The sequence below is a fragment of the Phoenix dactylifera genome, chromosome 9 (genome assembly GCF_009389715.1).
Source record: "Phoenix dactylifera cultivar Barhee BC4 chromosome 9, palm_55x_up_171113_PBpolish2nd_filt_p, whole genome shotgun sequence".
NCBI lineage: Eukaryota > Viridiplantae > Streptophyta > Magnoliopsida > Arecales > Arecaceae > Phoenix > Phoenix dactylifera.
Genome location: NC_052400.1, coordinates 4,171,634 through 4,315,812, shown reverse-complemented (window position 1 = coordinate 4,315,812; position 144,179 = coordinate 4,171,634). Strand labels below are relative to the sequence as shown.

Sequence of the window (144,179 nt, the reverse complement as noted above, 5' to 3'; positions counted from 1 at the left end):
AAAGAAAACCAGGGCGCCGTGGTCCCGCCGACTTCCCCTCCTGCGAACCCGATCGAGCATCTGCAAGTCCGGTTCAAGGAACTAGAGACCGGCTTCAGGACGTGGCTCGCCAAGCAGCCTCTCCACGTGGAGGCCGCCGTCGTCACCGCCACCAGCGCCGCCCAGGGCGCCGCCATCGGCGGCCTCCTCGGCACCCTCACCCCGGACGCCGCCTCCACCTTCCCCACTCCCCCTCCCCAGGCCGCCGGCCTCGACGCCCAGGCCTTGACCTCCTTCAAGCAAGCCCAGGTTCCTTCTTTAAAACCCTATCCCTTCTTCTATGTTAAAATGGTTTTGGTCTTCTAGGTGATCATAGAATCCATTCTTTTTTAGACGCATACAGGGTTTTTTAGGTGTTCATCGTGTGTGTGATGGACTGTGCTGGACTTGTTGGTGTTTCTTTGCTATTTCTGCCGTTTATTCGATTCCTAGATGGATAAAATGTTAAAATCTTTCGCTTATGACTCTTTCTGCTACAAAATCAATATTCCGGTCTCTCATTTCGTTTTACCTTTTTTTCCCTTTTATGGTGAAATAAGGGGACATTTTTATTATTTGGCGGTTTTAGAATTCTTTTTCGTAGGCACTTTATTGGTGGTGCTTGTATGATGAAATTCTTTTAAGGGCTCCCTGCCGCTACTCCTTGATCAACTCCTGCACTCTCGTGGTTGAGATAGCATGGGTTTATCCAAGAAATCTAATAATCATTTCTTGGAAGCTATGTCGTTATGTTTCTTCAGAAGCATAACAAGATGGTTTGGAATATATGCAGAAATTTACCATATGAATGAAGAAATAAAAGAGTTTACAGGGACAAATAAAATAGGATATAGAGACACAGATGGATAAGGAGAGGAATCTGCTTCTTGATGGAGGATTAGAAGTTGGCCATGAAGGGATCACCATTACAAATAGATTGATTAGAATTGCAAACATCGTTGCAACCAATATGGATGCTGGAGTTCATCAATGGTTCTTTTTTAGAAGACTATATTCATTTGATCATTGTTAAGACCCTGGGCAGTTTTCCATAAAACTTACGTGTGATTGTAAAGAAGAAAATAAACCAGAAATATACACCCTTAGACAGAAAAAAACTATGGCATGTAGAAAACAGATCTCCTGACAGGTAATTCTGGAGCGCCATATAAGCTGTTACTAACATTGTAGGGATCTCCTGCAAGGTTTGGACAATGTGCACAAATCAAAATGACATGGTAATAGGGTGCGTAAACTCTGCTTATTGGGTCAGAACAAATGTATTGATATAACATCTTCTATGAAGATGATATTATTCTCATTCATGTGTTTCTTCTTCCCTTACATTGCCGAATATCTACTTATGGCTGTACATAATGAGTTAAATTTATCTTCAACTGGTTTCTGAATGACCAATACATCATTCATTTACTATACCCTTCCCACCTTGGTACATAGCATCTCATCTAACACTAATGATCATCGACGGACATGCTACAAAACACACTAATATTATCTTTATATAAGAATTATAAGAATTACTTTATCAAATGAATTGCAGGCTTTTGCAGGTGGTCCCCTGGCACAAGCTCGCAACTTCGCAGTCATGACAGGTGTCAATGCTGGTATATCTTGTGTCATGAGAAGACTTAGAGGACTGGAGGATGTCCAAAATAGGTAAGATTGAACATTATCTCTTTTTGGTTTTTTAGTTCATTCACTTTGAGGTCTACAAGGCATTGTACTGAATAGGTAGTGAGAATCAGTTGGATAAGAAAGTTGAGAGTTTAAAGATTTGAAAGGTAGGATAAATAGATGATAGCTGTTCATGAAATGCCCAGGAAAGAATTATTATAGGAGATAATTATTCCGTTTTTAATTGGGCATTTTGCTTAAATGACCACTTTCATTTTTCAAATTTGCAGAATCAGCCATTTTTATTTCTTTTTGCATGATCAGCTGTTTTTTAAAGTCTCTAAATTGCCTTTGGTCCCATTAGCATGAACGATGCATCTAATAATCAAATTTTGCACTCTAAAATATGTGCATCTGTTAGTGAAAAAAATGAACCCTGTATATTTTAGTCCACATTTTCTGTATACAAATGAATGTGTTCACTGTTTAGTTTAAATGTGCACATAACACTTCCAAAGCTTGTAACAAAGATTGTCTACCTATTTATTTATGTGCACCAAATAGTTTAAATATATGCAACTAGCCATTTTAGATGTGAACAGCTTGTTAATCATACTTATCCTAACCATGTGCAGTAGTTCGTCTAACAATGTGCACAATGCAAAATGTTCACAAGTCTCTTTAAATATATTAATCACATAATAAGGGGCCAAGGGCAAATTGGTTAGAAAAACGAAGAACAAGCTGAATTTGAATAAAAAGAAAACTGGGCTGTTCCTGTAAATCTTAAAATGTGAGTGGTTATGCAAATTACCCTTTATAAATTGGTGGCTTCTATAGTATAGAGATTATCTTCGTTTTCAGTAGAGAGGATACAACTAACAACTCGAAATATCATTAGTAAACATATTAGCCCATTATACAATGAATATTGATATGATAAATATACCAAGAGTACAAAGTATTATCTCGTACCATCCTTCATCAAACTGGCTGATAATTCCTTATCACTCATAGAAAAGTTTTGGTCAGTTGCCAAACCTGTTTTGCACTGGTATAGCTAATCTTCATTAGTTAATTAAATATGTCAATGTGAGAAGAATTGCATCTTTATTGCTTCTATCTTTAAAAGAATTGGAAGGTACGTTTTAACTTGTTCATAAACTTATGATATTATGAGGTCATTTTTTATTCATTAGAATTCTGATACTTATAACCTAGGTCGTTAGCTATTACTTGACTTATGATGATTTTGTAATAACATACATTATTGTTATGCTTTGTTTATAAAGAAAGTTGACATTTGTTGGGAAGACATGAAAAGATAGATTTTTGATATTTTTAATATAAATATATTTATTTATTTACACATCATTTTTAATATATAGTTAATTATTGATTATTATAATTATTATGAGGTCATTTTTTATTCATTAGAATTCTAATACTTATAACCTAGGTTGTTAGCTATTACTTGACTTATGATGATTTTGTAATAACATTTTATAAAGAAAGTTGACATATGTTGGGAAGACATGAATAGATAGATTTTTGATATTTTAATATAAATACATTTATTTATTTACGCATCAATTTTTAATATATAGTTAATTATTGATTATTATAATTATTATGTGATAATGATGTCATGATTCATCTTTGATTAACTAAATGGTTCAATTGGTGACCCATAACCAGGTCATTTTTTCAGTTGGATCCACAACCTGGTTTTTAAAGATTGTCAAAGAATGGTTAGTGTAGAGAAATAAAGGGATATGGATGGAAGCTTTCTCTTGTTGATTGATAGTTATGTATGAATCTGCTTTGGCATATGCTTTGTTTATCGATTTTCTCTTCTAAGAAACCGGATCAAGCTGGTTATTTCCCAATCATAAGGTGAGGCAACATTGCATAGGAAGATAGGATCTGACTTCTTAGCCCCCCTCTAATCTATAAGTATGCTTTAGAGTTTTGTCATTAGGCATACTCACAAAAGTTAGTATTTGGCTTCGGGTACATAAAAGGTAACATGTGATTTATCATCTATATTTTGTAACTAAACCCTCATAAACAAACAATGTTGACAAGTTTTATCCATTAGCTTTATAAATTTTATTAGGGTTGTAAATGAATTGAATATGGATCGGATATCAGTATATCCACATTCTTGTCCATTTATATTTGGTGACGGATATGGATATTATTCATATGCAAGAATTCATATCTATATTTGTTTTAAATGGATATTGATACATATCAAATACCGAAAGTACGAATATAAATATGGATATATGTCAAGTAGTTAAACTTTGTGATCATAAAATCAAAGATACCACTGAATGGTAAACTAAGTTAGTAAAATGTTAATATGGTCATTTATTTCCTTTAAAATTTTATGAATATTATATAAGATTAAATAGGATTACAAATAAAACAAAATATTCGGATATGGATCGGATATTACAAACAAAACGGACATGGATATGGATATTAGTTGGATGCTCAAACGTATATTCATATTTGGACAGATTTGGATGTGATAACGGATCTGGATGGATATTATCCACACTTTTACCCATAAATTTTATAGAACTATAAAGTATGAAGTTATTGCGTGGGTGTATATAACTCGTTGGAGGCAAGTCACTAATGCTTTAACAAATCTTTCTCTAATGTCTGATGTTTAGATGCTAGAGTTATGTGATCTAAGATGTGGATTGGGTTGATTGGAAATAATTGGGCTAAAGAGGATTGCTGAAGCTTAATACCAAGGCATACTAGGTTATTTGACTTGTCAGTTTCTTGCCATAATGTCTTACACCTATTTTGGAAAATTTTGTTGTCCACTTTTTTGAAATGTCCGAGGGTGAGCTTTGGTGCAATGACAAGGTTGCTCCATTGTGACTTGAAGGTCATAAGTTTGAAATATTGAAACAATCTCTCCATACAGAGATAAGGTTGTGTACATCTGACCCTTCCTAGACTTTGCAATGATGGGATCCTTGTGCACCGAACCGCCTTTTTTAGTTCAGAATATTTGAGACTTTCTATAATATTATAATGAGAAGTCTTGGGGGCATCTACTCCTCAAGAGCAACTCCATGACTACCCTCCCCCCTTTTTTCAATGTGTTGGCAAGGCCCACAGAACTCTGCATACTTTTTTTTTTTTTACAGTTTTGTTAGTGCCTTTTATTTCCTTTTTTTTTGGATATATAAAATGGTTAGAGTAGACACAAGGTATATAAATGGTCTTTTCTTTACTGTCTTGGCCATCAAGGATGAAGCTGCTGGTAAAAACAAAGCTTGCAGACCCATACTAAGCCTATAAGGGGAAATAAAACTTATTCTTGCTAGGCAACCCAAGTTACTGGGCTCAACCTAGTACAAACATGTACAGCAAGGATAGAAACAAAAACAAAAAAAATGATGCCCTTGATGCAGGATGTTGACATTCAACACCCCGAGACGCTCCCCTAGGGTTGCCTTGCTCCTATTTGATTTGAGCTTCTTCAGCATCGAATTAACCACCATCAGCAAAGAAGTCTGTAGAAAGCCCACAAATCCATCATTGCCTGCCAAATTCCATGTCTCCAAGCTTGAACCTTATAGTGCCTCATGGCAAAATTGATTGAGACACGTACTCCGTGCCTCCTCGAATGTAGATCTGGAGTGCCACTTAGCCCATTGCTCCAAGGTTGCAAGGACATCATAATATACTCAGTGGAGAAAAGATTGTGGACCATCGGTCCTTGGGTGGAAGGAAGAAGCAGCCGGAGTTGCAGAAGATGATAACAATGTAGTGGAACTAAATCACGTTTATACAAGGCCAGATTGGCTTAAAAAGCCCAGCCATCAGCCTGGAAACGAGCCCAAGTAGTAGATTTCCTGGAGTCTCTCACTAAAAAAAATCGACTATCAGATGCACCTTATTGTTTTGTTTCCTAGAGTGACTCCATCACTTATTTTTTATTTTCTAAAAAAAAGAGAATATTTTTCCTGTCCATGTGCAGGACTACAGTTCATGCTAATGGTGCAGATAGCTTGCCAGCAATTTGATCACAAATTATATATATCACTCTAGGTGGAGGTTCTTTGACAATGCTGTAACTCTCTTATTATTAGTCATATAGAGTTCAAGTACCAAGATCAGTTTCCAAGATAAATTTTACATAAGTACTAATATATGATATAGTAATTGGATTGAAATTAGAGTGCTTTGATGAAAATACGAAAGAAAATAAGGGTATGCGAGTTCAGCGGGTCTAACTAATCAAGCTAGTGGTGTACTGTTACCAAGAAGCAAGAGGAGCATTTAATTTTGACAAAAAACCTTCAGGATGGAAGGCACCTTAATAGGAAACATGGGAATTTCTTATCATGCTATTATATATTGCGGTTGGTAAATCCAAAGAATGACCTGTATAGTCCCTAAATACATGTAGAATGCATTCTCAAATGTAAAAAGAAGGAAGGAAATGGGGGCTCTAACTTTCTTTTGATGATGGATTTCTTGAATCAAAATTCTATATTGCAGATAGAATTCATAGTTTGATTTTTTAGAATTGTAGTTATAGTAAAAAAGGACCGAAGAGCAAACAAATTTAATTTATTGGTTTGTCCATTCATTTGAAAATCCATGGTGAAACCAGATAAACTAGCTAGGTGGAATAAATGGCAACTTTCTCATAGAGTGTTATTTGATTGAAGTCTGCAAGGATGCAATAAATTTACTTGAGTTGATTTTGGAAATCTTGTTGCTGTTTCACCATTGAGCAGTGGTAGCAGGAGTCTCACTGCGGTAAGGGTATTGCATGATTCAGAACATATGCGGAATATATACAAGGTCTATAAAATTAACTATAGAAGTTGGTACAATGAAGATTGAAGATAAAGTAAATAATGAATTTTATATAGTACAATTTAAATCCATTCTACATGTTTATGGTGTTCTAATTCATCTAGTTGTCAGATCTGCTTCTTAAACTAGCTCCTCTTTCAGAATCAGTGTTCAGAAGTACTCAAACAAACATGCGTACATCACTCCAGAATGGTTTCAGACCTACTATATCTCCCGATTCCAGTGCTGAGACTTCTTTCTTACTAGTTATGGTGGTACCAATATCATCAAATGACTTAGTAACATCTATCTCAAAAAATTTATTATTCATCCTATCTCTGATTATCTTTTATACTTTAATAATCTATATGACAATATTGTCCAAACTCAATTTTCTAAATAGTCATTATTCAATAAAACTAATACTATTTTATAGAAAAACTCTGTTAGCTATAACTTTTCAAAAAACTTTTAGAGATTGCCGTTTTCTCAATATACATTTTTGTACTTGAATCTCCAATGACATTTGTCTTGCTTGAAGTAAGAATGAACTAGGAAGGTTGGATTTTGTAGAAAACTAAGAGCAGTTCACAAATGATAGAGTTTGTGAATGATACAGATATTAAAAAAATCAGAAGAAGATGGTGTAGGTCTTGTTATAATTGCAATATCATGCAGTTATAATAATGAACATGTATTAGCTGGTTGTTAATTTGGGTTAATGCAATTGTTGCAGCATGGTGGCAGCTTTTGGTTCTGGGGCAATGTTTTCATTGGTTAGTGGCATGGGAGGCCCAAACCAAGCTGCTAATGCGATCACATCAGGGTTATTCTTCGCACTTGTTCAAGGTGGCCTTTTTAAGGTATGCAAGCAAATGCATTTTCACCCTGATGACTGTTTTTTAGGATGATCTGTTATACCTTATTCTCATATCGGTGCAAATAAGATCTAGGTCATCTATGGGGACCACCAAATTGGAGAATCCACTTATTGTAAGGTTGCTGGTGGTGCCTTCATTGAGAAAAGATTGATCTGCAGGTTGTGAATTAATTTTTTTGATTCCAAAATTGGATGTCAGTTAGGTATAAGCTCAGCAGATTGGCTTTGGCATTCGGCTACATAGCATCCTTGAAGTACCTTATTTTAAATAATTATCAAGCATGCTATATACCTTCTGGCTTATGCTGGTTGCTTAACAATCAAGGAAACATGCGTGTTCTTTATGCACACTGACAATAACCATATCTATTGGAGTATTCTGCTGCCTTTTAGTGCAAGGTTTTGACTGAGTTAATAAGGAAGTTGTGTGCAATCACTGGGATTGGATTACAGGTGATATCTTAAATGTAAGTTCCTCCCTCATATCCTTTCATGTTTTGTTGGAATTGCAGCTGGGCCAAAAATTCTCGCAGCCACCCGCTGATGACATGTATTATTCCCAAGCTAGAAGTATGCTGGGAAACCTTGGACTTCAGAATTATGAGAAGAACTTCAAGAAAGGCCTTCTCACAGATAGCACTCTGCCTCTCCTTACAGATAGGCAAGTAAATATTCCAGCTCTCTTTCCATTATTATTCTATGAAATAATCATGCTACTCTCAGATTTTTCTTCTGTGTGCCAGTGCTCTTAGAGATGTCAATATCCCTCCTGGACCTAGGCTTCTCATTCTTGATCACATTCAGAGGTTCGGTGCGAAGTGTCTGTTGGTGGACTCCAAATTTTCTTGACATTTCTATTATTCATGCGACCACTCAACTCTTGATGCCTTTTGTTCTTGTACAGAGACCCTGAATTGAGGAAAGGAAGGCAGTGAAGCTGTTAACTGAATTCTACAGAGAAATCATAGGTGCTCTACATTGTTGGTCGCTGCTCTAGATGAGCATGTTTGCATTTCTTCTAGTCATTTTCTCAAATTGCCACTTGGAGATAAGCAGTAAACATCAAAGGTTTATCTTTGAGTTCTTCACACTTCACAATCAGCATTTTGTTTTAATATTTTGGTACTTTATAGTGAACATAGAGCCTAGAAAGCTTCTTTTTAGGACTACAGCTGTACTAGGCAAATTCTTCTATTGATGCATGTGCGTAATGTCTTGGGTTAGGCTCGGGCTGGCCTGAAGTAGGATTACTAACAGAAGATGCTCTGGGGTAATCTCCAAAATGGCTACTGTTATGAATAAAGGGAAGGGTCTTGCTCTTGTGGGTGTACAAATGGAAGTACAATATGCCTGTAGAGCAAAGGGAAACATGTCATGCCAATTATGATGGGTCTTCATCATTTCTTTTGAGAATGACCAGAGTGAAGTTAGTTGCTCGTCTTGCTCCTTTTGTCTAACAATGTGAGTTGCAGCAGACTTTTTATGGTTCTAAGAATTTCATAGTGAAGTCGCAACCTTTCTATTCACTAAACTTGCGCTCTTGTCAGCAATTATCTTGTCAGCAATTATCTTGAATCCAAAACCGACAGATGATATGCTACTTTTGAAAAATGAATAACCCTTAGTGGCTGCAATGCTAGTGTAGGATACTGCTTGTCTTTGTGTCTGTGAACTTTGCATTTGCCATTAGCTCTTCGCTTAGAAGACCAACAACTAAGCTCTGTTTGGAAGAGCTTTTTAAAGCTAGAAAGCACTTTCTGTTCCTTCAAAAGCACTTTTGGATAAAAAATGGTATTTATTAAAAATTTCGAAAAGTTGTTTTAACTTTTTCAAAAAGTTAAAAACAGCTTTTCGGAAAAAGCTTTATTTTGGAACTTTCCAAAAAGCTATTTTGAGCTTTGTCAGAAAGCTGTTTTTTAAATCAAATTATCCATAATAAAATATAACAATTACATATTTTGTTTCTTTATAAATCTAAAAATTTATTGGAGCTCTAATAAGGAGCTCTAGCCGTGGATGAGACTCTCTTTCATAAAAAAAAGGTATTCTTGTTTCCTATTATTATTTTATACCTTTATTATTGTATTATACTATAAATATAATATTATATTATATTATATCATAATACATTAATATGTTATGTTAAATAATTTAATATTATGTTATATTATGAAAAATTAATTTACACAAATAATTATAATATTTTATATATTTATTATTGTATTATACTATAAATATAATATTATATTACATTATATCATAATACATCAACATGTTATGTTAAATAATATAATATTATATTATATTATGAAAAATTAATATATGCCAATAATTATAATATTTTGTACCTTTATTATTGTATTATACTATAAATATAATATTAAATTGCATTATATCATAATACATTGATATGCTATGTTAAATAATTTAATATTTTATTAAATTATTATGGTATAGTATACAATGTTATATTACTATATTATAATAATATTATATTATATTATATTACAATAATATTATATTGTATTATATATTTATATATTAATATATATTATAATTTATTATGCTCTGTTATATAATCCAATGCAATGTTATTTATAGTAATTTTGTCATACAAGTGTACTTTCTCAATTTGTTTACTAAATACATGTTAAAGTGGCATGATATTTTAGAAATGTAGTTACCAAATAGCAAACAACTTTTTATAAAAGCTCTACTTCCAACAACTCTACCGTCAATAGCTCGCGCAAACAGGGTCTAAGTTGGATTGAATTATTTATTTTTTTTGGTTTTTTTTCATACCTCCTCTCTTGCTTGCAAGCAGGTGGAGTTTCAGTCAGGTTTGGGGTGAATTCGAGGTCCGAGCAATCCAACTGCCATAAGCCTCCGAGCCCAAAGTGGCCTCGATAACTGACGTTGGGAGGATCAAATTGAAGTAACGTGGGCATAGGGGGCCGGGCTCCCAGTAATGAAGCCTGAATTAATAATATCATCTCATGAGTCTTATGCTGCTTTGTGTTGTTTTCACTTGAACTCCCTGTGGCTCTCATTTTTGCCCGTCCCATTGCACGTGCTGCAATACTGATTACAGTTGAAGCACATCTTGTCCCGGTCAAAAAAGCTTCCTCTAGCATAAACAAGAGGGAATTGTAGACATTTAAAATCATAGAGAACAAAGTCAGTTGGTAGTAGCAAAACTGCATGAGAAACTGAACAACGGCTATTATTTTACAATGCGGTAAGGCTGAGATGTGGCCATCTGAAACATATGATTTATCATATATATCTGGTTGGGTCAGGTTTGGGTTTGGATTCGGTTCGGGTTGGGTTTAGGGCTAACCCTAGCCAAGCCCGACTAGGGATCAGGTGTTAATGTAGAGCCTAAGTTAAACCAAGAGTCATCAGACTTTGCACCCCTGGCCTGAGCCCTGTAGGAGGCTCGGTTGCACGGGCTGGTGGAGAATGGGAACGGGAACCAGTTTGAGGCTGAAAAGTTGGGCCCTAAATGCGTGCAGCTAGTTTAGATAGATGGAGGGCAACAGGGCTGGCCTTGGCTCAGATATTAGGCTTAGGCTACCTTTTGGAATCCCAATATTAATCATCATGTAGAATATCAAGACAACCCTTTCGAAATGGATGGCCCAGATTTTACATGCTATAAGGTTATATAACCTAATTTTGCGAACCTCTACGATCAATTTACCACCTGCATTCCATTCAGTGCTGGTTTAAAGGTTGTCTCAAATTTGCAGTGCATTTCCAGGTGTGGGTTAAAGGATGGCACAAGGACTTCCAGTGGCTTGGGTGTGATGTATTTATTTCACGTACCGGACATAAGGACAATTTATCTAAATTTACGTTCAGGACAAGTTTGGGCCCATTCATTACAGCTCCATGCGAAGTCTAGACTGGATCATCAATTAAAATTAGGCTAGGCTTGGACTTGATTGGCCTGGCCCAAGCCCACCTATTAGGAACCTTAACTAGGAGTAAATCATATTAAGATTTCACCATCATGCCAAGAAAATTCATAATAATTCCCGAACAATGGTGGGTATGACGCCCCTTATAGCTAAACTCTAGATTTAATGAAGCTATTTCATCGGTTGCATTTGGTATTCAAATATCGGATTTTTGCATCAAAAGCTAGGATTCATATATAATTTCTGATAACCAAAAGAACTGCCTTTATGGCTAATTAAAATGGTATTAGATTGTGTGCCTGCATGTGCAGACGGGTGCATATGTAGTATTTCAACATAAGAGCCTCGCTTAATTACCTTTCCCACCGCATGCGAGAGCAGTATATTTTTTTTATTGTAGAAAACTAGCTTTTGTTATTTGGTGAAGGGGATAAAATGTCCCTTTTAGTCCAACAACAAATTGATCTCATTGAGCTTTTTTTTTTTTCTTTCTCGGTTGAACAATTCTTGTAGCCTCATGGAGATGTGTCACTAGATTCAACAATAACTTGGCAAGATCTTTCTTCTTCATCTTCCTTTTCCTCCCTAATGTAGACAGAGTTTGATGCCTAGCGATAGTTACAGTTTGAGTTAGGCATCTAGTGACAATCTGACATGTGGTATGCGGATTTGAATTCTAGGTGAATTAAGATGACCGATTATTGCTCCACATGATTAATAAGATCTAGATAAGAAAGAACGATTACAGCTCATCTTGGTCTTGGAGTCGATAATGCATCTACGTCCTCACCTCCTTGGGCTGGAGAACCAAGGTATCCATCTAATGCATAACTCGTACAATCATTCTGCTCTTTAGATTTTTTTTTTTTTATCTTTCTATTCTACCAAAGCTCTGCATGACTTTTAGGTATTGGAGGGTCCTTCGTTGGATCAGCTCTGGTATCCTCTAATCTTTCTTTTTGTCGCAGGTCAAACTTCCTCTCTGAGTGGACCCACATCAACCATCAAATCTCCATCTCCATTAGGTTGGTTTTGGTGGCAACAGAGTGGTGCCGTTTTGTGGGAAACAAAGCAAAAGAAGGTTTGAAGCCATGAAGTCCAAGAGAAATAAGAACTAAGAGGCTATCCACCAAGCTAAGCGAGATGCCCAACTAGAGTCCCATGACTTCCATCGCAACTCACGATAGCCACATCCCTCTCAGCCTCCCTCGAATCTTCAACCAACCCTAGGGGCTTTTGGCACCGAGTAGTTTAATCTGCTTGTTCGATAGGTGCAGGCCTTCACAACCGTGGTGCAGAATTTGCAATAGCAAGCAACCAATGTCTCACCCGGCAAGCCAAGCCACCCAGTGTTGGGAATTGTGTCCCAAAGCCAATTTATTAGTTGTAAGAAATTGAATTATGTATATGTTTTATTAAAATGAATAAAAATTTATTCTGGCAATTTTCTATTCATCACAAGTGTTGCATCTTCAAATTGAACTCATGTGTATTGTGATGAAGTCCTTAGGACTAATTTAGTGGATAAAAGAGGTTTTATCATTTAGTCCTTAAACCAGTTCGCGACCAAATGACGAGCTGTCAATTGGACGATAGCTATGTCAAGTATAGGTCGTTGTGTGCCATTTAGTTGGTTGTCCTCTTAAACCAAGGAGTGTGGAAACACTGTATGGCATACAGGTGAGATGTAGGAGTACATCGTCACTGAATAGTGACTCACCTGCGTAGCACTCCACTGTCGGGAGTTAGCTCGTAAAACGTATGGGCATAAGTACCCCTTAGACCTGAGACTGTCACGGTGACTTGCAAGCAACTCACTGTACTTAGGCACTGGATGACCTGAATTTCTAATTTAGGGATCGGAAGGATGCTGGGTGCAGTCAAGTACTCGCGAAGTCTGTGTATGAGTCAAGATGGGATTGACCGCTTCAGATTTTAGGAGTTGATGTCTCACTGTATTTCAATTCAGTAAAACCTTGGCCAGGGTAAACCAAGTGATAGTCACTTGATTTGATTAATTGAAATACACTATGAATGACCGGACCCAGAGTTCGACAGTCCACTCTGAGGTCATCTTGAGCATCGAAGGTCATAGGGATGAATTATGCAACAACCGTACGTCTAGGTTCTTGAATGTTGCTTTGCATATTTGACCTATCCGGACGTCGGGTATCATTGCTAGATGGTCACCTCGATTAGTGCATGGAGTAGTCCATGTACTACCGGCTTAGTGTTCGAACCTATCGGAGTCACGCACATTAGTCAAGCTAAGTAGGAAGGTCTTGACCCAATTTAATTAAGAATTAAATTATGGGTCATTTGGAATTTGGCTCTGTCTATGTTTAGCTAGCACTGAACATGAGGTACATGCTAAATTTCATAGATGAACAACTAATTAAGTCTGTATTTCGGGTCAATCAAGTTTTAATTAATATAATTGAACTTGATCAGGACTCAATTATTGAGATTGGATTTGATTGGGTCTAAATTAGTGTAATTGGGCTCGATCATGATTTAATTGGGATTTAATTTCGTATTTGTTCTGATCTATGTCGGACTTGGATCGAGCCGAAACTAGACCCATTTGAATCTCCTATGAGTCAGACTCATGTGGAATATTTTCGGGTCAAAAATTCATTCAAATGGGCTGCAAATTTGGTTTAGAACCAAATTGACTAACTTATGATCAAATGGGCTAACCCATTTGTATCACAAGTTGACTTTTCCCATTTAGAGTGGTTGCTGACCGTGAATAAATCCCATGGACCCGTGGACCACTCCCTTCACATGGACCCTTAGCACCTTTTTTGTGAGCCGCGACTCACCTGGGACGCATGAAACAGAGCTTCTCTGTTTCACGCGTCCGCAACCCTTCCGACCGTCGATTGCGCGGCCAACCGGCCTCCGGCCAGACGGCCAACTGGACTGGAATGTGCGGTTTTGAACCGCCAACATTCCAGTCCAGTTTGATTTTTGAAATCCAGCAATAATTGACATTAATCACTGTTTTATTCCACGGTTGTTTTTGAAACAATCGTTATCAAATTCATTCATATTTGATAATAAATGAATTCAATAACGCTAGGCCATTTACGCCTCTTAACTCCTCTCAGCGTTGGCCTATTTGTAGGCCACCGTTTCCTCTCGAATGGAGTGAGAGAGAAAATTTTCTTGGGAAGAAAACGTGAGACAGAGAGATAGGTTGATTCTGTGAAGAAGAAGAAGAGTGAGGAAGGAGTTCCTCTCTCTCTCTCTCTGGTGGTTTGGAGTTCGGCCCAGGTCCGGCGTCCTCTCCTCCCTTCCATTCCTCTGTAATCAGGATCAAGAGACGGGTGTCTCTTCGGCCTAGGCGTGCTGTGAACAAACGGGAGAAAGAAACCGAAGAAAGAAAGAAAGAGAAGAAAGAAAGAAATAGGAAGGTCCTTTTTCTAGTTTTCCTTTCTTCCAAGGGTCCTTTTGCAAAAGATTGTTTTGCACGAGTAAAGACATCATCCAACCTTCTTGCGAAGCTTGACATGTGTGCGAAGTAGAGGGCTTGCAGATCCAGGCCTTGCAGAGCTACCTTCAGGGATCTAGATCCAGATCCAGATTCAAATTACCTCGACCAACTTCCGCTGCGGGCTTGAGGTAATTTTACATAAAAGTTAAATTTAATATTTATAATTATTATAAATAAAATAAAAAAATTTTAAAACTGATTTTTCATGCCTGGCGTTCGATTTTATCGGACAACTCGGGAAATGTTTCCTTCAACTGGTATCAGAGCCAGGTTGGCCGATGGAATTGGCCTATAATATCTAGAATTATGCATGATTTAATTTTTAAATTTAGATTAGATCTAGATTTATTGATAAAATATCAATCTTGTGCTGAATTATAAGGTTGTCCTGCTATAAGGTTAACCCCTTATAGTGAAAAGGTTGTCCTAGCACAAAATTGAGATAAATTTGTATCATAAAATAAATAGTTTATTTTTGTGAAATTATGCATAATTGATGTTTATGAAATTTCAGTTTTAAATTTATTATGGCCACAAAATTTAAATATAAATTGTTTATATTTGGAATAAATTGACACCTTGAATCCATGATCATAATGCATTTAATAAAGAATTAAATGTTGAATTTAAAATTTAAAATTTGAATTTCAAATAAAGATTTAAAATTCAAAATTTGAAATTCGAATTAAAATTTAAATTTGAACATGGGATTTGGGGATGGGTTAGCACAATCAGATTAGTTGACTAGGTTAGACCTAATCATGAAATCAAATTGAAATGGACTAACTTAAGAAACATGATTTAATCTAATCAATAGTTGAACTAGACTAAATCAAGGTTTATAAAATGATCAAACTCAATAGTTGTAGTTTATCATATCCAAACATTTCAATTGGATCTGATTGTGGCTTAGTGGTCGAGCCCGAGTTCCCAAGGATAACCTAAATCAACTTGATAAACCAATTGGTGTCTAAGGTAAGTCGGCATTTGATCATGGTTTTTAATTGGGGCTACCTCTTACCTGGCCAACATAGTTGGTGTCTAGGAAAGAGGTTAAATGGCGTAACCCTCCCATGATCTCTCTTACCTGGCCAATTTGGTCGATCAAGTTTTGATTAAGGTACCTTGAGACTTGGCACTCACCCATGCCATTAAGAAAAATCAGTGTGACTGATTTAGGTGTCTAATAGACCAATAAGAGCTAGTCCTCTATATGATTTGGTGAAGTCAGTGGGAGGATTTAGAATTATCGGTCAGTGTTACATATCATTTAAAATTCTCTAAATTATTAGGTCCTTAAAATGATAAAGTTATATAGATAATTAGATCATAGCCTCCCATTAAGGTGAATGATAATGGGTCCAATATTACAGTTGAACATGCAGGACGCTTCCGTCTGGTGTTCCTCTGAATACTGGAATTATCCTTCATTATATGATAGCTTTTTGAGCTATCTAATTGTGATTAGGTTGGCCGAGCCTTCCTCGGGCCTGATCATACATTAGGTAGTGTCATCGAGTTAGTTTATTAATGGTTGGACCTAACCAGGATCTTCAGTGGAGGCCTCCGCCTACTGATTACCACCTGGGGCAAAATTGATTACTAGAAATTGGTTAGAGAAACAATTGGTAATAGACCTACCCTTAGATGCAAATGGGTTGGCCGAGCCTTCCTCGGGCCCGTATGCAGTCTATGCGGATTCTAGTACTCACTAGGGAATTAAAGTAATTCCTCGAATTAAAGGTAGAGGCTATTAATTCGATTAAAATAGTGGGAGAAAACTTTTGACTAAAGTCCAAGTCTTTAGGATTAAATAAATCATATACTGATTAGTTGGGTTTTTTCTTTATTTTTCAGATATGGCTAACTCATTATCCCTCCGAACACTATTAGACAATGATAAGCTTAATGGACCTAACTTCGATAGCTGGTATCGAAAGATGAAAATAGTATTAGAGCATGAGCGGATCCTGTATGTGATATCGGATCCTGCACCTGAGGAACCTGCAGCCAATGCACCACGTGCAATCAGAGACGCTTATCAGAAGTGGCTCAACGATCGCACTACAGTGCGTTGCATCATGAGGGCCTCGATGAATGACGAGTTTAGTCGTAAATTTGAGGAAGCGCAGCCAGTGGAAATCCTTCAAATGTTGAAGGAGTCTTTCGGCACACCTGATGATGTTGAACGACATAAGACCTCCTGCGCTATATTCAATGCCCGCATGAGGGAAGGGGCATCGGTCACCGATCATGTATTGTATATGGTCGAACAAATCGATCGCCTAAGTAAACTTGGCTTTCCTTTGCACGAGCAATTGGGCAAGGACGCCATTTTGAACTCACTTCCCAAGTCCTACCTGACCTTCCTTAGTCATTATAGAATGACTAAACCTGAAGTATCCTATCATGGTTTGCTAGGTTTACTGCAGACCTATGAGAAGGATCACCAACTCAAAAAGGAGTCGGTGAATGTGGTAGGTGGGACTTCTGCAGGACTTTCTTCCTTTAAGAAAGAAAAGAAGAAGAAGGTGTAAAATGCTCGTGCTGGGGTCTCTAAGCCCAGCCAGACTAAGAAGCGTAAAGCCAATAAGAGCAAGGCAGAGTGCTTCTTCTGTAAGAAGATGGGTCATTGGAAGCGAAACTGTCCGGCTTACATAGCGTCCCTTGATCCAAACAGGCCTAAGAAGAAAAAACAGCAAACAGTTGCTGCACAAGGTAATTATATGATAACACCTTGTAATTTTTCTATTTATGATTCTACTGCTTGGGTATTGGATACCGGAAGTCCAATTAATATTTGCAATTCATTGCAGGGACTTCAAGTTAGTAGAAGATTCAAGAGTGGCGAAAGATTCCTGAACGTTGGAGATGGAAGATCAGTTCCAGTCCTAGCTTTAGGAGTCATTGAGCTTGTTTTTGAATCTAGAGTAGTTATATTAGATGATTGTCATTATTGTCCAACATTTTTAATGAATGTCATCTCTGTAGGCCTTTTGGCCAAAAATGGTTATTGCTTATCAATAAAAGAAAATTTTTGTGATATCATTTTGAATGGTATTAAAATTTTTCGTGGACAATTGAAATATGGCATTTATACTCTATCACTGTCTGTGAATGTAATGTACACCTCTAATAAACGCCCTAAGTTAGATAATGTCAATGAAGCCTATTTATGGCATTGCCGGCTAGGTCACATAAATAAAAACAGGATAAACAGGTTAGCCCAATAGGGCATTTTAGAAATCAATGATTGTGAATCATTGCCAACTTGTGAATCCTGTCTTCTGGGTAAGATGACCAAGTCACCTTTTTCTGGAAAGGGTGAACGAGCCAGCGATGTTCTTGGCCTCATACATACTGATGTATGTGGACCTATGAACGTAAGTGCCAAAGGTGGTTATGCCTACTTCATAACCTTCACAGATGACCTATCCAGGTATGGGTATGTCTATCTGATGAAGCATAAGTCGGAATCATTTGAAATGTTCAAACGATTTCGTAATGAAGTAGAAAAACAGACTGGAAAGAGTATTAAGATCCTTCGGTCAGACCGAGGAGGAGAATACCTTTCCGGTGATTTCTTGACTTATCTAGAGGAGAATGGGATTCTCTCACAATGGACCCCTCCAGGAACACCTCAGCACAATGGTGTATCCGAAAGGAGAAATCGAACTCTGTTAGACATGGTTCGATCCATGATGGGGTTTACTAGTCTGCCTCTATCTTTTTGGGGTTATGCTTTAGAGTCTGTGTGTATAATACTAAATAAGGTTCCAAGTAAGTCTGTTGAGAAGACTCCATATGAGATATGGACTGGGCGTAAGCCGACACTTTCATACCTTAGGGTTTGGGGATGTCCGGCTTATGTTAAACGTTCTCAAACTGACAAACTTGGTCCTAGGTCCGATAAGTGTTATTTTGTAGGGTACCCCAAGGAAACTAGGGGTTATTACTTCTACCTTCCTAATGAACAAAAGGTGTTCGTAGGACTTAAGGCAACCTTTTTGGAAAGGGAATTCCTTAGTGAAGGAATTGTTGCCTCTAAGGTTGAACTTAGTGAAGTTCAGCAGGTGGAAGATTTAACACAATCTACTGAACCCACAGAACCGGATTCAATTAGATCAAACCCGGAGCCCAATGTAGAAGCACCATTAAGGCGATCAGGTAGAGTACTGCGTCAAGTGGATAGATACTATGGTTTCTTGGTCCAAGACGCAGATCCCATTGAGCTCGATGAGAACAATGAGGATCCGATCACCTATATGGATGCTATGCAGAGGTCCGACTCTGAGTTATGGCTTAACGCCATGAGATCCGAAATGGAATCCATGGAAATCAATAGTGTATGGACACTAGTTGATCCACCCGAAGGGATAAAACCCATAGGGTGCAAATGGATCTTCAAAAGAAAGAGAGGCGCAGACGGAAAGGTGGAGACCTATAAAGCCCGTCTGGTTGCCAAGGGGTATCGTCAACGTTATGGCATCGACTATGACGAGACTTTTTCCCCTGTGGCAATGCTAAAATCTATTCGGATCATGCTTGCTATTGTAGCATATATGGATTATGAAATCTGGCAAATGGATGTGAAAACAGCTTTTCTAAATGGAGAGCTGGGAGAAGAGGTGTATATGATACAACCTGAGGGTTTCACATCCACAGACGAGTCCAAAGTATGCAAGCTACAAAAGTCTATTTATGGACTTAAGCAAGCTTCTCGAAGTTGGAACATACGTTTCGATAAAACTATCAAAACGTATGGCTTCGTTAAGAACGAAGAAGAACCTTGTGTCTACAAGTGGACTAACGGTTCAGTGATCACATTCCTTGTCTTGTATGTGGATGACATTCTCTTAATTGGAAATGACATTCCTGCATTACAGAATGTGAAACTCTGGTTGTCATCACAGTTCTACATGAAGGATTTGGGAGAAGCATCCTACATCCTAGGGATGAAGATCTATAGAGATAGATCTAAGAGGTTGCTTGGATTGTCCCAATCCACGTACATCGACACTATGTTGAAGCGGTTCAACATGGAGAATTCCAAGAAGGGCTATCTTCCGATAGGCCAAGGAATTTCTCTCTCTAAGAAAGATTGTCCGACAACTTCCGAAGAGAGAGAGCGTATGAGTAGAATCCCATATGCTTCTGCAGTAGGTTCTATTATGTACGCCATGACATGTACAAGACCGGATGTTGCTTACTCACTAGCAGTAGCGAGTAGGTATCAGTCTGATCCGGGTGAGAACCATTGGAAGGTGGTGAAAACCATCCTTAAGTATTTAAGAAATACTAAGGACCAATGGTTAATCTATAGAGAATCTGACTTAAAACTTGTGGAGTTTACAGACTCTAGTTTTCAGTCAGACCATGATGACAGTAAGAGTATGTCTGGATTTGTGTTTACCCTGAATGGAGGAGCAGTCTGCTGGAAAAGTTCCAAGCAGCATTCAGTAGCCGATTCTGTATGCGAAGCAGAGTATGTTGCTGCATCAGATGCGGCAAAAGAAGCTGTTTGATCAAGAAGTTTGTAAATCAACTTGGTGTTGCTCCCTCAATCAACGGTCCAGTTCTTTTGTATTGTGACAATACTGGAGCCATTGCACAAGCAAAGGAGCCAAAGTCTCACCACAGGACCAAGCACATTCTGCGTCGCTACCACCTTGTACGAGAGATCGTGGAACGAGGTGACGTCAATCTTCAGAAGATCGATGGAAAGGAGAACCTAGCTGACCCATTCACTAAAGCCCTTTCTGTAAAGGAGTTCGATTATCACAAATCGAAGATGGGTATAAGATACTGTACAAATTGGTTTTAGTCCAAGTGGGAGTTGTTGGGAATTGTGTCCCAAAGCCAATTTATTAGTTGTAAGAAATTGAATTATGTATATGTTTTATTAAAATGAATAAAAATTTATTCTGGCAATTTTCTATTCATCACAAGTGTTGCATCTTCAAATTGAACTCCTGTGTATTGTGATGAAGTCCTTAGGACTAATTTAGTGGATAAAAGAGGTTTTATCATTTAGTCCTTAAACCAGTTCGCAACCAAATGACGAGCTGTCAATTGGACGATAGCTATGTCAAGTATAGGTCGTTATGTGCCATTTAGTTGGTTGTCCTCTTAAACCAAGGAGTGTGGAGACACTGTATGGCATACAGGTGAGATGTAGGAGTACATCGTCACTGAATAGTGGCTCACCTGCGTAGCACTCCACTGTCGGGAGTTAGCTCGTAAAACGTATGGGCATAAGTACCCCTTAGACCTGAGACTGTCACGGTGACTTGCAAGCAACTCACTGTACTTAGGCACTGGATGACCTGAATTTCTAATTCAGGGATCGGAAGGATGCTGGGTGCAGTCAAGTACTCGCGAAGTCTGTGTATGAGTCAAGATGGGATTGACCGCTTCAGATTTTAGGAGTTGATGTCTCACTGTATTTCAATTCAGTAAAACCTTGGCCAGGGTAAACCAAGTGATAAGTCACTTGATTTGATTAATTGAAATACACTATGAATGACCGGACCCAGAGTTCGACAGTCCACTCTGAGGTCATCTTGAGCATCGAAGGTCATAGGGATGAATTATGCAACAACCATACGTCTAGGTTCTTGAATGTTGCTTTGCATATTTGACCTATCCGGACGTCGGGTATCATTGCTAGATGGTCACCTCGATTAGTGCATGGAATAGTCCATGTACTACCGGCTTAGTGTTCGAACCTATCGGAGTCACGCACATTAGTCAAGCTAAGTAGGAAGGTCTTGACCCAATTTAATTAAGAATTAAATTATGGGTCATTTGGAATTTGGCTCTGTCTATGTTCAGCTAGCACTGAACATGAGGTACATGCTAAATTTCATGGATGAGCAACTAATTAAGTCTGTATTTCGGGTCAATCAAGTTTTAATTAATATAATTGAACTTGATCAGGACTCAATTGTTGAGATTGGATTTGATTGGGTCTAAATTAGTGTAATTGGGCTCGATCATGATTTAATTGGGATTTAATTTCGTATTTGTTCTGATCTAAGTCGGACTTGGATCGAGCCGAAACTAGACCCAATTGAATCTCCTATGAGTCAGACTCATGTGGAATTTTTTCAGGTCAAAAATTCATTCAAATGGGCTGCAAATTTGGTTTAGAACTAAATTGACTAACTTATGATCAAATGGGCTAACCCATTTGTATCACAAGTTGACTTTTCCCATTTAGAGTGGTTGCTGACCGTGAATAAATCCCATGGACCCGTGGACCACTCCCTTCACATGGACCCTTAGTACCTTTTTTGTGAGCCGCGACTCACCTGGGACGCATGAAACAGAGCTTCTCTGTTTCACGCGTCCGCAACCCTTCCGACCGTCGATTGCGCGGCCAACCGGCCTCCGGCCAGACGGCCGACTGGACCGGAATGTGCGGTTTTGAACCGCCAACATTCCAGTCCAGTTTGATTTTTGAAATCCAGCAATAATTGACATTAATCACTGTTTTATTCCACGGTTGTTTTTGAAACAATCGTTATCAAATTCATTCATATTTGATAATGAATGAATTCAATAACGTTAGACCATTTACGCCTCTTAACTCCTCTCAGCGTTGGCCTATTTGTAGGCCACCGTTTCCTCTCGAATGGAGTGAGAGAGAAAATTTTCTTGGGAAGAAAATGTGAGACAGAGAGATAGGTTGATTCTGTGAAGAAGAAAAAGAGTGAGGAAGGAGTTCCTCTCTCTCTCTCTGGTGGTTTGGAGTTCGGCCCAGGTCCGGCGTCCTCTCCTCCCTTCCATTCCTCTGTGATCAGGATCAAGAGACGGGTGTCTCTTCGGCCTAGGCGTGCTGTGAACAAACGGGAGAAAGAAACCGAAGAAAGAAAGAAAGAGAAGAAAGAAAGAAATAGGAAGGTCCTTTTTCTAGTTTTCCTTTCTTCCAAGGGTCCTTTTGCAAAAGATTGTTTTGCACGAGTAAAGACATCATCCAACCTTCTTGCGAAGCTTGACGTGCGTGCGAAGTAGAGGGTTTGCAGATCCAGGCCTTGCAGAGCTACCTTCAGGGATCTAGATCCAGATCCAGATTCAAATTACCTCGACCAACTTCCGCTACGGGCTTGAGGTAATTTTACATAAAAGTTAAATTTAATATTTATAATTATTATAAATAAAATAAAAAAATTTTAAAACTGATTTTTCATGCCTGGCGTTCGATTTTATCGGACAACTCGGGAAATGTTTCCTTCACCCAGATAGCCCAACTTAGAGCAATAACCATCCTTATCTTGAGAATCCAAAGCGAGGTTGATAATGCAGCCACTCTAGCCCCCATTTCAAAATGGTTCTATCTTTGATTACTCCTCTCTGTCCTGACCTTAGAAACTTTCTAGGAGGTAGGCTGGCCTCGATCGTAAGATCGAGGAGATGAATAATGGGATTGAGGTGCTGAGGAAAAGGAATGAAGAAGCTAGCAACGACCTGGGTATCAACAATGAGCCCCTTTTACTAAAGAAATTATAAAGGAAGCCCTGTCAAGAAGATTTAAGTTGCCTCAATTCAAGTACTACGATGACTCCTCAAACTTGATGGACCATCTGAAAAGTTTCAAGGTTCTTATGCTGCTGTAGGCTATCAATGCTATTATATGCTGAGCTTTCTCTGCTACCCTTAAGAAGGTTTATCAACTCTTATTGAAGCCTCCAACCTAGCTTGATCGGCTCCTTTGACCACCTCAGTTGCCTATTTTTTTATCACTTCATTAGCAGCAAAAAGTAGTGGAAGACCTTGCGGCATCTAATAATTGTCAAGTAGAGGGAGGATGAATCCCTTTGAGACTACATGAGCCGCTTCAACGTCAAAGCGCTGAAGGTGCTGCGAGCTAGACCAAGCCATCATGGTGGCAATAGTCATGAACGGGCTGAGAAATTTCTACTTTAGCTTTTGCTTGGAGAAGAATAAAAGTGAATCCTAGGTTCTTCGGTGTTAAGCATGCTGATTTTTTTTTAAAAAAAAAACAATAGCTGAACCAGATCGGGTTGCCTACGTACCCCTTCATAAGGGGGATCAAGCCATACGTAGTTCTTTTTAAGTTTTAAAATGCAGCGGAAAAATCGAATCAAACAATTTAATTCATGCATGCTTACAAGATCAAATCTAGAAATCAGCACCTTAAGAACACATAGGATTATGCCGGAATCGTTTAAATAATTATGCTAAAACTTTCATGCATGATTAACTATCAGATCTGAAACTTAAAAACTCTATTCCAATTAATCTCTGAATATTCATTGAATGGATTCTGGAGATATCTCCGTGAGGAGCCCCAAAAGAAGGTAAAACCTCGGGGAATTGGACCTAGATCTTGATACCATAATAAAAGATTGATGTAGGATTAATACCTTTTATGATGGATGAAACTTGTCGATATGATCCTCGACTTCACAGCCATGCACACGAATGGCCTCTACGAGAAGTCCACGCAAAGTTCCTGAAGAGATCCAATCCTGCGGAAGTGCTAGCTTGCGCAGAATTTCTTGAGGCTGAAATTTGATCTTTCCAACGCTATCAACTTTTGATTCGCCTTCTTGGAAGAACTTGGAGAAAAGGTTTAAAGGGATTGAAGAGGACTTAGATCTGATCTAAAGACTCTTATCAGGGACCCCTAAAACTAATAGCGCGATGGACTTAGAGGAGGAAGAAGTCAGCTAGATTGAATGCAGAATTTTTCATGCATGAACTAGGGTTCCTCTCTTTTCTTTTTCCTTTTTTCTTCTTCTTTTTCTCTTTTTTTTCTTGAATTCGACCACCAGCTGATGGAGGTCCTTTTATTGTTGCTATCCCCTCTAACTTCGTGCCAACCATCCCATATTTGTGGAGGATTTTGTGGGGTTTTAAATTTTGAATTCAAAATTCAAGTTCATGTGCCATTACATGATGAAGCTTGATCTAATCTAAACCATTCATCATGTTGCCACTTTTCTCTTTCAATTTCGAAATTTCCATGCCCCCAATCAGATTAGAGGGTCACGTGGTGATTTTGTGGTGATTAAATTCGAAATTCAACCTTAATTAGAAGTGAGATAAAGATAAGGATGACATATGCCATGAAGAGAGAGAATTTGATCTTATCCAATTCTTTTCATGAATTTATCTCTCCATTTCGACCCATCTAATGATGAAAGAGGTCTCTGATGTTGCCAAGTGTCCCATGGCACCATTAAATAAATTAAATTAATTTTTAATCATATTAAAAATCAATTTATGGCGCCATGCATGGATATGTGACAAGTGGATTTCAAGATCCGAATAGTTTCAGATCAAACCCATTTAATTTAATTAAATCCTAACAATTAGAATGATCCAATTACCATGGGTTGAACCTAATCCAATTAGGTCAATCCCTAATTAAGCACAAATTTAATCTAATTTAATTTGGTCAACCTAAGTCCTCTTGATTTAGACCTAATCCAATCAGGTCAAAAACCCTGATTGAGCCCAAAATTGAATCTAATTCAATTTGGCTCATCCTTAGTCTAATTACTCAATCCAATTGAGTTCATTAGCAATCTGATTATTAATTAATCCTCTGATAATTATTTTAATTATTTTATAAGATAATTTGCCAATCAAATTGACCAAATTACCCCTGAATGATTCTTAATCATTCATCAGCCTTCTTGATCAATCAGGAATCTTCTATGGTGTGACCTCATAGGTTCGAACCTAAGCCGGTAGTATAGGAACGACTTCCTACACTAATCGATGTGACCATCTAGCAATGGTACCCGACGTCCGGATAGGCCGAATATATGCGAAGCAAATATTCTGGAATCCTGAACTATGGTTACTGTATAATTCAATCCCTTTGACTTCTAATGCCAAAATGACTTTGAGCTCACTGTCAACCCTATAATTAGTACATTCATTATGTGATTAACTTTAGATATCCCGTGACTCCTCACTGGGATTACCCTGGCCAAGGTTTTGCTAAATTAATCACAAGACATTATCTCCTGTTTTCAGGAGGGGTCAATTCCATCTCGATTCACAACTGACTACGCAAGTACTTGACTGCACCCAGTGACCTTCCATCACTGAATTAGAAATCCAGGTAGTCCGGTAACAAAGTACAATGAGTTGCTTGCTAGTCACAAGTTGCGGTCTCAGTTCAGAGGGCCAAACTTATACCCATATCCACTCGGAACATCTCTTGACAGTGTTCCAAAATTGGTCACGTTCAGTAAAATGTACTCCTACACTTCACCTGTGTGGCATACCAGTGTTTCCACACTCCTTGGTTAAGAGGACAACCAACGTATATGTCACACAACGACCTAATCTTGATAATGCTGTCGTCCTTGTAACAACATATCATTTGGTCGCGAACTAGTTTAAGGACTCGAAGATAAATCCTCCTTTATCATTAATAAGTCCTAAGGACTTCATCATATAAGAGTTCATTTGAAGATGTAAAATGATGAATAATGCCAAAAAATACTTTATTGATTTGTCAATTCATTTAATCATCAACATGCTGATGAATGACATTTAGGATACAATTCCCAACAAAGAAGCTTATAGAGGATCTAACTGAACTATTACTTGAGCAGAAAAGTATATCAATGCTAAGAAAGCCACAACTACTTGGAGGGGGTGACTAGAGGTAGAAATGACAAGAAGCAAAAAAGTTGCGAAGAAAAGGATGCTTCAAGGAGAAAGCAAAGGAACGAAGAAGGGAGCATTGGACGACTGAAGAGCCCACCTCAGAAGTTCGAGAGGTATATCCTTCTTAATGTTAGCATCCCTTGCATGCCGCAGAAAATTTCAAAAAAATTCTACGGGCAGCGGAAGACATGCGCGAGATCTTGTTCATCACATGAACGTATTTTAAAAACTGTCGTTCGTAGGTAGATTAGGATTAAAAATTTTTAAACCATTTTTACATCATTAGGAAGATCAGATCTTCACCTTGTGTGGGTAGATGATCACCGCAAATCTGATGTTCGTGGATTTGTTGGAAGGTTCGCTTGAAGCCGCACATGCGTTCGGCCTCTACAGGTATCCACACGAGGCAGAACACTGATTGAAGCTTTCGTATCTCCCCGGGGTGCTAGCTCCGTTGCAGAGATGGCTTTGGATGGCTGATATCCTCCCTTTGAATCAACTCTTGATGCTTAAGGGAGGAGGAAGAAGAAGGTTGGTTCAATGGAAGAAGAACAAAAATCCTTCGCAGCCTTTTTATTTTTCTTCGCGTTGGAACCAAGAAAGGGGACGAAGGGGCCATGTCACACAAGAGTTTCTTCCCTTCTCTCTTGCCGCTGAAAGGAGGATGAAATGGAAGTGTTTTGCTGCCGAAATGCCAAAGGAAAAACCGTGTAGGAAGGGTCACACGCCTCTTTCTTTTAATCCTTTAAGAGATAAGGATGAGCTCCTATTTTTTAGGAGCTCATCTTTATCTCTTTTAGCAACCAGCAAGGAGGGGCGTACGCCCCTCCTTTTTCCTCCACGCAAAGCCCCAAGGGAGGGGCGTACACCTCTTCCCTCTTATCCATTTAAATCAGCCCCCACTTAATCAAATTAAGTAGGGAGGATTGGGTCTAATGCATGGATCCAATCCTATTCCAAATAGGATTAAGTGCACCCTTTTTCCTTTCCTTTCAAATCCTAATCTAATTAGGATGTAATTGAACCATGACTCAATTGAACTCTTCAATCCTAATCCAATTAGGAGCCATTAGTTTAATTAGATTAAATTAATTAGGACTTAAGAAATCCTAATCTAATTAGGACTTGTTAAAATTTCAGTCCTAATCGAATTAGGACTTTAGAAATCCTACTTCAAATAGGACTCTAATTTAATTTGGAATCCTAATCCAATTAGGACTCTAAGAATCCTACTCCAAGTAGGACTCATGATCAAGTCCAATTAATTAAATCCAGTTAATTAAATTAAATTGCAATGCAATTGCAATTATTCCTTCTTTAACTCACTAACTCTTAATGAGTTAACCAATTATCAATCAAATTGATTATTTATGATTCCTAATCATAATTTAACAATTGAATCGGTCAATACTTCTAATGTGTTTGATCCTATAGGTTCTATTCTGTCTGGTAGTGATATATATTGCGATCTCTATCACAATATGATTGAAAACTTCTTTCAATAGTTGGAACAATTCTATCTTAAGTCATCAGGGATCATCGACCATCAAGATGGTCCCTGTGACTCTCACCATCCATCAGTGACACCTAGCAGTATGTAGTGGCAACCTAGCAAAATAGAATGATGAACCTCTAGGTGCAGTTATCATATGATACAGTCATTCTATCGTGGATTCCTACAAAACGGAGGTCATGGATAACTTATCAAATTCCGTCGTCTGTCATATGTCTAGATTTATTCGACTTAAGTTGGAAAGTGAAAAACTCTTTCTCCACTGTACGTACTGCCCGGCCTTACGAACTCAGTCTCATAAATCACATAGGATCTCTACTCATCTATCAAGGTCGATAGATTCTATGTAGGTGCATATCCTACTCCTACAGTGAACCTACTGCAGCCAATCTACACTACAAGGATTCATATATCTAGAGACCACGTATATGTGTAGTTAAACTATAATAACCTCACTGTAAGCAGTCGAAGCACCACAGGTCAAAGGACCAGCCACACTACTGCAACATCAAGCAAGTCACTGACGAGTGGATAGACATTTAAGTGACTTCTCGTATTAGTCACGCTCAGTACCCTTGTTCTCTAACAAGCACCTGCACTATTACTTCAGTGTTCCTACACTGTGCACTCGAGTCTCGTCCATCCATAAGAAAAACGATCTGTGCACTGATCTCATCGGATTGATCACCGTCCTCGTGATGATCCATTGATCAGGAGCATTTAGAAATTAATCACCAATGATACATGGCTCAAATTCTCAACTCTTGAGAATATGTATCATCATCTTATTAATTTCTTGGACGATTCATAGACACATAAACAATATGAATGAAAAGAATACTCATTTATTAATCAATAATAATAAAGTCAAGTACAAAACTATGTTCCAGAATTAATAATGTATCAGCCAGATTGGGTTTTAGGGCATACATCTAGCACTTAATACCTTGAGGGTCCAAATTTTGATGAAATTTGGGCCATAGATTACTTGCATGGGTCTCGAAAGATGAAGGCTCTTGCTAGCAAGAGGGACCAAAACAGATGCTTCCATTTTCATCGAGATCACGAACATGACATTGAGGAGTTCCTATAGTTGAAAAATGAAATTGAAGCCCTCATCCAGCGAGGGCACCTTGGTCGATATGTGGATGATCAATGAGGATGTGGAGATGCTGATCGAGATAGATGGACCTCTAAAAGGTGAGATGATAAGCAACCAACTATAGAGGTGATTTCCACAATATCAAGAAGATCATAGCCGGAGGATCAAGCTCCTTAGCATAGAGAGCTTATGCCTGGGTGGCCTGAGCTAGAGAGACTATCTTGAAGAGGTCGAGGATGGGGGAGATAATCTCCTTTTTAGGTGCCAACCTTGAGGGGGTCCAAATCCCACATGATAATGCAACTATTGTCTCCCTTACCATGGCCAAGTATCAAGGGCAGCAAATACTGATCAACAATAGAATCTCGACTGACATTCTATTCTATGATGCCTTCTAGACAAGGAATAGAAGCGAACAAAAAACAAAGTTAGGATAATCATTTAGGCTCGACTATCACATAACAACTGACAACTACAAAGGTTACTTAGGCAAATCAACTTTCTATGGAGGTACACAACTAATTTTGCTGGAAAGATTTTGTCATTCTTGCTTTTGTTGAAGCTAAGAAGGAAAAAATGAGTTCAAGCAAACCAATGAACATTAATGTATGTTTGAGGAGATAAAGAAATATCTTTCTAATCCTCCCATCCTAATGCTGCTTAAAGTGAGAGTTCTATTGAAATTGTATATCTCCACGGTCAAGCATTCTATTTGGAGCTTGTTGACTCAAGATAATAAAGTTCTATTGGAAACCCTAGTGGTCGCATGTATATATTTTTAAAAATTTTACAGCGGAAGCATGAATTAAACTATTTAATTCTTATGCATGTTAGAGATCATATCTCTACAACAAAAATAAATCCAGGACTTTAAATATTTATCCTAAACAAGTATGCATGATTCTATATCTAACATGTAGTCATGCAGAATTTCAACAATCTAGTTGATTTCTAATCCTAACTTCTAATAAGATCATATCTCATACCTTTTTGCTTTGAAGATTTTGATGATGCCTTAATCACTTTCTGTAGCCGGCTGGTGAATTTTTTAGAACCTCTAGGTCTCTCAAAAAATTTTCACACCCAAACCCTAGGCGTGGGGGTCCTTTTATCGCCAAAAGACCCCCACACCTCACACCTCATTTAGCCAACGAATTTTGGCTAATAAAAATTCCAAAAATTTTGTGAAATACGGCAGCTAAGAGGAGATGATTATCCCTTTTTTTTGGTGTGCTTTGAATCCCTAAAATTCAGGGGTTCATGCACCCCAACTTCAGCCGCACGCCACCATCCTTTTTTGCGCCAAACATCCCTACAAATTAGGGATTTCATCCTAATTTGTTTAGGAAGGTTTGAGATGCCATATTTATTTCAAAAATAGCCCCATGCCTCCTTTTTCCCCACCCCAAAAATTGGCCAAAAATAAGGAGGAGAGGTGCCACTAATTTTAGGGATAAGGATGAGGTGTCTTTCTTCTACAAGAAAGAAAGTTAGGATCCTAAAATTTAGAAATTCTTCTTCTTATCAATTTCTGAATTTTTGAACTTAGAATTCTTATTAAATAAGGACTTTTAATGGGCTCGGGTCAAGCCCAATCCAATTGGGTCAAGTCTGATTAATTGGGTCGAGCCTAATCAATTCGGATCGAACCCAATCCAATTAGGTCAAACTCTGACGTAGTTCGAATTGAATCTTATTCAATTTTGCTTAACCTAAGCTCAATCATTCAATCAATTGAGTTCATTAACAATCTAATTGCTAATTAATCCTTTAATAATTCAATAATTATTTTACTGCAACTTTTGCTTAGGGTTATCAATCGAATTGACCGATGTATTCCTAGATGATTCTTAATCATCGATCAGCCATTTGATCAACCTGAAAACTTCTATGCATGTGACCCCATAGGTTCGAACCTAAGTCGGTAGCACAAGAACGACTTTTTGTACTAATCAAAGTGACAATCTAGCAATAGTACCCGACGTCTGGATAGGCCGAATAATTACAAAGCAATATTCTGGAACCCTTGGACTATGGTTACCGTATAATTAATCCCTATGACTCCAAATACCTAGGATGACTTCTCTATCAACTCTTTAATCAGTGCATCTAAAATGTGTTTCAACTTTATATATCTTGTGACTCCTTACAAGAATTATACTGGCTAAGATTTCGCTAAATTGAACACAAGGGCATTATCTCCCGTCACTAGGAGGGGTCAATTCCATCTTGACTCACACACCGACTTCGCAAATACTTGACTACACCCAGTAAACTTCCATCACTAAATTAGAAATTCAGATAATCCGGTACCAAAGTACAGTGAGTTGCTTGCACGTCACCATAGTGATCTTAGGTCCGAGGGATACTTATATCCATATCTACTCGGAACATCTCTTGACAGTAGAGGTGGCAATCGGGTCGGGTCAGGCATAAACAGGTCGGGTCAAATACAGGTCGGGTCAGAAAACTATAAATCTGAACCCGACCTGTTTATTAAACGGGTCAGGAATTACAAACCTGAACCTGACCTGTTTATTAAACAGGTAACCCGACCCGACCCGTTTAACCTGTTTAATAAACAGGTAACCTGTTTACCCAACCCGACCCGACCTGTTTAACCTGTTTGCCCAACCTGATCCGTTTAACCTGTTTAGACCTGTTTAATCTGTCCAACCCAACCTGTTTAACCTGCCCAACCCGACCTGTTTAGACCTGTTTAACCTGTTTAACCCGTTTAACCTGTTTAGACCTGTTTAACCTGCCCAACAGTTAAACGGGTTAAACGGTTTAAACGGGTCAGACATCTAAAATCCGTATCCGACCCAATTAATAAACAGGTTAAACGGGTCGACCTGTTTACGACCCGAACCTGTTTAGGCCAAACCCAAACCTGTTTATGGCGGGTCGAACACGGGTCGGGTGTTGGGAACCCGCCCATGCCGCTGATATTTCAAAAATTTTTCAGATGGCAGCGGAATCGGCATGCACGAGTTCGACGTTCATCGCATGAACGTTGTTTCGAGACCTTTCGTAATTAGGTAAGAATTAAAACTTTTAAAACTAATAGGAAGATCAAATCTTCACCTTGCGCGGGTAGATGATCACCGCAAATCTGAATTCGTGGTTTTGGAAGAGGGTTCGTTTGAAGCCGTTCAAACGTCCGGCCTCTACGGGTATCCACACGAAGTAGAGAACCGATCAAAGCTTTCTTGTCTTCCCGGGGTGCTAGCTCCCTTGCAAAGACTTCTTTTGATGGCTGATCTCCTCTCTTTCAATCAACCCTTGATTGTGCTTGAGAGGAGGAAGAGGAAGAAGGAACTCAAGGAAGAAGAACACAGCTTCTGCAGCCTTCTTTCTTTTTCCCGCGTTGGAAGAAGGATTGGAGGAAGAGGAGGCGGACAAGGCTCTCTTCTTTTTCCTTCTTGTTGGCGGCTGAACCAGGGAGTTGGGAGAGGGTGGCGGCAGCAAGGAGAAGAGGATTCCATTGCTTAGGGCGCCGGCCCCTAGTCCTCCTTATAAAGGGATTGGAGCTCCTAACTTTTAGGAGTTCCAATGACAACTTGCCTAAGAAGGGGGGGCGCCGGCCCTAGCTTCTTCATGTCGCCCTAGCCAAGTGAGAGGGGCTGATGTCCCTCTTACTTGGTTAACCTAATCCTCTTCCAAAGAGGATTAGGTGCCTCTCTCATGGTTTAATCCCAATCCAATTAGGATTAGCCAAATTTGGTTCAATCTACGCTAGTCCTAATCCAATTAGGACTTGAATGAATCATGACTCAATTGAACTCTTCAATCCTAATCCTATTAGGAGTCATGTTGATTCATTAGATTAATAATTAATTTAGACTTAAAGAATCCTAATCTAATTAGGATGTATTTAATTTTAGTCCTAATCCAATTAGGACTCTTATTTGAATCCGAAGTCCTAATCCAATTAGGATTTCTAGGAATCCTACTCCAAGTAGGAATCCAATTTTAATTCAAAATTCCTAATCTCATTAGGATTGTAGGAATCCTATTCTAAGTAGGAATTCCAGTCCTACTCCAACTAGGATTCCCAGCCCTAATCCAATTAGGACTCTAGGAATCCTACCCGAAGTAGGATTTGTGTTTAAGTCTAATTAATTAATTCCCTTTGTTCACTTCTTCAACTTCTATTAATCAAATTGATTTCTTTGTGATTCCTAATCACGATTTCAACCATCGGATCGGTCAATACTTCTAGTGTGTGTGACCCCATAGGTTCTATTCTGACTGGTAGTGAGATATATTGTGATCTCTATCACTATATCATTGAAAACTCCTTTCAATGGGTTGGAACGATTCCAACTCAACTCATTAGGGTTTATCGATCATCAAGATAATCCCTATGAGTCCCACCATCCACCAGTGACACCTAGCAGCATGTAGTGGCTACCCAGCTGAATGGAATGATGAACCTCTAGGTGCAGTTAACATGTGATACAGTCCTACTATCGTGGATCCCTACAGGACGGAGGTCATGGACAACTCGTCAAACCCCATCGTCTGTCATATGTCAAGATTTATTCGACTTGAGTTCGATAGTGGAAAACTCTTTCTCCACTTTACTGCCCTGGCCAAGGTCTTAGAACTCAGTCTAACAAATCACATAGGATCACTCCTCTTCTATCAAGGTCGATAGATTCCTTATAGGTGCATACCCTACTCCTACAGTGAACCTACTGCAACCAATCTACACTGCATGGACCCATATGGCTAGAGACCATGTATGTGTGCAGTCAAACTACAATAACCTCACTGTGAGTAGCCGAAGCACCGCAGGTCAAAGGACCAGTCACACTACTGCAACATCAAGTAAGTCACTGACGAGTGGATAGACATCCAAGTGACTTCTTGTCTTGGTCACGCTCAGTACCCTTGTTCTCTAACAAGCACCTGCACTATCACTTCAGTGTCCCTACACTGTGGACTCAAGTCTCGTCCATCCAGAAGGAAAGTGATCTGTGCACTGATCGGATCGATCACCGTCCTCGTGATGATCCATTGATCAGGAGCATTTAGAAATTAATCACCAATGATACATGGCTCAAATTCTCAACTCTTGAGAATATGTATCATCATCTTATTAATTTCTTGGACGATTCATAGACACATAAACAATATGAATGAAAAAGATGCCTTTTATTTATTCAATAATAAATAGTCAAGTACAAAATTATGTCCCTAGAATCAACAATGTGTCAGCCAAATTGGCTTCTAGGGCATACATCTAACATCGGGTTGGCGGGTCGGGTCATATTTTGCCACCCCTACTTGACAGCATAGCGTTCCGGAGCTGGTCACGTTCAGTGAAATGTACTCCTATACTTCACCTGTGTGACATATCAGTGTCTCTACACTCCTTGGATAAGAGGACAACCAACGTATATGGCACATAACGACCTATTCTTGATAATGCTATTGTCCTAATGATAGCATATCGTTTGGTCGCGAACTAGTTTAAGGACTCGTAGATAAATCCTCCTTTATCGTTTAATAGAGTCCTAAGGACTTCATTACATTACTTGAGTTCATGAAGATGCAAAATATGTAATGAAACATTTCCAAATAACTTTTATTAATTTTATTAATTCATATACAATTCAATCATCAATAGGCCGACGATTGTCTTTCAGGACACAATTTCCAACAGTTGGGCATGAACAAGCTTTGTATGTTTTAAGCAGGTCTTTAACTAAGACTGATTGATGATATACATCAGTTGAGAAGTTGTATCTAGTATTGTATATTATACTTGTGCAAAGTGGAGATACTACATGCTTCTAGTTTTTATTCAATTGCACCATTTATGTGATTAACTATATGCTCATTAAATTAATCATTCATGGAAGGATCAGCAAATGGATGATTGCTTTGTCCGGATTCTTGCTATAGTATTTTTCTCAGATTTGAATACAAGATCAAGCTTCAGCTAAGTTACAATCATGGAAGTCAAGGGTGATTCTCATTGTGATGAAGCAACTCTATAGAAAGTACAAATACAACAATGAAGTATTTGCTACATGAAGGAGATACAACTAATAGAAGATTTTACTGCGGTAACTATAACATTCATTCTCCAAGCAAAGAATCAAGAGGCCAATGAGTTAGCATAGATGGCATCAGAAATAAAGATTCATAAGAATGTCTATATTAAATTCATTACGATCAAGAAAAAATTCTTTGGCAAATTTTTATCTATGGCCATTGGAGAGATCAGCCATTGAAGCATCTTCGTATTCCCTACTCCATGGCCATGATGCAGTGCTGCCTATGAAGATCACTATTAGATCACACAATATAGCTTATCTATTTGACTAAGATGGTCAAAGATATTCTTAGGTAATGATGGCTGAGTTAAGGGATTTAGACAAAATGAGGCTAACAGTCCTAGACTGTTTGCTTGCCCAAAAGTTAAAGCTTCTTGATCTTATGACAAGAAAGTTTAGTTGAAGTCATTCAACTTTGGAGATTTGTTATGAAAGACGATCCTCCTTATCGGGTTACAAGATATGAAGTTTGGAAAATGGTCCCTAAAATAAGAAAGACCATATATCATTGATCAAATGCAACCTAGAGGACTATATACCCTAAAGAGTGTAGATGGTGAAATTCATGGCCAAACTGTTAATGGTAAGTATTTAAAGTACTATCCTAGGCATGTGAGGAAGCTCAAAGTTAAAAGAGGGTGTGCCATTTTATGGACATCTTTTCAACCTCTCGATCATCGGCTAATATAATGTGGGGGGAAGTGTTTACACCCCATCTCAACAATCTAAATGGCTATTGATAGCAAGCACCATGTGGATCAGATTTGAGAGAGTCAAACACATGAAGGTCATGTGACCCTTGCTAGATAAGGTGGAGTTTTGTTGTAGTGGATTGTGCTAAGTATAGAAACAAAGACCAAATGGATGGGATTCAACCAAAACATAAACAAGCAGGCCAAAGACTTAGAATCACACTAGTACAATTAGCAGACCGAGAGGCATGAAGCATCCTAGTTTGTAGTACATCGTAGTAGGATCATAGAATTAAACTATTGAAACCATTGGACACGTGGCGATAAAGATAGTTATTGAAAGAGTAGATGCCCTATAAACTAATCATTTTATGGGTTTCTCTTTGTAATCCTCCAAATCATGTACTTTGATACTTGATATATATCAATAAAGGCATTGTCTTTCATCATTTGCTGCTTATCTGTTTTATTGTTGGATGATGAACCCCATAAATTAGGACATTGGTTTTAAGGTTATGATGAAATCATACTGGTGAGACCTAAAATCCTAAATTCCTAATTTAGAATATTCGCAATCAAATTGGTATATTGAGTCGGGGATCAATATTACCAGAAAGATTGGCACATCTTATGTATGCTCGATGTAGAGGGTGATTGATGTCACAATCACTTGTGTGAGACACTAATACAAAGATGTGGGTGCTCAATAGAGGAATGAGTTCACTGAAATGACCAGTAATGAGAACATCTTATGGATTCTTACTTAATTGTCAAAAGATGGTTCTCATAGTGGGAGTTGTGCAACTGATCCTTATACCTGAGATCACCATGGTACCTTGTGCACTTGAACCTATGTTTTGGTTTACCCTCATTCACGACATTGCGTTGTGTACGGGGTATTCTGGATATGGTGGATTTTGTACGAAGGTTGTGAGTAGGTCAATAAGGAATCAGTCACTTCTAGTAAGAGAAGGTAACATCCTACTTACTCTAATCTTATGATGATTCAAGAAGCCTTTGATCAAAGCAAAATGAAAATTAGAAAGAGTTTGTAATGTTTCATTGTTTGAATTATCATATAAAAGATTGAGAGAGACATGAATAAGTGATTGAGTTTGATATTGATCCACACTCATGCACTTATTCAAGATGTAGTATGACTGAGGGATTGAATTGCATTGTAATTTGCCACTGAAGGGTATGTTTGGATTTGTCCAATACATTTCTCATCTTCCGAGTAGACATGATACGTTGCTAGACGTCAATCTTGTCTTGTGGGTTGATCGGATCAAAGAGTTTGATTAGATCAAAGCATTAGAAAGGTTTTGATTTCTAAGTCAGATTTAGCACTAAATTGGATCTAAATTGGATTAGATGTATTTTAATCAGGTTAGGTCAACTTGCACTTGCACCTACCGCTGGCTAAGATAAGGAACCTAATGGGTTACACACAAGAAAATTGATCAAAGGTCTAATTGGATTAGATCATGTTTGCAAGATGAACATGCTAGCATGTGTTGCAAACCTTAGCTTCTGATTCAAATTAAATTTGAATCTGATTCTTAGATTAGGTTGATCTAATATGATTAGATCATGATTTAATATGGGTTAGCCAAGAGTTGGAACTCATTTGGCTTTAATTAGACCTGATTTGATTAGGTTTAATGTTTTCTTTAAGTTGGTTAAACCCAATTGGATTGGGTTTGATAGGACCTTCACTTTTGGACCATTAGATCGCTCTCTAAATGAAGGATATGGTCCACTGGTTGGCGCCTTCATCTGGACCATTGGATGGCTTTCTGAATGAATAATCTGGACCACTGGTTGGCACCTGAATCTGGACTACTGGATGGCTCCCTGGATAAAAGATCTGGACCATTGGTCAGCGCCTAAATCTGGACCACTGTATAGCTCCCTGGATGAAAGATATAGACCATTGGTCAGCGCCTGAATCTAGACCACTAGATGGCTCTCTGGATGAAAGATTTGGACCATTGCTCAGCGCATGAATCTGGACCACTAGATGGCTCTCTGGATGAAAGATTTGGACCATTGCTCAGCGCATGAATCTGGACCATTGGTGATGGCATCTTGCTTCTGGACCATTGGATAGCACCCTGGATGATGATGCCTTGATCTGGACCATTAGATGGCGCCTAGATCTGGACCATTGGCTTTGATTTCCTGCATTTGGGCCCTTGGATCATCAAGATTTAAGAGAGAGACGTGAGAAAGAAGCATATCATTAGATACAGCTTTTTCTAAAGCTTGATACACCCTTCTCCTTAGCGCCCCATCATGATGGGATGCCCCCCATGGCACACGCCTCATCATGATGAGGCGTGTGGATGGGATGCATCCCTTTGTGATGCATCCCTCCATCTTTTATAAATAAGGAGGCGCCCTGGGGTTGTAAAAAATCATCCGAGAAAAAGCCTCTCCTTCTCTCTCCCTTATCCCTTCTTTCTTACAAGCCTCTCTCTTTTGCCCTAACCTAAGACAAGAGGGTCTTCTTTAGGATAAAAAGGCTAGTGAATGTTTTAGAGGTAGAAAGGAAGAAGGAAGTGAAGAAAAATCAGCCAATTAAATCTTTTGGAAGGATTGAACAACTAAAATCAAGTTTTAGTGGAGCTAGAGTCTTAAACCCATTCCTGTGTGGATCAACATTGGAGGGTGAACATTTGGGCACCTTAGGACATCTTTAGACATATTGGATATAGCATGACATGTATTCTTCTATACCAAGATTATATTTTCTACATTATTTGGTTATACTATTAAGGTGATCTTGGCTTATTAGGGTTTCATATAATGGGTTTTATAAGCAAATTTTTATAATCCCATATCTTCTGCTGCGCCCTAGGGCACTGGGAAACCTAACAGTCACAAGGACTAACAATTGTATTATGGTTATTTAATTTCAGTTGTTGTGCCTTTGTATAAAGTTTACAATTGTACATTGTATGGGATCCTTCATAATCAATCCAATTAGTTTATCTTTATATTTACATTTACCTTAGCCATTTATCCTAGGAGTAGGTGTAAATTAGCTTTCTACGGGAGTCCCGCTCTACATCCTTACCGTAGCCCAATACTACATCTTTACCGTAGCCCAGTACTATACCTCAACTGTAGTCTAGTGCTACATCCTATCAATTTTCATCTTCTTGGAGCAGTGGTATAATGATGGTGAAAGTTTTTTAAGATCAAAGCACCTAGACCCACGCTACCATTATCTTCCATTGATCCATACCATTCTGGCTAGCTCAACGGTGGTAGCAAACTAGCACACACATCTAGCTTGATCCAATCAAGCTTGATAGGCCATTCTCTATCTTGACCAAATATTTTCTTGGAGATCTCAAGTTTTCTAGCTCGCCCAGAGCAAGATGGAAACTGTAGCAACAAACCCACATTTGGCTCTATTGATAGAATTTAGGGTTTCGTAAGCCTGCTCAACTCAACCTAATGTAATTTCTATACTATCATCATTAAGCATAGAGGATGATGATAAGTCGGTGAGTTGATACTAGTTGACAATGATACTCATCGACAACTGTTTCTACTTTTGTCCAATTATTTTTTGTATATGTTCTCATCCATAGATAAGCATCACAATTGATCTATTGCTGACCATGTTTTTTTTATGAAACTATTGGCGCTCATGTCACATTAAATAATGCCGAGGATGAAAACAAGTTGATGGGCTAATAGTAGTCGGCAATTATTTCTACTTTTGTTTAGCTGGCAAGCAGATCTAGGCTTTACAATATAGCTAAATAGCTTGGAGAGGAAGTCGACGAAAAGGATGCATGAGTTGTTCTCGACAAAGATGTCAAAATAAAAAAAATACTTATCTTACCAATTATTATTTTTATTATTTTTAAAATAAAAATTCTAGAAATAATTCAATATAATCAACAGAATTCCTCGATGTTATTTAATAAGGAAGTTTATATGCAAAAATTATATGTAAAAATATGAATGAAAACAATATTGCTTTCTTACTAATGCATAGAGCAAAAATAAAAGAGTTCAAATAAATTCAAGAGATGAGACTAAGATATTATGCTAAATTGCTGCAATTTTTAGGGTTTGCAAGCTGTGAATGTTGAAAGAACCAATAAATTAAGATGAGGCCTGGATATGACGTCTCTTTTTTTTTTTGATAATATATATGAAGTATCTTAAATAGATCTAATAGCACTCTCTTGGTGATATACACACCCATTGTACATGTGGTACGTACACAATCGTCTACGGCCATGAGAGCAGTTCTATTGAGTTAAAAGAGTATACATATGAGGATGGAGATATGTTGACGTCACGACTCCGTTGACGTCTGCTTCCATTAAAACCTCTCAGCCGCACGTAAACCACCGTCATAAAACCGCAGAAGAGGAAAGGGCAAAAAATAAAAATAAAAAAGGACGAACGAAATCTGGAAAAAAAACTTTTGCAGCGGAATCCCGTTACCATCTTGTCCGAACCGAAACCCTCTCATTCCGGTCTGTCCCTGCTTTAGCTTTTATTATCTCGTCATGGCGGAAGTGGGGATCGATCGGGGCTTCTGGGGTCTTTGAGCAAGAGTTCGCGGCTTCCGGGGTCTTTGAGCAAGGGTTCGAGGAGCGGAGGGGGAGAGGGAAGAAGAAGGGGGAGAGATCGATGAGCGGCTTGGAGGCCATGAATCTAGAAAAGGCGGAGTTTTCCAACGAGGGGAAGGGGGCCACGTCCGCAGCCTCCTCCTGCTCGATTTGCCTGGAGCTCGTGCTGAATCAGGGGAATAGATCGACCGCCAGGCTCCAATGCGGGCACGAATTCCATCTAGGTGATGAATTGTTCCCTTTCGTTGCATATTGCATGAATTGCCCAATCTTATCCGCTGTTATGGGTGTTCTAGGGTTGTCTGAATCTGGTTTGCGTGCATCTCCTGTAGACAAACTCGAACCTTTTTGTTGGCCTGAATGGGATTCTGTTTAGATCTATGCTTACTGGATATTTTTCGTGGAGTTTGCCTTGTCTGCGTTGTAAAGGATGGATTTGATTGTGATCGGTGATTCTTTACTTGAATAAAGTTTCAATCTTTATCCGTAATATGGCATTTTTTGGTAATTTTTTGACTTGGGTTTGGAAGGAAACTAAGAAATCCTAGAAGAACCACGGGTTTCTTTTTCATAATTATCCATTCAACAATAAGTCTGATGCATGCCCTATGTGAACTTATGGTAGGAATTAGGTTAGCTCGTTGGCTAACCTGTTGTGTTTCTAGTTTCACAGGTGGCAGCTACGAGTGAGATTGCTAATTAAGGCCGAATTTCCACTGTATGAAGGGTGAAATTTAATGCAAATTTAGGCTTTTTTTTTCCTGTTTCAGAGCTTCCTTTCCTGAATACAAACTTTATTGATTTGTGCTCAATGCATGTTCCTAAGATGGAAATGCATGTTGTAGCAAGAAACATATTTACACCGCAAGTGTATAAACTGCTATGTGAGTAAGCCGCATCTCATCTTGTCATTTTTAGGTATCATAACTTTTATGCATCATACATGATTTTAGGGCTTGAAGTGCTTGCTTCCATTTGAGGTTAACCCTTCTTTACTCAGATCTTATATATACTGGCTAAAAAATGAAATGATGTTAAATTTGATTATAGTTGTTGATGATCAAGTCTAAGCCCTGCTTGTTGTAGTTGTGATTATTGTCATCGTCGTCGTCATCATCATCCTTCTCCTGTTTCCTCTAAGCCTTTTACCATGAAAATAGGATAAATTTTGGATCATAACCCTAAGGCCAGAGGGCTTTATTAGAAAGATTTAGTAGTGTTTTGTGACTGACTATCAGCCTAACGTTAAATTTCTAAATGATAGTCCCAAGTTCCTAGCATAGACAACTTTAGAAGGCCTGCTGCCTGGAAAACTATTGACTTCACTGCTTGTATTTGGCTACTGTATATGGTCATAATCATATTGCAAAAGGACCAAAAAGGTGGTCCACTTAGCATTATGCTGATGCTGCTGCATATATAACCTGCTTATTATTGTATGACTAATATGTGGGCCCATTTAGCATTTTGGAATATACAGCCAAATCTTATGTGCCTATGTAGGGGTGAAAATTTAAGCTGATGGTTGGGTTTTATGTGGATTTTGGTAGGGCTTGATATGGGTATTAGTAATACTAAAATATTAACTATTATAACTATTTCTGTTAAGTATTAGGTACTAAGCAATAAGCGGGGCACCTTTTAAAACATTGTTTATCACGATTAACGACAAGTTTGATGGACATAATTTGTAGCTTGCTGTGTTTCATGCTTAAAATAGAGTATGTGGTCTTGGTCAAGTTAGCACTTTGTGAATGTCTTATGGGTCTGGGCTATCAGCAAATGTTCCCTTCCTCCGAGTTCTGGAGGTAGAAGGGAATTTCAGGATGCTGTGAATAAAGGTTGGTCATTGAGGGTGCCACCCTATTTATATTTGAAATGAAGATTCTTTTGCGATTGTCAAGGTGAAGTTGAGGTAATTTATGCGTATGTATGGTGAGAAGGGAATTCTCCCCTTCTCACTCATATCATCTAGGACTAAACTACACATATCAGAAGGATAGTGAAAGGAAAAATTTAGTAGAGCAATCTCAAGGTGAAAGAGAATGGTTTAGTTTGTTTGAGAATGAAAAAAAGCAAAGAAAGAGAAAATCAACAATTGGGTTTAAGCAGCCCAACAATAAATGCAGTGTCAATATAAAAAATGGATGCTATGAAGTCAAAAATGATGTAGCAGGATTTGTGAATTCAAAAAAATATGTGCCAAGGTTCGACCAAAACCTCATAAAAGGTGTAGTGGATTTAATAAGGTAAAACGAGGCAAATAGGATTGATAAAAGAGAATAAGAGAATACCTATTGCAAATCTGGACAGGGGTATCCAATTTAGGCTTTTGTTGAAGTGTTACGGCGCTTCATATTATAGGCCACATTGTGTTTGTTGGAATAGGAATCAAAAATGTGAATTGGGAATGGGTATCAGTTTTCCATTTCAGTCCATTCCCATGATTTGCAGGTGATTTAGACACAAAAATGCTGACTTAAGTGGTTATTGAATTACCATAAGAGGGGTAAAAGTATCCCTGGGGGAGAGGGGGGTTGTGCAAGGGCGAGGTTGGATATGAGCCTAAGTAATGATAAAAAAGAGGTTTCTTATATATTATATTGATTAATATAAATTATATAATATTTACTATAATGATATATAGTATTTATTACATAGAAATAGAACAATACTATGTATTAATATGTAAATATTAACATAAGATAATGCTGATATATTACATATGAATTAATTACTGTAAAAATATATAATATCACATATAAAACAATTGTATATTATGTAATATAATATATATAATTCTATGAACCATATATTATTAAAACATATAGCTAAATTGTATGATACATTATTACATTTTATGTTATAGACTAGATACTACAATATAATAATGCATTAAAAATAAATTATAATAATTAGAAGATATTATTTTAATATCATAACATCTATTATGATATATAACTATTTAATACTTAATAATCATATTATAATATTATAATAATTTTATAGTATATTTATGCAGATTGGAATATATTATAGGAATTGCTTCATTCACTCGAATTATCTTAATTATCCAAACATAGATATCAAAAATCAGTCATTTATGGTGGCTCCTAGGAATGGATATCCAAGGAATAGGTAGACAATCCTGATTTCTATTTATGCCGACCAAACATGGCAATAGGTGTGAAACTTGCACTTAACATAATCTAATCAATGCTGCTAGTATATAGGAATGAGCAGTGCAAATGCAGGGAAGGCATTACACGACTCACAAACTTCAAACCAACTCAACTAAATGTTTCTAATGCCTTGTAAAATGTACTTGATGTAATTTGGCTTCCTTTAAATTATATAGTATAGCACATATTAATTGCATGAGTTCTTATTACCAATATCAGTAAAATCAGTAAATCTGGCCAGTATTTCGAATGAGACCAAGTAACGATCTAATGTTGCAGGTTCAAAGGACCATGCATAAATATATAACACTCACATGTATTTATGTACATTGGAAAAATGATAATGATTTTTCTATTTGATCCAAGATTTTATAAATTGATGTATGATTCTTGATTGGTTATTTGTTGGTATGCTATGTTGTCATGATATGTTTTGTATTAACACAAGGTATCAGTGGCATGACTTTAAGCAAAACCAGAGCATGGTACATTTTATGCATGTGTATTTTTATTAAAAAGGTTAAACCTATCTAAATAAATAAATAATAATTTTGGAGGATGGATTTAAACCTTCCACCTCCTGATTAACGGCCACCCCCTCTAACCAATGCATGGTGGGAAATACGGATAGTGTGCTAGATGGGGAATGTGGGTTGAGAGATGTGGATGGTTGTAGATGCTTCACTTACAATCACATTATGGGAGTTGACGTTTTATAGTAGATACAAAAGAAGGCATAGAAACACCATTAAGCTTGACACTTAGTAGTATGGGTTGACTAGGCATAGATCCGGGTGGCTTGTATGGGCTGGTATGCTTGGTACCTGAATGCACGATTCAATACTTCTTTCTCTAATGATGCTAAATTTATTTAATAACACTTACCGACTTTCTTACAAGCAAAATTATATAATTCGAACTGTATTTGACGATAATATCAATATCTTTTTTAACACTTTCAATAGTTAAGAGTTAAAGGATAATGCTTAGAAGGTCCAATGCTTATGTACTATTTGTATACCACTCATCTCTTTTGGAAGAGACACTTCTCCTGTATTGGGAAATGATAGGTTTGAATTCTGTGTGGTCGGGGGCTGACAAAAGGTATCTTGTCAAATGGCATACTCATATATGTTGAGGGCTTTGCCAATTTCATCTAGTATTTTGTGTAAATGGACATTAACTTCTAATTCAATATAAAAGGGAGTTTCTTATCAAATTCAGGTTAATTATTAGTAACTTGTTGTGCATTAAGCAAAAAGAATGTGCATAAAAGTTGCATTGACATTGTTGAGGAAAAATATTCTGATGCCACAGCAAGCTGCACTCGTAATTTCTGTGGGACTAATGACTAATAGGGGCTTGACCAAACATGTATCTGGGAAAGTATAACATGGTGTAGGCCAAGGATATAGGTTCAATTGATGAGAAGATGCTGATGCCATGGCAAGCTTCAAAGGTAATTTCTTTGGGACTAATGAGTATGTGGGCTTGCGCCAAATTTGTACTTGTATTTAGGAAGATATAACATGGTGTAAGCAAATGATATAGGTTCAGTTGATGAGAAGATGCATATGTTAAATTCTAAATTGGAAATATGGAATAAAGCCTTAAAGGATAAGGGCCTGTATATAAATAAAGTGGAAATAGGTTATATGAATGCAATTACTGTGGAAATATAAATGAGATTAGTAACTTGGTTGGAACTGATGACTAAGAAATACCACACTACCTGATTTCTTAATCTCGGGTCTGTAGTTTAGAAAATGCAGAGGTTGATGAAGGCAAATCTAAATTATGATACACACTATCGTGCTAAAGGGTTGTCACAATACAAGGTGTGCACATGATGTACCCATAATATTGGCTTGTAAATGCTTAGATTGTAGTGTCTAGGTGTGGTAAACTTCAATATAGACTGCTATGTAGATGGTCTGTCTGTTGCAACTTGCATTTTATCATCTTCTCGTTGATTATATCATTTATTCATGTACATCATTCCTATCACGTGCTGACAACATTGTAGTAACTTTTACTTACCATTGAATATATTCTTATTTCCACTATGAAACTTGAATTTCTTTTTCTGATTTGATCTAACATAATGCTGTCTTCTCTTTAGTCATACTTACTAGCATCTCTTTAGTTTGTTTAAGATACTAATTTGTTTAGATGGATCGTGTCATCTATGGGTGTCCAATGCTTATCTACTTTCTGCTAGAAAAGCAATTCATGTTAGTCTTGATGCCTGAAAAGCGACTTACCTAGTATGATAGTAGCATGCTAGAACCATGTCATATATTGTTGCATATCTATATGTGTCATTGAAAGCTTGGTATCATCATAATTTGGCTTTGCAAGCCCATTATATGCGTTAACATGACAAATAATACTTCATTCCTTGTGTGAAACTGAGAACTGGAAAAAGCAACACCTGCCAAATAAGTGAATGTTATCATCTTATAATATTTGTAAATTATTGCATATGTTTGTTTCCTTATTTTCTTCCTGAAAATTTGGAGCACTGCCTTTTTACTTTATTACTCATACATACATACACACACACACACCTATATATATGTATATATATGTGTGTATGTATGTATATATATATATATATGTGTGTGTGTGTATATATATATATGTATATATATATATATGTATATATATATATATATATATGTATATGTATGTATGTATGTATGCATGCATATATCTATATATCTACATATACAGATATATAGTCTTCGGTTTCCATGGTAGGCCCCTCTCTTGATGACAATTACCTTCGTTGCATATTTGATACTTAAAATAGAAGCTTAATGAGAGGTTGAGAGCTAATTGTAAAACATTCAATCTTGACTTTCGTAATTTGATCCATAAAGTTGACCAGTAAGAATAGAGTAGTTGTAGCTGGTTAAGGTTAAATTATCATGATATTAGTGGTGTAGATTTGTTATACTTTGTTTTTTTATTTAGTCATAACTCTTCTGAATTCCCCAAATAAAGGGCTTTTAGGATATAAAAAATGATACTAAATGTGATCAAAGCAGCAATTTAATTTATAAATTGTTACATCAAATTAATAACCATAGGTGAATCTTAAACTAAGGGCTTTCAATGGGATGATGTGTTATATCATCAAGAAATTGTGTAGACAAGTGAGTCTAGATAATTCTAAGATAATCATGTGAGAAAGGAAGTCAAAGTTATTCTTTTGTAGATTGATGTGAAGTGACATGGGTTTTCAGGAATTTTCATGGAGAACAATGTATTTGGTCTTCGATGAAACAATCTAGTCAAGAGAGCATGTGGGAAGATTGGCAAAAGAACAACCCCTATGTCACGACATGAAATGTTTCCTAACATGCCAAAGTAGAGTTCCTGAAATGTAAGCACATACTGGAGTTACATAACTTGAACTGGTGAGAGGAGGCTGGTAATTGGTTCTAAACTATGAGAGTAAATATCAACATGTTTTGAGTAGCAATTTAATAGGAAAAAGGAGCTGTGACTTCGGCCTTAAGTATTCTGGAAAGTAGCAACAAGTAGCAGATATTTTGTTTAAAGTTGGTGCTATGGAGGACTTATGAGTTCTAAAGTCTTCATTTGTTTCCTTTCCCCTTCTTCTTGGTGGAAAAGACTTCATCATGAAGCTCAAGTGCAAGTTCTTTTTTCTCATTTTTCCCTTTTTGTGTCTATTGATGTTTGCAATCAACTGCACCACTTTTTTGGTGTCTGTTGGTGCAGGAAAATGACTTAAGAATACCATGATACAAGAAAAAAAATGGAGGCTTTGCACATGAATTCAGCTTTTGTATCATAAGTATGAAGTTTGATCATTGATTGACTATTTGCTACCATATAGACCAGTTCAAAATTGTAGTAATAATAATAATGAGGAGCACACTGCATAGAAAATAAGAGAAGAGAATGAAGGAGGAAGCTCTTCTTTTGTGAAATCCACCTTTTAAAGCTGAAGCAGAGGAAACAAAAATTATATTTTATTTAAATTATATAAATCTCTTATTTTATTATTTTCCAGATATAAAAGTATTTTCATTTGTAACCTTTAGAATGCCAATTTTTATTTAATGTCTTTATTTCTTGTACATTCCAAAATCAACATTAAAAGGGATTATGCACACAACATGCAATTGAATTATATAAACATATGCCCTCACACATCTTTATACTCATGATCAACATACTTCCTATTGTTGCTGCCATTTTTCCATACATGTGTAGTATGTGCTAGATAAATGTTTCTGATTATCCAACACTATCTAACATGAACCTAAAAGATATTAAACTAATTTTGCCGGAATAAACTCTTAATTTAGATCCTTAGGGGCAAGTGGTAATGTGAATACAATATCTCATCCAGGCCATGGACAAAACCATGCACATACTCTATTATAAAACAGTCTATGTACAAACTCATACAAGTCAATAAAAGATGCATCAAAATACCATGATCTAGTGTGATCTTCATCATTTATAAAAGCCAAAGTCAGGATAGTTTATGCACCAGAAGTTTGCCACAATGAGAGTGGATAAGATAAACAGATAGTTGGCTTATGGGGAAATGAGAATGTATTGTTAAATGACAGAAGTATAAAGATGAGTCAATGATATAATTAAGTTTATGGTTAAGATGTATAGGGCTTTTCTAGTTCTATGATCAGATCTTGAATATAATTTTTCCATTGCTGATCTGAATCTTCTCCCCTCAATTTATCATGCTTGTTTAGTTGAAGCTGGAATCTTACATCACCCTGATTTGGAGGAGAGAAGGAAGACTAACTAAATCTTAAAATGATACATTTTTTGTGAACTGCTGTAATATTGGAATTGCAACTTTTTAATTCTTTACATGGTTGGCTTCAACTCTAGATTTTTTTTTCCAGGTTGCAAATGAATGACAAATGTAAGACTGCTTTCTCTCACTCTTGTCATCTTAAGTAGAAAGATAAAACAATAAGTTTTCAAATTGATATTTCTGCTGAAATCTGCTCTAAAATTGAATATGTTGCTTTTAAAGGGTTTGTGGCAGTTGAAACCTTTTTTACTTTCAAGTGGGCAATGTATTATTCCTTTCCCATCCTGTATAGAATTATTGCCACCTTTGTAATTTAATCGATCGCATGTTTTTGGTCATGTGAGAACGTCATATGAGAAGCTGTGCCATAACTTTTTTCCAAGGGGTAAGAGCCCCATTCCCAGAACTCTCCCTTCCAAGCCTTGAGGCTGCATGATCCCATAATATTACTGGCCGATCAAAACTTGATTAAACCATTTGATGTACGCGCAGACTATTATACCTTTTTGCTTCAGATGGGTTTTGTCAGATCAGGTCCTGTGTTAGTCCATTAGTTCCAAACTTAAGTGATAAATTAGTTCTGTTGATGTTCTTGCACATTGCTAAGCATATAGAAATTTTCTGGTAGTTTATCCTTTATGCAACTCTCTAATTTGGCATAGTTGAATGTTAGCCATCTCCCATCATTAATTGTTATGCTGTCTATCCAGTAAATCTCATGTAGTTTTGCATGCACTTTTCTCTTAAAGTGTTCATGTATAATTTATACACTTTGATTGTTATATTTATGATCCAACCATTTTTCTATTACTTGTTCAGATTGCATTGGCTCAGCATTTAATGCAAAGGGGGCAATGCAGTGCCCAAATTGTCGGAAAGTTGAGAAAGGTCGATGGCTTTATGCTAATGGACACCGCTCCTCTTCAAATTTTGATATTGATGGATGGGTTACTGAAGACATCTATGATCTTGGTTACTCCGAGCTGGTAAGCATGACTTGAGAAAAAGAATGCCCTTTGTTTTGAATCTAGATAATAATTTTTTTATTTATCCAGTTTTCATGTGCCAAAAGATTTTGAGCCATTGAGATAAACTAGCATTGAAAAGTTTAGTTTTCATGATAGAGCTTGTACTGAGGAATATCTCAGCAGTTCTTATGTCATGCCTGACATTACAGGAAGCAATATATTTTTTAAGAAGTCTGTGATGATGTAGATTTTCCAACATGCGCTTAATTTTATATGCAAACCTTTCGTGGGTTCCTTTTTCTCTATTTTCTGGAGAGGGGAAAACTGGCATATCAATTCTCTCTGATTTTGCTGGTCTTTGTCTGTGTCTTTCTGCTTTGTTCAAAGATGTCAAGTGAAACCATGCTTTATGGTGGTCTTTCTAACTCGTCATGCCTCAAGAAGTAACAAAACCCATCTTGGTACATAACAATAGTAGGTTATCATGTGGGACGTACAAAGATTGTTTTTTTTTTCCTTCTCTTGTGGGTCTTAGGTAAAAAAAATTCTCATTTTTATCATATATCTTTTTTTGAGGGATATTGTATAGCTGATTTAAAAAAAGTAATATAATACCAGAAATATGCTCTTCACCCAATACACATATATAGGAAAAAAAAACAATATATAAGATAACGCTATTCGTGTGTTTGTGTATACCATGCGGTACTACCAAGAAGAAGGCTTCATATGGTTAAACAGCCTTTTAAGAATTTTAAACCCATCAGCTATTTAATTCTCTAGTGATATCAATTAGTCGAGTGGCTTGGTTTAATGCTTTATAATAATTCCAGTGGGTAATTATCTTATTGTATATCATAGTCAGTCATTTGGATTACTTAATGAAATCATTTGTCATTAATTTGTATGTATGCAATTGGTTTTACATCCAACTTATGACACACCAATCACATTGGTAGATAAGCTTGCAACTTTATATTTGTTTTTTAAAATTCATTTATTGCTGAGAAATTTTTTATTGGGTTTTCTATCAAATGATTCAACTATAGATCCAATCTGTCGACGTGGAGTTGATCTTTCATCATTTAGTTGGTATGCTGAGTTGATGATTCAAAATATCAAACAACTAGTATTAGATTAAAAACTCCAATAATTGCACATTGGACAATGATGTGATAAAAAGATAAAGTTTGTAGAAGCCAGATCCTCTAATTCAAATTGCAGCAAGATTCGTCAGACTAGTACCGAGGGTTGTATCGACTGGCTACCAGTTCGGTACGTTATGGATATGTGCCCTACCGAGTGGATGTGAATTGAAGACGATGGATCGAAAGAAGAGAGGATGAAAGGAGAAAACCCTAACCCTAATCCTAACCGTAACCCTAGAGGAGAAAAACTAGGGGTGGGGAGAGAGGGAGAAAGAGAGAGACATACGGGATATAGATGTCGATTGAGGGCGTCGGTGTGACATCGGTGTTAATCAAGGATGTTAACATCGGCGTCGAGGTAGATCGATGGTGGTGGCATCAGCGTCATGTACTGGTGGAGCCTCCACCGACTATGTGGTGGGCCTTTGAAGCTTCGATCATGGTGGAAGGGGGAGAGAGGGGGTGAGAGTGAACTTAGGGATCGGCAGGGACGGGTTGGAGGGGCCTCGAGGGGTTTTAAAGACCAAACCATCTCGATTAGCCGAATCGTCTTAGTTCTTGGCCGGTTCAGTTACGTACAGCCCGAAACGTCTGGTTCGGGATGGTTTGGTGAACCTTGAGTTACAGCATTGGACGTAAGCTTTGAGATATTTCTATGTCATTTGATGTGGATTGGCAATATCATTTTCTACCCTCAAATATATGTTGCTTGAAGTTCATTTGGATACAATACCGCCAACAACTTCTACTTGCTTCACCTCTTGACCATCCTTTTTAAGTTCATAGCTATGATCATGTACAATGGCTTGACAACCATTTTAGAAACAATTCTTAACCAGTCAAAATTAAATCTATGGCTATAGTGAATAATCACAATTTTAGTTTAAATATTTTAAAAAAATAAGATAGAAAATGTAAGATTTTTGCATATATTGCGTATTATCAAGCTCAATATTTAGTGATATCTGATCAAGAAGTTATGCTGCTAACGACCAATGTTCCTTTGGTGTGCAATTGAACCCATCAGCAAACTTTGTCTTATCATTTAAAATCTGATGGCAGTCATTTGCCAGAAGGTGGAGGTAATACCAATTGAGGACATATTGAGGGAATGACAATTTAGATGGTTTGGACATGCACAACATAGATTGAGGGATGCACTAGTATGAAGGAGTGAATTAATAAATGTAGAAGGAATAGAGAGGGGTAGAGGTAGACTGAAAATCACATGGGACAAAGTAGTATGGAAGGAATTGATATCTTAACATCTTTCAGAAAGTATGGCCCTAAGTTGAACGGCATGAAGGAAAAGAATTCATGTAGGCAACCCCAATTAGTTTGGGATTAAGCCTTAGTTCAGTTATTGAAAATCTGATGGCAACTTCAACAAGTTGAACATGTGAGATATGTTTAATCCTATATGGTAGATGCTCAAGAACATTATGATCTTATTTAAGACAGGGAGAGAGTGAGGGTCTAGACAAGGGAATAAGGCAATTTGATATGGAGAACTGCACTTAGCACAAATTATAGACATTGAACCAAAAAGAGAAGTGATTTTCATTGGCAATTTCATGAAAAAATTATATGAGGACGGAACTTGCTCGTGACCTTTACTAGTGTTGAAAAGTATTATGATAAAATACCAAGATAGGATACTTGAATGGAGTCGAGAAAGGAAGGCATATATGCACTAGTCTAATAATAATGACATGTATGCAGAGACTAACTGTGACGAGATGAAAGATATTTATGGCTAATTAGTGTTTAGAGGAATTAGATTTAATATTTGAGGGACATATGGTGCATATATTTGTGAATAAGTTATCGCTGATTGATGAGAATAGAGAGCTAAATTGGTCTTAAAAAGTTATATACAGTGAGGGATTTTTGAGATGTTAATAATTTAATCATATCCGGGATAATTTGATGCATGGAATGACGATTTAGTGAGATTGCACAAGGAGATGTTGTTGTAACTAGAACTACAAGGGTCGATCTTTTTTTATCAAGATGCTTACTTAAATTAGCTTACCTATTTGTAAGGTTGAATTTTGTAAGATGTAGATGCTGATATATATTAGTTATAAAAGTAAAGAAGAAATTAGCTTTTAATCATAAAGGATGAATAATAGACCCAACTTGATATTTGCTTAGCCTTCAGTTAATAGCCTTTAGATATTTTTGTGTTGCTGAACCTATTAAATGAAGCTGTAACAACCTAGGACCTCACTTAAAATGACTAGCCAGAAGTTACTATTTGTTATTATTTGGGTTCCTTAACCCTGTAGAAGTATTCAAAATCTTTCTAGTACATAAGTAATGTGAAGCCAAACACATGCCATTCCTCTCATCTAAACCCGGGCATCCTTGCCAAACTAAGGGATTAAATCTAGTCAAATCCAATCACAAATACCATGATCGGCCTATAATTGGTCCCAAAAGGGTCTGTGCTATAGTGTCTCCTAGTCACACATGGGCATATTATTAGTGAGCGGGAACCTCAGTTGACCTATTCTTGTAACGCATCTAGCACACGCCAACTATCTCTAGATTAATTGGAATAAGATTGCAGTTATTTTCTCAATAAATATTTTGTAAACTGGATTAAAAGGATAGGACTTATTTGGGGAATTAATTGAGCTCTAGTTGGGCTAAAGAAATAGCGTAATATAGGTTTACGATAGGTGAGGTCAAACAAGACCAGGCTAAAGCTTAACCTTGGCCAACTTGGATTGGATCCAAGTAGTGGGTGGATAGCCAAGTGGGGCAGCCCTTCCGTTTCCCTCGTTGTCTGCCATGTGATCGCATACTCTTTAGGTGTGTGCAACATCGTGTGGGGGGTGGTCCCAAGTTAGGGCCACCCCTTCCTTTCTCTTGTTAGAGAAACTAGAACTTTAAGGGGCCTAGGCGAATGCACCCTAGGAAACCCTAGCGTCTCTCCCTCTATATTCCTAAAGGAGGCATTGTAGGGTTGTGGCATGTGAGAGAAAGAAAAGAGAGAGGGTGGCTAGTGAGACTTTCTTCTCTAAGAAAAGAGAGTGGAAAAGAGAAGAGGGCTTGTTCTAAAGTAACAAAATAAGGTCTTTCTTGCATAGCATCCCCTTGGCATGTAGTTGCCTGAGATCCAAGGCTAAACAAAGCCTTCAAATGTAGAGTATGTGGATTGAAGCAGCCGTGGTAGTCATTCTTAGAGGATCGCATGCATTCACGGCCTCAAAGTCTCTCTTGAGAGGATAAAATACACTCTGAAATCACTGTCATGGGAATGTATAAATATCTTAAACCCATATGAATGCTTTTTATGTGGAAATATCATGAACAAAGGTTCTAATATTCTGCTGCATATTCTCTGATCTTCATCTATACATCCATTAGAGTGATATCAGAGCTCCAGGTAGGGTTCAAGAAATGGATCCATGCTTTTAAGGCTGATTCAAGTGGCATATGTTGATTGATGAATCTTTTTTGGATAATTTCTGGAGCATGCCTGGTCTTACTCTTGTTCTCGAATAGTTTTCATGCTTAAAAAAAAATTTTTATTGGCATGTTACATTACTCTAGATGCTAATGCGCTGTTTTGCGAAATATGATCGGGTATAGTTTTTATGGGTTGTGTTGATTATGCCAGACGAATTGTTTTTATGGTGCCTCTTGATGAATCTTGCTATTACTCCTATTTTGATCTGATCTAGACAAACACATGCAGATTTAATCTAGGTAAATTACTACAGACCTCCCAATATGGTTTCAGGATCATATTTTGCAGAAATTTTTGTATGTATTTTTTTGCATAAAACTGCAAGATCAGATTTTGTTTTTAGGCATGGTCAGGTAATTGCTGATAAGTATTAGATCTGGCACATGCATGGGTACATGATTAAATTTAATTTTAGCTTCTAATCTGATTAAAAAGCAGTAAATTATTGAGATCTAATTAGGTTCAACATTTTTCATGCATTTATCTTTATTGTTGTTTTTATGAACACTAAAACAAGGTGTAATCATGTATTACCTAAGGGTCGGTGGGAGCAAATAACAATGTCTAACACTTGTTGACCAATACCTAGATGTGGCTGGCCACCATTGATGCTCTAGATCTATTTATTTAGGCTATAGGTTTCACTGATTATGCACCATTTTTTATTACTATTCATTCATGAGGAGTCCCAGAGTAATTAATATGATTAATTACTCTGACGAAATCCTTGATATAGTGGGATGGTCTTGATCCGATGATACCCTATTCATAATATTTTCCTCGATGGATTTCTGCAACAATAGTTGACACATGTATTGTATGGAATGTATAATACTTACCATGCAAGTTTAGTGAACTATACTTGAACCCTGTGGGATGGTGGCTTGGTATGCTGTAATTTGTGGTGTGTTTTTTGGTTTAATTACGGTGGTTTAATTATTTAATGGTGGATTAATTTGTTATACTAAGGACCTAGAACAATTTATTATATAGGATTAGTATATTGATATGCCCATAATGTAAGGGAGCTTGACACTTACTGCTCAAGGGCCACCATTTTTTGCATTTACCACTACATAGAACATCATGAGGTGCATCAGAAGCATTTAGGCTTAGAATTGAAGTTGCTCAATGCATGCATGGAATCTGCACAACTAGATGGATTAAATATGCTATTCTGATGCCATTATTACTCACGAGACTGGTTATGTTATTATATTTTGTCTAACACTGAATATGTTTACTCGGATTTGCCACTAGAGATGCAATGGATGCTTGATAATATATTTCTTGGTATGTGTACCGTGTACATGTATATTATTCCTCTCTCTTCTTGGTACCTGTCACCAAAAAGGTTGAAGCCGGTTGATCCCTTAATGAGGATTTAAATATTAAGTGTATATGAGGGCTGCCATTGTGGACCTCCATCCACCTTATGAGGTGTTATCACACAGCAGTTAACGGCATGCCATGTAGAGGCCAACCCTATTTTTGTTAGTATGTTGCTAGTAGTGAGAAAACCGAAAGGAGCATATCGAGTAATAGTACATGCCCACGCAGAGCTCATCATGAGATTTTGACTCTTGACTGAGATGGTAGGCAACACTTAACTGATGGGTACAACAATGACCCCATGCCATTAGGTGTTGTATTTCATAAGAATGAGACAGGAAGTTGTGTTCTATCAAGGGAATGTTGGTATCTACAATATCAATACTCACTAAAGGATAGAAGGATAATTGTTATCAACTTATCAATCTGGCCTTGCTCGCAGTGTGCGATATACTGTGGGATGGAGCACTCAACAAGTTCTATCATTAAGTCAGTACATTTGAGGGATGTGCTAGATTCTGATAACGCAACATTGTTGAAGTCAAAACCTGCATTCAGTTAGATTTTAAATTTTGTGATCATGAAATGTTCGTTTTTCATGAATAATGACTATTATTGATTGGATCCATGACTAGCTACATCCTTTCTGGTGATTATGGGCATAGTATTACTGCTTGATCACTTAGTGGGATTGAGCAATTATAAGAAATGGCATAGAAAGATCGTGAGCTTTACTATCAGTGAGGGTGTCTCTAGGATGTTAGACATAGAGGAGCCATCGAAGTTAGCAAACAAAGAGGCCTTTGAGGATGCCCTTGTTGCTTATCTCCAGCGATATTGGGAAAATTACAAGGCTAAGAAGATCATTCTTTCAACGCTCTTTGAGAGTATCAAAGGCTAGTGTGAGGGCTGAGATATGCTTATGAGATATTGGAGTTGGCTCGGAGTTGGTTTGGAACTGGCAAGATTGATTACAACAAGGTTTGTAGTACTAGTGCGTACCACCCCATACCGGGCATGCCGTACCATATTGACCTATACTCAGTAATTACGGAGAGCATATTGAGTGTTAGTATGTCAAACTGATCCCATATCGGACATATTGACACTGTACCAACATGGTATCAGTATGGGATCCGGTATCGATATTGCGAACCTTGGATCACGGCTTACATGTGATCCAAGATTTCCATCCTAGGGGCAATGGCTCACTAATTAGTAGCACCAAGCATCTGGAGGCAGGGCCTTGTTTGGCTAGTGTTAGTCATGATGGTAGCCTAGCAATTTACAGACAAGCATCACCAGGTGTCGGGTTACCCCCGCAAGCGTTACGACGATCGCATCGGAAAGACGCGCGGGGTCGTTCATCTCATGAACGTCCTGAGGAACGTAGATTTCAAAAATTTTCTTGAGTTCTCTAACTCAGAAGATTATAAAATCTAAAGAAAAGATTAAAATTAAAAGACTAGATTAATTTTCAGATCTACTATTCAGAATTATAAAGATCATATCTTTACCTTTGAGCGGGTAGATTTTCACCGCTATCTGATGATTGTTGGATTTGGTTTGCTTGAAGCCGCACAAGCGTCTGGTCTCTACAGGTATCTACACGAGGTACAGATCGCTCCAAGATCTCACCGGAGTGCTAGCTTCCTTGCAGAGATCACCTTTGATGGCTGATTTCCTCTTTTTCAATCAACCCTTTGACTACTTTGAGAGGAAGGAGGAAGAGGAAGAAGCCTGCGCCTCCTTTTCTTCTTTTCTTTGCACACGCCTGGAGGAGGAGAAGATGGATGTGGCAGCTGCAACAAGAGAGCTCAAATTCTTCTTAATGCCCCACGCCACCCCTTCTTTTATAGGCATCCCATGCCTAGCTAAACAAGGAATAATTTCAATGAGAAATCACTTTTTGATTCATCCCTCCAAATTCTACTATACTTCTTATTTAATTCTATCACACCTTTACTTAAAAGGGATTTGAGAGAATCTAAGGGCTCACCTTGTGCTGTGTGGCAATCCGCGTGAAAGAGGGAGGAGGGGCAGATGCCCTTCCATGTGGTGTGGGACTAAAGTAGGAAAGGAGGGGGACGCCCGACAAGGAGGAGGGGCGAACGCCCCTCCTTTTCTCCCTTATGTGGTCCGCATGAAGGATGGGATAATCCCATCCTTTCATGCTCAAATATTTTAATCCAATTAGAAAATATTTGGTCCCTCTTGATCAATTGAATTCTAATCCAATTAAAATCCAATGTGTCCTCCAATTTGATTCATATGAATCCTAATCCAATTAGGATTCAAATTGAACTTCATGAATTAAGTTTCTTATATAATAAGAAGTTCTAATTAATTAAGCCTTCCCATCCTTATCCAATAAGGTTAAGCCTAATTTAATTAGGTCCAATTAAATCAATTAAATTGCAATCCAATTGCAAATCTTTCTTCGTTAACTCACTAACTCTTAGTGGGTTAAACCAATTGTCAATCAAATTGACAATCAAGATCTATTGCGATTCTAAATCGCAATCCAACCATCGGAACGATCAAAACCTCTAATGTGTGTCTCCATAGGTTTTATTCTGTCTGGTAGTGAGATATATTGTGATCTCCATCACAATATCATGGAAACTTCTTTCAATGGGTTGAAACAATTTCAACTCTACTCTTCAGGGTTCATTTATCATCAAGTGAATGCCTTTGAGTTTCACAATCCACTAGTGACACCTAGCAGCATGTAGTGGCAACTCAGCAGAACGGAATAGATGAACCTTTAGGTGCAGTTAGCGTATGATACAGTATCTTTATCGTGGATCCCGACATGATGGAGGTTATGGATAACTCGTCAAATCCCATCATCTGTCTTATGTCAAATTTATTTAACTCAAGTTCGAGATTGGAAAACTCTTTTTTCAAAACTGCCCTGGCCAAGATCTTTCGAACTTAGTCTTATAAATCACGTAGGATCACTCCTAATCTATCAAGGTCGATAGATCCCATCTAGATGTAATCCTAATCCGACAGTGAACCTACTGCAGCTAATCTGCGCCGCATGTATCCTTAGGGTCCATATTTATGTGCTCGTCAAACTACAACAACATCACCGTGATTAGCTGAGGCATCGCAGGTTTAAGTACTAGTTATACAACTGCAGCATCAAGTAAATCACTGACGAGTGGATAGACATTCAAGTGACTTTTCATTTTGGTTACGCTCAGTATCCTTGTTCTCTAACAAGCACTTGCACAATCACTCCAGTGTCCTTACACTATAGACTTAAGACTCGTCCATCAAGAAAAGTGATCTGTGCACTAATCTCATCGGATCGATCACCGTCCTTCGTGATGATCCATCGATCAGGAGCAATTCAGGAATTAACTACCTAATGACACATGTATTAAATTCTCAACTCTTGAGAATATGTGTTATCATTTTATTAATTCCTAGGACGATTCATGGACACATAATAACATGAATGAACAAAATGCTCAATTTTATTAATTAATAAAAAGGTAAAGTACAAATTTTATGTCCCAGAACAACTACAATGCGTCTGCCAAATTGGCTTCTAGGGCATACTTCTAGCACCAGGTACGTGTGATATTTATATATAAGTTGAGGTGAACAACTTACTAGATCTCCTAAGTCTTCAATCGTGGACTATAGGTCTATAGTTCATGTCTGTAACTCTTTATAGGAATTCTAAAGGAGCAAGTCCTTGGAGGACAATGAAATGGAGCTTAGGTTGGGATCCTATGTGAAGATTAAAGTTAAGAAATGCCAAATCAGAATTGGAGGTCGAACCGGTTGGCGACTTGTTCGGTATGATGCAAGGTACGCCGTACCGGTATCGGTAGGTGTACCAGTCGCCTATCGGACCGGTACGATTTTGGTTCGGATCGATTTAAACAGGCACCGAACCAGCCAACTCTTCTCCACGGAAGCGGGTGCGCCTAGCCGAAGCCGGAAAAGAAGAAGAGAAGGAGATAGTGAGGGATGGAGGGAGGGAGGAGAGGCCTCCGCCGCTTGCGGAGGGCCGCGTGGGGGGGGGCGAGGGAGCCCACGGGGGCGCGGCGGAGGCCATAGAAAAAAATTAGAATTTTTAAGTGAAGTCAACAGATTGCTTGCCAATTTTACTTAAAAATCTCCAAATTAAAAAACCATGTCGGCCTCCGCCGTGCCCCTGCGGGCTCCCCCACCCCCCTGGCCTCCGCCGGCCCCCTGCGGTCCTCCGCGGGCGGCGGAGGCCTATCCTTCTCCCTCCCTCCTCCGTTCATTCTCTTTTTCTCTTCTTCTTTTCCAACTCTGGCTTTGTTCGGCATCTACGGGCCCTGTACCAGTTTTTAGGGCTCTGCCGTACCAGTCAGGGCCCGGACCAGTACGGTACATGCTGAACCGATCGGTACGGGCCCGTTCAGCATACCATGGTATGGTGCAGGTCTGTACTGTGCTGCAAGGCTAGTTTGAGGGCCGAGATATGCTCATGAGATATTGGAGTTGACTCGGAGTTGGTTTGGAACCAGCAAAATTGATCACGACAAAGTTTGTAGTACTAATGTGTACTACCTTATACTAGGTGTACCATACCATATCAACCTATACTTGGTAATTACGGAGAGCATATTGAGTGTTGGTATGCCGAATTGACCCTATATCGGACATATTGACATTGTACCAACATAGTATCAATATGGGATACGGTATCGAGATTGCGAACCTTGATCACGGCTTATATATGATCCAAGATTCCCATCCTAGGGGCAATGACTTACTAATTAGTTGCACCAAGCATCTGGAGGCAGGGCCTTGTTTGGATAGTGTCAGTCATGATGGTAGCCTAGCAATTTACAGACAGGCATCACCTGGTATGTGCGATATTTACTAGATCTCCTAACTCTTCAATGGTTAAAGGAGCAAGGCCTTAGAGGACAATGAAATGGAGCTTAGGTTAGGATCCAATGTGAAGGTTAAAGTTAAGGAATGCCAAATCAAAATTGGAGGTCGCACCTGTTGGCAACTTGTTCGATATGGTATAGATCAGTACCATGCCGTTCTGGAGCGTACCTAAAATAAGGAGAGGAAGTGAAGGAAGAGAGGGAGAGGGGGAGGGAGGAAGGGCGAGAGAGAGCGAGGAAGAGTGAGGGAGAGGGGGAGGGAGGAAGGGCGAGAGAGAGCGAGGAAGAGTGAGGGAGAGGGGGAGAGAGAGAGTGAGGAAGAGTGAGGGGGAGAGAGAGAGGGAGGAAGGGTGTTGCCATCGATGGATGACCTTCCACCTATTCCCTTGTGGATGAGATGCCCCGCTTCTTTGATGGAAATGATGGATGCAAGCCACGGGTGATCAATCCCCTACCCTAATAGATTTGTAAAGAAACACCCAACAAATACTTGTGAAAATAAACAAATAATCTAGACCAAAATCGCAAAAAAAGAGAAACCTTGGAAAGAATTGAGCTTTTTAGAAACCCTTGATGATGGATTGATTGTAAGGGGAACGAAATGGGGAGGGGCATTACCATCAAAGGATACAGGATAAATGGGTTGAAGGGATAGAGTGTGGGCAAGTGATTAAGAAGTCACTGCCCGGAGCGCCTACAGCTGGCCTGCATCGTTTAAGAGGGAGAGGGAGAGAAAGAGCAAATGAGAGTTCCTCAAGGGCTCTCGAATCGTCGAAAGACTCGAACTGCAAGGGTGGAAGGGGGGGGGTTATTATAACCGAACTAAAAGCACCCTGTGAACCTTCCCGACTTGGAGTTGGTTCGATTTGGTACGGGCTGAATTGCCTGGTTCGACGATCACTAATTACAATGCTAGCCATAGCAGATGTAGTCTTGAATCTTAGATATCATAGACTTATATAACATTTAGACACCACATGTTCGTAGAAATATTGATTCTATAAACAAATTTGTTGAAAGTTGTTATAATTTGGGTTTTGATAAAATCTTAATTATTAAATTTGATAGGTCTGTTATTGCTCTTGGGTGGTTACACGATGGGTTATAAATCCTGAATGTGTCCTTTATAGTAGATTGTGGTTATGTGCATGGGATTGACAATTATATGGCTTGGAAAAGAAAGGGTATTTTATGTAATTCTACTTGTTTATGGAGTGCAAGGCTAGTCATATCAATTTTCACAGGATTCAGAGGTTGGTTAAGGATGGACCATTGAGCTTCCTAGAAACACCGTGGGCACTATGTAGGTCATGCCTCATGGGCAAGATGACCAAGCATCCCTTTCCACAGAAGGAAAAGCTTCCCAAAGAATCATTGGAGACGGTTCGCTTTGATATATGTGGATCATGGAGCGTGGCTGCAAGTAGTGGATTTGAGTATTTCATTTCTTTTACATAAGATTATCCAAGGTATGGAATTATCTACCTCATGCACAACTCTTATTCCTTTGAATAGTTCAAGGAATACTAAGCCTTAGTGGAAAATAGCCTAGAAAAACAAATCAAGACCCTCCATTCAGATCGAGGAGTGGAGTTTCTCCTCGATGAGTTTTTGGGTTATTTAAGACAGAAACTATGATGCTCCAAACCACCACTTGGGCTGGTGCATGACATCGCTGCACGTTTCCTAAAGTATAGCCCTAGGGATATGCAAGGCCTCCTAGTTGAATAAAATTTCATCAATAAAAAATTATCATTGAAAATTCATGATTTCCAAAATAAGACAGTTTTAGTATTACTAAATAACAAAAGTAGTCCAAATACAATTTTCAAACACTAGTGGTATCGAGACATTTTATTTTTTCTTCCACCTTTTTCTAATAAACCTAAAACCTCAGACAAGTGCTGAGCGTCTTGTGGCTCAGACAAGAAGGTTAAAGAATGGCATGATCTAAATAGTTCAATAAGAACCCCCTCTTACATAGACCACAATACAAGTAATTAGTCAGATAACAATAAATATAACTGTTGGATCAACATTATGAGGAATAGAAGCATCACGGCATGCATTGTCCAAATTAATCAATATTTAAATTTTGCATCTACCAATTATCATTAGATTAGCAAGGTTAGACTTAGTGGTATCCCCGAGTTTGCACAAGTACTTTCAATTATCTTTATGGCTTTGGACTAGCCACGATCATGCTCTAGCCCATGACTGATAATCCATAGTACCATGTTTCTACCAGTTGCGAGGCTAACCACCATATCATATTTCTACTTGTGACGAAGCTATCCATATTATCACATTCTTGCCTGTGACGAGGCTATCCATATTAACATGGCTAGTCCAATAACTCTTTTATTAACCACTAGATAATGCTAGGTTTGATATATTCACATTATGCTTGTCATATTTAAGGATAAACCATATCATATTCCATGTAAAATCAAAGCAATATCTTCATCATGGTGCATGCAATTTCAAAATAATCTATACTGGATACATTCATGCATATTAAAACTTATAAGTATTTAGGCGAACATGTAAGAGGACTCTTACCTACACCGACAGCAAGGCCTAGCAAGGTGCCTACCAATCCAACTGTATACCTAACAAATCCAAATCAATTTGATATCAATATTTAACATAATTAGAGAAACTAGCTATTCTCATCAAAATCCAACAAAGTTAGCACTAATCCATAGGTCTTCCTTATCCTTCTCTGATCTAGATTAATTTACCTAAATTAATTAAATGTGGAAATTAGAGTCCTACCAAAATTCAAGGGTTCAAGTGTAGTTACCCATGCTAGACCACTTCTTGTCTAGACGATCACACCTGTATACAAATTATGATCACTAACTTAGGGAAGAAATTAGAGGGAAAGTAGGGCAACGATGGAGAAATAAAACATGAGAGAAGAAAAAGGAACAAGGCTAGCTAGATGGCGGTGCCCGATGTCCCAAGATTGATCGCATCTGAGTTACAACAGGTCGGATCGAGGGATAAGGGTTTGATCTAAGCAGATCCATCGAGGCCCAACAAAGATTGGCTGGTAGAAAGGGTCATCACAAGGGATCAAAGGAAGGGGGCTCGGTGTCGAGTCGAACCTCAACTTGATGCCTGATGATGGGCTCCGGGCTCCGGCCTCTTTGGTCAATGGCTGTCGAGGAGGGGCTCAATCAAAGGATTGGTAGGGTTGTCATGAAAATAGGGGAGAAGATGGTAGTCATTGAAATAGGGGACTGGAAAGCGATGCTGATGCCTAGCAGTGGCTCCAACATCGGCAGGGTTGCGAGGACCTCGGGGGGGGGGGGGGGGGGGGAGAAGAGAGAGAGGCGGTGGTAAAATGAGGAAAATAGGGGAGGGCGAACACAAAGAGGTTTTATCCCTTTCTTTTTTTCCTGGCGATGATTGGCAGTATGGAGAATTAGGGGGGCGAGGAGGATTAAATAGAGCAGGCTAGGGTTTCCTAGCATTCGGTGAAGTCAGGAGGAGGTGGAGGCATCACAGTCTCCAACTGGAAGAGGCCACCTAGCCCTAAGCTGGGCTCAGTTTATTTAGGCAGGCCCAATCCAATTGCCCCCCATCTCTCAATAGAATTTTGTCCTCAAAATTGACTCACCTGGGCTTTCAAAATATTGAGGGGACTTAGTCTCATCTCATGCTCCCAAGTACTTCGAGTGATTACTCCACTGAATCTTGACATAAGGAATAAGTGCGGGGTCTTAAGACTTGCTCCTTCTTGTCCATAATTCATATTGGATGCTTTTGATCTCTTCTAAAAGTGCGCTTAAGTATACCACATTTCTTTGTCCAAGGTATCAATTGCTCTTTGATTAATTGGTCTACCATAGAAATCATAACCAACCTCAATCTATTCTTCGTAAAAGCAAAACTTTCGAACACACGTCACTTTTCAAATTTAAAACCCTTTTTCATTTAGTCTTCTCCGTGATTAACTATTAGACGTCTGGTTATTGCATAATCTCAACCAAGGTCCGTCGTACCAGTATCGGTCGGCGTACCGGTGGCGGCTCGTACCGATCCGGTACCAGTCCCGTACCGATCCCGTACCGGTTCGGTCTAGATTTAACGCCGATCCACGCTGATCCGGTACCAGTCCCGTACCGGTCGGTACCGGTTCCGTACCGGTTCTCCAATGATAAGCTTTCGGCACCGGATTCCACACTGATCCGGTACCGGTCCGAGGCCGAACCGGTATGTACCGGCCTGTACCGGCCGGTACGGACTAGTATGGCAGACCATGATCTCAACTCATTCAATCAGATGGATGAGTGATGTTTGTTGAGGAAGTAACATCTTCAAAGCTAGAAGAAAAGAGACCTTCGCTAAGGCATTCTAAGTCCTATCTCAACCAAGGAACCAATAGCTTGTTGGCCCTGGACTCGAGATGCCCAAAATTCTTATAAGCACAGCCCATGATAGGAGAATCTATAAGCGAAAAATGCATAGCCTTATCTAGATTAGCTTAAGAACCAACAACCTTTTCCTTCCCTTTATCAATAAAAGGTTCTTTTACAGGAAAAAACTGTATCAAGTCTTCCATCATAGCACCTCTAACGAGAAGGTTGAAACCTTCAAAGCTTAATTAGTTGCAAAAGCTTACACTCAGGTTCAAGGAGTGGCTTATGAAGAAACCTTCTTGTTGGTGGCCATGATGAAGTCCATCAGGATTTCGTTGGCCATAGCAGCTTAATGTGTTGCTGACATTTGGTAAATGGATGTCAAGACTGCATTCCTTAATAGGACATTGCAGGAGGATATTTACTTTATAACATAAATTGAAAGAGAGGTAAGTGGTGAACTTCAAGGTATAAGAATTCTTGTTGCTTTTAACTGACTAAGTGGCTACGTGTTGGAATAAGGATCTACATATAGATTTTGTTATTTTATAAAGTAATTCAAAGCCCCTAACTTGATTTTTTGTTAGACTCCCAACAATAAGATGAATTCCTTCCTTGGGTCTGGTTATCTAGGCTGATATCTGAACCTCATTACTACTACCAGAATCAGAGCCTGCAGTTATGCGGCCCAATCATCAGACAAATCAGGTTGGATAAACCCACTGACATGCTTATGTGCAATCTGTTTTTGGTTATGTGGCTTTTGCATGGACTAGACTACCAATTATGAAATTAGGCATATTATCTTCCAATCTTTTGCACCTTTTTAGACTTAACATTGATATCAAGGTAAATATTCTTTTGCAGCCATTTGGAATTCAGTGGTGTCCATTTCGTGGATTTACGCAACTTGCATCATTGTTCGAGTAAGCTTGTTTCTCAACTACCATTGCATTATGTTTGTTCTGGTTTTTTTTATTATTTTTTTGAATTACTTTTGGGCCAAATGGGGTTGCTTTGCAGGCTAGAGCTATCTGAAATTGTTTTTTTTATTTGTAGTATAGACTGTACAATGACTATTAGTGCAATTTGTTTCATTAGTTGCCATATTTGCAGTGATTTATTATGTGTTGATAAAGTTATTGGTGATATCTTGAATGCTAATGAACATATAGCCTTGACTTTATGTTGTGTAACAATATTGAAATGCTCTTGATATTCAGGAATGCTAATGTAGAATATTTTGATTTGTATGTACTTAAAATAGGCAAAACATTTACTCAAAGTTCGAAATCTCAATACTAGATCCCGTATCGGTACTATGCTGACATAATGTTGGTGCGGGATCGGTTCAGTATCCCGAGACTCTTTATGCCCTCCATACCTTGAGTTTTGGTTTAGTACTGGTATGCTACAGTACACTTAGTACAGGGCGGTATGCACCAATACGGCGAACTTTGCATTAACTCTTTCATTTAGTTTGCTCACCTCCATGCTTCGGCACACATGTCATCATTTGATCTTCTCGACTATCAACTGTGTTAATTTGTGCTAATTGTTAGTTATTTCATCTTCTATGCAGATATGCTCAATGCATTTTGCAATATCTTTTATGGTTATTTTCTAATTATGCCTTTACCATTTAAATTTTTTATTAGTGACTGCACTTTATATGACTATGTCTTGCATATGTAGGTCACAAGTTTCCATTTTAACAAGGATCATGCTCCCATAAGTTATACTCAGTTCTATAGAGGCATCTAGGTTTTGTTTTCTTTAGTGATGAGTATCAACCTTGACCTTTGCCCTCTGGGAATTAGTTGTCACAACTTTCGTGCCTTAATAAACAGTGAAAAAATTGTTTTGCTAGGATGGTCATATTCCTAAGATTGTCTGCTTTCAGTTTTGCCTTTGTTCCTCCCTAATTCTGATAGAGGCTAGTTTTCACTACAAAAATTCCATACTGTACAGCTTTTTAGTGGCTATACTTTTGGCCACCTAACTTGTCGTTCAAGTCCTTAATAGGAAATTATTTAACACATAAACCAATTAAACACTGAAAATGCAAACTGTCTTTATGTTTTTGTTTCTCCAAAGGCGCTCACTTGAAATTAGCAGTCAAAGCTCTCTCTCTTCGCATAATGGCTGTAAGACTCATAAAGTGACCTACAAATATCTTCAAAACCAGGTTCTTCCTTCTCTACTTATGCCTATCATCCATTATTTATTATATTGCCTTTTCTTAATTTTTATCTTTTTCTGCAGCCGGGTAATATCTTTCTTGATATTTATCTTTCCTCTTGATATATGTTCTTTTGCCTTCTCTTGACACTCATCTTATGATCCTATTTCATACTCTTCTGCTCCTGGGCCTTCTATTTTTTCACATCTATACCAACCAGTATGGTGGTCATATCTTCCAAGATATGCCACTAAACAGGTCCGGAATCTGACATTAGTTTCATGCTGATGATCTTTCCTCTCTGGTTTTTTGTTCTCACATTGGTATCTTCTTCATGTCACCATTATCTAAAATAGTTTATTGTTCTTCTCTTATTTACATTCTCACCAATCATTTCAACTTCAATATTCTTTGACAACCATTCATTTCCATTAGGTACCACCTATTTATCGATAATTATTATAGGAAAATTGTTTTTCTCCTCCATTCATCCTTCACATTTAGACTTCAACAATCAGATGATTAATGCAAACATTTAAAGTGAAAAGGAAGAGCATAGTTGCATTTCTTAATGATCCAGGACAAGCATACTTAAGAGCAAGGTACGCGGAACCGACCGAACCGACGTACCGGTTGGAACTGGTACCGAATCAGCCAACTACAACAAAAAAAAAAAGCAACGCGCGCTTGTAGACGCGTGCATGTCTGCGTTTTAGCCCACGCGGGGCTGCGTGGGCTCGCTGCCCCGCGCGGGGAACCACACACTGGTGTGGTTCCCTGCGCGTGGAATCGCGCGCGGGTGCGAGTGATTTCCCGCGCGAGCGCCCCGCGTGGGCTCGCTGCCCCGCGCGGGGAACCACACACTGGTGTGGTACCCTGCGCGTGGAATCGCGCGCGGGTGCGAGTGATTTCCCGCTTGTGCCCGCTCGCGCGGGATGCCCCTTTTTATTTCTTTTCTTTTTTTTCCTTCCCTTCTTCCTCCTTTCCGAACTCTCTTCCTCTTCTTTCTTTCCCTCTCTCCTCCTCTCTTCTCTCTTTCCCCCTTTATCTGCGAGCAAAGAAGGGGCCAGAAACGCGAGCAAGACGGGTGATCCTCGTCAGCCTGAGGGAGGTCGGCCCGAGGCCCGGTGCGACAGGTAGACTTTTTTTTTCTCCTCTTTCTCTTCCTCTTCTTCCTCTTCTTCTTCCTCTTCTTTCTTCCTCTTCTTTCCTCTTCTTCCCTGGTGCCGGTACCGGGCTTGTACCGATTTGAACCAGACCAGTTTTGCACCGGTACGAAAAAGGAGCCATTCGGAACCGAATTCTATGGCTGTACCGTACCGGTGCTAGCCGGTGCCAGTACGGTACAGGCTGAATCGGTTGGTTCCGACCGGTTCAACAGACCTTGCTTTAGAGTATCAACAATCATTACTTGGAAGGCAATGGACAACAAAATATGTATGTGTGTTGAGAATGTTAAAATATGTTATGCTGACCCTATAAACATTTAAAGGAGTCATCATGGTTCTTGTTATATGCAAAAAATCTAGTTTTGGTTGATGATTTTGAAAAAGTGATGCATGTAAAATTACAAAGTTTTAATGGTTATGGTTTTATAGAGAGCAATTGCTGCTTCACCTATCATTTCACCCTCACCATTATTCTTTGGAACATCTCCTTCATGTACATAGAAATTGAATACCGAACATTAAATCAATGGGCATTTCACTTGTTATTGCTATTTTATTGGGCTGAACCACTCTCCACCTCTCTTGTGCTATATTACATTTCTAGTAGATTCTCTATATGTGATTCACTTTGACTTGAAAGATGGAGTTAGTGTAAATGCTTGATTATATTCTATAGTTCTACATACAATTACTACTATTATCTTAAGTTTAGATTTTTTTTTTTGTTTCAAAGATATTGCTACATGAATGGAAGAAAAAGTATAGTAATCCAAGTTATAAGGTATAAAGAAATGATATATTGGGGAATTGAATTTATGAGTCATATATGAAACTTTTGACAATAATGTTATTAAACAAAGGTTTTGATATTTAATAAATTTTAAAGCAATTAATCATCATGCCAAGAGGTTGAACTATTGAAGTAATTATGTTACTCATAAGGCTGATGCAAAAATTGTTGAAATGAAAACTGAGGATTAGAATGATCCTCTAAAAGCTTATGGTGGAATATTAAGGGTTATTATATGGTGAGCGAAGTGGAAGATACCAGTAAGGAACCAGCTAGACTATTCTACAAGAGGCCCCCTGGTGTATCTTATTTGCAAATAGTTTATTCATGTTTAAAAGGTTGTATGTTAATTTGAAGTTCAAAAAGTTATAAACATATGGTTTCACTATTTGCCAGGGTAAATAAAGGACCTGGAATGCAACTTCAGGTCATGGAATCAACTCATTAAATAAGGAATATTTGCTGAGCAGTTTCTTTTGGTGGAGTTGTTCCATCAGAAAGATTTTTTGGTTGCTACATGGTGGATGTGCCTTTTGAGGGAGATGGATAATATGTATTGAAGATTCTTCTTACAACATGGATCATGATGTTGGGCATGAGGACATTTGAGCCTTAACCTTCATCATGATCAAGAGGCTTTATCTTATTTATACAGGGTTGTAAAGATACAGGTCCAACTTGATGAATCAGGGATGGTGCATGAACAGCGATTAAATAATAGAAAATGAAATCAATGGCTTGTGCAGTAAAAGGATGGTTAAGATCCTGAAACAAGTAAATTATGTGGCACTTAAAGTGAGGAGCTACAACTTGAAATGCATTGGACATATTCACCCTAAGCCCATTATGGCTAGTGAATAGGTTCATAAATTCATGTTGAAGGTTTAGAAAACAATGCATGACAGAGCGCACAACTTGCTTGAAGTAGTAAATTGAAGTTTGATGATACTTTCCATTCTGAAGGATTCCTCATTTACAAGAATGACAAAATTGGACCTGTCAAGGGAATTGAAATCCATCTTATTTGATTGATAAACTGTGTTTATCCCATGTTTTTAGTATTGGGTATATCCTTCTGAACCTTGTTAGCTTTGGGCCTGCCCATATAACATTAATGAAGATTAGCAGAAAGGAACCATGGAGGGAAGATTATCGGTGAAACTGTGCACATTGATTTTGAGATGTTCTCCTCATTTATAGGTCTTCATTTTATACTTTTAAATTCATTTAATCAAATTTTCGTAACCATGACATCAAAAATCACCAATTGTATATTCGGGGGAAAATATAAAGAATGACAGAGATTTAAGTGGACATTTTACTTTTCTTGATGACCACATTTATAATATTAAGTTGGATATAATGGTTAAACCTTAAAAATACAACTCCCAATGGTACAAGCCCATCAGTTGTATTGTTGGTTGATGGAGCATCAAATCTTATGATGTCAATCCATCAAACGAGGTTGCCCCAGGATTACTCTAACTTGGACCTTATTCAGAAGTTTAACGGCTAGGAAATTCTCCAAAATATGTAAACCATAACTTGCGCTAACCATAACTGCTACTGTAGGTTGCTTGCTTTCTAGATTAGTTATTGACAATGCAATGATGCTTGCTATTTTTGTACATGCCCTATTTATCTTGATTTTTGATGCTAGTGAGTTGACTATGGAAATATTCTGCCTGCAGGGAAGGAGAACCCCAGCCAAACTCTTGTAAGCACTTTGCCTATATCAAAGCAGTTGTTAGATTTTTAGCAAATCTTATAATTATTAGTGGTGTTATCTTTATGTTGATTTTACTTTTTGTATCAAAGATCATGAGTTAATGGGAAACCCAGCATATGGAGACCATTCAAGTTCTTCAAGCAGTTCGCATGTGTGCCCGTACTTGGCCATGCATGGGTTTCCTCATGCTGTGCATGCTGCACCTTCAAGTTCCGCTGACTCTCTTCCTGAAAATGGTCCATTTCATCGACATCCAACTAGCATGGGAGGACAATCATCTGCTGATATGATCAATTCCCATGGTTTTCCTGCAGCAGAGCCACAAAACCCCAACTGGCAGCAACATCATTCCTTTTCATTTCCTTTGTCAGGAAACAATGATCAGTCTGCATCTCAATTTGGTTTGAGGTTATCTAGAAATGACACCAGCAGCCAGCAGAGATTAGGATCTTTTGTGCATCCCCACCCCCTTATGCATGGGTAAATGTCACTATGTCTTTTCATTATGAGAATTACATCTTTTCCTCTGTTTCTTTAGAGTTTGTCCATATTATTGGCTTGTCATCAGAACTACTTGGTCAACTATTGCAGGTCTGTTTCACACAGCGGAAACAATTTACTCGCACCACTAGGACCACCAGTTATGGGGGAGGCCAGAGGTCATACTCGTGGGCTTGGTAGTCACATCTATCAACAGTCTGTATCTTCTTCATCACTGCGAACCTCTCCCTTTGCTCCCATTAGGAGAATGAGGCCAAGGGGAGTGGCACTTATTTCTTCAGTTGCAACTTCTTCCTCAGCTGACATTGGAGGTTTTTATGGCTTCTCTGTATCTGGATCTGTAAGCAGAAACCATCAAGAAGGTGAGAGCATTGGCAGACATATCGACCGGTTTTATGGATGGGGTAGAGAGGGTTTCACGCCATTACCCTGGATCCCAGTTGAGGGTGAATCTCAGTGGTGGAGTCCTTTCAATCCCAACCAGAATCCTCAGCCAGGAAGCTTCACTCAAAGAACTGCTGCTGAAAGGATCACACAAAGCCGTCCTGAGAATGGGTATCAGCGTATGCCCCCTCCTCGAATGCCACCATACATGTGAGGAGTGCAGCCGCTTGGGATGCTCCAAGATCGAACTTCGTTTTTTTTTTTTTTTTTTTTTTTTTTTTTTTTTTTTTTTTTGTATATCCCCCATATTGCATAACTGCTTGTTTTGGACAAGGGAACTGTGGATGCGGCAGTTTCTGTATGGGATTTGATGTTGTGGACGGTGGTGCTCCTGGAATGTTTTTGATGGTTTTATCTTCAATAGCCCTGTCGCTGGTTGTGGGCTGAAACTTTTTATTAAGTCCGATCTCGAATATTATATATATATATAAGGGCGGAACAAAGCTGGAAACAAGAGCATAAACGTTTCTTCTGTATTATTTATATGATCCTGCTCTGAATGCCTGGTTCTGTCACTGAACTGAATAATGCATCAATCCTGGCAGGAGAGGAGAATCCTTTAATTATGTTGTGTTCTACAGAATTGTTATAACCATGCATGACAATTATTTTGTTCTTTGACGTTAAACAAGTCTCATCATTGGAGACCCACCTGATGAGCTGCGCTAAATGAAGGAATGTCTTATCCTCTGATAACTATAAAAAAGAGCGAGGTGGGGTCGCAGGCTTTATAGTCTTGCACGCGCGCTGGGGAGTGTTGCCATGCGTGCTGGGGTCTGGCTTGGCTTTGAAATAAGAAGAGGAAGTGAAACCGGGTGGATCCTGTCTACCTCTTCTACCAACTTTCCCTGGGCCATCTTCTTTATCCTCTATGCTTCCCTCCTGACCTTTAGGGCATATTTGGTTGTAGGAAAAATGGATATTGAGAATGAGTGACTCTTGTTTCAGCTGTTAGGTAGGAAAGAGTTATTTTCATTTCGATTCCAAAGTGAATAATTGAAATGCTCCAATTTTTTAAAATTCAACTCTGACTTTATTTTAGTATTTAAATTCTATTCTGATTTTGATTTCAGTTATAAATCAAACATGTTGGCTACTCCTATTCACATTTCAATTCATTTAGATTCTAATTCCAATCATGGATCAGCTGCATCCTTCGTTTGTCTCACTTTTCGGAACCACCCTATGGAATTTAACTTTCCAGTCCACCTGTTGCCCTCCACTCCATTGCTCGTTAGTAGAGCCCGTCCTCCATTTCTCATCACCCAAAGTGTCACTCAACTGCCACACAAATACAAAGAAGGGCTTGTAGTTGTGCTCTGACTTAATTTTATCATATCCGAGAACGAGGAAGGACTCTACTCGCACTCCCCATTCCGTACCTAACAATCCCTCCACCCACCCGACGTGGCCCACGTTGGGCCTAGTGCTTGTGCTTCCAGGTGCAATGCATTTTGATAGACAGAAAAGGGAGTCAAAATGAATGGTGCCTGCAAAATCAAGCCCTCACTGTTGCTAAAAAGGCGAGACGTTGTACCATCCGAATCAAAGCTCAGTGGTGACTCAAATTTATATTTGTCTCAACACAGGTGTTGAGAAAGAGTGGGAGAAGAGGAAGAGATGCAGGGAAATGAGAAAATGATCTTTTTGTATATCCACCAAAGAAACAGCGATAGCCTACCTTTTATAAGTGAAGGTAGCTATCGTATACAGGTCATGTACAGCTACAGTACAGGTCATGTACAGCTACTATATAGCTAATTATATCTACTGTACAGCTAATGTACAGCTAAGCTAACATCCTCCCTCAAACTCAAGATGGGAGTGAAGATGCCAACATGAATTTGCGAACCAAATTCATAAAGATATCAGCAAGTTGATCCCCAAAAGCATCATATATCAACTGAAGAGTACCTTCCTTGATATGGTGCCGAATGAAGTGACAATCTATCTCAATATGCTTCGTTCGCTAATGAAATATATTATTACGAGTAATCTGCATGGAACTAATGTTATCACAATAAAGAGAAGAACTACTAGTTAAAGGAACACCCATATCATGTAGTAGCCATTAAAGCCACAAGAACTCAGAGGTAATATCTGCCAGTGCACGATACTCAGCCTCTGTACTGGAGCGAGAGATAACCATTTGCTTCTTGCTTTTCCAAGAGATAAGAGATGACCCAAGTAAGAAGCGATAGCCTGTGGTAAAGCGATGATTTATAGGGTCTCCTGCCTAATCAGCATCAGAATAGGCATATATATCTAAAGTGGAGTAGGCCAAAAAATAAAAGCTGTGAAATAGTGTACCCTTAACATATCGAAGAATACGTAGGACTGCTACATAGTGTGTAGAGCGTGGTGCATGCATAAACTGACTAACCAGAGTGACTGCATAAGAAATGTCAGGGTGTGTCAAGGTCAAGTAAATGAGACTGCCAACCAATTGCCGATACAGAGTTACATTTATCAATGGTTTACGATCTGTGAGAAGAAGCTTGACATTCATTTCCAGAGGATTATCCACGGTCTTGTTATCTATCAACCTAGCATGAGATATCAACTCGGAAACATACTTAGCCTGTGAGAGATAGTAGCCATCTGAGCTGGATGTTACCTTGAGACCAAGAAAATAGCTGAGAGATCCTAAATCCTTCATCTCAAACTGCTGTCCAAGAAACTGCTGTCCAAGAAACTGAATTTCTAACACGTCATCTCCAGTAATAACCATATCATCCATATATAGCAAGAGAAGAATAATACCAGCCTCAGATTGGTGAAGAAATAATGCAGAGTCATATGCACTAAGAGTGAAACTCTGTTGAGTGAGGACTGAGCTGAACTTGGAAAACCAAGCTCAATGAGACTACTTGAGGCCATAGAGCACCTTTCGAAGACGACAAACCTTTCCCTGTGAATGTGCAAGACCTGGAGGAGGCTATAGATACACTTCCTCAGCTAAGTCACCATTGAGAAAAGTGTTCTTAACATCCATCTGATGCATCTTCCATTGCTTGATAGTTGCAACTACAAGTAAAGAACGAAAAATAGTAAGACGTGCTACTGAAGCAAAGTCTCCTCGTAGTCAACACCATACTCCTATGTAAATCCTCGAGCCATAAGACGAACTTTGTAGCATTTTACTGAACCATCAGCACGAATCTTGATCTTATACATCCACTTACATCCTACTGCAGTCTTTCCAGGAGGCAAGTCAGTCAAATCCCATGAATGCGTATCATGAAGAGCTTGGAGTTTATCAGACATGGCCTTCTGCCAAAGGAGATTAGAACTGGCCTCACGGAAATTGCGAGGCTCATAGAGGGTAGCAAGAGCATAAAAACAATGATAATCATTAAGATAAGATTGGGTGGATCTTACCCTACTAAAGCGATGAAGGACAACACTGGGAAGAGGCTCGGATGATCCGGTTGTGATGATCAAATTAGTGGACGATCCAGACTCGGTGGAATCGGACGTAGAGAGATTACCTAATGAGCTCTCATTACCTGCATCAGAAGGAAAATCTAGAAAGAGATCAACAGTGGGTTTGTTGATGATGGGGGACCCGTGAAGAGTGGAGATATGCTAGTAAACATCTTGTGTTTCCAAAATTGGATATGTCAGGATATACGAAGTCGTTGGGCTATGCTGTTATAACAACGGTAGCGTTTATGTTCGATACCATATCCAAGAAAACAACAAAGATGTGTGTGATCCAAGTTTAGTATGTTCAAGGAGACCCTGGTTGTTTGACCTTAATGTCACCATCTCTGGTCGATCCAATTCTTGTTCAGTGAATCTTTGGTACCCGCTCTATTTGTCCAAGAAGTTCACCCCTATAATTCAGTCACGAGGTCCATAGGCGGGAGTCTATTTGAGGTAGTGCATGGTTACAAAGCTAGGAAACCTCCAGATCTCTCTTACCCATATCACCCGATGTTCGGAGTTTTGAATCTGCACATGCATTTGCACAACACATTTATAAGTTGCATTAGAAAATCCACAGACGCATTCATACACATAATGCTCAATATAAGATGCAAGAAGATTTCCATACTAAGGAATTTCAAATTAGGAATTACGTAATGACATGTATTCGACCTGAGCGATTTCTTCTTGGAACCATTAAGAAATTGCGGGCTCATGGTGTTGGGTCATTCAGGGTGTTGCACATGGTTGGCACTATTGCCTATATTATTGGCCTTCCATTTGATTTTGGTATTAGTCCAACTTTTAATGTTGAAAATTTGGTTACTTCAAGGGGCACCAACAATCCTTGATAACCCTTTTGTTGAGCCATCTTCTGAGCCCGATGATTCTCTTATTATTAATCCCCACCGAGCACAACAAGAGTACATTAATATTATTTTAGACGATCAAACAGTTTTTATCAACGATGGAGATATCCAGCACTTCTTGGTTCATTGGTGAGGACGACTAGCTTCTTGGTTGATATTCTTTGTGATTCTTTTCTTTTAGCCTTGGTGTGAAGCCTTGAACTAGAGCTAGGTGCAAAGCCTAATTCTCTCCCTCTCGCCTTTTTCTTCTCTCCTTTTTCTCTCCTCTCTGTCTCCCTCTTTTCTCCTGCTGTCCGACATCAGAATGCCATGTTGTTTTGCAAGTGATGTAGCAGGCATACTCACAAGCAGCAAAAGCTTTCTGACTCACTTTGAGAAAACTACACCAATACCAAGGCATAGTTCAAAATTCATTGGCAGTTGACTGAATTTCTATGAAGTGAGCTCATAAGCTGTTCACAAAGTTAGATCCCCATTTCAGATGAAATGCATCTGACAACAATTGGGAGCAGACCACAAGCTAACTGTGATCCTAAATCAGGTTTTCAGAACATAAAAGGAGGAAACTCTATGTAATCAATAGTTTATCAACACTGTTAGCCATCCATTTTTTCTTAGATGTGGTACTGACCCCAAAGTCGTTTGTTCCACCACATCATCTTTCATTCAGAATTGTTTCATGAAAACATTTGGATTCAGCAGACCTATCAGTATCAAGTTGAATGGTGTCATATAATCAGACCAAGCGCAAATCAAGAAGACACAGAATACTATTAGTTGTAGAATGGGAAAAGAGAAATTTCGATACACAGCTTCACACGATACAGTCATCTTCAGATACAGTCAACTATGAAGCCCTTTGGAACAGTCAACCTGCCAGGAACGATAACCATCTAAAGAATTGCTGGTAGAAACACTTCTCAGTCCTGAAAAAAGATAAGAGGACAAACCAATGGTTATAACCAGCTCTCCTAGAAAGAGCAAAAGTAATTAGTACCTGGCAATCAGTGCCTCAGAGCATATGATAAAGAAAAAGGCGAAAGCTTTCAAAACAGATAGTTGGGAACACAAGACCAAGGCTGGAGCAAATTTTTTTTGATCGTAACCTAAAAAGGCTGGAAAATTATCACCTCAAAAGCTGCATGCTTTATCTCATGCAGAATACAATTTTTTAACTGGTATTCAAATAATCATCTTATCAGCAATTTATTATGCAAGGAAAGAAAAAGGATTCAGGCAGTAGAGTGGGATGTCACCTGTTCTATAGGTGTTGGATCTTCAGTTTCCTTCTGATCTTGAGCATCATTTACTTCATTCTGACCATCCATGTCCATTTTGTCATCTTTTGCATGGGTTGGATCCATGTGTACATCCTTGTCCAGTATCTGAAACTCTGCAGGAATTTGACCAGACTTCAGAGCCTGCTCATGGCAAATGAAAATCAGTCAAGTTGCATGGCAAGAAACCAAATGACATGCAAGAACATCTGTTTTATAGTGCAGAGGTATAATACCTTTTCAAGTCTTGCCACTTCTTCAAGTGTCTGAGAGTTTACAATTGCAGCCTGCACATACCATGATTAACAGTCATTCTTCAATCGGGCAAAGACTAGCTTCTAATATTCAAGCATAGATTTACATCATATGCCATTTGCAAAGATATATAAGCAAATTTCTATATCGTCAAAGACTGGCTACAAACAAGAGAGAGGACTAAAAGCTAGAGTAGAAACACCAGCTATTTCCAGAAAATACTATGTTGACATCAATATTAAAGAATAAAGATGCACAATTGTACGCATTTCCTAATATTACTGGGAACGCAATGCATTGCCTTGAAATTTGAAAATCTAGAGTATGCACTAGTTTGCAAAGTTATGTATTACCTTGATGGCTGTAATTTGCTCTGGAGTGGGGGCAACAACTTTAGGGGCCTCCTCTGCTTTTGAAACATCTGATACATCCGGAGCTTCACCTGGAGTAAATGTCTTTGCAGGTACCTTTTTGGCCTCCTCCTCTGCTTCTTTCGATGCAAACAAATGCTCTGCTTCATGCCTCTCCTAATGACAGAGAAATAGAACATTGTATAAATCAAATTACACAGGTCTATCATCAAAAAAACTCGAGGATCGAGGATAAGCAGCTCCACAAAAATCACAATTTACAAGAAGCATAAATGTGAAATCAGCATATATTGTGCCTCCAAGAGTTTGACACGTCCCAACAACATATATCAGAAATGAAGTTTTTGAAACAGTATAGGTTTATCAGCAACCAACAACTATAGAAAATAAAGGATATTTGAACAAAGCAAAATATCATATGTTGGTCTGTCAACCAAAGTAGTCACATGTCCATAAAAGGTGGAATTTATTTGGATATGTAAATACAGGAAAACTTCATGTTGCCAAAGTACCAATATGCAAGCAAGGATATCTTGCGACTGTTGATATGCATGAAAAGGGAAGGAAAAGATATATTCTTCCAGTACAAAGCAATCAAACATGAAATCATTAGCTAGGAAAAAGGAATAGTGCTTCATTTTGTTACCAAATTCATTATTCCCAATATCATGGATGCCAAACCGCAAAATACAATTCAAAGGAAAATGATTTTAAAATTTTAGTTTTTGCTAGTAAATCGTTTTTGCTAGTAAATAGCACATAAGCTCACCCAATAAATGGGGAAAAAAGAAAAGAAAAAACAGATAGAAATTAGATTAATTTGGAAAAGTAAAAATTATCATGACATTCTGCCTCATAGCAGTCAAGGACAATCGACTAACTCAATTCTCAGATAGCCAGAACGGAAATATCAATTCAAAACTCTGAAGAAAATTGGCATCCCCAATAATGCAGCTTTTTGTTAGAAGGCAAGAGAAAGAATAATTGACAGAATCATTCTTGTCAAGTAAGATTAGTCGTTAATTCACTCATCTTGGTGTTCTTTGATTGTTTAAGATGAGTCAAATAATATAGGCATGTCTTTTTTTGATGAAAAAAATAATGTAGGCATGTCATATTTAATTTTTTATCAGTAGCTTAGAATATGCATACACCTGTACGTGTTTCTATAATGCTTTATAGCAGATCAGTATAGGTTCATATAACTTCTATTATATACACATTGCATTGAAACTCCAATATTAATGTAGATCTTATTTCTCTAAATTGCTTTAATAAATGTTTCACATATCCATGTATCTCAGAAACTACGTGTGAGAATAGATCCAACAATATTGATCTAGATCCACTTCTCAATCTGATTCTATCCAGATAATGACTCAAGTTTCGCATCCGACTAATGTCTAAGAAATGGGCATACACAAATATCTGATTTGTACCAAATCCATTTTCAGACCTATAGCTCTTAAAAACTCCACAGGTGAAGTGATAGCATCACTATGTTTTCAATTTTATTTCCATATAGTGATCTTGGTCGAATGCATCCTTGAACCATTAAACTAACACAAAATGTGTAGCTTTGAGTTATTAGGTTCCATTACAGAGTCATGTGATTTGTATACTTAGTTTAGTTTAAAAAACATTAGTGACTCTCAACACTGAAGAGTTAGGCTCCATTAAGCGGATAAAGTTATTGCTTCATCGTTCTTTGTCCAATCATTTGTTTGTTTTCTAAAATAATAAAATAAGTTGCAGAGCTTGTATACTTTTTTGAATTAGTAAACACAAAGTCGAATGACACTTTACTCGTACATTATCCTTAAAATCAGTATCTATGTTTCCATTGTTAATATCCAATTTGTATCAATCTTGGTTTAGAATGAAAATATGGAAACAACTCTTAGCATCCGATTCATATCCATATGGCTTCACCCAATAAAAGCAGATAAGGATATGAATATGCTCATAACCGATCCATATTTAATCGATTTTTCAGCCCTATTAGAAACTGAGACAACATAAAAGATTTCATAAACTAGTTAAATTTTATTTAAAGCTTTGAATTGTCGACAAGTTGGACAGAAATGAAAATATTCTACCTATTCTGAAATATGATGTCATGTTAGAGGATTGAATTTGAAGACTAAGTGATGTAGGGAAATCATAGTACTCAGATGAATGGTTACTGTGATGGAAGTATTTACAGAAGATGCACTCCTTGTATGATCAATCTAGTGAAATCTATATTTTAAGTTGAATCATATGTTCATCAGAGGGAAAAACAACAGTGTGCTAATTTAAAATATTTTTTCTTGTTTCTGGATTTTAATATAATTGGTGGTGAACTTTTATTCAGTTTTGGATACAATATACCTTGAAATTTTATATTTGGGATGGCAGTCAAAAACCCCTGGAATGTCTAATATGGATTGCATTGGGTTACTTTTCTTGAAATAATCAATTTGGTTGTATGATTCAAATGGAAACTTTGGCTTGTGATTTCTGCCTCTGAGATGAACAGAGTACCTTAAATTAGTCTTCTCATCCTTAATCTTTTAAAGTTTAGGAAAATCAGGAGCTGCTCCTTGATTCGGTGAATTTAAATTAAGATCCATAACGCCGGCATTTTACACATCAACCAGTGCGACCAGCCTTCTAGACTTTGTTGTAGGCACCACTCTTAGAGGGTTGATGTTAACATCAATTCTTAGAGATTGGTTTTAACAAATGATCATAAAATTTACTGACCTCTTTATATATCCTTCTCAACTTAAATCTGTGGACCCCAGCCAACCCCATTTTGATGGGAACTTGCTCAAGTGATGATGCCGATGAGTAGGTAAAGACTAGGTCTAAATTATTTCAATCATGGTTGCAGACCCCATATTATTTATGGATGAAATAACATACTTCTTTATAATTTATACCACTCCTTCAATTTGTTGGCGGACAAGAAGAGGGGGAGTCATGGATATCATTGCTCCTACTTTTGAAGAATAGCTTTTTAAGTGGCACGTCCCACAAAGAGCTTCATACATGTGCTTCACATGCACTTTTCTACTTGTGGCAAGAGCGATGTGTCCCAATGTTTGTCAGTAAGAGAGAGAGATTTAACCTCAAATAAAAGAGCAGGGGATTCATTCTACTTTTAGTTCACTACAAAAAAACCATGTAATAAGAGCCTCATCAGATGCAAGAAAGAATTTCTTCAAGCAGCACATAACATACCTAAGTGTCCATGCCAGCCACTAAGCTAAACTAGTAGGCGAGCATATTTATGTCCTTATTCTAAAGATTACAAGTTCATGTACACTTTATCAGCTGAAGAATGTCAGTATGTGAGAACTACGTTTTTCAAACTTAGCAGGCACCAGACAGCTTTGAACTAAGGACCAGCTAGCAACATGGCATTGGGTGGAGGTAGAGTTCAAGGTGGCCCAAAAACAATAAATTTAAAAAATTAATAAAACATAAGGAGAAATCTAAAAAGAATAGTTACAATCCAGAAAATAGAACTCAACATATCAAATAAGATTTAGCAAGTCAATGAAGTACGGACTTGGCAACATTCGATACCAATTCATAAAACGATCTCATTTTCCGCACTCAAACATGACACCTAACTAACATCAAAGCAGACTCCTAAGCAACCAAGGCAATCACCTTTTAAAACATCTTTAGAGAAGCTTCCGATGCAATTTGTCCATGTCCAGTGGGCCACATTAACCACCTTGGCAAATTCACACCATTTTGTTTCATGTGGAACACACCCATTATAACTAACGAATGCGGAACCATCCCAAACAGCTTAATTCAGGACGTACTGAGCCGTACCGGCAGTTGATCAAGATGGTTTCAGCATTCAAAATGATAAACCGAGGAAGGAGAGAGAGAGGAAAAAGGAAAGAGAAGAAAAGAGAGAGAGAGGGAAAGGAAGATAGAAGGAGAGAGAGAGGGTGGCGGACGGTCGATGGAGGTGACCAAAGAAGGGGCCCACCCTCCGAACCCCTATTTCGTTCAAAATGGGAGTCCCAGATAGGACCTCTTTTTTTATTTTGAAAATTTTAAGTGAAGTCGGCAACCTCTTTGCCGACTTCACTTAATATTTTTAAACTTTTAAAAAAAATATTATGAAAATATTAAGTAAAGTTGGCAAGAGGGTAGCTGACTTCACTTAAAATTTTCAAAATAAGAAAAAGAGCCCCATCTGGAACTCCTAATTCGTTTGAAATAGGGGTCTAGAGGGCAGAGCCCTCCACCCCTCTGCACCCCTCTTTGGCCTTCCCAAACCTCCGCTAGCCTCTACCGGCCATCCGCCACCGTCCATCTCTCTCCCTCCCTCTCCCTCTCCCTCTCCCTCCCCCTCTCTTTATCTTTTCCTCTATCTTGTTCTTCCTATCCCCCATCCTCTCTATTGTGTCAGGCCATGCTCCACCGGCCTTCTTCCTCTCTCTCCCTCTCTTTGCCCATTCTCCCTCTCCCTCGCCCTCTCTGCTATGTCAATACGGGCCGGCATAAAATGACACAAGGGCATACTGAACCATACCACCAGCCAATCGATACGTGCCCTAGTACTAGCACGGCGATCCTTGATTGTAACCCAGTAATAGGAAAATACCTATTTTTCTTTTCCATTTTTGTGTATGGAGATTCCCTAAATAGTTTTTAATACAAAAAGAATATACATTAAAGATATAGGATGACAGTGAACATATCCTTCATATATTTTGTATTTTCCTAACTGGTTCTATAGGATAAATAGCCAAAATTTAATAGATTTGGGCTAGGGAGACATCATTTTAAGACTTCAATAGTAAGAGCAAAGCGCCAAATTCAGAAAAGGAGAAATAGAGTATAATACATCAGCAATTCCACGATATCAAATCCAATTATCCTATTTAACTCCTTGCCTTCTAATTTTCAATTTCTCATGAAAATTTGACTCATTTAACAAACTTTAGCTATTCTTATTTCTTCTTGTCCTATCTTCTTTTTTAAGCCTCCCAACCCAAATTAAGTATTTCCTCACCTAAGTTCCTCTAGTCCAAACAATTTTTTCTCGAGCCCAAACATTTTTTTCATCTTATCCTCTTATGTCTATTTCCTACCAAAATGTAGTCATTTCCATCCTTCCATACTTTACCAAACAAATGCCTATCCTCATCTATCTCATGATCATTTGTGTACGAAGGCACTCTTTACTACTGAACATTTTGATACAGATGCTTAGAAATATGGGTTGATCCTAACCAAAAGGAGAGCTTGGAAGCCAAGAGTGAAGCCAAGAGTGGGATTTTTCATTTTCTTGGCAATTCAAATGGTAAAAAAGTGGATGAAGAAGCACAATTTCTTGACCAATCTGACATCATAATTTATATATGTACATGCTATGTATGTATATATGTGCATATGTGTGTATATATGTATGTACGTATGCATGTATGCACATAGGCTGCATGTATGTATGTAACTACTGTTAATCATTGTTTAATTTGTTAGTTAGGGAATCAGGTTTCAAAGTCAATACTCTTAGGAATTTCATGTTGCTTACATCTATAACAGAACATCCCTCTATAATGAACAATATTTAATAACAAAACATTTACACAGCAACAATTTTACACTTACATTGGATATTAAATTTTAACAAATATTAGAAAAAGGAAAAAAGTAATCCATGTCACGATCATGAAAAATATGAACAAATTCAAACTAAAAAGATCTCCACATTCATCACTATGGTTTCATTGTTTTCAGAGCAAATCTGTATAATTTCAGGGTAAAAAAGGATCCTATATTGTTAAAAATTAGATCTCCCAGACCTTCAACATTGGTTACCTCTGTGACAGTTATATGAACCACCATGGAAAAATATGTGAATAAAGAAGAGATGAACAAGATCTAATGCCCTAAACAGATTGCTAGTTGAAATTTAGGAAATAGTGGTGTAAATGAGCTGAGGTCGAGCAAGGAAGGGCTCAGCTCATTCAATAATCGAGCCAAGCTCAAACCAGATCATTTAATTTCAGGCCGAACTTGAGCTGCTCACAAACAGCTCATTTGATAAATCTAGTGAGTACCTAAGGCCTCTAAGGACACACACGTATAACTTAGGCTAAGTTTCATTGATGTATCTCAATATTTAGCTGATATACATTCTTTTATATGTAAATTATATTAGTATAATAGTTTTTATTATGACAAGAAAAATAAGAAACTTTATATTTATTACTAATTAATTCCTATTCCCAGCTTAATTGAGCAAAGCTAGCGCAAGTGAAGCCCAACTCTTGCTCAGCTTGATTACTAATGGAGCAAGCTGAATTCAAGCCAAATTTTGATCCTAACATGAAGCTTAAAACTTTCCAAGAATATAAAAGAACTGGTGCATGCACGTTGGTTTGAAAAATGTATTACACTAGAATACTAACAATATAAAATAACCAACTAGAATTTCCCAAGAAAAGATAATAGTGTTTTGCCAACAAGATGCATGCATCAGACTATAAAGAAGCCACATATACATATGCATGTTAAGGACAATACCACCTTCTTCAAAGTGATACACTTCGCTAAAACTTCATTTCCCAGCAGTCAAGGATTGTTCTCAAATGACTAAAATCACATCAAAACTGTAAAAAATGCCAAGTAAGAGTTAACCTTCTGTTTTACTTTCTTGAAATCAAGCAACCGTAGCTGTTTCAATTTGTGGATCACATATAACCGGTAATTTGGTTTCTTTGTAATATTATTGTCCAATAAGCTAAGAAATTGCAGCTTTGGAAGAGATGCAAGGGGATCAATCTCCACCAAGTTTACTAGACGGTTGTTTGTAAGGACCAGGGTATGTAACTTCGGCAAGAATTCTGTGAATTGCAAAAAAAACTAAATGTATTAAAAACATGCCAATTCAGAAATAATTGATATTGATATTGAACATTTTTTCTCACCTCCAATGTTAGGGTTGATACGAGTGATTCTGTTATTATTAATTAGCAAAGTACCAAGACGATTCAAGTAAGGAAAGTTCTCGAGCTTGACAATCTCATTGTCAGATAGATCAATTGTGTCAAACTGGTCCTGCCAAAGAGACAAGAGAAAGTGCACAACTATAAAATGCAGATATATGAAGTTCTCAAAACTTCATTTTCAAAAGTACAGAATATTCAGTATTTAAACAGCAAATTCATACAGAAAATATATTTTATCAAACCAATATGTACAAAGAAAAAGAAAGAAGCAAGATAAAAGAAACGAAAACCTATAAACCAGCCCTATGCATTCAGCTTTTATACAAAAAAGTACACTTCTAAAAAATAAAAAAAGTAATGAGACATATGCAAAATACCATAAATAAGATTCAATATCAAGACTGAGCACCAAGATTTTGGACAAGCATTTGATGTAGTAAAGGAAACTCATTCAATCAAAAAGCTTGCATGCATGTTTTACAGTTATAAGCCCATACCAAGAACATACCATGACCTAAAGTACATCATAACTGCATATGTATACATAGGATAATGTTTATATCCATCAACTTAATATATTTCAATCCTTCTCTATTTGCACACTTAAGGATCAAATATACTTAAGAAAACCAAATTGTTACAAATGACCACCAAATTAGTGGTATATTGAAATTAGCATAGAGGTTTGGAGTTTTAGTTGTTACACAGTAAGTGCATTTTAGTGACATCATTAGCAAAATGAAGCATATTTCTACTGTTTGATGCTCCTACAAGAGATAAAGAGGTTATAATGTTTAAAACATGATATGACAGAAAAGAAACTAAAGAAAAGCTCGTTAGAAACTATTAGATTTGCTAATGGTTATTTTATGTCATTCACTAGCTTACGTATCTCCTCAGTGTGGTGATCGCCATAAAAGTAGTGCAGTAATAGTTCTTGAACAATAGAAGTTACAAAATAAATTAAAACCTGTTTGCAGTCTTGAAGATTTCCTCATCAAGTTACCCCAAAGGATAAGGGGCAAACTGGCTAAGCTAGTTGATAGCAATCATAAAATCTCCATTATCTTTCGAAATTAAAACATCCAATTCTTGACATCTTCAAAGCATGCCAAATATAGAAAACTTTAACTATTTGAATTCCATAACATCTTAAGGCCTTGTGCATATAATTAAATCCTTAGTATCCCATAGTATATCAGGTGGGCTAACATATGGAAGATCTATGCTTTGAGTTGTGCACTAGAATACCACTAAATTAGAGGGCCCACGAGCAAGAATTGTTGAACCGAGGTGAACCGGCCGGTTCAGCCCGAACTGGTCTCCAATCAGGTCCGTTTGCCATTAGAAAGCAATTCCAGCCACCTAGAGGCCGGAACCGGATGGTTTCAGCTGGTTCGACTCGGATTCGATGCAAATCGCTCAGTTCGCACCGAATCTGGAGCCTTTGTAGGGGCTGTGGCAATAATTCTAGCTTATAACGAGGTCATAGAAATATCAAAAAACATCAAAAAGACATTAAAAAGACAACAAAAAAATCAAATTAGACTTAAATTTATAGAAAAAATTCGAAAAGAGAAAGAACTAGAAAAAAAATATAAATTAGGATGTGCTGGTCCGTGAACCAGCATTTCTGTTTCGGCTCAGTCCGAACCGTACCGGGCACCGACCGGTACGAGTCTCAGTACTAGTTCGGCAAACCTTACCCATAAAAGGAGAAATCTAACATGATAAGTATGTACTTCCAAATCTCTATACAAAACGAAGTAACATCCAAATTTTAAGTATGTACTTCCAGATCTCCATAAAAATTATCTAAATTCTAAATAATGATTGATAGGCTTGCCCTAAGACTATAGGCATTCTAGCATGTGGGCACGCACGAGCATGTACGTGTGTGTGTTCTGCTGCTCAAAAGTTGGACTAGGGAGTTCATGCCGCACCAATCATTGAACTTGGTATATACATATGTGTGGGTTGCGGATCCAAGAGAGGGCAACCACTTTACACAACTTCACATTTCTAAGTTAACCTTGTTTTTTCGCTCTTTTATCTTTAAAAAACACAAGTAATGGCCCATCTTAACTAAATGACCTCCTCTTAATACAACTGAAAAAAGACAAAATCCCATCCAACACAACTATATGGCTCTGCAATCTAGTGTTCCTAGACACCCACATGAGTGGCTCATAATACCGAAGAAAGTACAAAGAATAATATAAAAATCTGACCAACGAATCAGATATACATCACTTTAGATTTGTATTAGATTAGGACTCCAAAAGTCAGAAACCACAGAGATCAAGCAATTGCTGCAGAGGACCATTTCCACCAATAACATGTCAAATCATCAAGTCCTTTTGCTAAAGGAAAGAGGCAAAAAAAAGAAACCAGAGGAAGATGAGAGAATTACATGCAGTAAACAGATCTAAAACTTCAGCATCTTTTCTCCTTTTCAAAACCCTAAAGCAGTGCTTGATAATTTTCCTAAAGGGACGGAATCTTTCCTAAAAAATTTTCACAAAGTGATATCAACCCAGCTAAAAAAACTTACTACTTTGACTGAGAATTAACAAATCCAGCAAACAATTAACTAGATACTTCCATAATGTCTACATGAAGCCACAACACCCAAAAGCCATACCAGCTACCCATTCTCAAGAGATAAGGGCCAGCAGCCAACCAATACATCAGATGAATTTTAAGTCTGATATGAAACAATGTAAAAAGCCACAACATAATCACTCATTAACAACTTGTATACACCTATAGTTTCAACACAACTGATTTCAAATAAAGTGCTTCCTTTTCCAGAATTAGAAATAACCATAGCGTAATGCCGTGATTCTCATCCACCTTTAAACTGAATCCTTGACCTATATGGATCCAACTATCTGCATATACCCATCCAAAGTCCAAAACACAAGAACCATAAGCACCTGTAAACTTGCAATTGCCCACCATGTGAAGTCAAATGTTATTCACAAGCTCATAAGGAATAATTCCAATGTTACAAACACCCATAGTTTGTAAGTGTTCATTTCCTGGCTATAGTATGTGCAGCCATAAGCAAAAGCAACCACATTACAAGTTATCAGAGATTCTATCATCCAAATTTATAAGGCAGCTAGGCAAAAGAGTTATAAATCTGCAATAAGAATAAAAGAGGATAGCCAAAGAAATTTTTAATCAAATTAGTTATTATCGCAAAATATGCAAAAAAGAAAAAATTGAACACAAGAAAACTAATAACAATCATATCTTCTAACTATAAAAACTCATTAACAGTTTCCTACCACCCAAAGTCCGCCGACCCAGTACCAGACCGTACCGAATTGGTATGAATAGGGTATGCCGGTTCATAGACCGGCACGCTGATTTTATTTTTTTTGAAGTTTTCAAAAAAAAATAATTGGTAATTGCTCTTTTTAAACTTTTTCAACAAATTTAGATCCCATTTGATGTTTTCTTAATGTTTTTTTTAAAAGGCATCAGATGGATGCGGCCAAGGTATGCTGAACCGGTACCGGTAGGCGTATCGATTGCCTATCGGACTGGTTCGAGACTAGTTCGTACTAGAATCGGTTCAGTACGAACCAATTTTTGTTTATTTATTTATTTATTTGGTTCACAGATGTGCGCAAAAATTTTTCTTTTTTTGCTTCGTGTCTGTGATTTATTTATTTATTTTTTTGGTTCACAGACGTGCGCAGAAATTTTTCTTTTTTGCTTCGCGTCCGCGCCCGCACGGACGTGCTAGAGCTGGCCACAGTGGCATTTATGACCCGCGCAGGGCAGCGCACGATGAGCTAGCCTGCACCCGTGCAAGCGCGCTGCCCCGTGCGGGGCGATTCCCAACAAGTGGAATTGTGCCCGCGCGACATGAAATCACCCCGCGCGGGGCGCTCTGCGCGCACTGTGGTTTAAAATCCACAGCGCGCACGCTAGTACGGGCCAGTACAAGACCGATACGCAGCCGGTACATATGCATACCAGTCAGTATCAGCGAACCAGTCTGCCGACCCAATACCGGGCCGTACCGAACTGGCACGGATAAGGCATGCCAATTCACAGACCGGCACGCTGATTTTATTTTTTTGGAGTTTTCAAAAAAATTTAATTGGTAATCCCTCTTTTTAAACTTTTTCAACAAATTTAGATCCAATTTGATGCTTTCTTGATATTTTTTTAAAGGCATCAGGTAACCGTGGCAATAATGTCATCCTAACTCGGTTCGAAACTGGGTTGACTCGGTGCGAACCGACTAGATCTCACCGAGTTGACACTGAACTGGCCAGTTCCGGACGGTCCAATAGTGGTTCCGACAGGAACCGAATAGGAATGCCGAACCGACCCGGTTTCACATCGGATCGGCTCGATACTGCTTGAACCGGGCCGGCTCGGCCTGGCTCGGCAGACCCTGCCACCACCATTAATGTCATAATTTTAAACAGAAAATGGGAAGGCAAAATAAATCCGTTACAGCTAGTAAGGTTAATTACGTACATAGAATCCATTGAACAATACTGTCTAGACAAGAATGAATTTGCCACATTAAATAGCTAATGTGGTGAGTTCGAACAATGCTTCAAATTAGCATTTAAAAAGGGGTGGCCATGTTGTTTGCTTTTTCCCTTTAAAAGTAATGATCTTTTAGATGATGCTGTGATGTCCAGTAAAAGGTGTACTGCCCTTAATGATCAAAATAATGGATTCAAAAGTTGTAGCTCCCTTCATCTAATATTTTGCAAGGCCACTTCCAAGTCAACAATATCTAAGACTCAAACCATCCAGACCTACATACCACCATCCTTCTCAGTATTAGGAACAAAACCTCTCCGTACCCGCACAACTACTGATCCTCCTCTTGCATCGATACTGATCCCATAGTATCTCTATATCCCTAGACCATAGCCGATGCTAAAAGCCCTTCTACATTATTATGAACTCGATATTGCAAGAAATGCTGTCGACCATCCTCGGCAACACTGGCAGTAATATTTAGAACACACACTACAAAGCTCTCTTGTTCCCCATCACAAACATTTGGACCAAAGATAGTCTTCCTACGTAATATCAACTAACATATAATCCAGAAATAGCCACCAAATCCATCACACAAAATAAAAAAAATAAAAAAAAAACAGCCAGGCGTTTAATAAAAGATCAATATAAGAAGGAAAAGAAAGAAGTGAAGAGGAAATCCAGCTGACCTCAGTGGCACCCAAGTTCTCTATGACTGCAATCTTATTCCCTGAACCAAACAGGACCAGATATCAGTAAGCCAGCCCTAAAGCCTCTTGAGAACATAATTACAAAAAGAGATAAAAACCCTAATAACAAAATCTAAACAGAAGCGTGGCGAAAGGCGAGGGATGAGAAGGACATATAAACCTCGAAGGTCCAACTCTCGCTCTTTAACGGCATTGAAGAAGTGCAAGCTCTTCCATATCAAATCCGCCGTCAGTCTCACCATTGCTGCTCCTGCTGTTGTTGCTACCTTTAGGGCACGAAAGAACCACTTCCGTGCTTTAGCGGTGGTGGTGCCCTTGCCTAAAAGTAATTGGAGAAGCGAGCGGCGGCGAGAGAATGGAAGGGACAGAGAGAGAGGGTGGAAGAAGCCACCTGCCGCGGCGAGTGAGCTCCGTGAGTCGATTTTGTTATGCCCTCTCTGCACTTTCCGGAAGGCTTAATCCGACCGGCCAGCTTAAGGAGGGTTGGATCCAGCTTAGTGAGTGGCAGCTATGGTTGGGCTCCGAATGTGGCTGGATTAGACCAGATGTGAGTTAAACGAGGCCCACCACCTGATAAGCTCATTTGGTTTATTTTTATGGTCCCATCCTGGCCTTACCACAACAATGATTTTACTACCTTCTAGATCCACCTATCTACACCTATAGCGGTCCAACCAATGTAGTTTGCCTTTCTGCTTTAGTTAATTGACTATTTGCAATAGTTTTTATTTTTTTAAGTGACACATCTCAAAACCAACTATAGTTCATGTGGAAAATTAGCCAATCAGAACCTCCCATAAAGCCTCCAATCTGCCAATTAGAATCTGCCACATGGCAAGATTAAGAAGCGCATGGGCAGCCTTTTAAATTTCAAAATTATCTCAATGCGCGGAGTGTGATGCGTGTGCAAAACAACTGTGCATGATATTCGGAACGTATGGTGACCTACTAAAGACGGCCAACCCATGTGCCCGAATTCTCCAGCAACAAGCATCGGCTTTGGCCTATACAACCTACTCAATGAGACCTTTTAGGTAAGTGCTCTAAATCTTTAGCAGACCATTGTGTTGCCGCTCTCTAAACCTCCACTATTCTCTGAGTGTCTTCATGATTTAAGCATCAGAGGATCTTTCGTCGGACACTCTCCGGCAAGAAAAATTCTGTCTTTGTTGTTCTAGGATAAACTCTACAATACATCGAAATTCCAAAGCACGACCTCAACCTTCTGACACGATTTTGGGTGCATCGCCATTCTACACAGCCCAAGCAATCGATTGTCGAGACCTTCACAACCTTTTCCATTCAATGCCTCGATCGAATCACTAGAAGGAGGGCTCTTTGATCCCATTCAAAGTGATTTTTTCAGAGGACAGACGGGTCACTTCCATGGAGTCTCAAAAAGTGCACACCCGCACTTTGTAATGCTCAACTAATCCTCCACCAGAACCGTAGGCAACACCAGCAGTTGCAGCTGAGTAGTTTCAATTGCTTATACAGCAGGTTCAAGTGGTGACCACAACCATCTAGAACCTGCAGTAGCCAGCCACCAACCAACAACAATGGCAGCAGCAAGCTCGTGAGCCGAGCCATCAGGAAATCCCAACGCAGCCAAGCCATCATTCCTTCATCGGAGCTTGGGATGGGCTCAACAAAAAGACCATGCCAGTCCTCAAAGCCCCAAAATGGCCCCTCATAGTCATCACTCTCATCCATGAAGTTCGGGACAAAATTCTTGGAGTCGATCCACTAATTTTCCATCTTGGGAAGAATCAGCATCCAACCACTCCTCTCCCCATTAGTCTGAAAGAGCCTCTAAGAGGGAGGCAAACCTTGATCACAAGTTCGAGGAGATGGATCACTAAATCGAGGCCTTGAGGAAGCACCAAGCCGAGCAAAGGAGGAAAGTAGAGTTCACCATCGAGCAAAGATAATGGAGGAACCTATTCTGCATATTTCAAGATGTCGTAACTCGAGATGTACAATGGGATTATGGACCCACTAGATCACCTGGAGAGCTTCAAAGCTTTCACGATACTCCAAAACGCCACCAATATGGTACTGTGCTAAGCCTTCCCCGCCACGTTGCAGAAGGCAGCCCAGTTGTGGTACATCAAACTATAGCTAAACTTCGTTCATTCAGTTAAGCCAAGATGTTTGCTGCCCATTTTATGAGTAGCAAGAGGCAAAAGAAGGGTTCTAACACCCTCTTTTCCATTAAGTAAAGGGAGGATGAGTCCTTGCGGGAGTATGTCAGCTGTTTCTATGCAACCACCTTAGAGATCTGCAACCTAAACCACTCGGTTACTATGTTCGCTATGAGGACCGAATTGAAGACATCTCGGTTCCTCTTCTTCCTAGAGAAAAAGTTTCCGAAAGGCTACGTCGAGCTCATGGCCTGAGCCGACAGTTACATCAACGCCGAAGAGGCCCTGGAAGCTTAGTGCAAATCTACCAAAGGAGAGCATAGTAAAACGAAGAATAAGTGAGCTTGGGAGAATCTAGAAGAGCCTATCAAGAAGGCAAGAAGGAATGAGGAAAGTTCCTGCCAATCGAGGAGTCCTCCCATGACGTTCAAGAGATTTACTCCTCTCAACATCTCTCGGAAGATTCACAATGAAGCTATATGAAATGTCCCAAGAAGACGAGATCAGGTGCTTGCAAAGACATGACCCAATTCTACCAGTTCCACTAAGACTATGGGCATGACACCGAGGACTATGTCCAACTCAAGAATGAAATCGAAGTTGTCATTTAGTGGGGCTACCTCGGTGCATATGCCCATGACCCACGAGACTAAGTTGACACCAATCGGGAACAGCTTGCCGCCGAGTTGCTCAGAGCAGAAGCTCAATGCCAAAGAGGCAAAAGATGGAGAAGATTATTTTCTTCTCAGACTCTAATGTAGAGTGTGTTTAGACCCCTCATAATGATGTTATTATAGTTTTCCTTATCGTAGCAAACTTTGATATAGAAAGAATTCTAGTCGATAATGGAAGCTCGGTAGATATGTTATTTTATGAGTTTTTTCGTAGAATGAACTTGCCAGCTGATCGGGTAAGGAAGATCAGCTTTGCTTTGGTTGGGTTTTTTGGAGATCGATCCTAGTGGAAGGTGTCATCACCCTTCTAGTCACTATAGGGCAAGCTTTGAGGTAGACCACAATAATGTTGAATTCTTGGTGGTCAAGGTCCCATTAGCTTACAATGCTATCTTGGGACAACCAGGACTGAACACTCTATGTTCTATAGTCTCCACCTATCACCTACTAATGAAGCTTCCGACCAGGAATAGTATAGGAGAAGTCCAAGACGACCAAGCACTTTCTTGGCAGTTTTACATCACCATGCTCCAAGAAAAGAAGCTGATGGAGATGCTGCCCATTGCAGGCTTTGATGCCCAAACCGGGGAAGGCCTCCATTATGAGCAGACTGGGGATTGGCGAGCAAGAGGGGATACTTAGATACTTTGGGGTCCCGATCACGGGCCGGCATCTGCGGAGGGGGAGTGCACATTTATGGAGGCAAGCATCAGACGCAGATTGGAGAGCTAGCAGGTGAGCGCCATGTCGATGATGGGCAGAGTTACACTCATTAGGTCAGTTTTGAGTTCCATCCCTGTTTATTTACTATCTAATACACTGGTACCTGTTGCGGTGCTCCGAGACCTGGAGAGGATGTTCGGAAGCTTCATCCGGGGGCAGCATGGGGATAGAGGGGGCATCCACCGACTAGTATAGGAGGTTATCTATCAGCCTACTAGTCAGGGTGGGTTGGGAGTCCACTCTTTACTCGAGCGCAGGGAGACACTAGTCATTAGGCTGGCAATCAGATTTCTTCTAGAGTTAGGGAGTCTCTAGGCTTCTATACTGAGGGCGAAGTATGGGGACCCCACCACCTCGGTAGACTTTCAAACTGGACGAGGATCCTCATTCATCTGGAGAGAGATATGCGCTCGTGCCCCGGAGGTGCTTCCGGTGATCAGGTGGGAGATTGGGGATGGTCGGACTATCAGTATTCTCAAGGATAAGTAGTTATCGGAGAGAACATTGCAGGATTGGCCCACATTGATTGACCATAGATGGTTGGAGGGTCGCACAATTAGTGACTTGTTTATCTAGGAAGAGCAAAGATGCGATGTAGATCTTGTCAGGCGGGTGTTTGGTGAGCAGCTTGCTAAGCGGGTGCTGTCATTATCGATCTCGGTGGGGGGGGGGGGGGGGGCGGCGGACACAAGGGTATGGAGCCTATTTGGGCAAACGATTGTGCGCTCCCATGACATATCGAGGATGAGAGGGGGAGCGGTGCCTCAGCGGATTAACGGTTGCTGGATCTGGAGACTACGTGTCCATCCCCTCATTGCATTGTTTCTGTGGAAAGTACATAGGGCTACTTATCCACTAGGAGCATCCTGGAGCAGCAGGGAGTGAGGATAGCTGCCGATTATGGAGCATGCCCATAGATGGAGGAGTCCATCTATCATGTGCTAGTCGAGGGTCTCGGGCTAGCCAGATCTAGAGATGTGTGGGGTTCCTTTATGATCAACAGCTGAGGTGGTCGCCCATTGAGGAGTTCTTGCATTTTCTGGAGGCCTTAGTGTTAGGATCTGGGTTGGAGGAGAGAGGGACTCGTATTGCCTACCTGGCCTATCATTCTTGGCTGGACAGGAACGCCCAAGTCTACGAGGGTAGTAGTTCACCCCCGAAGGCGATGGTGGCCAGAGCATTACTGTACGCGGAGGAGTTCTTTGGCACTGCTGAGATTTCACCTATCGGGTTAGCTAGGGACATCTGGGCCCTCCTTCTACTCTTGCAACGTCCATATATATTTCGTATCTTGGGTGTCCCCACCTTTGGCTTCCTAAAGGTGGATTTTAATGGCAGTATGGCCGATGATGGAAGAGGCAAAGGCGTAGGCTTCGTCATCAGGGATCATGAGTTCAGACTAGTAGCAGCAGAAGGTCAGCGGATCTTCGATTCTTCGGTGGTGTGTGTTGAGCTCAAAGCCGCTTGGGAGGGCATCTCTTATGCCAAACGGACTCTAGGTGCGGATCGGATCATCCTTGAAGGTGACTCAGCCACAGTGATTGATTAGTCAGGGGTCGAGGGTGTGCAGGCAAGGACAAGCCGCTACTACTTGACATTCATGGACTACTGCAGGAGTATGGTGCCCATCAGGCCACACACGTCTACAGAGAACTAAATTGCACTGCTGATTGGGTTACTTCCTATGCGACTCACCATTCTAGAAGTTTATTTAGAGGGAGTATGACATAGTGCCGAGTTCTTTATCTGCAATGTTGTTTTCGGATTTTGTTGGTTGCATCCACACCCATAGGGTGTGAGCCACTGTTGAACCAAAAAAAAGGCTTTGATGCTCGAGATGAACAAAAGCGACAATGCGGAAAGCTGGTCGAGGAAACCCTCTTAGTTCCCTTGGATGAAGCGGAGTCAAGCCGCATGATGCAAATTGGTGCCACCTCAACAACACTGCTAGGGCCCAGGACATGGGTTTCCTTTGAGCCAACACTGACGTCTTCACCTGGTCGGCCTCCAACATGCCAAGTGTAAGTCCAGACATCATAGTCGACAAGTTGAGTATGGATCTAGCACACCAGCCTATTCGATAGAAAAAAAGGAGCTTCACCACAAAAAAAGATAGAAGACCATTGATGAAGAGGTGGACAAACTTCTCAATGTGGATTTCATCCATAAAGTTGACTATCTTGACTGGTTGGCCAACATTGTCCTGGTTAAGAAGGCCAATGGGAACTAGTAGGTGTGTATTGACTTTACCAACCTCAACAGAGCATGTTCTAAGGACATTTTTTTATTGTCAAGAATTGACCAGCTAGTCGATGCCACGTCGAGGTATCAGATGTTAATCTTCATTAATGTATTTTCAGGCTATAACCAGATCCGGATGGCACCGAAAGATGAGAAAAAGATCTCCTTCATCACAAACAAAGGGCTCTACTACTACAAAGTTATATCCTTTGGTCTAAAAAATATAGTGGCCACTTACTAGCCTAGTCAATAAAATCTTCAAGGATCATATCTGCCACAACATGGAGGTTTATGTTAATGACATATTGGTAAAAAGTTAACAAACCGAGCACTATATAGCCGACTTAGATGAGACCTTTTGAACCATTAGAAAATACCGCATAAAACTCAATATGAGTAAGTGCGCATTTGGGTTTTCCTCAGAAAAGTTTCTCGTATTCATGATGACTCAGTGTGAGATTAAGGCCAATCCTGAAAAAATTCGAGCTGTGCTTGAGATGACCCCATCGAAGGTGAAGAAGGAGGTTCAACGCCTAACGGGTCGTATCATAGCATTGGACAGATTTATGGCGAGATCGGCGAAGAAAAATCTACTTTGCTTCTAAGTTCTGAGGCAAACCAAAAACATCTACTAGTCAGGAAAGTGTCCAATTGTATTTATCAACTATGAAACTATCTTAGTACTCCACTAGTCCTTTCCAAGCTAAACCTGAGAGATATGCTATACCTCTACTTAGCCGTCTCTTCCCTGGCTGTGAGCTCAGTCCTTATCCAAGAAGAAGATGAAATCTCTAGATGCCTATATACTATATGAGTCGGATTCTTCGAGATACAGAAATGAGATACTCTAAGCTTGAACGGCCATTCTGCAGTTATGTGACGAGCTTTTATTGGTCAGTTTGTCTTATGAGCATAAGTCTATTTTGAGGTGCATCAAAATCCAATATAAATTTCATTGGACTCAAATTATTGCTAATTGTACCAATCAAAATTCATTTTAATCAAGCGTGCCAGAGTATTTGAAATTGGATGTGTACGAATAGTTTGTTCTATGAATTACAAAAAAAAGAAACGACATTTGATGATTGCTTTTGGTTGGGAATCTTTAAAGATTCCTTTTTTAAAATATATTTGAAGATCATTCGGTAAACTTGGTGATATATAACAAGGGGGTGAGTAGAAATCACCAATTTTTTGACAACTTTGTTTAAACACTTAACCCCCAATTTACTGGTGTATAAAATTAGACAATTCCAATTTATTGGTGGTGATTAATACACTAGCTCTCATTTTCATCTTTTTAAATTGTAACATGGTACATCGCCTACGCTGTCTACAAACATGAGTAAATCATGTTGCAGAGTACCAACATGAACATATTTTAGATATTGCCTTGTCTTCACTTGCTCATGACAATGTGCCTCAATCTTATTTGGTCGAGGCATTTCATACAACCATTGTTTCTCATTAATCAGATTCTAACTAAAATTCTTGGTAGTATCTATCTTTATGGAAAAATGTTTGATAAACTTTAATTGAATTATACCATTCATAGAAGTTCTCGTTGTGCTTATTATCCAACTCCATTCCTTATCACGCACAAAAATTAGATCACAATCTGTGCATTGTCCTTTTGGATTATAGTTTCCTCATCAAGGTTAGAGATCCTTTGATTGAGTTTGGTATTAAGGTTATACTTCTGGACATAGTTTTTGATGAGCCATTTTTTCTTCTCTCATATTGTATCCAGTACCAGTTTTATCTCTGCTAGCAGCATTGGAGCAACAACCCTATTTGGTCCACCTCGACACCTCGACAATCACCACCACTGAACCATAGACTTCCATTTTTAATGCCAAATAAAATATACACTAGACCCTCTCATGCATTATCACATGGATAATGCAAAGCCCTATTCAAGTCTTATTTCCATAAAAGGGTAATTACTCAAATAGGAAGGGGATCTTTTACCAGATCTAATAGAATATTAAAGCATTGTATGAATGCTCTAATATCTCACACTCAATCAACTTAATACTGATTTTTTTTTTTTTTTTAGTAAACCAGGTTTACTCATCTTTGTAGTCCCTTAACAAGATTTGTTGGGTCGTCACATCTCTAAAGGCAGAAGAAAACAGAGAAGAGATTGATGTATGAATTGGTTGGGAGGACATTGCATCTAATGACTATAATGATCTGGGGTTGGAAGGATATCTATATCCTGGTTTTCTACTTTTATTCATTCATATGGTTGTTAAGGCTTCCAACCTATTTGGCATTACTTTTACTTGTTTTCTATTTGTAAAGAATAAAATCTTAGAAATCAAGCAAAAAATACATATGATGCTATTTTTTTTTTAAAGTTACTTTTATTATTTGGGAAAATGTAAGTAAAAAAATTCTAACTTTCAATATTTTTAAAAATAAAAAATTTATAATTTTCTATCACTATCATTATCGCCTTTTTCATATCAACACCACTACCATCACTCCCTCTGTTATATCGATCCTCTGCTATGTCGAAATCGCTCCTATAAGCATCATTGCTCCCGTTGCTATGTTATTGATGCCTTCATCACATAGTCGGTACTTTTGCCATCACCATTGCCGCAACCATCTTTACCACACCATTGTCATCATCGTCATTGCATCTGCCACATTGTTGATATTCTTGTTATCACCATTGTCACCACCGCCTATCGTCGCTATCTCCGTCATTCACCGCAACTCTACCACTAACACCATCTACAACTTCATTATTTCTGCCAATGCTATTATCATCTACGCTATTAATATTATCTTTAGGTTTCTAAAAATAAATTACTGTACCAAACACATTTATATTTTAAAATATAAAATAACAAATAAAAAATTATTTTTTAAAAATAAAAAAGAAAAGTAATGCTAAACAACACTTTTTTCCTTCCTATTTATTTTTTAAAATTTTATTATATTTTTAAAGATTTCTGATGCTACGAAGAAAAAAATATTTATTCTTAAAGTTTTGCAAAATGTATATTTTTTCTTTTTATTTGCAGGAGCAAATGTATGAAATAATACTTTGTTAAAAATAAAAAAATAGAATATTTTATTTTATACATTATAAGGTTTTTTTTTGCTAAAATACATTATAAGGTTTTTCAAGATGTTCTTTTTCTGCGGACGTGTGCACGTGGCCGGTATAGCGGCCCCAATCCTCTTCCAAAAAGGAATTATGTTCCAAATCGGACTCCTTCGCTCCGCACCTTTTCCCTCCCCTGCCTTCTCGCCCTCAATCGCAATTGTATTTCCCGAATAACGAGAGAGAAGAGAAAGGCAGCGAGCGAGGGGGTGTGGCGATTAGGGCTTTTTTTCTCCCACCCTTCAGAAATTGGGATCCATACTCCTCTATGTCGCTGCCAAATCCCTCACCCACCTCCGTAAAAGAAGGAGGCGAAGAGGAAGAGGTCGAGAAGAAAGAAGAGAAGCAGGTCGAGAAAAAAGAAGGAGAAAAAGCGGCGGAGAGAAAACAAGAAAACCAGGTCGAGAAAGGCCAGGCTTCTGCGCCCTCCCCAATCCCATCGATCAACCATTTTTTTAATCTCAACGCCGCCCTCTCCGATTTCGTCCGCCAATGGGACGGCCTCCTGCACTTCCTCGACTCCATCGGCGCCTCCATCGATGGCCGCTCCAAGGATCTCGACGCCCTCCAAACCCCCGACGGCGAGCAAGTGGCGGCCATGGCAGTGAAAAAAGAAGCAAAGTCCGGCCAAGAAAAGCCCTCGTTGGATGAACCCCGAGCGGAGCTCCACTCGATCTGCGAGACCATGGGCAGCCGCTTCCTCCGCAAGTTCGTCACCACCCACTTCTCCGAACTCGATTGGCTCCGCAGAGAAGTCCCTGCCGCCCTCCGGCGCGCCCCCAGCCCGGCCAGACTAGTCTTCGATTCCATCGGGCGGTTCTACCTTCAGGGCAGCAAGGCCTATGAGCGCAATCCCACGGTGATTGTCGGCCGCCGTGCCTGCATTCTCATTCTGGAGTTTTACGTCCTCTCCGGTTTACCCTCGGAGATCGAATCCTCTGTCAAGCAGGATGCCATGGTGGCTGCCCTCGCCTGGAGGAGCAGGCTTGTTGCAGAGGGTGGCGTCAAGTCTGCGACGGCTGTGGATGCTCTGGGCCTGGCTCTTTTTGTTGCGTCGTTTGGCATCCCGAATGATTTTGGGTGTGACGTGATGTATCACCTTCTCCGGTTGAGCAATCTGAAGAAGAAAGCTGATGTCTTCCAGCAATCCCCTATCATCCGCGAGAAGATTCCAGGTAATATTTGCATCTTTTGAAGCCTCTCTTGTTCATAGCATCTGATGATCTATTAATTAGCAATTCTTGCATGTCATTGGCCTAATGTCTATGGAATCCCCTGTAGTGAATATGTTGAAAAGCTTTATGAGCCTATTTGGCAATAATGGTATGCAGAAAAGAATTGCATAATTAGGCAGAAGATAGGAGAGGAGGTGCATGATTCTTTCAAGGAATAGACAAGCTTCATCAAACGAATATGAATGGATTTTAAATTGCTTAATTTGATTGACTCCTAGTATGATCTATATAAGAGGAAAGAGGCAAACAATAAAAAGTAAATACAAATTATCTGGCATGGTATCTAACTATTGTGGGTTTATGTGAGAAAATTGTGGGTTTTAAAGTTTGGAATGATTGGGGTTGTGATTTGAAGTCTTAGAATTCAAAATGGAAGAAAAGGTGCTGTACACATGTGGAAACATCTTATCATAGTGTTCTGGCTGAAGCAGACATGTAAAACATGTTTAAGATTTCTAGGTGTATATGGTGAAGATACTAACTCTAGCTACTTCTGTTGAGTTTTGATTTTCAGAGGGAATCTTCAACACTCCTCTATTTCTTTCGCTGAGGAAAAGTGGGATAGAGGAGTACTGGGAGTGGAGTCGGTCTAAAGCAATTAATCTACACTTGTAGATATATGAAACTTATTTCATTTCTAAGAAACTAAGAGAAAATAATGATACATTTCCATATTTCTTGGGCAACTGCAGTCCAGGCTGTACTGGCAATTAACAGGCACAATTATGAAGTGAAAAATAAATGCACAATCTTCAAAGAGAGAAAAGGTAAGTCAGACATTTGTTTTTGGTGAATAATTTCAATCAGAGTAGCGAAACATTTTTCAAAACACTAAAACACTGCTTAAACTTTCTGAACCTGGAATCCTAGTAATTATAAGACCATTTCCTTGTTTTTCTTGAAAAGAAGGAAGAAAGATACAACGAAGGAAGCCTAGGAGGCTCAAAGTCAAAGAGTGGAGGAAACAATAGGACTCGACCAACTAGAGATTTAACTTTGATGGCCATAAAAAATGCCTTCTACCCTTGTCTCAGGCCAATTAGTGGTGGGGCTGCTACTTAATATAACTAGCTTAATAAGGGCTTCATAAAATAAACCATTACCCCATAATAGTAATAAGTTAGGGACTTTATTGTAAACCTTGTGGACCATCAAAAAGCCTTGATTAACCAAGTAACCAAGACTGATAAAAAGCTCCATATGGCATTTGGAGTGAGAATTACTTTCTTTCTTTTGTCTCTTGTATCCATCTTTAAACAGTGGAAAACATGCAACAAACAATGCAAAGCAAGGCATCTAGGGTGCTACCTAGGTGTATCGCTCGATTAGAGAGTGGTTTAGGGTTGGTTTGGAGCAAGCTAACTTCGATTTGCACTTGAACAACACGATCCGGGTTGGTTTGAGTGGTTCAGGTGTGGTTCCTACCATCCTAGCGACCCACCTTGTAATAAGAGGAGCTTAGTTCGATTCAAATTGATAGGTACACACCAAACCTACCAAACCTTGTGGTTGCCTAGTCTTTGCTTGGCAATGATAACGTAAAAAAAAGGACCAATGTAGACCTCATGGACTATTAGTTCAAAATATTGAAAATCGATACGATATCAACCAAGGATGGTATGGTACATGATTGGCTTGATGAAAGCATAGTATATCATACCGGCTCGAGCTGGACGGTACGGGGCATTTCGTATCGTACCGGTTCGGTACCGGTACTCAGTATAGGTGGCGTACCGACACTCGGTATGCTAAAAAAATTTCGTACTATACCGTACTGACACTGTACTAGTGTGGCACTGGTACGGGGTCCGGTGCCGAGATGGCGAACCTTGAATGAAAAGTATCGATGAATATGTAGAGATACACCTCGTAAACTTAGTACTACCTTTTTTTTGGCCTTCAAATTGTGATATTTACACATGTCAAGTGCCTTAGTCAAACTTTTTTATGTGTGTGGAAGTAACATAAATAAATATCACATAATATCACATAACTTACAACCTAAAATACATTTAAAAGATATGTCAAAATTAACAATCAAAATGGAAGTGAAATGCAACTATAGTAGCGCCTAAATCTAAAATCATTGAAATAATCACTATTATTATCAATGATCACATTCAAGGCACTAGCCTAGAACTTGTATTATATATTGTTTTTGTATTTGATGTTGGAGATAGCATCAGTGCAGAACTTCTACCATTCCTTACTTTTATTTCTCACTTTTTGCTAGCAATTAATCTTTGCTATGGGAAGCTCTAAATGTTTTTGCAAGAAATTTAGAAAACAAAAGGGTTTCATTAAAAATATGCGTTCAATCAAGTTCAATTTTCTTCTCAGATTTTTGGAATCAAAAAATAGAAACCAAAAGCAATATCAATTAACTTATCGAGTTTTTTTATCAATTTTTTATTTTTTGTGATTTTTATAGCATAGTCTATATTGCAAGTTCATTGCATGCTCTTCCTTAAAGCATTCACCTTATTTCTGTTGGGGCAACAACTTATGTTTTTTTAATGATTTAATGACATTTTTAAACATATATGTTTTAAATAATTAAAAATAGATAATTAATATAAAATATTTTTTATGAAAATGTTCTCCATATCTTAGAAAATATTTTTTAATTATCTGACACTATATGTCTTCTTAAGTTTTCTAATTTTTAATCAATTCAGTAACCTTTAAAAATAAAAAATGGAAATTATATTAATTCAGATTTTTTGGATAAGCTCCATATGAGTTGCAAGGAAGAGTGTGGGCACAGGGAAGTATAATTTTTAACAAATGCTCTTATTTGGAAAGTGCTTAGGATGTGGATGTGGGTCTGAGATTCTAGGAAGGTTCCAAAGCATGTGCATTGCCATTTGGAAGATTCCGTTTTTGTCTGCTGAGTTCTGCATACGAAACATATAAAGAAAAAACAACCTGAATGGTGCTCTTGGTCATTTTGATTTAAATTGAGATAATTTTGGGCCTCGACTCAAGTGGAACCTGCATATACTTGAAACTAACCAATTGTAGGTCAAATTTTGGTAGCATGGGTTCGCTACTGTTACCTTGTCTGAAAATTGATATTTTTATGTTTGAAAAAAATTAGGAAGATTATTTTTTGAAAAGATCAATAAGCTTGGAAAAAAGCTATTTTTGGATCATAGATAAACTCTTTCTTGACAATTATTTGAAAATCATCCTAAACGAACCTCAATTGCTTGGGTTGCTTTTGCATTTACACAAAATTTGCTATTGCTTTTGCTGGTCAATCCAAAATCTTGAAATTTTTTAACTTTGATCCTAGATTCATGTCTGGTGTGGATCCAATGATCAAATAGGGATGAATCTCAAATTGATGGAGTTTTCCCCTAATTTCATTGATAAGTCATGAATTAGTCGGTGGTTTTGATAAAGTTTAAAATATCTATAGGGAAGAAAATTACCTAGCTAGAGTGACTTTCTAGCTCAAAAAAAAGGTTTTAGATTGGTTGATCTAATGTGAAAATCCTCGTGTAGCTTGTCTCTTCTTCCTCTCATTTTCACCTTCAAATAGTTGAAAGCAAGAGAGAATCACCTTTTAACCCACTTCCAAAGCGGTACCTAATTGTACCACTAAGATTATGGAATGGTTTAGTGTTGTTCCTGTGTGAACTAACCTCTATGTGCCTTCAAATTGCTTGATCCATCCTTGATTCGAGCGGTTCGAACAATTTTGTTCTGAATCAAGCCTTCTCGTTCTGAATCGATCCTTCATGTACCGAGGGCCTTGGTATGCTATGTACCATGGAATGCCGTACCGGCCCGGTCCTAGACCGGTACCGGAACCACAAGAAAATCGGTATTTTCCGGTTTTTTAGCCGAACCGGCCGGTACGGAGTCCGTACTGGTCGGTACCGGCCGATACTGCTTGGTACCGGCCTTGTATCAGTGCGAACCGACCGGTTCGCACCGGTACGATTTTTTTTTAGAACCACTGCGCCTCGCGCTGTGGTTTTTGAAACCACCGCGTACCGGCCGGTACGTACCGGACCGAACCAGTATCGTACCGGTCCGGCCGGCCACCGGTACGCCAACCGGTACCGATACGGCGGACCTTGCTATGTACCAATGAGTACCTAAGTTGCCACAGCTAGGAGCTAGTGCAGGAGCGGATGTGGGTGTAGATGCAAGAACACAGATATTTTAGAAATACTTTTAGTTAGAAAGTGGTCAAGAAGTGGGTGTATTACCTTAGGCAGAAGATTATGGTTATTAATAGAATTGTTAGTGCAAGGTCAAAGAATGCGACATAGGAAAGGAATTAAGCAGATTTGGAAGGTATTAAGCTAGAAATGGCTGTGCTTGAGGAGAAACATTCAATAATTCTGAGATATTGGATTACTGGAAAAGTTAATGAGATGACACTAGTGTTGAGAAGAATGATTGATTTGTGCCAATCTCTTGTACCCAATATTGCTTAAAAGATGACTTTAAGCATAAAATCATGTTAAATTTTCATGAATAGGTGGAAATTCATGGTTCACTGTACTGCTAAGGTTGTATTCTGTCGTACTATTAGTGAACTGATACTTGGTATGGAGGGGCATACTCGGTGTTGGTACCATGAACCAACCTGTATTGATGGTGTGCCTATATGGTATTAGTATGGGTACTGAAATGGATATTGCAAATTGTGGTTGCAATAGAGTTAAAATATGTTAACACTTGGAAAAATCTAAAATATTATCTTGGAAAATATTTCATAAAAAGTTATTATCTTACACTATGTGCAGATGGCAATCTAACTTACCATTAATAGAGATGGGACAATGTAAAGCTAATTTTCTGAACCCTCAGCTGAGAACAACTTATATAGAAATCCCGCAAATGCTATCTTATTTTTTTTGAATATCAAGGACAATTACTTGGATGGAAATTTATTGCTAGTTCAATGTCTTAAATATGGGCAGGTGCATTATCTAGTTATAAGGTTGCCATGCTATGTGAGTGGTCAATAGATCGTATATATGGTTGATATTTTCTAGTTATTTTAAAAATGAATAAGCTACAGAAAAATTTTAATAATTGCAATACTGATAACAAGTAACAATAACTACAAAATACTTGTTACCTATATCTACTAGCAAAAATTATAATATTATTATCAAATTAGCTTTATTAACAATCTTACTAGCGGGAACTTCCATTTAGGATGCCGCACTTGCTCTCCAGTCTCCTTGGTAACTCATTCTTGTGCCTGCTTCCTAAGTGTTTTCTTATTAAATTTTTTAAGAGCCCTGCTTTCCGATACCCACCCCTGACCTGCTTCCAGTAACTAAATCAACAGTATTTACATCCGGTCCGGTTGTAACCCACACTCACCCACCAACTACATCCTACCTGCTGCAGCATAGTCTTGTGTAAAAGCAAGCTGCATGTGTGGTTGTTTAATTCTAATTAGATGACATATCTAGCCCTATTCAGCTGCATATAGGGTACGATGTGTGTTCAATTGACCAAATCCACATAAGTGGCCGCATGCACCACTTTTTTTTATAATACTGACAATTTGTAATGCACTAAAAATAATCTCCAGCTAAAAGGTAAGTGAAGCTAAATTTTTATGGTTATTAAGCCTTGATGTACTCTAAAGTTGCAATTTAGATCCAATTGTTCTTTTTTCTTTTTATTTTGGGGAGTGGACCAATTATTCTTTAGTATATACTAATTAATGAAAGTAATAAAATAAATTGTATGCTAGGTTAAAGACTGTCTGAAAGGCGTTAAGCAGCACAAAGCTGATATACGAGGAGAAATGTTCCATAATTCAGAGATTAGTTTCCTGGAATAGATAATGAGATGATGTCAATGTTAAGAAGGATGACTGATTCATGCCAAGTACTTGTACTGAATGTTGCTCATGACAACCATAAGCATGAAATCTTGCTATCTTTGAGATTTTGAGTGCATGCTCAGAGAGTTGAAATATGCTAATATGTGAAAGAATTTGATTTATTATTCCAAAAATATTAGATTAGCTTGTATTTTATGTGGGGATGACCTCTTAATGAACCATAAATAGAGGTTGGCATGGTGTATTGTTGGTTTCCTCAATGGATGATAACTTATCTAAAGCTCCAATAAGAAAGGGCATCCTAATGTATGAGGCTCCTGCCACTACAAGATTTGGGGAGGGTCAGATGTACATGGCTTTACCTCCAAGTGCGGAGAGGCTGTTTTTGTATTTTGAATCATTGACATGCAAGTCACAGTGGAGCAACATTATTGTTGTACCAAGGCTTGCTGTCTATCTAAAACTCCTGTGAAACATTATTTTCCTCTTCTTGAATGTAGGTGAAAAAAATCTATGAAAAAAGAATATGGGCAAAAAACATACGCAGAAACCCTTTAGTAGGTCAAAGTTGTTATTACAGGGAGATGCAACATTTGAAAAATGAACATGCTTTCCAGCTAAAAAGTGAGTGCGGTTAAATTTTTATACTTATTGGTGTTAGTGCTGATGTATTGTAATATACACTAAGTTTAAGGAAGGACAAGTTTTTCCAATGCAAGGTCGAAGGTTGCAACACATGAAAGATGGTAGGCATTAGGCACTTATAATACACAGGGGTTGAAATTAATAAGTGGGACAGGTAATATTCATTTGAAGGATAGATATCTTCCTCAGGACTGCCAATAACTGTTGTTTAATATTTATCTGATTTCACTATTTATGTCAGAAAGTGATACAGTGAGTTAGTAACATGAATTTTTATCTGCAAGATAGGTAAGGGGCAGAACATCATTGAAATACATTTCCTGCTATTGATATGATACAGATTTTTATGAAAGAGATGATTGGATTACCTATCATCTTGCTGCAGATTGCTGTTGATTTTCAATTGAACTTAATAAATTTCATCAGTATTCCGTAGCCTAAGATTCACCAATTGTCTCTTTCATAAGCACATGAAATGTAGGCATGTCATGGTATATGCTGGTGTTCTGTTAATTTGATCACTTGCAAAATGATTTCTATGAACATGGTGTTTTTCCTGCATCAAAGTACATTTTATGTTGCTTTTGATGTTTTGCAATATATGACGGTGGAACCTACATTTGATTTAGGTATTGGGATCTTGCTTAGCCTGTCCATGCATTTGTATGCTTTAATGGATGCAGGGAGTTAAAAATTCTTTGACCTATCAACTTCACCTCATGAGCTTTAATGAACCTGAGACCTTTCTTACCTTTTATAATGTAAGTTTGTAATTAAATTCACCAAACTCCAATTTCTGATTTCTGGGAGCTCCTTCCATTGGTTCCATAGAGCTCACTGATCCACACTCCTGATCAAGATTCGCCGTCTTGGTACCGAACCTCGTACTGGTGCCACACTAGTACTGTGTCAGTACGGTACAGTATGGCACGGAGTCTTTTCAGCATATCGAGTATCGGTATGTCATCCGTACCGGGTATTGGTACTGAATTGGTATGGTACGGTTGCTTCGTACTGTCCGATTCAGGCTAATACGGTGAACCATATTTCTGATTGCCCTTAATTTTTGTAAAGCCTGTCCATCAAAATCTGAAACTCCTTTTATTAGCATCAATAATTGGTTTCTCAATAGCTTGAATTGTTTTATTATGCCTTAAAGCTGCCTTTGCAAATCTAACGTGATCGATTTATTTATTTTTTATTTTGTAATATGAAATTTTAATTGCATGAATATGTTTCTTTATCGTATATAATGTCCTTTGTTATGGTTTTCGTGCTGTAGATATCATTAAAGAATTGCTAAGCAAGGACATGCATGTTGAAGCAGTTCACCTGGCTTGTGCTTTTGGGCTGGGGGAGAAATTTCCCCCGATCCCTTTGCTATCTTCTGTTTTACTGAAATCATTGCAGACTGCAAAAGAACAAAGAGAAGGACAATCACTGGTATGATCTATCTTCCTTTCATTTGAATGGGAGTAAAATAAATTTTCACTTAAATTCGTAACATTCTACCACTTTGCAACATTAGATTTTTATAAACACTATGCCAACAAAAGATTTGTGTGTCATTTGTTGCATTTCTTATTGAGTTTGTCAGCGGCAGCAAGTTCTTTCATTCATAATACTAAATTTTTGCTGTGATTTTTTTTCTTTGACTTTTTACTTGCTTTTTGCATTATTATATATGATAAGGAAAGAATAATTTGTGATGAACTTCAATATCTTTGTGGTAGCGAATAACTTGTGCTGAACTTCAATATCTTTGTGGTAACTTAAGAGCCTCCTATTGAAAATGTATAATGCATGTAAAATTTAATGTGAAAAGTGACGACGAACCAGAACGTTTAGTCAACACCATCTAATTACTTAAAAAATAAGTATACAAAGCTTAGAGTCAATTCTATTTAGTATATTACTTTTAGGGCTCTGTTTAGTCTCAAGAGAAGTAAGAGAGAAGATTTTATACTAGGGGAAACCCTGTGTTCTTATGTTTTCTGGATGAAAAAAAATGTATGTGTTGCTGGAGGACAATCTTGTATCTTTTTCAAAGAATAGAAATTTGCCAATTTTCCATTGTTCAATTGAATTATTCTTCCATTGTTTCATTTTTCTGGCAAGCATACAAAGCCTAAGTCCCTACCTTGAGGATAAAAATAACTGTAAGATTTGGGAATTTTTCATGGCTGTAGATTAATGTATGTGGATCTGTAAACATTTCTCTACATGTCACAGAACCATCTAGGATGTTGTTTGGTTCCTTTTGACAGAATGAAATTTTGATGTTCTATGAATTCATTTAGAACCTTCAATCACTGTAGCTGAGGTATCACCACAATGCCAGATCAGATCTGGTAATGTAATGTTTATATGTCACTTTAATGATATGTATGGGAGCTTTCTGGTGACATTATATGTAATGGTTTTATGCAGGAAGGAGCCAATAAAAAGCAGTTAGCAGTGCTTAAATCAGTAGTTAAATGTGTGGAAGATAACAAACTTGATCCTTCTGAGATTGCTAGTTTTAATTTATATCAGAAGATTGCTGGTTTAGAAAGAGATATTGCAAAAGGTAAGCAGAAATTTAAAAATAAAAACCTCAAGCGAAGGGCTGAGGAGGCTGGACCCTTGAACCAACCAGAAACACAAGCTAAACGTCTTTGGCCTGCTCCAGCAGAAGTGTCTCCTGGGGTTACCCCTCATCTAACTATGCAAACTCAGGAGCAGAGAAGCCCCGCACTATCTGATACTAAAGGTTTATACAATGGTCTTACCCTGCAAAGCATGCATGATGGTGGATTCACAGGATCGCATTATAGAAGTGGCACGGAATTACTGACAGGAGGTGTGCATGGTTCAGCAGGAGTTGGCGGTAGTATTGAACCTGCTGCTGCTGCAGATAGTGGTGGATTAACACTGGGAAACAATGTTGGGTCATATGCAAACATCAGTGGAGGTTCATATGGGTGGCATCAAGATGGAGCACTTGATGCCAGATCTGTTGCACAGGGCTATTCAGGTTTTGCACCTTCAGCAAGCTGGATGGATCCATCAACAGCTGCAGCACAAAGTTCATATCAACCACAGGCTTCATCCTTTGGCGTTGAAACAAGGAGCTCAGGCTCTAATCTGTATCGTTTTGCAGATATTGTTTTGGAACGTGAGACAGACTACAACTCTAGCAAAAGCAACGCAATGCCCGGTGCCACCAACCCTAGCTATTACTCATCTTACCTAGGCTGAATTGAAAGTGTTTAGTTTTGCTATTTGTTTTCTTGTAATACCCAAACAATTGGCTGAATCTTCTAGCTGGATGCTCACCATATCAAAAGATCAGTTGCAATATCTATTTTGTTATAGCCCCAGGTCGGTTGCCATCTGCTTAAACATAGTTTGCGGATTATTAAGGCTGCTCTTCAGTTGTATGTAAACTTTGTGGTGGTGTCTCTTAGTCATCTGATAGATATCATTAGCAACTAGCTATACTCTGTAAGAAGATGTCCGAGTTAGAGCAGTCAAAGGTTAACACACCTTTCCTTCCTGTGAAAAGAATTGAAAGTTTTTATTTTCCCTTTTCTTTCTTTATTATATTGCATGCTACTCAGCTCCTTATAAAAAACCCATAGCGAACTTGGTCTCCTGCTCTTGAAAGTTACTTGTATCATGATCATGCATCTGCTCCATTCTTCTCTGGTCGTCCTTATTTTTCTCAATTTTCTTCATAATGGTTTTCCATGTCTTTCTTCAAAGCAGTATAGTTGAACAAAGAGAAGTGATGATGAAATGGAAGTTTCATTTTTCTTCAGCCATAATATTTGATCGTAGCTTGTTGATGAGGATTGTTGTATAATGGATTTTTGGGGACCCGTGGTTGCCGAACCAGTCCACAAGGCATAAGCTTGCACGGTGGCCTTAGGAAACTTGAGCACATTACCAGTCGGAAAGTTACAATTTTATGCGATTGGCTGGTTGGCTTTTCCGTGGCTTGCGAATTAAATGATGCGATCTACCTGATTTTGTTTTAGCGGTGATGGGCGTCCTGAGCCTATGAAGCATCGTAACACTACCATCTCAAGTTCAAATTTGTGTACAAAGGTTGGTGAACTACTCCGAGGAAAAAGCCTCAAGTTCTTGCTCTGTTTGTTAGTTTTAGCTTGAAAAGGTCCACTCTCCGGATAAGATATTGGTGGCATGAGAAGGGATGCCGAGTAAGCTTTCGGCTTGGTGACCATTCGTCATATATTAGGTGCTTGGCGTATCTCTTCAACCCCAATCAAGTTGCTTCTTAAGTATACGAACTTTTGAATATAGAAATTTGAAATCAGATGATGAAACAAAAAGGTCTCACAATAATCTTTAAAAAATATATCTATATTGTACATCGAGCAGGGTGCAGGTTTTAGGATGACGCCGTATGATTTTAGATTGCATCATGTCAACCTTTCCCTTAAGTTCTCATTTGTTGCCGCCTCGCCCACGTTTACGAGGGCCACATTTCTCCACGTTTGCAAGTGTACTATATATATATATATATTCATCATCCAGAGTCTACCTAACAAACCACTTGAACAGCGCCATTTCATATGTATATTCTCATCAGTCACGACAGCCCAAACTCGCCCACGTTTCAATTAATTCAATTTTACTGGAGAGAAAGAAAAGGAGTTCACCACGTAAAGTTTAAAGCACATTTTTAGATAGGAACCAAAACAATAACCAAAAATCCATATTTTCCCACATCCAATCGCACCAGCTCATACTTTCCCCTTTCATGTATCACATATGCCCAGCAACTCAAATGTATCACGTATGCTCAGCAATATCCAGAAATAATTAAATTTCTCTCTCTTGTGATACAATGGTTCCAACTATTCATACCTTATTTTCATGTGGTAGAAATACATTTCAATTAATTCATTTGCTTTAGAGGAAATACAAGAATTGTATCAAATAAAGTTGAAAATTTACTTACCTATAATGAGACCCGAAATTTTAACCAAATGCCAATCCTAACTTGCATGCATCACATGCACCTCCCACTTTTTGAAAGAAGCTAACTATCATGATAATAACCTTGTCTTCCACGCATGCACAACACATGCTCAATATATAATTAGCTAAGAAACCCAGGCATCAACTCCAAAACACACAGCGATGGCACGAGGCAGGAGGCACGAGATGTGAGAAGATGATCCAGATAAAAAGATAACCTGAATTTACTCACAACTAATTGTTATAAAAAAAAGGGGAAGGATCAACAATGCAAATGCTAAGAAACGATTGTCTGCCATTTAATGTGGACAATATACAAACCTCACTTTATGATCTGGTTTTTCTAGCCTGGCGACGCTGCTTTTAATGTGGACATATATGTGCCTGATGTTTTTTAGATGGGCCAAGATTTAAACTTTATGATCCGATTTCCTGCCTAAGAATGCTACTTTTCTTTAACCTAGTGATGGGCAATTGACAAGGGACTATGAACTTGTTTGGTCCGCAGCAAAAAATTTATTTTATTGAAATATTTTTTATAGAAAGTTGATGCCTGAATATATGACACCTAATGTTGATACCTAAATCCTGCTTGATCATGTTCTGATGATCTGGAGATATGGAGGGTATAGATCAACCCGCTCGGTCCATGATGGTAGAAGACGGAGCACCAATGGCTGTGCAGAGTTGCAGATCTGCATACAAAGAGAAGAAAAAAGGCCCGCCAGAGTAGCTCCAGCTGGGTCTCCTCCAATGCTTAAGTCAAGCAGGGCTTAGTGCAAGATGAGAAGGAACATGAAGATGGAATGAGAACGAAGATGGAGATGATGAAAGTCAGAAAGATCAGCAAGAACAACTTTAAGGTAGACATGATTTGGTTAGAAAATGAAGGAATGACTGCAATCACCAAAAGAAATTTATCATTGGTGATCCTTCATATGGAGTGAGAATAGATGAAGCCGAAAAAGCTCATAATTGGATAAATGTAATACAAGATAAATCTAATCAATTTGAAAAAAATAATATTTGAACAATTAGTAAGTAGACCTAAAGACCATCCAATAATTGAAACAAAATGATTATATTGAAATAAATTGGATGAAAATGATAATGTAATAAGAAACATAGCTAGATTATTTGCTCAAGAATATAACCAAGAAGAGAAATTGATTTTAATGAAATCTTTGCTCCCGTTGCTAGATTAAAAGCTATTAGATTATTGTTTGCTTTTACATGTTACATGAATTTCAAGTTTTTTTCGATGGATGTTAAAATTACTTTTTTAAATAGATATATAGCTAAAGAAGTTTATGTAGAACCATCTTCTAATTTTGAAAAATATAAATTTCCGATTCATGTTTTTAAATTGAACAAAGCGTTATAGGGTTTGAAATAGACACCCCAAGCTTGGTACAAAAGACTAAATAAATTCTTATTAAAAAATAATTTTTCAAGAGAAAATGTAGATACATCACTTTTCATAAAAAGGAAAGATAGTGATGTTTTAATTATTCAAACATATATCGATATTATTTTTGGTGCCACTAATGAAACTTTATGTCTAAGCTCATATAGGGAGAGTTTGAGATGAGCATGATGGAAAAAATCATCTTCTTCCTTAGACTCCAAATCAAATAAACCAAGGAAGGGATCTTTATTAGCCAATGCAAATATAAAAGAAAGATTTTGAATAAATTAGGTATGGAGAAGGCCAAGCACATTGGCGCCCCAATGAGTTTCTTATGTAAGCTAGACAAATATGAGCACGATAAAAGTATAAACTTAAAGCTTTATGGATGCATAATAGGTTCTTTATTGTATCTTACTACTAGTAGATTGGATATCTTGTTTAGCGTTTACATGTGTGTTAGAATTTAAGCTGAATCTTACTTAATTGCTATTAAAAAAATTCTACGATACCTAAATGGCACTCAAAATTTAGGTTTATGGTATTCAAAACAATCTTCAATTAATTTAATTGGCTACTTAGATGCAGACTTTGCTGGTTAAAATTGATAGAAACTAGTAGAATTTTCTAATTTTTAGGAGTTAACTTCATCGCTTGGTTTAGTAAGAAATAAAATTCAGTAGCATTACCTGCGACATGATAAGTACTAAATAATACATAAATTAACCTCTTTCTCATAGCACTTATCATTATTTTAATACATATATTTTGTAACTTTAACCATAAAAGATGTGTTACCTTCACCATTGCATTTTAATAAATTATCAGAGGTAATTCGAGTTAGATTAATATTTTGTCATATCGGTCGAGTCCAATGTGTGCAAGTCGAGTCGAACTAATTGAGATGATGTCTGAACCCAAACCACATGCACCTCCTGCATCTAAGGATCAAGCTTCCATCCTAGCGGTCCAACTTCTAGATCATGTCCACAGCCCCTGTTCCATGTGCATGGATCTTATCCTAGCTCCTTTGCATCCACGTCAACTAGATTCCCAAGCTTCCCAGCCATCAGCCGAATCCAAACTTCCCTCAACCATGGATTCCTCCCAGCGTCCGAGTTTGATCCCAGCCATCCCACGTGAATCTCCTAACATCCCAGCTCATGAATCCGTTTCTTCCTCCCATTCTTCCCACACATTATAGCCTCCCGGATTGATTCCAGCCAAGCCAAATCAAATTCAAATCTTCAAACCATTCTCCCAATCATCTCATCCCTCCAAGATCCTCCCAAATGGAACAGAGTTCTCCCACGTCCAGCTGCCCCACCTGCAGATCCAATTCAAAGTCTTTCGAATCCCTTGCATCCCAGAACAGAGTTTATCTTCTTCGAAAATCAAGCATCCCAGCATCCCGTTTGATCCCAGCCGTCCCATGTGAAATCTCGCATCCCGCTCCCATCCACGGATGAGCTCACACGTGCATCCCGCGTCGTCCACGTCCTCCGCAGCGTTGGTAGAAAGAAGAGAAGGAACCCGACTTCCCTCGATAGATAAGGGAGGGACTGTTCATGTCGCTATTAGGTAAATCGATTCAGAGGTTGATTCCGGCCCTCAAAACGCACGAGAATGGGATTTAGGTTCGACAAAGAGCCGGATACCGTTTCTGGCAAAGGCATTTGAAAGGATAAGAAGTTTTCAAACGGTATCCGGTGGTGAAGCGGAGAGAGAAAGCCGCGACGTCTCCCTTAGGAGTTGAGTAAGAAATCTTGAACCAAACGTCCTCCCGTGTGCGTTTCATTCGGATCCATGAACATAGCCTTCCACGTAACAGAGTTTCCTCTTCTTCCGTGTTCCAACTCCATCCGCAAGTGATCTCCTGCGTCCAAGATCTTCTTCCGCGTCTCCTCCGTGGTGAAATGGCATCAGCTCCTCTTTCGGATAAGATAATTTTCCAGAATTTCTATCCCAGCCTTCATTCCGTTCGAATTGGTTCCATCTCCACGGATTGCGTCTCAACCAAATCCTAGCAGAATCCCAGCTTCCTCCGCATCCCCTGCTCCTAATCTCCTTCACGGATCAGCGGACTCGGCATCCACCTCTCTTCCCACGGATCACCTTCTTCCTCATCTTCCATGCGTCCCTCCCAGCTCCCTCTTCTTCATCCAAACCGAATCCCCTGCTTCAACCGTTCCGAGCTTCACGTCTGTGGATCACAGCCAGCAACAGCCGTGGATCAACCTCCCACGGATCAGCATCTTCAGCCGTCTAACCTTTCTTCCGCATCTCGCCCACGTCCGCGAAATAGAGCCGTTTTTCCGTCCTTATCTTCCCACTCGGAGACCTTATCCACGTGATGAAACAGGGGGGTTACCGAGCCTATATAAAGAGGGATTTCTTTGATCGGGGGGCAATCCTTCTCGCGCCAAGTTCCCACAGAAGACCAGGAGGGACATTATTTTGGGTATTGTGGGAAGAACTTCCCACGGAAAGAAGAGATGAAGTGCTGAGAGGGAGTCATTCCCAATGGAGTCACTAGGAGGATTGAACGAAGAGATGGAAGCCCTCTGTATTTTTGCTGTCGTCCATAACTGTATGCAGGGCTGATCTCTTCACTAAGGCTGGATGAAGCCCTAACAAGCAACAAGGGTTTTGTATTGTTTTTAATTTTTGTTCTTGGAGTTGTATAAACCTTTCTTTTTGTTCTTACTAAATAATCCCTTTCATTTCATATTTAATTTCTGTGATTTTAAATATAACGTTTGTACAAATATTTTTCATGATCACTAAGTTAATATAAGATAATCCATACTTAAGAAAGATGCGGTGTCCTGCCACATTAGTCTAGGGTAGATATTTCATGCTAACTGAAGATGGATTTTTCTAAATTACTTTTGTGAAATTTTATTCAAATGCTTATAAGGCTTGTAGCCAATTTGCATATTAATCCAAGAACAAATTAAAATACAATTAAAATTCTTGTTGCCATGTTAGTGGTGAATTCCTTGCCCTAGGTTCTTGTACTTATATCATTTTCAATTGCATTTCTTATCAAATTATTTAGTTTAATTTTCTTTACAAACTCTCTTTTTCAAATATTTTTATGAAAACAACTGTACCCCAATTCCTGTGGATCGATACCCGTAATCACTATCCTATAAGATACATGCTATTGCGTGGTCTTTAAAGTTGACTATCATGACCGAAGTCGAAAATCTTGCAGCTGAAAGTTGCCATGCTTAAATCTTATGGATTAAGCCTCAACTTAAGAATTGTGGCATTAAATTTAATAAAATCTTTATAAAATGTAATAAGCCAAGTGTAATTAATTTAACTAAGAATCATATTCAACATTCAAGAACTAAACACATTGAGACAAGACGTCATTACATAAGAGATCATATTCAAAATAATGATGTGATGCTTTTTTTGTGTGTACTGATAGACAATTAGCCGATATTTTTACCAAGCCCCTTAGTGAAGATAGATAGTGAGATTAGGAGAGAATTAGGGATCAATGACCCATTTGTCTAACTTCAATCCTTAGATTTTTGCTTAATCGTTCTTCTAATTTAATGAAATTTGAGCTCTTGAATGTTTTCTCCCATGTTTAAATCTTCAAATTTGAGATTTTTAGGGCTTAAAATCCCTTTTATTGACTCCTAAATGTTGGAGTCAACCTCCAGCACGTGGGGGTTGACCCATGCATTTTGGAACGCTAGGAGTCGATCCCCAGGTCGACCCCTAGTAGGTAGTAGAAAGAGGAGTCAACCCTTGCCTTCCCACTGCCCATGTGTGGACCCTAGGTCGACCCCTAGTGGGAGTTGACCCTTCTTTTTCCTATTTTATCTCCTCCCAAGCTGAAATCTATCCTTCCCAAATGGTCAAAATTCTTTCAGTCTTCCTTCCATTTATCAGATCTATAGTTCCAATTTATTTTTCCTTGCATTTCTTGCTCCAATTTGCTCCAAACAAGAAGATGCCTCAAGAAGAAAATCCTCTCAAGGCCATGAAGAAGAAGAGAGAAGGAAGAAAGAAAGAGCTAAGTTCTCATCACCTCCTTGAGTCGGACTTCACTCTTCCCACCATTTAGAGCCACCTCCCTTATAGAGGACGCCCAACAAGGTACCTCTCGCTTCTCACAATATTACTTTGGGCAAAAATATAGATTTTGGATTTTTAGAGACCGAGAGATTCTTTATTAGGAAGAGAATAAGAGGCAGGGATGGGAATACATATGTAGCCTTAGAGTTCATACATATCCCAACTTTGTACATCAGTTTTACCACAATTTGAGGTTTGAGGTAGGTAGTATTTCATCTGTAGTGAAGGATATTGTGATAGACTTAGACAGTTATGTATTGGGACGCATTCTCCGTATGCTCGGTCATGGTGCTTTCATGGACAGATTATAGGAGAGACACATTAGACTTTAGTGCATTCTGGGCAGGGAGGATATGAGAGTGCATGAGAGGTGGAGGCAAATTAGTTGAGTGTTGAGATGAGATTGCTCCACTTCATTGTCAGCAGGATCTTCTTCTCAAAATGGGAAAGATTTGAGTTTGTACCTGAGCGGGACATGTATGTTATGTTCCATGTTATGAGGGAGATTTCTTAGAATCAATTCGTTCTGATGCTCCAACAGATGCGTGAGGCTATGACTCGGTCAAAAATCTTGTTGCCTTATGGCATGGTCCTCACCCTAGTATTTAGACAGTATGAGGTTGATCGTGAGGAGGCGACCACTTGTGAGTTGACATATTTAGATACGACCCTACTCTACATCGAATGGGATACAATAAGATAAACAATTGTTGGGTCAAGAATAAAGGAATAGGGAGAGATGATGGGGATGAGGAGGATAGAACTGAGGCAAAGACCCTACCATCACCTCCTAGAGAGGCTGGGCCCAGTGGATCCAATCATGAGTTCTACTTTTTCTATGAAGCAGGGAGTTAGAACTTCTATAGTTAGAAGTGAGGTAGAGCAACAAACGGTACCTGATTAGTACACTTTTTGACTCTTTTGGAAAAGACTTTGTAGAGGATTTCCAGTGTGAGTCATAAACTCACCAGCCAGAGAGCAGTTCATGACCTACATGTTGGAAATTATGTCCTAAAGTCAATCGTCAACCTGTTGATGATTGAGATGTATATGAATTAATAAATAATAAAAGTTATTTGGTATTTTTTTATCACATATTTTGTACATCTTCATGAAGTCATGTAATGTGATGAAGTCCTTAAGACTCTTATAAATGATAAAGGAGGATTTATCTACAAGTCCTTAAACATGTTCACGACCAAATGATATGCTATTACTAGGATAATGGCGTTATCAAGTATAGGTCGTTCTGTGCCCTATTTGTTGGTTGTCCTCTTAACCAAGGAGTATAGAGACACTAGTATGCCACACAGGTGAAGTATAGAAGTACATTTCACTAAACGTGATCTGATCCGGAACACTCTGCTGTCAGAAGATGTTCCGAGTGGATATGGGTATAAGTGTCCCTTCAACCTGAGATCGCCATGGTGACTGGCAAGCAACTTACTGTACTTTTGTATCAGACTATCTGAATTTCTAATTCAGTGACGAAAATATTCTGGGTACAGTCAAGTACTTGTGAAGTCGGTGTGTGAGTCAAGAAGAGATTGACCCCTCCTGGTGACAGGAGATAATGCTCTTATGTTCAATTTAGCAAAACCTTGGCCAGGATAATCTTGGTAAGGAGTCAGAAGATTTGTAAAGTTGAAATACATATTGGATGAACTGATTAAAGAGTTGACAGTCAACTCTAAAGTCATCCTAGGCATTTGGAGTCATAGGGATGAATTATATGGGAACCATAGTCTAAGGATTCTTGAATGTTGCTTTACAATTATTCGGCCTATTCGGACGTCGGGTACCATTGCTAGATGGTGATTTTGATTAGTACAGAAAGCTGTTCTTGTGCTACCGGCTTAGGTTCGAACCTATGGGGTCACACGCATAGAAGTTTCTAGGTTAATCAAATGGCTGATAGACGATTAAGAATCGTCCAAAAGTACATTGGTCAATTCGATTGATAAATTATCCAAAGCAAAGGTTGCGGCAAAATAATTATTGAATTATTGAAGGATTACTTAGCAATTAGATTGCTAATGAACTCAATTTGATTGAATGATTGGGCTTAGGTTGAGTCAAATTGAATAAGATTCAATTTGGGCTATATCGGAATTTGACCTAATTGGATGGGTTCGACCCAAGTAGATTGGGCTTGACCCAATTGATGAAACTTGACCAAATTGGATTGGGCTTGACTCGAGTCAATTAGAAGTCCTTATTTGATAAGAATTATGAGTTCAAAAATTCAGAATTAGATAAGGAGAAGAATCCCTAAATTTTAGGAGTCTAGCTTTCTTTCTTGGAGAAGATAGACACCTCATCTTATCTCCTAAATTCATGGCACCTCCTTCTTTATTGTTAGCCAAGAGTTGGCGTGGGAAATCAAAGGAGGCGTGCCCATATTTTCCTAGAAAAGATGGTGCCACAGACTTCCCAAAACCAATGCATCAAAATCCCTAAATTGTAGGAGATTGGGGCGCATGAAGAAGAGATTGCGACACTTGGATTGGTGGCGCATGAATCCCTAAAATGTAGGGATTCAGATGCACAATTAAGAGGGATAAATCTTCTCTTAGCTGCCATATTTTCCAGAATTTTTGGGAATTTTATTCGCCAAATTGATTGGCAAAAATAGGGGTGTGGCGTGGGGGATCTAAGGCTATAAAAGGACCCCCACGCCTAGGGTTGATGATATGCTTCTTGGGGTTTTCAAAAGGATTCTGAAAATTCTAAGATTGGGCCATCCTCCTTTTCTCCTTCCTCTCCTTCATCTCCATCCTTCATCTTCTTGAAGAAAAATCAAAGGTTGAGTGCTTTGAAAGAAAAATATTCAGCTATTGCAGCACCTCTGCGCGAGCTAGCACTCCTGCAGACGTCGATCTTTTTGGAGCTTCGCGTGGATGATCCATAGAGGCCAGACGCGTGTACAGCTACAAAGCATGATCAAGGAGTCATCAAAGGCCTTCAGCAAATCAGGTATGAGATTTGATCTCATTAGAAATTAAAATTAGATCTTAACATGGTTGCTGAAATTTCAGGATTGCTGAAATTTTAGAATTGTATGTTAGACATACAATCATAGTTTCATGTCTTACATAAATATTTAAATCTCGGTATTAATTTTTATGGTAGAGATTAGATCTCAAGCATGCGTGAAAATTAAAGAGTTTAATTTTTAATTGCTTCTGCTGATTTTTAGAAAATTTTTAAAATCATGCATGTTACCCTACAAGGGTCCCTTTCACTACATCCTTCTGGCTGGTCGATGATCAGCTCGGGACTATTTTTGAGTAGCTCATTGCTATTTTGCTAGCAGCTGGTGCTTTGATGTAAGGAAAGAGTGTTGGTTCCACATGTGGCTCCTTCGTTGGATATAACTTTAGTGCCTCATATTTCTACTAGCATCAGATGTTGATCGAGTAGAGTGTTGAACCTGCACATGTTCGAAGATTGGTCTTTAGACTATGTGAGAGAGAGGCAAATCTGGAGAGGGAGGTGAGCAGACAAAGTCAGCCAGCTCAGTCTATTCAGGATAAGGGCATATGGTTGTCCGAGTTAATCATAGAAGCTGAGAGACTTAGAAGCCTGATTGAGTCTTGTATTTGGCAACTACGAGAAGAGATGAGAGGCATGAGTGACTCTGTTACATCTGCCATTGCTTCTCTTCTTCAGTCCAAGGGTAGGTTGATTGGACAGCTTGAGACCCTTACTATTCAATTAGGGCTTCTGCAGCTCTTAGGACTTCCACTACCACCGCTAGATCTCCTAGTCAACTTAATCAGCATACTTACCATCCTTTCTAGCCTTCCTGATCTTTCGGACCTTTCTGTCCCTTCACTAGCGTTGGGCCTTCTAGCACTACTAAAAGTCGAAGAGCCAGTACCTCATCTAGATTGTCTGTTCATCATGAGATATCTTGTTCATATGATGAGGATTAGAGTTCTTTTCTTTCTAGATTCAGTATTTATGTATCTTGAACTTATATGTGTTATTTATGGTATATGTACTTATGTGACTTTGTTCTACCACTATGATTCGGGACATTTATTTATGTATTATGCTATGTTCAACTTTGTGGTATGTACTATACACCTTATTTTATCTATCTCATGTTCACCTTTGCTATATATGGCTTTTGTTGGGTGATGATGCCAAAGAGGAGGAGTAAATATATGTTGTATAAGCAGGGATAAATGCATGAAATGGGTGATGTTGATACTATTAAATGTTTGAAATGATATAAATACCTGAAATGATATTATTAAATTCTCAAAATGATATAAATACCCAAAATCACATTGTTGGTTGCTGATAGTGCTCTAATATTACTGATACTATTCTAATGTTATGATACTTTGATGCTTTGATACTATTGATTTGCATATAATTTCTTAGATTGATACATAGTTTTGCTCTGATACTATGAACCGACATGCACATCCATTCTGATATCATTGACTAATGTGCTATATATGCCTGCATGTCATGTAAAGTCATTTACTCTAACACCATTGTACATGAATGATAAGGCTTTAATGCTATAGTCCAGTCCCAATTTTACTTGCTTTGATGCTATTGTCTATTTTGATATTGACACAATTGCCTTAACATAATGAAAAATAGTTACAGGCTCATACTATTTGCTTTGATATGTAGATCGTCTATTGTGCATTTAAGTGTTTCTCTAATGGTCCATATTTATGCTATGATATTATGACATGAGGATCTATGAAATGATTATTGGATACTTGATATGATGTTCTAGTGTAATATATGCCCTAATTTGGAATGCTCAAATGTTTGTTAGAAATGACATATTACATAGACATTATTTTGTTGATATATTGCATGGCTTATTTTTCTTGTATTCAATATTTTGTCATCATCAAAAGGGGGGGGGGGGGATTGTTGGCCCAAGGATTGATTTTAATTGTCACAAAATATTCTAGTAGGTTACTAATGCATATATGTTTTCGAGAAATTTAAGTTGTTTTTCAAGGAAACTTTAGAAGCTTGAACATTTAGAGAAGTATGGAGAAGCTCAAAAAGATACAATTTTCAAGTTGGAGACAAGTTCGAAATAGTTTGAAGGTTTCTGAAGCATGAAACTTGACTTTGGTGAGTCAAGAATTGACTTCAGGGTGTCTACTGGACAATGACAAAGATTAAACACTTTGGACATCAGGAGTCGACCACAAGGGCCTAGGAGTCGACCTTCAAGTTGACTCTAACATCTTGGAGCCCAACGGCATACTTGGCATAAACTAGGAGTCAACCTGTAGGTCAACCCCTAGATTAGGAGTCAACCTGCAGGTCGGCTCATGATGTGCCACAAGCGAGAAACAAAGGAATATTTCTTTTAGTTCCCTCTAGGTTCGACCGCTAGATTAGGAGTCGACTTGTAGGTCGATCCCTCAGCTCTGGTAAGCCGCAACGACTTATTTTTCAGTACGAAAGAGGTGAATTTAGTGAAATCCAACCACTCTCCAACAGTCTCTAATAGCTATTTACTCTCCAGCAACTATTCTCCATAAAAGGGCTTCCAAAAGGTGAAGACACAACAAGAAGAATCAAGAAAGAAAGCATTCAAGTTAAAAGAGCATTCATTAAGTGAGAAGTATTCAATACAACTTCAACAACCACTTCAAGAGCATTTATTGAAGATTTCCAACTGAAGTGCACATCAAAAGGCTTCTCTTGGCAATTCAAAAGAGATTTAAATTGGTTTTATTTCTGCTCATTAAGGAGTTTTTATTGTATTCGTTGTATATTCACTGTTTTATCATTGTATCTCTTTGTATTTATAGGGACAAGTTTCGGTTGAGCTAAAACTTGGGAAAGATTGATTTGTTTCTTGAAACAGAGTGTGTAAGGCTTGCTCATGCCTAAAAAATAAGTAACTAGCTTGGAAAGAACTAGGGTTATTTAATCGATGGTTTTTGACATTTTAATCGTTTGTGAACAATTTATGGATTGAAATTTCTAAGTAGGGAGCTTGGAGAGTAGATGTAAGTGCTGGATTTGGCACAAAACCACTAAAAATCTTTTTTGTTTGTGGTGTTTTATTTGTTTGCATATTGCATTTTATTTGTACTTACTGTTTATTCTAGTCATTGCACATCACATGCACATCAAAAAGTTATTATCATGTTGTACTTATAGTTCATAGATTTTTAAAAAGCTCAATTCATCCTCCTCTTAGGCTGCATAGCTAAGAAACAAAAGCCTCTCTGTAGGAACCTCACGTCATTGAGCTTGTCGCCATAACTGCTTGACAGTCTCATCTTGAGAGCTTCTCGCCATCTGTTCTTGGAAGCCTCGGGCCATTCCTTTCTTTCCTTTTTGAAGTTCCTTAGCCTTGTTTATAGAGAGGAGGGAGCAAGGATCTATTATATTTTGGAGGCAAAAATCAAGGCATTCCTGTAACTTCCTTTCTTATCTGGATTCAAATCTGTTGTAATCTCCTTCGTTATTTGGACCTCACCAAAAATTTATTTTTTTTAAATTCAAATCTTTTCAAAATACTCGCCATGTGTCAACCGATGATGGATGAATTAGATTTAGGCCACGTCACCTCGGAAAGTGGTTTTTATGTATTTGGTTGACCATAAGAAAGTAAAATAGAAAATACATTTTCTAGTGTAATTTATGTTTGGTTGAATATTTACTTTTTTAGAGAAGTTGCGTAAAATATCTGTTATACCCTTAATAAACAGAGTACAAGAAAAAAAATGCATAAAAGTATTTTTGGAAAAAATATTATATTTTTAAACTTGTTAGAAATTGGCTTTTCATATCCCATATGAGTTTTTTTCATAAAATATAGAAAATTGATTTTTATAAAAAAGCTATTTTTTATTTTTTTAAATCTCCAACTAAATATATTTTTTTTTCGTTGGTCATACTTTTTTTTTTCTATTTTGTTGAACCAAACAAGCCTAAAGCAAGAAGCTAGAAGACAAAATTCACATTGTCTTCATGGTTTCACTGAGCAAGCTAATGCCCTCCTCATCTTACTTTCAAATGAAGTATCAAGTATATGATCCTACATCCCTCACCCAGGGTTATACATCTACTAGTGGAAAAGATGTGTATATATGTGTGTGTGTATATATATATATAAAGTATCTGTCGCCTTTGTTTAGTATAGCTGGGAAAGATTTTTCACTTTTAAAAAAGAAGAAAGGGCAGGGAACCGAAGCCAGCTAATACATGACAGTTTTGAAAGATATTTTTGCTAATACATGCCAACATAAAAGAAACATATAAATTAAAAAAATAATAATTTCAAAGGTTTTAAAACTTAATAAATATTTTAAAATAAAATATGAATACATAAAGAAATCATGGGAGAGATCAAGTAGAAAAAAAAAAAATCAGCTATCATGTCCGCAAATTAATGAAAATAGTTTGCCAAATTATTAGGGTAATAAAAATCATGTAACAATCTTCAGAGAATTTTCAATTTGGAGAAAAACAACAACTAAATAAGTCGATGTAATGTTTTTCTATAATCTAAAACCTAATCCCTAGTACAAGGTCCAAAACACAAACAGTGCTGACAAGCGGCCAGGTTGAGGTCACACCCAAACCCCAACTACCCACGTTTTGGAGGGTGGACCAACCACCTTGTCAGCCGGTGCGTGGAAGCGTGCGCTTCACGAGACCGTAAGACTGGGGTCGTCACGCGCGAGAGAAGGCGAGGGGGGCCGAAAGTTCGCGAGCAGTTTGGGTTAGGGAAGAAGAGTTGGTAGGTAGAATATGCAAAAACGACAATAAAAAATGGGGCCAAGAAGTGGACCAGGCCAGTAGTCACTCCTCCCAAGTCTCGAAGTCCCGAGTCTCAACCCCCCGTCCCCTCTCTCTCTTTCCATTCCCAGCTGGCGTTCATGGAAGCCACCATCGGCGGCGCCGCCTTCTTCCTGACCAGCAGGTCGGCCTTCCCTCCGGCCACCGGCGCCACCGAGGAGGTGCGAACGCTGTGCGTGGCCGGGAGGCGGCGAGGGGGGAGGGTCAGCTTGGCCCGGAGGGGAGCGGTGATGGTGGCGGCGGCGCTGGAGAAGGGCGCCGGAAACGGGGGAAAGAAGGCTGGCGGTGCGGTGCCCAACTCCAACTACGTCGTGCCTCTCGATAAGGCGTCCTGCCTCACCCGCCCGCTTGCCGAGATCCTCCGGGACCTCAACAAGCGAGTCCCCGACAAGATCATCAACACCGCCGACAACTCCATCCCTTGGTACCTCCCTCTCTCTCTCTCTCTCTCTCTCTCTCGCTCCCCCCCCCCTCCTTCCCTCCCCTTCTTTGTCTCTTCAATTTCTTTTTTTGTGTGTTTGTGATCTGCTCTGTTCGTTTTCTCGGAAGCTGTTGCGTTAATTAGTAATAAAGGGTTTTGGGTGATGGCTTTGTGGATCGAGAAAATGATGGCATATGTTACTGGGAGATCTGACATGTGATGGAAACTTTTGGTAAGTTGGGTGTGGAAATGGGAGGAGGGATTATGGATCTGCTGCTGATAACATCGCATCTGGAGCTAATGATATGTGTCTTCTTTTTCTGGTAAACTATATCCATTTCCTTTTCGAGAGGACAGCTTATGTACAGAAGTCAATGTTTTGGGTTCATTATGGTACGATCTCTCAGATCAGAATCTGTGATGATAGGATTCAGGATGTTGTGAATTTGATGAATCAGAAGAGATCATGAATTAGTGTGATTTTGATCTGGAAGCTGAAAGGCTAGTTAAAGCTCTTCGCCGGCTTCTTTATTGTTTCTGGTGGAATGAGCAAGGCTGATGTTTCACAGCAATATTGATGCTTCTTTGTATGCATTCTCCTATTTTCTTGGCTAAAACAGGAGGTATTGAAGTCACAATTTGGTGGTGATGAGGTTATCCAATTTTCTTGCAAGTGGAGTGTTAATGGGTATCCCTGAAAGAAGAGAGAGGCGAGAACTTATATGTTTGGAAGGAAGCTATCATAAGGAATGTTAACCTCTAGACTAGATAATGAGGATGAGTGTTTGTGGAGCAATATTCTCAGTTGAAGATAAGAGTTCTAATCTTAAGATGCTATAGTGTTAGCTAATAACACAATGCTTTAGAAAAACATAATAAGAGGGAATACCAGTTTGTGATTGTTAAAGGAGGGGGAGTGAGGTTTTAGTATCTGTTTTGGTGGTTTAGGTTGGGTGTTTATTTTCCTGGGTTGTGGTATTGACTCTAATCTCGCTACCTGATGGATAATCATCCTATAAGTGAGAAAAGCACTAGACTCTGTGTATATTTGTTTTTATGGACTCTGGCAAACTGATGAGATTGTAGCCCTGTGGGTGGTAGGCTTTTACATGTAGGAGTTTGCCTGCCCCATTGATCAATTTCTTTTTTAACTTGTAGGAAGTACGGTATTTTTTTTTTCTTTCAGTTCATTTGTTTTCAGGCATTTATAACATTATATAAAGAGATATGTGGACATGAAGGGAAGTGCCCATTCTATGGTTACTATGCTCCAAAAAAGATTAAGGAGACTTGTAGATACTTGATATTGATTTTTTTTGTTTTGTTATTAGAAAAAGGACATGGCTGACTCTATTCTGTTTTGCTACTAGTTTATATCAGGATCTATTGTATTTTATGTCCCACTAGGCAAGGAGGATTTTTCCTTGGCGGTGGACTTCACCCCATGTTATTTGGTGGAGGGCTTGAAGGGTAAAATTCATTTGTCCTCCACTAGTGCAATCTTGAGAAAACTTCTGATGCCTCCATTTAGATTGGTAGCTTTGAAGATTACTAGCTATGGTCTTGCTCTTGCTTTACAATTATTTGCTTTATGTGACATCTCTTTATCATCCACCTTATTAACCATCATTATTGCTTTCTTCCTCTTCTTTTATTCATCGTTTTCGCAGTACAATTAACATATGTTGTCGAAGTACAAGTATGTTTTTCTTCTTTGATCTGAATTCTTATTTTTATTTTTATTAGCTCTCTTGCATTCCATTTTTGTATGAGCATGGATTTATATGAGCATAAATCTTGAGAAAACTTTTGGGGCATTCCTTACCTAGTGACATTTTGCGTTGGACCTCAGGTGTAGTAAAAAATGGGCAAGGGTTATCTAGGACATTCACCAGAAGTGATGTGGCGCATTGCGCCCATACACAAGCAATGATTATCACACTTTAATAAATGGGTGTGAATAAAGAAGTTGGTTCAAGAAAGTAGGATACGTTTAAAAACTTGCAATATAGGGTCGTTGATTGGAAAATTGATGAAACTAATAGGTACAATGGCTAGGAGAAGAGTTAACATAGCCTGCCTACAGGAGACTAAGTGGATAGGAGAAAAAAAGAAAATTGGTAAGACAAGTTATAAAATTCAGTATATAGGGAATGATAGGAATCAAAATGGAGTAGGGATTATTATAGATAAGTGTTTAAAAGATGAGGTTATAGACATTACGAGCAGGGTCGGCCTAGCCATCCGATCTGTGAGGATTCATTAGGGCTGGAAGTGGGCTCGGGCCGGCCCGAAGCCCATCGGGTCGGGCCGCCCGCGGGCCGGGCTATGGGCCCGGCTCACTGCATTTCGGGCCGGGCTCGGGCTTAATCATTCAGCCCATTTTTATTTCGGGCCGGGCTCGGGTATTTGGTTGGCCCGGCCCGGGCCCGTCCAAGCCCGAGCCCATTTCCAGCCCGACGCGGGCCACCGATTGTCGAATGCCTTATTTCAACTTTATTTCAAGTTTCATAATGCAAGCATGGATCATCTTTCCTGTTTCTAAATCCTTTTGCATAGCACAAGACTTCAGAATGCTTGCCATAATGAACTCATCAAATTCTGTTCCCATGGACTGGAGGCATCTGAAGAGCTTAAGAGGGACCATATTACTGCTATAATCTGATGTCATGGAGATTGTGAGTGTAGCAGGTGATGGTAGTATTCCACGAAACCAAATCCTTGTAAACAGAGACTGCCTTGAAGTTTATTGGCAAACGGGCCGGCCCAAACGGGCTGGCCCAAATGGGCCCGGGCCGGGCCCGGGCCGGGCTCGGGCCTCGATCCTGTAAAATTGTTCGGGCCTTGGCCCGGCCCGAAGCCCGGAAAAAAATTTCGGGCCGGGCTTGGGTAGGGGTGTGGCCCGGCCCAGCCCGGCCCACTTCCAGCCCTAGGATTCATGCAGGCATTTGTTTAGTTCCTACATAGGTTATGCACTGGGTAGATCTTGAGTACTTATATGGGGCCAAGGAATCCAAATAACATCTTTCGGCTAGCCTTTTTGGATGAGGTCCTGGGTTGTGATAAATGGTATTAGAGTGGACTCGACCTAGGGTTTGTGGACTAGAGGATACTACAACACGGATTCATGGAGGCTGACCATGGGTTGATCATGGTGCTTGTGATTAAATTTGAATGGATTTGTACCCTTAATCTGGCGAGGATACTAGGGCTTAAATGGGGAGAGTATGTGTCGATCCGTGCGAGCATGTGTACATTGGCCATACACTGGGTAGATTTTGGGCACTTATATAGGATCAAGAAACCTAAATAACACCTTCCAGCTAGCCTTTCCAGGTGAGGTCCTAGGTTGTGACACAAACCATTAAGTTTCGGGTATGCCAACTCAAGTTAGCCAGTATGGAGACAGTTTGGTGGTTCAGCTTGTAAGATGTCCGAACTAGACCACACGAAGCAGAACACTCAATTTCACTTGGTTCGGAGCGATCAAGGTGGTTCGAGCCCCTTATCCTTTTTTCGTTCCTTTTTTCATTATTCTTTCCTTTTTCTTTCTTCCTTCCTTCTTTTCTTTTCCTCCTCCCTTCCTTTTTTTTGTTTCCTTTTTCTTTTCCTTCTTTCCTTTCTTTTCCTTTTCCTCCTTTCTTTGTTTTCTTTTTCTTCTTTTTCCCATTCTTCGTTCTTTCCTGTTCTTCGTTCTTCCTTTTCTTCTTTCCTTTCTTTCTTTCCCTTTTCTTTTTTTGCAACCTGAATTTGGTGTTAAGCAGTATATAAAACAATCAATATACGAGGAGAATAGATATAAGAAACGATGCTCTATTTATGAGCGTGGTAATGAATAGCTTCTATGGTTTATGAAAAAGCTATTGCTATTTATAGAAGCAGCAAAAAAATGAAAAGATAGAGAGAGAAGCTACATGCCATAAATAAAATATTAAAAATGCATTAAGCCTACAATATTTTTTCCTTTATTTTCTGAAAATCATCAATAGACGCATGAGATATTTTCCAAAGAAAAAAATTGGATGTTAAATCAATATAAACACCAAATTAGTCTCCAACTAAAATACTAAGTTTGAGAACTACAACACTAAGTTCATCTTTCAAGATTATATTAATTAAATTGAAGAAAACTAAACATGACAATATACTAAAAGACATCAGAATTATTATTACTAAAATCTTGTAATACATGATCTTGTTCTTATGATTTGGATGAAAATAGCCTTATTTTCTTTCTTTCCTTTTCTCCTTTCCTTTCTTTCTTTCTTTCTTTTTAAACATCCATAGAGCTTAAAATTATCCTCAAAAAACAAAAATTGAAAAATAAAAAAATTCTGTAATAGTATCGAGCTTATACGCATTTACGTATCGAATGTCAGTACGATGTGGTAGTTGATATTAAGATTGCAAACATTGATTAAAAGAATAGAAGATAGAGTAATCTTGATAAAATTAGTGTTAGGAGAAGAGTCTATTAATATCATCAGTGCATATGCTCTTCAAGGAGGATTGGATAATTCTACAAAGCAATGCTTTATGGAAGACATGAATAGACTAATGCAAGAGATCTAGCGGAGAAAATATTTATTAGACGAGATTTGAGTGGACACATGAGGAAATATAGTGTAGATTTTGAAAGGGTGCATAGAGGTTATGGTTTCAGAGATAGAAATGAGGAAGGTGATGCATCGTTGGAGTTCACAGTTGCATACAACCTAGTGTTGATTAATACTTGCTTCAAAAATAATGACTTGTACTTAATAACTTTTAGAAGTGTGCATAATGCTAGTGAAATAGATTTCTTCCTTACTAGGAAGAAAAGTTTGCTGAACCGGCCGGTTCAGCCCGTACAAACCGGTACCGCCCCTGACCGGTCCGGTACAACCTTAAAAAATGGTTTCGGCCCCTTCGAGGCTGGAACCGAGCGGTTCCACCTTCATACGAGTATGAACCAGGCTGGTTCGCACTGGTTGCTGCGCTTGCGCGAGCTGGGAACCGCACCCGCGCGGGGCAGTGCGCCTACATGCGGGGAAGAGCGCCTGCTCGGGCGCAAGCGAGGAATCGCGCACCCAGCTCGCACCTGCATGATTCCTCACATAGGGAACCGCGCTTGCGATCGGTTCCCCAGCAGAGAATCGTGGCCACGCGTGGTTCCTCGCGCGGGGCAGCCCGCGTGGGCCATTTAACGCCACAGAGTGGCCTTTAATGCCACTCTCTGGCATTTAATGCGTTTGCGCATTTTTTTCGCGTCTGTAGACTTCGCTGCTCTGTTGGCCGATTCGGTATGGGTTCCAACCGGTACCATACCGGTGTCCACCGGTACGTCGGTATGGTCGGTATGACAGACCTTACTAGGAAGATTGATCGAGTTTCATATAAAGATTGTAAGGTTATACCAGGTGAAAGTTTAACCATTGAACATGCATTGGTGGTTTTGGATGTGTGTACTAGAAAATAGAAGAGAATGACTAAAGAAAATAGGAACCCAAGGACTAGGTGGTGGAATTTACAAGGAGAGAAACAAATGGCTTGGTAGTGGAAAAAGAAATTCTAGTTAACATTTAAGGTTAAAAGAAGATGCTACAGAAGACTACTTAAATATAGGAATAGAGAAGCGTATGAAATCTATTAAGTGCGTAAGAAGGAAGTTGAGAGGGGGGGTGTATGAGATGCTAGATTCAAGGCATAAGGCATAGGAAAAGTTACATCGCAAGTTAAAAAATAAGAATAGGAAGAAAAATATTTATAAATTACAAGACTAAGAGAAAGAAAAGCTAGAGATTTGACTCAAGTTAAATGCATTAAAAATGAAGATTAAAAAGGTTTGGTTAAGGGGGATGGGATCAGAAAAGCATGAGAAAGTTATTTTATTAAGTTATTAGTCAGTCATGTAGATGATTTAGGATGCTTACTAGTTCTATTGAGGATAGAAATGTTAAAGATACACTTAGAATTAGAGTATTTGAGGTAAAGGAGACTGTAAAAATGATACAAATAGGAAAAGTGATTAGACTGATGGAATCTGTATTAAGGTTTAAAAGTATTTAAGTGATGTGAGAGTATTAATTTGTTTAATAATATTTTAAATAATGGGAAAATACTTGATAAATGGAGGAAGATCACTACAGGATCAATTCATAAGAATAAAGGCAATAGTCAAAATTATTCTTTGTAGTGTTGAACTCATGAGCCATACTATGAAATTTCGGAAGAGTTGTTGAGCATAGATTAAGGTGTGGCTAAAAAATGTTAGAGAATATATTTGGTTTTATGCCAAGAAGGTCGATTGTGGAAGCTACTTTTTTCATTTGGAGGTTAATGAAGAAGTATCGAGAAGAGAGATAAGACCTTCATATGGTTTTTATTGATTTAAAGAAAGTATATGATAAAGTCCCCAGAGAAGCCTTGTAATAGGTCTTACAAAAGAAAGAAGCTTTTTAAAAATATATTAATGTTATTAAAGACATGTAAGATGGAGTGGTTGCTAGTGTGAGAACTATTAATGGTAATACTAGTTAGTTTCCTAATGCTCTAAGTTCTTACCTTTTTGCGCTAGTTATGGATGAGTTTACTAGATATATTCAGGATGATATTCCTTTGTACACGTTATTTGCAGATAATATAGTCTTAGTGGATGAAAATGAGGTCAGGGTTAATCATAAATTGGAATTATGGATGCATTGGAATCCAAGGATTTTAGGTTAAGTAGGGCTAAAGCGGACTATATGGAATGTAGCTTTAGTAAAATGAGAAATGGATATGAAGGTAATGTAAAAACTGGGGATCATGAAATTTTTATAAATGATCATTTTCAATATTTGGGATTGATTATTCATAAGGAGGGGGAGATTGAAAAGGATGTTATCAATATAATTAAAGCAGGTTGGATAAAATAGATAAGTGCAAGTAGGATTATATGTAATCATAGGATATTTGCTAAATTGGAAGGTAGAGTTTATAGGACAGCCATACAACCGGCTATGTTTTATGATACAACATGTTGGGCAGTTAGAAAACATGTGCATGACATGAGCATGGTGGACATGAGATTCTTGAGATAGATATATGGTAATACAAGAAAAGAAAATAAGAAATGAAGTCATTCATAAAAAGGTGGAGGTAGTTCTAATTGAGGATAAATTGGAGAGAAGCATGACTTAAATGGTTTGAACATGTACAACTTAGGCCAAGGGATGCATCAGTAGAAAGTCATTTGATACATGTAAAAGGAAAGAGGGGTGGAGGTTGATCAAAAATCAAATGGGATAAAGTAGTAAGGAAGGGCTTGATATCGCAACATCTTTTAGAAAATATGATCCTAAATTGAGCGGAATAGAGAAAAAGGATTCATGTAGCTGACCCCAGCTAGTCTAGGATTAAGGCTTAGTTGAGTAGAGTAGAGTTGAGTTGTGTTGTACTCCATTCTCTTTTAGTCTGTCCCTAGGTGTTAGTTATTATGAGTGGAGCTTTATGGCATAGTCTTAAGAGGTATTATTTAGTTTTGATACATTCACTACTAAAATTCAGAATGCCAAGCTTTTCTGGCTTGCATTCTGAATTTTTTCTAAGAATTTCCGAAATAAAGAGCTCACATTTGATTCATTACATGCCCGACATAGATTGAACTTTGGCATAGTATTCAAAATTATTATTTAAGTATACTTATACACTTGCTTAGAAATATGAGGAAAAAAGGAATAATAACTAAAATTAAGTTTATAGAACTGCTTTCCATTAAATATAAATAGTGTATTTCTCTTGATGTCTTTGAATTTCAATGAAATTTTCTAATGTTTATCGAAAGGAAAAAGATATTAATTTATGCTGGAATCAATCAGATGTTGAAACTTGGAATGTATGTTTACTTCTATCTAAATGATTTTGACATGCACCGCTGCATGCACTCCTTGATAATTCTCATGATGTAATGTTATTTTGTTCCTGTATCTTGTCTAGGCTAATTCTTATGTTTCTTTGTTTAGGTATCATACTAACAGAATGCTGAGCTTTTATGCCCCAGGTGTGCCTCTCTTCCTGTATTACTATAATTTTGGTACCGATAGTCCTATTTGATATTTCCAAGTATCATGATATGCCAAGTAAGAGAATTTTGGAGTTGCTGCTAAGTTTTCTGGGTTCCTATGCCTATCTCATTGAAGCTTACCTTCTTCTCTTAAAACTTTTCTTTGTCAAGCATTTATATTTAGAAACCAGGACTTTGAAGCTAGTGTCTAGAGTACAGGATGACATCATGCACACTATAGGTGTAATAATCCCCAGAACAAAATCTGCAAACTTGTTAAGTTATTTCTGCCACTTGCTAGTCATTGAATGTTAGAATCTTGAGGCCAACTTTTTCGTAATTTTATGGAAGATTTGTTGCTGTATTTGCTAAATGGTCACCACAAGGTCCTGTTCATATTCTACTGTAGTACAGCTACTTTATTTGGATGATTCATTTCTCACTGCATAAAATATTATCTTAAGCAAATCATTTTCTCTGGTAGGAGTGAATTCATTTCCCATTTGGTATTTTTGAGGCCTGTTTTGATGTTGGTAGATCTGATCAGTCTGATAAGATCTCGCAAAAGGGCACTTCTTCTGAAAATATGATGGAAGCTAGGGTGGTTGAAGGAGGTTAGGGCGGTTGGAGGAGCCACTAATTCCTAGTTCTTAGGGATAAGATAAATCACTGCGTTAAAACCAGGGATTATTTGCTCCTTTGGCTTCCCAGTCTCTTGAATCATACAGATTTCCAACAAATTTTCAGAAGAGTAGTTCCCACCGGAAGATCTTATCGATCTGATTAGACCTTCTGACATCCAAACAGGTTCTTAGTGTAAGCTGGTGCGAAAGATCTCTCATGCTACATGTACCTATCAACCGGATACTGGTTCTTGATATATTTATGTACTGCCCTTCTCTTTTAATTGCTAAATCAGCATATATGCAAGCTTTTGACTGTTGGTGTTCCAATAGAGGTCAAACTGACATTGGTTGGAACCATTTGCCATTTGATACATATTAGAAATACCTGTTGCATGCACCGCACATAATTTGAATTTTATTGATATATATGTTCATTGATATTTCTTTCTCAAGGCTGGTGTGGAGAAGTACGTAATATTACATTCTCCAACAATGGAAGTGTGACGGTGGTATATCGAGTTACAATTCGAGGATCAGATGGGGAGGTACTTATTGAGACTACAGCTTTGTTCTTGATTCATGATTATTGTGTTCCATATCTACTTGTAACATGAGTAAAATGCTTGATTTTGAAGCATCTGCTTTTTTACTTTTAGTGCTACATAACTACATCCAGTAACAATCTCAGGCTAAATTTTTAATAAAGATGCAATGTTGTATTTTGTTTAACCATCAATTTTTAAATGAGAAGATAAAAATTAACCTTGTTATTTAGAATGACAAGGAAATGTTAGAGCTGCAGCAGGTTTCTGATGGATTTAAGTGATGGCTAGTTAGTGACAACACTACAAGACAGAGGTGGAACAACTTACTAATTTCATAAACATGAACTACTTCGTCCCCATGCCAAATTGAAAAATCATTAACTATATTTCTCAGATAAGAGAAAGGGGTTATGTTATGAAGCCTCTAGACAGAAAAGCATATGTGTGAACCGTAGTGAACCTAAGAAAATAAAATGCAATGTAGGAGCTATTTTAGTGTATGTCAATAGGGCTGCAAGCAGGTCGGGTTGGATTGGGGATGTGCACAACTCAAATCCAATCCACTTTTGAATCAGGTCATTCGGGTTGGATTGGATCAGATTTATATTAGTTTGATCTAATCACTGGATTTTCCAGCTTAAATTGTGTCAAAAATAATCCAGACGAATCATAATATGCACATATAAATTGTTTACTTGATTATATCATAAACATATTATGCAATAAAATAATCAATAAGGACACATGAATATTATCAAAACATATTCTACATAAGATTTGTTCGATAACTGTCCGTAATTATAATCAGTGACATAAATTATGGACGAAAGGAAAACTAATTTTTTATATTTAAGGAGGGTTTTGAAATATCTATTTTACTAGTTGTGAACGGTTTGGGTTGGTTCATGTTTGGATTGTGAGTTCAAGGATCCAAATACAATCCATATCTGAAATAGATCATGTTTTTGAATTTGATTTATTGACATCTAGGGTTGCAAATAGATTGGACATGAAAGATGATCAGGAGAAAATGGTAGCAGTTTTTGCTACCACTAGTTGAGGCTTTGAAATTTGTTAAAGATGGCGATGGTGAAGTGGCAGATTCAAGCATCGGCAATTATGGAATTACACTTACTAGCAACAATATGAAGGATATAAGACATTGGTGGAACAGATAACCTATATAAAAAGTGAAGTTCTCCAGTAATGTATATAGAATGGTCATCAATTTATTCTCACAAAGTAATTACTGGGGAACCTAGACAGAAAGGAAGATCTATGTATACTTGGGAAAGTAAAATTCAGAGTAGTACATGTGGATGTTGGGAAACATAAGTTTTAAAGTGGATATGCAAGCAAGATCAAAGACAAGCACGAGAACAATAACAGGTGTAACTACTACTTATGAATATCTTAAAGACATTTTTGGGTTTTAACTTTAATGCATGAATTCATTTTACTTGTATTTGAAATTTCAGATAACACCCTTTGATGTATGTGAAATGAAATTCATGATGTGAGAGAGGAATTTCTGAGGTAAATGGATTTATGTCTAGCCCAAGATAAATATTCCTTGATTGGATAGCCTATTGAGCATAGTTAGTGATAGATTTACTTGAGTGAAGATTTGGGAATGGGGAAAATATGAGAACTTGCCAAAAGTTTGGAAAGAATTTATATTGTTTTAAAAAATAAAAATTAGTATTTATATTGTTAATTTATAATTTATATCTGTGTCATAGTTTGACATATCTTTTAGGACTAGTTGTCAACCGAACATCAACCCTCTACTTTTCCCATCCAGGCTTCACCCCAGCCATGGCGGTGTTAGGAGTTGCTGTGGTACAATTATATTTCCAGTCACAATAGTTTGCACTAAGGATCAGCATTAAGCCTCTGTCTTTGTTATGTTAGTTATATATGAAGTTACTGCTAATATTCAAGAAAATGTATTTCATGTATGTTATTCGCAGACGATATAGTCTTAGTTGATGAATAAGGTACTAGATTACATATTAAATTGAACTTATGAAAGAAAGCTTTAGTGGATGAGGGTTCTAAGGCTAATAAACAAAGACATCTGATGCAATTTTAGTGAAAGTGGAAATAAAGATGAGGTCCAATTCAAGATTGATGTACAAGAGATACTATAAAGTGATTGCTTTTATTATTTAAGATCTATTATGTAGTGACAAGATCTATTTAAGATAGATCTATGATGTATATGATAGGTTTAGAGCTGGTTGGATAAAGTGGGAGGTGTTTTGCAGTATTTTCTAATCAATGGATACCATGGAGGCTTAAGAGAAGATTCTATTGAGCAATAAAAAGGCCGGCAGAGTTGTATGACTTGGAATGTTGGACAATAGAGAGGATTAAGGAAAGAAAGTTTTATGGTAGAACGAGAATGTTAAGATCAAGGTTCGCCAGACCGATTGTACTGGCGTACCGGTTAGCACTGGTACCGGTACGGTTCCGGTTCGGTACCGGTTCCGCGGCCGCGCGCGCGCGGACATAAAAAAAAAAGCAAAAAAAAAACAACGCGTGGGCACGCTGCCTTTATAAGATTTTATAACTAACAAAAAAAAGACAGAGGAACCGCGTGGGCACGCTGCCCCGTGCGGGGAACCGCGCGCAGGTGCGATTCCCTGCTGGGGAATCGGCCGCGGGCGCGGTTCCTGTGTGGGGAATCGTGCGCGTTCTCCGCTCGCACGTCCGCGCGGACGTGTTAAATGCCACAGAGTGGCTTTAAATGTCACTCTGTGGCATTAAGAGGCCCGCGCGGGCTCCAGCCGCATGGGCGCTCTTCCCCGCGCGCAGGGCATGTTGCCCCGTGCGCGGGCGCTCTTCGAAAATGTGGTTGGATCGGTGCGAACCGGGCCGGTTCACGCCGGTACAAGTATGGAACCAATCGATTCCGACCCAGTTTGGGTCGGAACCGTTTTTATACGCTGTACCGTACCGGTGTCGAACCGGTCAGTTCAGCATACCTTGGCTAAGATAGATGTATGGTAAAACTAAATGGATAGATTAAGAATTTATATATTAGAAGAGGTATAGGAGTAGCACATATTAAGGATAACGTGCCGGAAAACATTGAGATGGTATGGTAATGTACAACAAAGAGATAAGGGGACTCTAGTAAGGAGAGGTATTATGATTCATGATAAAGGTTGCAAAAAGTAAGGACCTCGTAACATAGAGGTTATGAGGAAAAAAATGAAGTAGCCTGGGATATCATTAGAAGTGGTCTTGAATGGGAATACTTGGGGAATGAGGATCCCTAATGTCAAACCCAAATATTTGTGAAAAGCTGTGTGGTTATGTTTATGGTATGTTGTCTTGTGTGAAACCAAGTATGGGAGAGGCAAAATCAGTAAAGAGTAGCAAAACAGCACTACTAGCACATAGGCACATAGCACTGTTTTTTTGTTAGCTACAAGTGTTTCTTGAATTCGTCATGAATAAATCACGAATATTGATTAAATCTTTACTGATTTAATTTCCTAAATAACTTGGAGACTATTTGACCAAAGAAAGAGTCATGTATATTTCAAAAGGAAATCAATAATCAGGAGAATATTGCGAATGTCTTATTCATGTAATGGTTGTAAATGATAAAGCATGTTAATGCTCCATCTTCATGCATTTGATGTTCTTCTGGTTGCATTTTGTTTTAGCTAAAATCATATGTTGAAAATAATGTCATTCCAATTAAGGAATGGCAAATGCATCCTCTAAAGAAGTCCATCTTGCTGAAATCTTCTTGTCAGTTTATAAGCTCTGCAATTTGCATATAGCGCAAGAAATCATAAACTTATTTATGGGTGTATTTGGCTATGCCGGTTTTCTTGATTCTAAAAACTAGAAATAAGCCCACCATTTTTGTCCTGTTTCCTGTTTTTGAAAGGTAAAACATGTTATTGCTCAAAAAACAACAGTGAAAAACATGCTGAGCAACCACAACTTTTTCATAATTCAAGGACAAGAAATAGGAAAGCATGTGTGATATTGGTAGTCGTGGCACTGGTGTGGTGGCTGGCATTGGCAATGGCAGTGGTGGTGGTGGCTGTGATAGCAACAGTGTTTAATGATGTAACATAATTTTTTTGATGTAGATAATCCTCCTTTGGAACTTGAACTCATTGGAAGGTTGTGAAATTGTCTTTCTAAATTAGAAATCAATTGTTTTAGGCTGCTATACTAGTTTTCTAATTTCAAAAATGTAAAATAGATGATAGGAGTGCAAAAGCATATCTCGAATCACTTCTTCCTTACAAGCCCAACAAAGTCCCTCATCATTGCTGAATCACTGGTTCCCTAGAGTTCCACTACTGTCGATCTGAGGAGAACCGCAAGAGCCTTCTCCTGCATCACAACTTAAAAACTTTAAATGGCAACCGAAGAGAGGACAAAGAGCACCAGAGGGGGGAGAGGAAGAGGAGAGAGTTGGTCAGTGATTGATGGTGGTCTCTGGGGCTGCTCCAAGGACACCTTAGTTGTGGTGGAGTCCTCACATCTATAGGACTTTTCCAAGGATAAGGCCTACCCTAAGTATAAATTTGTCCCGAACCTCTCAAATCCTTCTGAATATAGGATAAGGCCTTCTCCTGCATCACAACTTAAAAACTTTAAATGGCAACCGAAGAGAGGACAAAGAGCACCAGAGGGGGGAGAGGAAGAGGAGAGAGTTGGTCAGTGATTGATGGTGGTCTCTGGGGCTGCTCCAAGGACACCTTAGTTGTGGTGGAGTCCTCACATCTATAGGACTTTTCCAAGGATAAGGCCTACCCTAAGTATAAATTTGTCCCGAACCTCTCAAATCCTTCTGAATATAGGATTAGATGTGGACATCTACCCATCCTGTTTAAGCCAGTCTTTGCTGGAGCCCAACAAAAAAGCAAGAAAAAGAAAATGGCAGTAAAGCCAATTGAGCCATTAGGATTTGTTTGAGAGGCTTGTTTTTCTTTTTTTTCTTCAATCAAATATTTCTTCCACTTAGAGTTTTATTTTTGTTTGTTTGTTTGAAAAGCAGCAACCACCACCATCTCTATAATTGCCACCTTCTGCAACCTACCACAGCAGTTGCCACCGCCATCACCATGACCATCCACCACCACAGGCAAACCACTACCATTGTTGTCGCACTGTCACTGCCACTCACCGCTACTAGCTTGCCTTTGTCATGTGCCACCATCACTGCTGCCACAGCCACTTGGCTGCTTTTATCATCCAGCACCACAAGTTCACCACTGCCATCACTATTGCCGTAGCTGCCAACCATTCACTGATAACACTGCTGTCACCACCACTGGGCTCGCTACCACTTGCAAAAATGTTGTTCTGTTGTTTCAAAATAATTATGGCTATTTCTTTTTCCCTTTAAAAAGCTGAAAACAAAACAAAATTAGCTGGTTTTTTTCCTGTTTCTTAAAATTAAGAGCAGCAATGATGCCAAATGCAACCATTCTTCCTCTTCTTTTTTAATTGGTTTTCTTGTGTTTTTACCAAGGATGATCTTGCAACCTTTTACTAATCAGACCTATAATCATTGACTTCTCAAAGTAGGATGCATAGGCAGAGTTGCTTGCATATAGATTCAGTCTGACACATGGACATTGAAGAACATGTAACATGATATGTATAAATTTTGTTTTTGTTGTATGACCCGACAATAACAGTATAGTTGTGCTTATGGTTTTGTTTTTTTCCATTGAGGATATAAAATGCCTCATCATATCCTTTCAGATGAAGGTATGCAGATATATAAATAATATAAAATCTTATAAAGGCTAACAAGAAACATGTTTTTTAACGAATAAGCAGTCAAGTATCCTGATACCAAATTTTGCTTGTCCTTTATGAGTGCAGGCACACCGTGAGTCCACTGGAACAGTGTCTCTAAATGATGGACGGTTTGAAGACCCCGTTGCTGCAGCAGAAGAAATATCTTTTTGCAAAGCCTGTGCTCGGTTTGGTTTTGGATTGTACCTCTATCATGAAGAGGAGATTCTGTAGAGAGGATTATCTCTCCATCTCTCAAGTATTCTATGACTTTGTCGTCACTTATATGAGTTAGAACTGTTTTTAAAATGTTAAATCTATCGAAATTTTACTCGTGCATAAGACATGCATATTCCTTAGTGTAAATATCAGACACCTGGTGTTGCTGTGCATCTTATGTTTTTGTAGGCCTTCCGTTCCAATTTATTCTGTTAGATGTGTAACTGGCAGAGTTGACGTTGATGAGGTTGTGTTAGAAGTGTTTATATCCCCGGCGACAAACATTTTAACATTCTTAGATACTATTGATGAGGTGATGTTGCAAGCGAATCTTCACACCAGGATAAAACAGTCTTTCTTCAATCTTATTTCAAATTCTCAGCTGCCTCGTTCAGATTGTGAAGACGTATGAATACTAAAATATTCCAAATGCCTATAGCAACGGAATTTGTCTTGTAAATTAGCAACAGTTTCCAACGCTATTGAAATACGAGTCTATGTTTTACATTGCTTAAAACTTTATCCGATTTTATGTGAAAATATGGACGACAGCTCTCAGGCTAAAAAAGGTTGCATGCAGAAACATAGTCGCCGGTGGGGTTGGTTTGCTGACCAGCTAGTTATATTTGACTTGGTGCAAAATCTTCCTTGCTACATTACAATGATTACGAGTATATGTAGTTAGATTGACCTTTTGTCTAAATATGCGTTGTAAGAGAATTATAAAAATGATGTACCAAGCCGAAATATGCATGCACTTGCATGCCTGTGTATGTAATAAAGCATTTCTATCATTCTGGACACGTTTATACATGTAAAATAAATTCACGAGTCATACGTGCATGTACATGCATGCACAAAAATTTGTAATTCAAGCAAATGCATGTACTGTGTATGCGTACTTTAATACAAATGTGGAGTACAGATGCAAGCATATATGCTACTGTGTACTTACATTTATGTTCATATTTATGCTTACATGTACTAGATGATGTATTTACATACATATATGCATGCGTGACACTTTATTGAATACACCCCAAGAACTCAAAACTCATAAATATTCACTTAATTAGGCCATGTACATAAAATTAGCATAGTAGAAAGATGTCAGATTTAAATGGTCATATTTTAGGATAGATGATACGTGAATATTGTTACCATTGAGATCAGTATGATCGAGGTGCCGAGCTAGTGAGGTTGTTGGATGGCTCGGCAGTCAACCAACCAGGCTATATAGATTGATGATTCATTAGAGATGATGCTGAAAAGTTGAGATCGTCTTGGGTCTTCGCTCCAACATCGGGTTCAATTTAAAACAGCAAAGACGAAGAAATTCTCTTGTTAAAGAGTGTCCGGTGGGAAATTCTCTGATACCTAAGTCATAAAGACTCTTTAAGGAGTGGAGTTTGAGAATGGTAGAGTGACCATACGATAGTGTGTGAGAGCTCGAGAGCATCTATCTAGAGGGTTCTGTTGGGATGGATTGTATAGAAGAGGGTTGGCGCCCGTAGTCAGAGGATCCGGGCATGTGGATCGGCCGTCTTTAGCAAGCTATCGCACATTCCGAGAATCATGTACATTTGTTTTGCACGCACATCACTCTCCGCACATCTCACAGGTGTGGTTTGGAAAACCGCTCACGATCATGGCCGAGGTGTTGCTAGCTGGGGAAAGATTTTGAAATTCAAAAGACACTTCGCACATTTCTAGGTTGGCCTCATGGCAGGCCTTGGTTGATTGAATAAATGCTTTACGAAAGGGTTTAAGTCGCTGGTCCTCCACATCGGCTATAGTTGGTTCCGAGGCATATCATTTGCCCCCCACTTCCTAGGCCAAGCCAACTCGTTGGCTTAAGCAATGGAAGGAGACCTTTTGATGAGGCCAACCAGCCGAGATGACCTGTGAGGTCAAACCAAGCGATACTATTATGCCGTTGTGGTTGTCCCTTCGGTTTTGCTACAAAATTTTTTTGAAAACTGCATTTATAAAGGGCTTGGCTACTCCTAACTCCCAAAGCATTATCATTTGTGGCACAAATATCGATGCAATGATTAGATGTTTATGGGATTGATGGAGATTTGAGTCACCATTTGAAAGCGAACGTTCGGACGACACGTGGCGAGGACTTTACTAGGATTTTGTCTAGTACTTCTGAGGTTCTATATAAGGCAGAAGGCCGACGTGTTCCCCCTACCTTATCCTCTTGTGCTTTGAGATTTAGAGAGAGAGGGGAATGCAAGGATTTGGTCTGCATCTGTTCCTTCTATGCCCTTCTACTGGAGTTTAGCCCTTCCACTGGAGTCCATTCACTATAGTGAATCTTTGGTAGGTTTTTCTTGTCTTTGTTCCCGGCTTGTCTTGGGTCTCCTCTTCTCTTATTTCATTTTTCTACCTTTGTTCTTCCCCAATGGATGATCCTATTGAGCATTGGTCCATGGATGTTGAGAGAGCAGGCTAGGACTCACTTGATAGAGCTTCCGTGGCCTTGGGAGGAAGCTACTCCAAGGTTGTCTCATGTTCACATACTGAAAAAAATATTCCGAAAGAGTCCAACATTGATCGGATTCAGGCCGACTTCTTTATCCCTCAGGGCCGGCCCGAGCCCTAGGCGACTGAGGCGGTCGCCTAAGGCCTCGGGCCAATGGAAGGCCTCCGGGAGCAGAAGCTGGCTACGAGTCTTCCCCCTTGATGGAAGGGAGGTGGAGGGTTTCCTGGCCTGCAGAGGGGCAACTGGGGAAGTTGGGGACGGTAGTTATGTTTTGGGTGGAGAGAGAGAGAGAGAGAGGAGGGATTTGGTTGGCTTGATACACGCCTGAAGCCACTCTTATCTTTCATCCCTTCTCTTTTTTGGTTTTCGTCTTGGTTTTCCTTCCCTCACAAGTCATTACTCCTGATCCAGCTGGGCCATCAGGAAGAAAGATAGGGGGATTGGAGATGGACTTTTTGGAGGGTGGAGATTCTTTTAATTTTCTCCTCTCGGTTTCTTCTCCCCTCTTGGGTGGTAGAGAGAGAAAAGGAGGGAGGGGGTTGAATGGCTACTGTGCCGTGATGTTGCAGTTGCAGCTTCGGTGCTCACTTGAAGGGGGAGATGGTCCTTAGCAAAAGAAAAGGAGGGTAGAGAAAGAGAAGGAGGGAGGGGGGGTTGAATGGCTGCTGTGCCGTGATGTTGCAGTGGCTGCTTGGGTACTCACTTGAAGGGGAGATGGTGGGATGGGACTTTTACTAATTAGATAGAGTGAATTTTTCATAATGACCCTACTTTCTCTTACAGAGAGGTTCCTTTCTGGACAAATTCTTTGACCGTGAAGCGCCATGGGATGACCTTTTCCTATTCTGCTCTTGCTTCACAGGATAAACAGTATTGCCAAGAACAGTTTTATGGGCCTTTTTGTCTACCTTTATTAGATTCATGCATCTTTGTTGAAATAGTGTACTTGACAGCAATCTATTTCCATAACATTTTTTTAGGTATTTTATATTTATTAAAAAAAATTATTATTTAAAAAAAAGAGGCCTCATTTATTGAATTCGCCTTAGGCCCCCAGATGTATTGGGCTGCCCCTGTTATCCCTCAAAACATCTTCTTGGAGTTCCTTGGTCCTTTTGACTGAGTGATGTCACTGCGGGAGAATCAAATCACCCTTTGTGAGAAGTCTTTGAGGGCAGGGTTGAGTTTCCCTATTCCTTTGATTACTGTTGATCTGCTAGCATAGTATCATCTTTTTTCAACCCAGCGTATCCCCAACGCATGGAGGATCATAGTTGATTTTTCCTGCTTTTTTAAACTCGACAGG

General features: G+C 38.6%; 5 protein-coding genes and 1 pseudogene across 7 annotated transcripts in view; 4 read left to right on the top strand and 2 right to left on the bottom strand.

Moving 5' to 3' along the window:
- Positions 1 to 8,898, top strand: part of LOC103705955 (chloroplastic import inner membrane translocase subunit HP30-2-like) — a 9,080-nt gene extending 182 nt beyond the window's left edge. Inside the window, exons 1-7 of one of the 3 annotated variants that reach the window (XR_003385448.2) lie at positions 1 to 288; positions 1,580 to 1,695; positions 7,229 to 7,355; positions 7,885 to 8,033; positions 8,116 to 8,178; positions 8,277 to 8,440; positions 8,597 to 8,898. The exon at positions 1 to 288 is cut by the window's left edge and continues 175 nt beyond it. Coding sequence is in view for 2 of the 3 variants with exons in the window: in XM_008789870.3 (XP_008788092.1) it covers positions 1 to 288; positions 1,580 to 1,695; positions 7,229 to 7,355; positions 7,885 to 8,033; positions 8,116 to 8,178; positions 8,277 to 8,307 (774 nt within the window). In the remaining variant the exon portion in view is untranslated. Of the gene's footprint in view, positions 289 to 1,579; positions 1,696 to 7,228; positions 7,356 to 7,884; positions 8,034 to 8,115; positions 8,179 to 8,276 lie in introns of all 3 variants that reach the window. The other 2 variants (XM_008789870.3, XM_008789871.3) reach the window with 2 other exon arrangements.
- Positions 8,899 to 40,226: 31,328 nt separating this feature from the next.
- Positions 40,227 to 71,953, top strand: LOC103705956 (E3 ubiquitin-protein ligase RFI2-like). Its single transcript, XM_008789873.4, has 6 exons — positions 40,227 to 40,655; positions 49,255 to 49,421; positions 65,491 to 65,549; positions 70,456 to 70,481; positions 70,583 to 70,973; positions 71,085 to 71,953. The coding sequence occupies exons 1-6, from the start codon at positions 40,493 to 40,495 to the stop codon at positions 71,590 to 71,592; spliced, it is 1,314 nt and encodes a 437-aa protein (XP_008788095.1). The 5' UTR covers positions 40,227 to 40,492; the 3' UTR covers positions 71,593 to 71,953.
- Positions 71,954 to 73,251: 1,298 nt separating this feature from the next.
- LOC120111975 lies at positions 73,252 to 74,705 on the bottom strand (annotated as a pseudogene).
- Positions 74,706 to 76,346: 1,641 nt separating this feature from the next.
- LOC103705957 (U2 small nuclear ribonucleoprotein A') lies at positions 76,347 to 90,315 on the bottom strand. Its single transcript, XM_008789874.4, has 8 exons — positions 90,008 to 90,315; positions 89,827 to 89,867; positions 84,593 to 84,722; positions 84,303 to 84,508; positions 77,625 to 77,798; positions 77,253 to 77,303; positions 76,996 to 77,160; positions 76,347 to 76,665 (listed from the first exon to the last, which is right to left on the bottom strand). The coding sequence occupies exons 1-8, from the start codon at positions 90,087 to 90,089 to the stop codon at positions 76,660 to 76,662; spliced, it is 855 nt and encodes a 284-aa protein (XP_008788096.2). The 5' UTR covers positions 90,090 to 90,315; the 3' UTR covers positions 76,347 to 76,659.
- An 8,553-nt stretch (positions 90,316 to 98,868) lies between these two features.
- On the top strand, positions 98,869 to 110,073 carry LOC103705958 (protein FRIGIDA). The gene is made up of 3 exons (XM_008789875.4): positions 98,869 to 99,925; positions 107,740 to 107,900; positions 108,888 to 110,073. Exons 1-3 carry the CDS (start codon positions 99,019 to 99,021, stop codon positions 109,695 to 109,697), a joined length of 1,878 nt encoding a protein of 625 aa, XP_008788097.2. The 5' UTR covers positions 98,869 to 99,018; the 3' UTR covers positions 109,698 to 110,073.
- Positions 110,074 to 124,752: 14,679 nt separating this feature from the next.
- Positions 124,753 to 140,555, top strand: LOC113462648 (DNA repair RAD52-like protein 2, chloroplastic). The gene is made up of 4 exons (XM_039129867.1): positions 124,753 to 125,188; positions 133,168 to 133,205; positions 134,288 to 134,379; positions 140,251 to 140,555. The coding sequence occupies exons 1-4, from the start codon at positions 124,845 to 124,847 to the stop codon at positions 140,395 to 140,397; spliced, it is 621 nt and encodes a 206-aa protein (XP_038985795.1). The 5' UTR covers positions 124,753 to 124,844; the 3' UTR covers positions 140,398 to 140,555.
- The last annotated feature ends 3,624 nt before the right edge of the window (positions 140,556 to 144,179 follow it).

Bases quoted from the DNA above. Each gene is read 5' to 3' on its own strand.
- LOC103705956 (XM_008789873.4), top strand. From the start codon at position 40,493: ATGAGCGGCTTGGAGGCCATGAATCTAGAAAAGGCGGAGTTTTCCAAC. The intron at 65,550-70,455 runs GTAAGCTTGTTT...TTCTGCCTGCAG, and splicing joins CAACTTGCATCATTGTTCGA to GGAAGGAGAACCCCAGCCAA. The intron at 70,482-70,582 runs GTAAGCACTTTG...TTTGTATCAAAG, and splicing joins AGAACCCCAGCCAAACTCTT to ATCATGAGTTAATGGGAAAC.
- LOC103705958 (XM_008789875.4), top strand. From the start codon at position 99,019: ATGTCGCTGCCAAATCCCTCACCCACCTCCGTAAAAGAAGGAGGCGAA. The intron at 99,926-107,739 runs GTAATATTTGCA...TTCGTGCTGTAG, and splicing joins CATCCGCGAGAAGATTCCAG to ATATCATTAAAGAATTGCTA. The intron at 107,901-108,887 runs GTATGATCTATC...GGTTTTATGCAG, and splicing joins AAAGAGAAGGACAATCACTG to GAAGGAGCCAATAAAAAGCA.
- LOC113462648 (XM_039129867.1), top strand. From the start codon at position 124,845: ATGGAAGCCACCATCGGCGGCGCCGCCTTCTTCCTGACCAGCAGGTCG. The intron at 125,189-133,167 runs GTACCTCCCTCT...TTCTTTGTTTAG, and splicing joins GCCGACAACTCCATCCCTTG to GTATCATACTAACAGAATGC. The intron at 133,206-134,287 runs GTGTGCCTCTCT...TTCTTTCTCAAG, and splicing joins GCTGAGCTTTTATGCCCCAG to GCTGGTGTGGAGAAGTACGT.
- LOC103705957 (XM_008789874.4), bottom strand. From the start codon at position 90,089: ATGGTGAGACTGACGGCGGATTTGATATGGAAGAGCTTGCACTTCTTC. The intron at 84,723-89,826 runs GTCAGCTGGATT...TCTCTTTGGCAG, and splicing joins AGAACTTGGGTGCCACTGAG to GACCAGTTTGACACAATTGA. The intron at 84,509-84,592 runs GTGAGAAAAAAT...TGCAATTCACAG, and splicing joins TATCAACCCTAACATTGGAG to AATTCTTGCCGAAGTTACAT.